General features: G+C 41.5%; 2 protein-coding genes across 2 annotated transcripts; both read right to left on the bottom strand.

Annotated features, from left to right (window-relative positions):
• Positions 1-19,748: 19,748 nt before the first annotated feature.
• Positions 19,749-57,003, bottom strand: LOC119800847 (calcium-binding mitochondrial carrier protein SCaMC-1-like). Its single transcript, XM_038311159.2, is given in 11 exon segments — positions 19,749-20,692; positions 23,360-23,516; positions 24,564-24,731; positions 26,834-26,941; positions 28,569-28,715; positions 30,410-30,568; positions 32,540-32,602; positions 32,604-32,652; positions 37,584-37,671; positions 41,268-41,394; positions 56,736-57,003. Coding segments are annotated over 11 exon segments (1,350 nt in total). The 5' UTR covers positions 56,919-57,003; the 3' UTR covers positions 19,749-20,591.
• An 8,260-nt stretch (positions 57,004-65,263) lies between these two features.
• Positions 65,264-111,718, bottom strand: LOC119801018 (calcium-binding mitochondrial carrier protein SCaMC-1-like). The gene is made up of 11 exons (XM_038311442.1): positions 111,536-111,718; positions 105,324-105,450; positions 98,934-99,021; positions 93,696-93,807; positions 81,173-81,331; positions 76,845-76,997; positions 69,222-69,329; positions 68,186-68,353; positions 66,728-66,875; positions 66,607-66,626; positions 65,264-65,476 (listed from the first exon to the last, which is right to left on the bottom strand). Exons 1-11 carry the CDS (start codon positions 111,716-111,718, stop codon positions 65,315-65,317), a joined length of 1,428 nt encoding a protein of 475 aa, XP_038167370.1. The 3' UTR covers positions 65,264-65,314.
• Between the last annotated feature and the right edge of the window lie 18,343 nt (positions 111,719-130,061).

Raw genomic sequence — 130,061 nt, 5'->3', positions numbered from 1 at the left:
AGGGCCATGCCCCCATCCTGTCCCCTCATCCGGCCCTGTGTGGTCCCCTTAGTAGTTCTATTCACTACAGGCCACAGTTCACACTCAAGTGTCATTCTTCATGTTGTAGGTCTTGACAAATCACCGTTATGTCTGTCGTACACTTTCACAGCAAACTCCCTCACCACATTAAAAAAAAAAATCTACCCTCCTTCACCTATTCATCCCTGTGATGGATTGAATGTAACTGAACCTCTTAGACTCATAGGGAGTGACACTCAGTAGGTGTGCTCTTGTAGGTAGGGTTTTGTTAGAGAAAGTGTTTCTCAGTTCACTTCCTGCTGCCTGCCAATCAAGATACAGAATTCTCAGCTCCTTCTCCAGAAGCACAGTTGCTGCATGCTATGTTTCCCACCATGAGGAAAATGGACTAAACCTCTGAAACTGTAAGCTAGCCCCTATTAAAAGTTTTTCTTTGTAAGAGATACCATGATCATGGTGTCTCTCACAGCAATAAAAACCCTGAGGCAACCCTTTCTCCCTCCCTAAGTCTCAGGAAACTCCTGGTCTTTTAGTGGCTCTGCATTTTTGCTTTTCTAAAATGTTACATCGTTAGGATTCTACAAAGTATAGACTCTTCAAATTGGCTTCTTTTACTCAGGCTCTCCTTTTACATAACAAACATAAAGCTTTGTTATGAAAAACTGGAAGTCCTAAACAAATAAAGGCATGTCCTGCAGTCTTAGATAGAAAGATATAATCACAAAATAAACTAACTTAGATTTGTTTCGGTACTTGCAATTTTCAAAAATGTGCAGATAAACATACAGAAAGAAAATAACCACCAAAAATGACTAATTAGTACAGATTTCAGTGTAATTACCCTTGGGGAGTATGGTAATTGGGAGAAGGTTCCTTGGGCCATCTAAGTTTTTAGAGTGTTCTGTTTCTTAAACTGAAGCATCAGCATACTGTCTTTTATACTTCTCCTTAAGTTGTGCAGTTAGTTTTATACATATCTGGCTGCACATTTTAAAAATAGAAATTTGGGGGCTGGTGCCATAGCTCAGTGGTAAGAGCACTTGCTCTGCCTCATGTGGAGACCTAAGTTCAGTTCCTAACACGACAGGTAAAAAAAAGAAGGGAGAAAAAAATAAGAGATTTTAAAAAATAATAATAATAGTAACTGGTTTTTCTCAAACTGTCAATTAGCCTATGGTTGTCATGAAAATTCCTGATTAATGTGGCTTCTTAGATTTGTAATGACCAGGCTGTTAGGCCCTCGGTGTTTTTCCACATCACGTCTCATGGTCTTGTAGAAGTACCTGAAACAGGAAAAAATGAATGAATAAACAAACCTCATTAATTCTCTATAAAGAATTATAAGCCAGAGCCAACGATTCTCATCTTCAGAGCTGTGGTTCCCATATTCACATACTCTAAGCCCTGATGGTGTGCCTTCACTTCCTGCCCACTGTTGACTAGATTTCTTCTCATCTGAACAGTTGGCTCACGTCCTCATATATCTTTAATGAAACTATCAGCAAAACCCTTTGTCAGCATTCATCCCAGCTTGGCTTTCACTTAATGGCTTATTAGCATACCTAATTGTATTTGCAGGAAACACTGGTAGTTAAAACACTAAATCTGAGAGAATATCCCAACATCATTCTTGGCATTTAGCTTGTATCTACACCAAGCAAAATTGGGGGGAGGGAGTTCCTAATTCTTTTACTGGACTTGAGTAGCATGACAGAGCCATGAGCTTTCTCTCCAGAGTCAATGAAGAGGCATAGTCAGAACAAAGAGGAAGATGAGAGATGAGTCATTGATACAGGCAACAGCAACAATTAGTTTACAAAATAGTGATGAGGTGGTTTGGATGAGAATGGTCCCATAGGCTCATATGTTTGCACACTTGGTCTCCAGTTAGTGGAACTGTTTGGGAGGGATTAGGAGGTGTGACCTTGTTGGAAGAGGTACATCACCAGGCTTTGAGGTTTCAAAAACTCACTCCATTCCAAGTCAGTGCTCTCTCTCTCTCTCTCTCTCTCTCTCTCTCTCTCTCTCTCTCTCTCTCTCTCTCTCTCTCTCTCTCTCTCTCTCCCCTCCACCTTCTGCTCGTATATAAAGAATGTATATATACATGATTAAATAAGTAACCATCTAACACATTAGAGTCAAGATGCCAAAACTACAAAACGAAGAAATAAAATTAAAAGCCATAGGTCTGGATAGATGCCTCAGTATATAAAGTACCTTTTGAAAAGCATGGGGACCTAAGTTAAGATCTCCAGCATCCATGTAATAGCTAAGAGCAGCAACATATCTGTAACCTTAGTGCAGAGTTGGGGGGCGGTTGTACAGAGACAAGGCTTGCTTGCCAGTCAGCCTAGCCAAAACAGTGAGCCCCAGGTTCAGTAAAAGACTCTATCTAAGAAAAATATGTGGAGAACGATAAAAGACATCCAAAGTCAAGCTCTGCCCAACATACACAGGGGAGCATATACCACATGTATGTGTACATACATGCACACATGATACATAAAGAAGATAAAAAGAAAAATTCATAAGAGAAAAACCTTCTTAAAAAGGCAAACACATTGAAACAGCATGGCATTTTTTAACAGAAGCCGTGAAGTCCAAGAAAGCACAGAACAACTTATATCAGCTGTGACAGTAAGCAGCTGTACAAGTTTTGTGCAACTAGCAATACTGACTTTTAAAGAAGTGGAAAAATACAGAAATTTTAAGACAAGCACCAACTAAAGCAGTTTATGACCAACCACCAAGCCAGCCATGCAGAATATACTTAAATAAAGCTGACCTTAAACACAAAGGAGTATGATAGTCTCAATCCAGAATGCAGAGGAAATGGTAACTGTCACAAGAATAGATTTAAAAGAACTAGAAAAGAATCCATCTTGTCAAGAACAGTAAACCAGCAGACAGAAAATAAGGAAGAACAAGCTATACTCCAACCAACCAGAAAAAAAAAAAAAGCACCTACAAAATTTTAAGAAAACCTCTCCCAATAATAGCTCCAAATCTACAATGATGAATACAAACAGAAATCTCATAATGAGCCAATTACTTGTACACTAAGTGTAAACTTAATTGGAAAAAAATAAAAAAGATGAAGTGTTAGAACAATTTCTTTCAGGGTCCTCCAAAGTTGAAGTCTTTCAGGTAGGCGCACAAGTCCACCAGAGCTGTCTTCACTTTCGTATCCAACTTCTTCACACACCAGGGGTCCCTGCTGACTACACTTGGTTTTCCAGTCTGAGATGGGCAGATTCTGTCACTAGCCAAGACTCCGCCATTTGCATACCCTGAGGCGGCTAATGTTCTAGCTAGGGGTGAATCCAGAGTGTGGTGGAAACACCACAGTACTGAGATCTTCATACCTGGATGCGCCTCCACTTTCAAAATCATCTAAGCAACTAAACACCTGGTTGTAGCATGTGCCTGAGGATGTCACGTGACTTTCTGGACCTTCAAAGACCTTGTCCTCTGTAACACTGAACCTCACGGCAGATAGGTGATCATGGGTCTTGATCTTCTGCTGACCCCAAACTCAATGTCATCCAACTCCAAAGTTACTCTCAGCTGATAGGGACAACTCCTAGCCACTGAAGATGGGGTTACCTCTCCCTGTACCCTTCAGTGTCTAATCTGAGCCTCCAGCCGCTTATACTTTTGAGTTTGTCTACATCTGGCTCTCACAGTCTTCGTGATTTCCTTCCATGATTTCCTTCTATTACTCTCTCCCCCAACACTTGCGGCAGGTTAACTTCATGTTCCCTAGCTTGTGATGGTTCTCAGCTCCTGGGGTAGCTACATTTCAGATAGATTTCCTCCCAAGATGACGTGACCACAGCCAGCCACGCCAGGAGGAATGCCAAAATGGAGAGCTTCTCTCTATTACTGACCCTACCCACCCAAGGTGTCTCTGTCTCACCAAAACCTGCCAATGAATTTAAGGGTTACACTTTCCCTGTGGGTAAGTCTGCCAATCTCTTTTTCACTGGGGCCAGGAGGCTTAGCGTTCAGATACAATTTCTGCTTCCCATCTCCCTCGGGGTATAGGATGGCTAGAATAATGATAAGATTGGCTATTTTGTTTCCAATAAAGCCGAATCATGCTTCTGAGTCTTCACACATTTTATCTATGCCGTCACAGCCTGTGATGGGCCATCTAGGTTACCAACCTGGAATCAACTAAGGGACAAGCTGATGGACACATGTGTGAGCTTGAATTGGGAAGCCTCACACTGTGTGAGCAGCACTTCCTCATATGTGAGAGGGACCCAACATCTGCTCCGACCCCTCGGGTACCAGCATGTCTCCACTCATTTTCTTAAGCAAACAGAGCAGTGTTGTGAGGCATCGAGCCATATGTCCTTGATGCAAGTCCCTCTTTGTTGTCTTTTCCTGTATTCTTACTTGTCTATTAATATGACAATTTAACATCTCTAATTAAATATCCTGGGGCCAGAGAGGTGGCTCAGCACATAGACATGCTTGCCTTCAAGCCTGATGACCTGGGTTCAGCCCCAAGATTCCACAAAGTAGGAGAGAACTGACTGGTTCTCTCCCGCGGTTTGTCCTCTGACCTTCACACATGAACAGCAATAGAAAAGTAACTAAGCATGGGGAACAAAGGAAATTATACATGTGAGGTTCCAGAACATGGTGTTTGATATTGGGAGAGTACTCGATAAACAGAAACATTCCATCCCCGCAACCACCATCATCATAATGTGTGTGAAATGCAAAGCAAAGGTGTTCTCTCCTACTAGGAATGTGGGGAAATGGAAATGAAAGGGTTGATTGGTAAAGAAAGATAAGAAACAGTTCCCTTTAATATACGTATACCATCTTAGTCGGGGTTTGTTTCTATTGTTGCGATGAAACATCATGACCGAAAAGAAAAAGAAAAAAAGTTGGAGAGGAAAGGGTTTATTTGACCTATACCCACACATTGTAGTCCACCTTTGAAGGAAGCCAGGACAGCAACTCAAACAGGGCAGGAACCTGGAAGCAGGAACTGGTGCAGAGGCCACGGAGGGGTGCTGCTCACTGGCTTGCTCCTCGTGGATTGCTCAGCTTGCTTTTTCTATAGAACCCAGGACCAACAGCTCAGGGATGGCACCACCCACAATGGACTGGGCCCTCTCCCATCAATCACTAATTAAGAACATGTCCAGCCAGATCTTATGGAGGCATTCTCACATTTAAGATTCCCTCCTTTCAGGTGACTCTAGCTTGTGCCAATTTGACATAAAACTAGCCAGGAAACATATTAAGAAGATATTTGTTACACACCAAGACACAAGCTTGAGTAAAACCTGCTACTCTCTGAATCTTCAGTAGCCCAGAATCTCATTGTGAAGATAGCTAAAGTCAAACCTCGAATCCTCACCACAGAAAGTGAAATTACTTTCTTCTCTGATGGGAGAGGCTGGCTAGGAAGGGGAGGGGCATTTATCAGGAAAGGCTGGTGTGCAAGGGCAGAACAGGCAGGCACCAACACAGATGCTACAGGGACCTGGCTCTTTGCCAGGAATCCAGGCCTAGGGGTAAAAGAGACAAGAGAAAGACTCCAGAAGCCATAACTGGACAGACCTGGAAGGGCCTCGGATGCTCTGTTCTGCAGCTTCAGCCTGGTGCAGGGATAAAGGAGTACGGGGGAGGGGAGCAGAGGAGACAGTGGCTGTCACTGGCTTGGAGCAATGAGGACAGAAAGAAAATGGAGGTCATGCTGGTGACAAGTTCCAAAGTAACAGGGGACAGAGAAGAAAGAAGGGACGGTACCAAGGAGAGCCAACAGGTCCCCAGAATGTAACGGGCTGTGTTCAGGAGGTGGAGGGGTGGCGTGGGATGGAAGGAAGAGCAGGGGTATTCATGAGGCCCAGGTAATAGAAGCCTGCAGTTCTGAGCTGCCAGAGTGAGAGTTTGAGAACAAGGGATAGATGGATAGATAGATAGATAGATAGATAGAGAGAGAGATGATAGATAGATAGATAGATAGATAGATAGATAGATAGATAGATAGATGATAGATAGAGAGATAGATAGATAGATAGATAGATAGAGAGAGAGAGATGATAGATAGAGAGATAGAGAGAGAGATGATAGATAGAGATAGATAGAGAGATAGAGATGATAGATAGATAGATAGATAGATAGATAGATAGATAGATAGATAGATAGAGAGAGAGAGAGAGATGATAGATAGAGATAGATAGAGAGATAGAGATGATAGATAGATAGATAGATAGATAGATAGATAGATAGATAGATAGATAGATAGAGAGATAGATAGATAGATAGAGAGAGAGATGATAGATAGAGATAGATAGAGAGATAGAGATGATAGATAGATAGATAGATAGATAGATAGATAGATAGATAGATAGATAGATAGATAGAGAGAGAGAGATGATAGATAGAGATAGATAGAGAGATAGAGATGATAGATAGATAGATAGATAGATAGATAGATAGATAGATAGATAGATAGATAGATAGATAGATAGATAGAGATGATAGATAGAGAGATAGAGAGAGAGAGATGATAGATAGAGATAGATAGAGAGATAGAGATGATAGATAGATAGATAGATAGATAGATAGATAGATAGATAGATAGATAGATAGATAGATAGAGAGAGATGATAGATAGAGATAGATAGATAGAGAGAGAGAGAGAGATGATAGATAGATAGATAGATAGATAGATAGATAGATAGATAGATAGATAGATAGATAGATAGATAGAGAGATAGATAGATAGATAGATAGAGAGAGAGAGATGATAGATAGAGATAGATAGAGAGATAGAGATGATAGATAGATAGATAGATAGATAGATAGATAGATAGATAGATAGATAGATAGATAGATGGATGATAGAGAGAGATAAGATTATAGGAAAGGAAAACGGAAAGGAAAAAAGAAAAGAGAAGAGAAGAGAAGAAGAAAAGAAAAGAAGGAGGTTACTTGCCAGCACCTGTAAGGTGACACTGAGGGACAGAATTAAGAAGTAAGAAAGGGCAGTGGCACCCACCTCAGAGACCAGTGCTGAAGTAAACCATATGGTGGCCCGCCCCACATCCAAACCCATCCCGTGGTCCACAAGCGCCCCCGTATAAACTCCACAGACTGAAAGCGCTGCCGAGCAAAGGGGGAACGCATTGCCCTGCATTAGAGTCCCTGGCATCCATGTGCTTGATCTCCAATGTTTTCAATTAAATCGTGAGGAAATAATTATGCAAACTGTAATTTCACCATTCTCGGGGAAATGATCAGTGTTTTATCCTTGAGGGGTTTGTACCATAGCATCTAAAAGCCTTAGATAAGGAACTAATTTAATTTTGGTTCCCCTCCAGCTAAGATTTCTTACTCTGGGGTAATATATACAAAATATGGAAAACATGCACAATCTCTAGGTCAAGAATCTCACTGTGCTTATTAATGAGCAGGAAGATGGCTTTCATATTACTTCACTTCTTACATCACGAGCATTCTTTCTCGCATGCTAATCTCTTTTATTACTAGAGATAACAGGATGTGAGAAAAGGGTTTAAAAACTAAGCTATATTCAAAGCAACGTGTGCCTTGGGAAGAGTCTCAGTTTTGTATGTTCGTCTCCAAACTTACAACACTTCAAATCAAAGAATTTTATAGCTGAGTGGAATCATTTCAAGGACCCTCACTGATCTGAGTGTTGTCAGTAGCAGCACAAGGACCACAGGGACCAACACTCTTCTATCCATCCCTCCGTCCTCCTCCGAAGACTTTCATTGTCTATCAGTAATTTTAACTCTTTATCTTCAAGCCCCTTTTCCTCTCCGTGGCTTTACCTTCTTCCCTCCATCTGTTTTTCTCAAGTTTATAAATCTCCCACTGACCTTTGAGCATGCTTCCCTCTCAAGCTTCCTCCTCCCTGTCGACCTTTCATAGCCAAACCTTTCAAACAGTATCTCCCTCACCATCCCCTCTTCCTTCCTTCCCTTTATTCCTCAGCCCACTGCCATCTGGAGTCCACGGCTGCCACTCCAGTGAGCTCTTCTTTTGGAAGTCACCCAAGATCTCAGCCCTGGAAAAACCAAAGAACCTTGTCCTTTTGAGGACATATTTGCTAACTCTTATTTCTTGGCACTGAGAAACAATCCATTTGATGTGTCTTTCCTGCTCAGTCTTCCTAGCTGGCACTTTGCATTTATGATCCATGGGCCTTAAAGCCACAATCACTCAGTCAGCTATCTAAAGAGGAAGAAAGGAAAGGCACGGGTATCGGAACCCACCCACATCCTGCAGCCATGCTCCCAATGCTGAAATCACATAGTTTTTTCTTTTAACTTATTCATTCAGCTCCCATTTGTCAAACAGAAATAATGTAGCAAGTAATGTGTTGGGCATGCTGAGGACACTAAGAGAGGAAAGTACGGAGCCTGCCTGCCTCTGTCCTGCCTCAAGTCACCCAGCTCCAGCTTCTCTTCCCAGGAAGACGGAACAGATCACATGGTTCCTTCTGACTCAACTCCACCTGCGATTCTTTTGGAGACATTCCCATGAGCATGGCGTATAGCTGATCACAATCTATTTTTCCTTTAAATTTTATTTTGTTTTAATTATGTATATGTGTGTGGGTGAGTACACATGAGTATTGGTGCCCGTGGAAGCCAGAAGAGAAGGTCATACCCCTGGAGCTGAAGTTACATGTGATTGTGAACTACAAAGCATGAATGTTAGGACCTGAACTCAGGTCCTCTCCAAGAATAGTATAGGCTTTTAAGCACTGAGCCACCAATCCAGCCTCTTAGTCTATCTGTCTAATCAAAGCTGTTGCCAGAATGTACACTCTCATGCCTCCTTGCATGTACACACACTGCCCCCCACCCAGCATCCTTCACCTACCTTCTGTGTATAGTAACATTTTCTGCTTCTTTCAAACACTAAGTGGAATGTCCATCTCTCATGCAACATGCTGCATCCTGTCCCCACAGCTCATCAACCTGTGATACCTCCTACCACCACTTTATATTGAATTGGTCTGTTTTTTTTTTCCTGTCAGCCTTCCTATGAGATGATCTCTAAGAACAAACCAAAGTGATATTTAACTCTATGCATGCTGATCCCTGCAGAGGCTCTGATACAATCATTTGTTGAATTGATGACTACACTTTTGTTGGGACCATGAACGCTTGTCCCAGTGTGTCCTCAGCAACACTGAGGGCTTTCTGGGTTCATGTCTTCTCTACCTCTTGCCACTTTTCCAGTCTATTTATGGACCTCAAATGGAAAAGAAAAAATCCTGACCTCCTTTGTTCATCCCTCAGGCTCCTCTTTATTAAGTCGAAACTGAAAATACGAAGTCACAGAAAGACTTTTTGTCCAGACTCCTCCTCCATTGCATTTAAATAAAGAGGCCAGATTCCTTTTCATAAAATTTGATTCATTCCTACATAATGGGATAAAGATTAACTCTAGGGAAACAGTATACACAAGCAGAGGTAATTCAGTAACTAATGAGATGTTATGTAACTGTTTAATTGGCTATTCTTCGTGTAGAAGGCACAGCCTCTGTGTTCTGTGATGTTGAACTTCATTTCACTCTTCCCAAGCATGTCATTGTACAGTAATTTCTACACAGCGCTCTTTGAAAGCCATGCCTTCCGCTTGCCCTATTCCTGTCATTTGAAAAGAGCCACGCCCACCCACACCAGCCTTCATTTGAGCTCAGTTAAAGTCGACACAAAGAAATATAGGGCATCACTTTGCCTCCAGGATACTTAGAGGCTCCTGCTGCTTGCCAGCCCCACTTGGTTTTTGAGACTCCTCCCGTCTCTCATGTTTGGGCCTGTGTAAGGTTCCTCTGGTCTCCTGGTAATGTGGAGGACTCACCAGCAGCCGACCTGAGTGTTCCCCTGGGATGGGTATTCAGAGCTACCTCTTGCTGCTCACCCAGTGCCCGCTAGCCACCAGTGTCCTGTTTGAGCCTCAGAGAAACATCTGGGGACATAGCCTCAAAAAGCCCAGGCCTAGAATGCTGCCCCACATTTCGGGTGTAATTGGCCCCTCACTTGTTTCAAATTCTCCTTCATCAGCTTTTTGCTCATCAAGTCTTTGCCTCATAACAGTCTGCACGGTGTGCCTCTCCTTTCTAACAGTTACCTCAAGGGGAAATACACTTTCCCCATGGGAAGTAGAAGGTGGGGTGTGGGTGCTCCCAGTGCCCACTCTCCTTTTAGCCCACAGGTTCCCTCCTTTAAAATCCCTGCACCAACAGAGGTTCTGCCGTCTGACTGTGCATTGCCCTGTTGTCAATCGCCCCTCCAAATTACCTGCCCACCTCCTCATGAAAGATGTTAGACACCTGGATCAATAGCCACTGTTATAGTTGCAGCAAAGGGTGTAGATGGTAGAGCACTTACCTACTCTTCACAAAGCCCTGAACTCCATCCCTAACAATACTACTTCTCCAAATCGGCTTCTCCCCAAACCATTTCTCTGTTAAATTTATAACTCAAACTCTCTGCCTGACCCAACTTCTTCCTTCCAATTTACCTGCCAACTATCCTTGTTCTTAAATTCTTTGGGATCTCCAATTCATGGACCCACACACTTCTACATGCCATGGACCCACACACTTCTACATGCCATGGACCCACACACTTCTACATGCATGCATGCCTACTGGTTCCCCCCATCACCACTTCACTCTGATTCCCTGGACCACACTTCATACTCCCTTCAGAGTTCTTGTGTCCTTTCTTCTCCGGCAGTGAAACCCTGGGTAAGCCCAGCATATGCTCTCTGTGCAGAAAAGCTAGGGGGAAAAAAAAAGCCAGGGTTGCTTTCTGTCTTCACCTGGAGGGAGCACTGCTTCACTTGCTAGCTGCTCCTCTTCACCTAACTGCTTCTCCCTCCCCTCTCTCACCTCCCTTTAGAGACCAGTCTTCACCCTTACCCCCTCTACTCACTCCTTAGGTTATCACCGACGTCGTGGCTTCCAACAGCATCCAGATGCTCATAACTGCCAACCAGTGCGTTCAGAATTTCACAACTGCCTACCTGAAATTTTGACCTGAATGTCTAATGATTTTCACTTGGTCCTTCTTCTTTTTTTAATCCCTAACACACTGGCTCCAGACTTGATTGCATAAGAACCACATGGAGGTGGCTGGGGTAAAGGAGAAGGAGGAAGAGGAAGAAAAGGAGGGGAAAAAAAGAAGGAAGAGGAGGAGGAGATCTAGCTGTGTAGTTCAGATTGGTTTCAATATTCCTATATCAGGCTCAAATTTTCCTATCTCCGAAATTAATTCTCCATCTCTCTACTCTAACCACCTTGCTATTCATACTGCCTCTCCACCTGCACAGGCAACTTTATCATTCTGTCTTGGGTCCAAAGCCCAAAGTCTTCCTTAACTCAGTGATTTCTCATCCGCTACCTTACCAGTCTGCTCTGTCTAGAAGAGCCGTGGAGAACACTGAGCTCCATCTAGAGCTGTTTGATCCAAACGACTCATGCGTGCACACTACAGTCAGAGCGAACGCTGTTTGCAGGGGTTCTAAACTAAACACTGTAACTGCCTGTGAGGTCCCAGCCTGTATCCCACCCCCCCAGAAGCTGTTGTCCCAGCTCTAGGACATGAGAGGAGAGTTTTAAAAACCACCTGCCTCCAGCTGGGTGTGTGGTCACTTGCCGGTAATCATGGAACTTTGGAAATGGGGGTACTGAAAGAGGAGGATTGAGCATCTGATTGAGTGTTGGTGTTTGAGCCTAGTGCTGGACTGGGTGTTTGATTGAGTATCCCCCAAGCCTAGTGCTGGACTGGGTGTTTGATTGAGCATCCCCCAAGCCTAGTGCTGGACTGGGTGTTTGATTGAGCATCTCCCCCAACCTAGTGCTGGACTGGGTGTTTGACTGAGCGCCCCCACTCTAGAGCTACCCACTAGCGTAGGCTACGCAGCTAGATACAGTGACTGCCATGCTGTCATTGTTTTTAAAACCACTCCAGGTAGTTCTTGTGTGGCCAAGTTTTCAAGCCAGTGTGTTGGATGTGAAAAAAAAAAAAATCAATTAAGAATTTTTTTATACTACAATCTCTTCTCATCTTACATAGCTATCCCCGTCCCCATTCCTTCCCACTCCTCCCGCTTCCTCCACCTTTCTCCCATCTCACCTCCCCATCCACTCCTCAAAAAGAGTAGCACTTCCCATGGGGAGTCAACTAAGCCTGACACTTTACTTCGAGGCAAGTACAAGGTCCTTGCCCCTATATCTAGGCTGAGCAAGGTATCCCTATCGATGAGCTCTGGGTTTGATTGGGGGATCCTGCCTTAAAGAATAAAGTGAAAGAGCGACCAAGGAAGATTGCTGACGTCAACCTTGGGCCTCCACACACCAGTGCACATGCACCCACATAAGTACGTGCACCCACCACACACAAGGAGGGGATGAAGGCATGGGGGATGACTAGATCCTCCCAGGCTGCCATGGGAGGGGGAGCAGTTCCCTTGAGAGATTCAGCCCCCAGCCATCTCCAATTGGTCGCATAGTGTTTAAGTATCACAGGGTTCAGTTCACGGAAGTTTGCAGATGAAGTTGGTGGTGTCCATTTAGGCATTCTCAGTATCCTCCCCCGGAAGTTTTTTCAGGCATATGCCATTGGCAGCGTTAGCACCAAACCGGTCATTGCTATTCGGGTTTCCCAGCAGAGAGGATGGCATGGTGGTCTACTCCACTTCTGTTTCTTTTTAACATAAAATAATTTTAAAAAAAAACTAAAAATATTAGTATTAATAAACATGTAAATGCTAAGCAGATTTGGGTATCATACACATGGGCTATATCCCAAGTATTAAAATAAATACTAATTAAAACTGGGATGCTATGTAAATATGTCCTAGCCTCTTTGCAGTAACTCTTTAGTCTTTGCAATCTTTCATCTCTCCGTTTGATTATAATCTTTTATGACTTCTAAACGTCGATTTTTATGGCTGAGAATATCTTCCCACTACAGATCACCTGCTCTCAGTTCTTGCTTTTCTGTGGATTTCCATTTCAATCACAGATTTTTTTTTTTCTGTGAATTTGGAGGAAATGAGCTGAAAAGAAATGAAACTGCAAACATGACCACCGCTGGCAGGGTTGACAGAGTTTAACAATCGAACAAGGCCGGGCTTACCGCCTTGACTCTCTCTCTGAGTTTCCTCTCGCTTCCCTTTTCCTCCAGAGGCATTCGGGCTCTGGCATTTTTATGGGGAGGTCGCTTTAAAAGCTGTAACAGTTAGCTAATAGACAGTGGAAAGGGACTTTTGGGAGAGGGGCTGACACTTTTAATTCTAGCACTTGGAAAGCTGAGACAGGAGGATGGAGATCTCAAGGCCAGCCTGATCTCTGTCGTGGAACCCTGCCTCAAAAAAAAATAAAAAGAGAAAGAACAAAAAGAAAAGGGGAAATTGGTACGGGGTGTGTAGTTCAGTGGTAGAGGGCTTGCCTGACATGCACAAGGACCTAGGTCTGAGCCCCAGTCCTTAAAAATAAAAGTCAAAAATGGCAAGAGATTAAGAGGGAAGAGGATGAGAAGCATCTACCCCCTTTTCCATTCCTGTCTGTGGAAAGGAGTTGGAGAAGAGACCTATGGGTGCTCAACTTGGCGAGTGTCACATACACCATGTCAGAACCTGACATTTCTCTTCCACGTCCTAATTTTTATGTCCCCCCCCCCCCGGTTAAAACTTCCATGTGGTGATGGCTCAGGGATTTATTGGGCGTTTATTTGTTTGCTGTTGTTGCTTGTTGTTACTGTCTCATTTTGAGACGTCTCTCTCATATCACAGGCCGGCCTCAAACTTGCTACGTAGCCAAAAACAACCTTGAAGTCTTGATCCCTCTCTCTCTCCAGTTCTCACGTGCTGGGTTTACAGCCCTGATCTTCCACACCTAACTACCAGAATTTCTATTTCTACTTGTTTCTTGAGCCAAAAGGAAATCTAGGCTAATCCCGGGAAGCAGTAAGGAGTTGTGTGGCTTTTCCTACTGAAGTCTTCTGTCAAGCTTGTTGCTCCAGCTGCAGAGCAAGCGTCCATTAACGAGAAACTTCTTTTTCTCTGGTTGGGGAGCATGGGCGTGTGGGTGTCCTTGCGTGTGCGTGCGCATGCGTGTGGAAGCCAGAAATTAACACCGGGCACCTTCCTCAATCTCTCTTAGTTTGGGAGGTGGGGTCTCTGAACCTGGAGGTCAAACATTCAGCTGAACGGGCTGGTCAGCAAGCCCCAGCGTCCTGCCCGTCTCTGACACTGGGGTTACAGATGCACGAAGCTGTGCCGGAGTGCTGGGGACCTGAACTCAGGTTTCACGCTTGCACAGTAGGCGCTTTGCCGACTGAGCCATCCCCCACCTCCGATTTTTATTTCTTTTAAAACATATCAGCCAGAGCACTCCACAAAAATCAATGAAGACAAGACCCATAAGGGGGGAAAAGGGATCTGAGCAAAGTAAGTTTGGGGAGCATTTTGTTAATTGCTTATTTTATTTTTATGTCCCTGTTTGTGTCATAAGCTTGAGTTACAACGGCACTTCTCAAACGACTTCGGGAAATCAGAAAAAATATTTACCCACATGAATATTCCCGGAAATATTTTCCACAGCTGTGAACATGTACCTACAGCTCGCTACATCAACAGCCTTGTTTGCGCTTTCAAACGTGTCTAATTTCACTTTTAAAATACAGCATTTTTCTGGTTTGGGGAAAATGTCTTTAAAAGCAGGAACAAGCCCTTCTCTTCAGTGGAGCACATGAAAGGCTTCTCTGTCGCCTCCTCTCCTGGAATGGTAACAGGCTGACCCTAATTTTGCTCCTCTAAATAGGGTAACGGTGGTTTGAGCAAGAAATCTAAATCTGGCCTCCGAGGTAGCCCAGTGATTTTCCAGGTCGAGGCAAAGGAAGAAAGCAAAGTTGGGAGGCTTTGTAGGCCTCTCCCAGGTAACAGGCTCCGGCGCTCGCTGGGAGACGTCTGCCACCTCGTGGAACATAGAAGCCACTGACGCTGCCTGTAACCCTTAACCGTGTGGAAAAACCACATAGGACCCCCATAAACATGTACAGTGACTGTGTGTTATTTTAAAATAACCAGTTGAAAAAGGTAAGCGTTTCTGCAGACAAATATAGCAAAGTTTCACGGTCCAAAGCTTCTGTTAGTGCCGGGTAGATTAATACAATAAATAGTACACTACCAGGTGGTGGTGACATCCAATAAGCCAAGAAATAAAAAGTTCCTCTCTCCTCACGGAAACTGCGCGCTACCACCACATACAAGAAGTCGCCTCGTAAAACAGTATCGTGTAAATGGAGTGCTTTTATTTAACGACCCTCTCATTCTGACAGCAACCTGTGTGTCCTGGGTGTTTTTTTTTTCCTCTACAGTGAGTGTGAAGTACTCTTAGCCTGTGTCTCCATGATGGAAGTCACACAGCATGCCGTAAGCGCCCGTGCAAAGAGCATCTTCTAACTTGTTACATCCATGTAACAACTCATTCGTAGTCTTTTGGAAATAACGGATGCAGTTGTGTGAACCGATACGATCAGAGCTAGAGCCCAGGCTGAGCCACCTGACTCTTCCCCCTGCTTTCTTCTCTTCGGTCATTTGTCACATTTCTTCCGGGTTATACTAACTAATTGCTATCAAAGAGGTACAGGCACCATATATATTTGATAGCGTAGCTCAGACCCTCCCCTTCACAACTCTAAACTTACTTTCTAGTTGTGGCTCTAACAGATGGGTTGTGGGCAGGGGTGCCATTTCCCTCTCTTGGCTTCTTCTACCTGGATACTGTCTATTGAAGGCTGTCTGCTGTGAAACCACACTGCTACACATCAGTGACACTTGGGGAGCTGGACGTTCAGAGGATAAAATCTGTTGTTTATGGTAAACAAACGAAAGCAACCACCCCTTCTGGGTACGGAGCTTCAAGCCACCTGGCACCAGAAACTTCACCCCGAGGCACAGAGTACCAAGCTAGACACAGTTTGGGATTCAGCTTCTCCTTCATATCATCTCCAGCCATGAGCTAGCATTTCCTTCCCTGTGATGCTTAAATGTGGAAACAGAAGTCATTTTCAGTGGAAGGCTTTTCTGTCTTTGGGAACACACACATTGCCTGTAGAGGAGACTCCAGGGGTCCTAGAGAAGTGGGCAGAGTTCTCTCTGTATCACGGAGGGAAAGGGTGAGCCCGGGAAAGGAGACAGATTGCCAGGTTCCAGTCCTATGTCTTCCCAACTAAGCCCATTCCAAGCATGTGCAGTGGCTGGAATCAGATCCATGAAGACTGGTACTAACGGCCTCATGGCACTAACTGATAGGGTCAGTGACTCAGAGGGGCCAAGAGTCCCACATCACTGCCTGGCCGTTATATGATGGGGGTTTTCTGATAGATATCAATCGCTTGCATGACAGTGTCACACACGAGCATTCGTGTGGGCACCTGCTTCAATGACAGACGGGCTGGGAGCTGTGTGTCTCAGGGGACACTTACAGTTGGTAGGATTCAAACTTATCTGCCCTGGGCCATGGCTGTGCCTGCTTTGTAAAGACTATATACAACAGAGATTAGTAATTTCTGACTTCCACACACATGTGCACACACATACAAGGGCACCCCCACACTCATTGGAACACGTGCATGCTGAGGGAGTGCCCGGAGTCTGGGTCAGGCTTGGTTTGAAGGGTACTTCAGAATGCATCAAAATTCCTGAACAATTCCACCCCAACCACACAAACCACATGTTCATTGTTGTCTTTGTGGAAGTCACTTCAAAGCAGGACAATATCAAATGTAGAATAAGCAAATGAAAAGGTGGTTTCCAATATTGCAAATCATAGTTTGTTATTTTTTTACTCTTTGAGGGCCTGCCACCCAACTCCCAAATAAACACACGGAGACTTATTCTTACTTATGAATGCCTGGTCTTAGCTTGGCTTGTTTCTAACCAGCTTTTCTAACTTTAATTATCCCGTTTCTCTTTAGCTGTATTTTGCCTTTGCCCTTTTTACCTTCTTTATTCTATATATCTTTCTTCCCTTCTTACTCCGTGGCTGGCTGTGGGGCTGGGCAGCCGGCCCCTGGCATCCTACTCTCCTCCTTTTCTTTCTTTATTTTGAGCCTAGATTACTCCTCCTATTTATTCCCACTGCCTGGAAGCCCTGCCTATTTCTCTCTCCTGCCTAGCTATTGGCTGTTCAGTTCCTTATTAGACCAATCAGGTGTTTTAGACAGGCAAAGTAACACAGCTTTACAGAGTTAAACTAATGCAACATAAAAGAATGCAACACATCTTTGCATCATTAAACAAATGTTCCACAGCGTAAAAGAATGTAACACATCTTAAACTAACATTCCATAACAGTAAAGTTTGTGTGAAGGAAAACCAAAGTGAGGGGGAATACAAAGTGGTTGATGGGACAACTGTGTGGCACCATGAGCATTCTAAATGTGAAAGTCTCTGTGACCCATGGGGAATGTAGATTTTAATGTCTCTAAGTTAACTCTCTTTTAAAAAATGACCTTCTTCCTGGAGATGGAGAGGCTACCCAGGGAATGGGCTGGCAGCAGTGTAGGGCCAGGGGGACTATCCTATCTGCAACAGAAATGTTTGTCTGAAACAGGACTTCACCCACTGTTTCCAAAGACGAAACCCCAGAGTAAAGGCATTTGGATCTTGTTTAGGGAACATCACCAAGGAACTGCTGCTATTGCAGAACTAGGAAGCAGGAAAGGAGAACCGAATAGCTAAGAGCCCTCCTGAAGCCCAGTCTGTGTCTTCCATGACTGCCCTCCAATGGGCTCACTTCACACAGCCCTGTGCATTGGCCTGGCCTCCTTCATATCCCTTCCTGTGGCCACTGCCCCGCCTGTATGCTCCACTCAACATTAGCAGGGCTTGCCCATCCATCTCTAGGCTCGTTTCATTTTTATGGATCATATTTATCTCTAATTTCCATTAGAAAATTTCTTAGTTACTTATTCGCAGACTTGCTGGTGCTGTGTCTCACACAGTTTGAAGATAAAAACACTCCCCACCAAGGTGCACCATGCTAACCCCACAACCTTGGGGTCTTCCTGGTACTGGAAACCTCTTGGGCCATGATCCTCACTCATAAATGTAGACTGAGTACCATGTGAAACATGGCTTGTGCCTAAATGTGTGCTACCATAGCTGCTCAGGGAAGGCAGAAGATTAGAAAGACTACAGAGCCAGGTGTGAAAACCATTGTTTGATCCACTGTCGATGGTATGAATGCATGACAATAAAAAAAATGCATTATTCATAACTTCTTTCCAAAATGAGCGTCTTTAGTTCTGTCAACTGTCTGCAAAGATGGGCGTCTGATGGAGGAATTACTCAGAGCAGACTAGTCTGTGAGCAGGTCTGTGGGCGTGTCTGTCAGTGTCGGTGGGCGTGTCTGTGAGCAATTGTCTTCGCCATTGGTTGTAGGAAGGAACCACCCATACGGTTCCTCTTGTCGGGGCCCTGACTTCTCTCCCGCCAGGGGAAATAACCCCTTCCTCCCTGCGTTGCTTTGATTAGGAGTGTTTTGTCCCAGCAATAAATAAGCTAGGACGATTAGGAAACAAGCCATTTTACAAACAGATACCTTTAATACAAATGAGCAGCAACTATGCAGCGACATCAGAAGTAAGCTGTCTTCAGTGAAAGGCTTTTCTCCCAAAAGATACAAGATGCACAGATAAATCAGTGACACTTTGCACATACATGTTCAGTGAGGGGCACTTTAATTTCATTACGAGCTGTGAGTATTTTCATCAGCTTGAAATTCCAAAGACATTAACAGAATAATTCATTTTCATAATTGTTATGAGTTAAAAAGGAATGACTCCTGTACCATAATATTGTCATTCTATGTATTATTCAAAAGTACAACATCCCTGAAGATAAAGGAGAGCGTCCTCCTCTCCTTGTGTAGTATAAAAATGCTGAGACTAGAGCAGGCATCGGCAATACAAACAAAACTGCACTGTAGAATAAGTTTCATAAACACAAATCCATCTTTTCCCTTTGGTTCAAAAAATACAAGAGGTAGGCTAAAGTCAAAGATTCCCATTTCACTGGATTTTTCAGAAAGCAGTTATAACAGAAATGATCAGAAACCAAGTGAGTCTATGGACTAAATCTGAAAATGTAAGAATATGTGATTTTTTTTTTTGAGGCAGGGTTTCTCTGGGTAGCCATGGCTGTCCTGGAACTCACTCTCTCTATAGACCAGACTGGCCTTGAACTCAGAGATCCACCCACCTCTGGTGTGCGCCACCACTGCCCAGATAAAAATATTTAATATATTCTTATACAAGAAATAACATTTTTCTAAGCTCTAATAAAACAAATCCTAAGAAAGTATTGACTAAAAAATCAGCTGTAGTGGAAGTTGAGTGCTGTGATATTACAAATTTCCTGGCCTCGTCCTGAACCTTGAGGCAAGTGAAAACGTGGATGGGTATGTATGTACGCTTACAGACTGCGCCTCTCATTCACATGCATATAGTACTGTTGGAACATGCTGGTGTCTTAGCTTTTCCCCACCCCTTCTGGGAAGCACAGCTTCCACAGACTTCAATAAGAGTGGGACAAAGGTATCATTTACCTTAAATCAACACTTGAGTCATGAAAAGAACAATTTCAGATTTCTATGAAAGTCCCAGGGAGCCTTCCTGATTTAGAGAATTTGATCAAAGAGTTTTTTTTTTTTCAAAAAAAAAAAAAAAGAACAAAACCAAGACACTCTCTGGAAAATTGTACAAGTCAACAGTTTTGTTCACTGATGTTTTAGAAAGCAATGGGGGGAACCCATACCAAATAACTTGTATCAGTAATTTAACAACAGATGACAATCAATATCTAAAACTGGGGACCAAATAGCAATGCAAGTAGAACAGAGAGTGTATAGTGTGATAAATATTATCTCGCTGCCCCTCCATACACAAATTTGGCTACTATAATTCATTCTTATCCTGCTTACAGATGAGGGTATAAACTGTGCAAGACTGATTTTAAATACGGTGATTTTTTTTTCTACTAATGTTCCTGTAGGGGGATTTTACATCTAAAAAAACTTTCAAAATATATAGAACAATTAAAGTCCCAAGGCTTTCTGATCACTTTGTTTTTTTTTAAAGAAAAATGGGCATAAAACAAACTGACATAAACCTGAACCAATTAGAACAAAGATTAGTGATTTATAATTCTACCACACAAAATGATTTCATCTTAAGCAAGTACATTTTCAGATTGAGGGTGCAAGGCACGGATCTTTATCAGCAAACATAAAGTACAATTTTGTGGCTTCTGCAACACTTCTTGAAACTATGATTTTGAGCATTACTGAAGGTATAAAACCGAGCCCAAATGCTTGAAGTGAGTGCAGATTCTTTTCCCCTTGGCTGGGGGAACAACAGCTTCTTTCGCAATAGACTTGCTGCAATCCCAGAAGTCACCGGAGAGCGCTGACAGCTTTGGTCATCTCGGGAAAGAAGACTTGGCTGTGTCACTTCTGAGCTACTCCTAGTGTCTGCTTCATATTTTCATATACCGCATAGCTGATTCCAACGGCGGGGAGCACCTTCATGAAGTTTGGGGTGATGCCTCTGTAGAGTCCCGGCACTCCTTCTTTGGAGATGATTCGCTGAAAAAGGCCAACCATGCTCAGCTGCGGGGCCCCTTCTACCATGGCTAGCAGACAGACAGACAAACCAACAAAAAAAGATAAATAAAAGGCAGGGACCAGGCTAATCCGATATTCAAGACTCATCATTATCACAACAGATGACTGGGGATTCAGGATGGTGTCTAGAATACAATGGGCGGATAAAAATCAATTTCGAAAACAACCTTCCTGATGCAGCACCCACCAGTGAGGGCACAGCTCTTTAGGAATTGCTTTGCTAGGTACTGGATTAATTACTTGCCATGCTAACCCTTCAGGATAAAAATGTACATTTCATAATTGAGGAATTAGAAAGTTGGACAGATAGTGAGCCTTGTCCTGAAACCCTAGTTAGCTGGTAGCAAAACCAAAAAAGCTGTGGCTGATGCTCGAGCCCGACACTTTTGATTTAAACCACATTATTCTATCACAGCACCCTCCCCAAGCACTGGCTAGAATGCTTAAATTTTTAGGAGAGGGAGGAGTTGGAGAAGCTTAGAAAGGGTATAGGAGACCTGGACCTTCTAATTATCTCATGAGAGGGAGAGATGAAGAAAACAGGAGGAGAAAGAGTAGGGGGCGAAGGAGGAAGAGGGAGAGGAGGCAGCCCCGTATTGCCGGTACCACAAAGGACAAAGGCACGGACAGGCATGCGGGGAGGACCACGGTGGTTTTTAGACGCGATGATTACCTATAGGGTACTAAGGGGCTGGAGATGCCCACATTGTTGAGTAGTTAATTCCTTCGAATTGAAGCATTCCATTTGAAACCCAGATGACTCCTAAGACTCGGGAAGTAAATAAGACCAGCCCAGCTCAGTCAGCTTCTGAAACTAGAATTCCCAGAAGCCCTCCCTACTCCCCAAGGCTATATGAGCAGTTATAACTACTGCGGGTAAGAGGTTCCAGTACAGGTTTCTTGCGGGTTATCCAGGGAGCTCTGGGGATTCGGCTTCTGTGGGTGATCACATGCACAGGTTGCAGGGGTGGGGTGGGGTGTTGGTTGCAGGGGTGGGGTGGGGTGTTGGTGGTGCAGCTGCCTTTGAGCCACTCACACCCCTATGTGTAGCCATCACCTACACTCCAGTCAGAACCCCAGCAAACTCACTGACACATCATGCTAGCCATGGGTGGACCTGTTTCTTTGGTCTGTCCTTGCCCTATCTGGGGGAACAGACAGAAGTCAGCTCACTCTGGCCTCCACAGGGAAAGTCACACAGCTGCATAGTGGGGATAGGGAACAGAGATGGAGCTAAAACTGAGGCAAATAAGATTATTAAAGATCTCGGAATTCCCACCAAGAACTTGGGAATTGACACTGGAAACTCTGAAGAGTTACAAAAATGTCTGAAGAGATAAGAAATGAGTGGGCTTTGATGGAAAATGGCAGATCTTGGCAGCGGTGCTGGTCAGGACTGGAGCTAAGAGGAAGGGAGGCTCACCACACAGCAGGGTAAACCCGTTGAGTGGGACTGAACTCCAGCTCCACTGCCTGTCACATGCGTAACCTTACAGACATTCCTTAATTGGTTTTGCCTGCTAGTCATTTCTCAAATGTGGATGATGTTAGTACCAAGCTCCCAAAATGGTTATAATGGCTAAATGAGAGACTGTACACACTTAGTTTGCTATTTTGCATTCTTCTCTGCAGCCATGATTGCCCCTCAGCCCCTCAAATATGCCACTCTGCGGGCCTGTTCCCACCTAGCTCCCGCTGCATTCCTGGGCTTCATCTGGACTTAGGCTAGACCCCTTGCCATGAGGTGTTTTAAAGGGCCATCTTCTGGTTGGATCCATGTCTTTTCCACTCTATAGCCATCTGATTCACACCTGACTTGTTGCAGTCTCTTACCCTAGTATCCATCTGACAGTGAGCCTGGTCCCAGTGATGGCCCAAACAACATGTTGACAAGTGACCGACTGTTTGGTTGAAGGAGTGGTTGGGAATAGAACCACAGCTGCCCAGTACTCATAAGAGAAAGTACAGTCGATGAAGGTGACCAGGGAAAAAGAAGAACAGAAAAGAAAGACAAAGAGTATTGCATGCTTCCAAAGAGTAGGTAGCAATAAATGCCAGCAAACAGCAAGAAGACAGTAGTCACTGAGTGACAGGAGAGTCAGGCTAGTGCAGCCTAGGAGCCAGCGGAGAGAGTGCCACAGAGAGAAGATTCATCACCAAGCTTAGCGTCTGAACAGCACCCATAGAGTCCAGGCACCACTACCATTGAGAGTTCAGCAAATGCCAGATCCTTTATACATACTACTACTAATTCTTTTCATCTCTATTCATGGAAGACAAAATGAAAGAGAAAGAGAGAGAGAGAGAGAGAGAGAGAGAGAAAGAGAGAGAGAGAGAGAGAGAGAGAGAGAGAGAGAGAGAGAGAGAGAGAGAGGTGGGACAAAGACCTGAGACCAAATCTGCTAGATGTCAAAGCTTATGCTTTTAAAATATGGATTATTTCTGTAGAGGAGGAGCAATAACAGACACACAGAGGAAGAGGGGGAGGGGGAGGGGAGGGAGGGAGGGAGGGAGGGAGGGAGGGAAGAAGAAGGGGAGGAAGAGAGAGAGAGAGAGAGAGAGAGAGAGAGAGAGAGAGAGAGAGAGAGAGAGAGAGAGAGATCCGAGCATCCTGGAACCCAGACTCACCTTGTGCCTGCATGCGAGTCCTCACCAAAGCCAGGGGGTAACCTGGCCAGCTGCCCCGCAAGGTGCTGGACAGAGCCCCACAGCTCCGCAGTACCACCACACCAGGGTTGACAGGAAGTCTTTGGCAAAGTTATCCAGCCCAATAAGTCTTCAAAAGCTGCCCCCAAAACAAAGAAAACCATCAACAAAGGAGATACTCAGCCATTGCTCACTCAACGTTAATATCTTCAGGGCTGTTTTGTGTAGTCAATGCTAAAACCAAAATATTTTAAAATATTCCAAAATAATGCATGTGCTAATACATAAAAATCCTGTGTACCTAGTTGTGCTGGTTTGAATGAAATGCCCCTGTGGTGGTTTGAATAGGGACGGCCCCATAGACTTGTGTGTTGGAATGCTTGGCCCCTAGGAACTATTGGAAGTTGTGGCATTGAGCTGGAAGAAGTGTGTCACTGTTGGTGGTGGGCTTGGAGATCTCAGAAGCTGGTTAATCTCCTTCTATGCCCATGTATCAAATGTAGAACTCTCAGCTCCTTCTCTAGCACTGTGTCTGCCTCACCAAACCTTTGGGTTCTTAAAGGTCCCAAGTCCTTCTTTCAATCCAGTATCTAATGCAATGGCTTGAATATGGTGTGTGTTCAGTACATTCTTGTCAGATTCCAAAGATATTAAGTGACCCATGTGGCAGGGATGACCCAAGTTTGTTGACCTGAGTAGCAGGTGGTTCATATTCGTATATTGCCTGAGCTGTCTGAGTTGTCTTGACCTCAAGTCCCCTCCACATGCACGTAAGCTTCACTTTATAGACTGAGCTGCCTTCCTCAGCTCCTACCTCCAGTCCTGGGGACTGTTAAATGACAAGGGACAAAGCTGTGTGATCCACATTGCTCCCCTGACTTTATCAGTGCCAGGTGGTAGTAATTCTAATAAATTTCTGCTTATTTTTCTCTGTGCCTCCCCATTCCTCGGGCCATCTTCTAAGCTGCATTTGAGCACAGACTCTTCATTAACAAAAGTAAATATGCAAGGAAATCAAATACAAAAAAAGAGGCTCAAGACATTTGTGATCTCACAATCGGGGTGCTGGAAAGATGGAAGAACACCCCTGTGGGCAGTCCAGTCACAAACAGTCCCGCTGGCCACTGGTCAGCCACCTTGCAAACTACCTACCCTGCAGCCCGAAGCATGCTGTGCCCTCACTCACCTCATACACAGCGAGATCGATGCCTGCATAAGGAATGATGCCCAGTAAGTTGGGCACATAGCCTTTGTAGAAAGCCCCAAAGCCTTCCTGTTTCAAAATCTTCTTAGCACATCCATATATTCCAGAGTATTGTCCGGTTTTGGCTACCGCTAGCCGGGTTTTCAGAACCTAGAGACCAAAGAATGCAACACAATTTAACTCACATTTAACATGGGACAATTCAAAAGTGTTGATTTCATGAAGCACTAGCAAATTCTCTCTCTCAAGTGAATGTCCAGTTCATTGATAGATTCTCCCTCGTGTGTTACTTCCACTGAGAAGCTAAAATCAGAGCCAGGAAGGGCCAGTTATTTCAAAGAGAGTCTGAAGGAGGGCTTTGCAGATAGATAGATAGATAGATAGATAGATAGATAGATAGATAGATAGATAGATAGATAGATAGATGGATGGATGGATGGATGGATGGATGGATGGTGGATGGATGGATGGATGGGTAGGTGGGTGGATTGATGGATAGATAGATAGATATAAACATTTTAAAAATGTAGACCAGATAATTTTTTATTATTAATTATGAAAGCTTAGGCTTGTTTCCAACTAGCTCTTAGAACTTAAATTAACCTGTTTCTATTAATCTACATTCTGCCACGTGGCTTTTTACCTCTCCATCTGTATGTCTGACTCCTCAGTGTCTCGCTGGTGAATCCTGTGCCTACTTTCTAGCCCTGAGTTCCTCTCCTCCCACCCCAGGAAGTTCTGCCTATTCTCTCCTGTCTAGCTATAGGCCATTTAGCTCTTTGTCAGATGATCTTTTTGCTGTCATAATAAAAGTAATTGCAAAGAAGGTGAAAAAGTGGTGACATTGGGAACAATTCCATTGTCTTCAGTGGAGCACAGGCTGGGGAGATGGAGGTGGGGAAGGTGACGGTATTAGTTGAAATGAGGGATGTGTGTGGGTAGAGGCTCAGAAGTAGTGCAGTCTACAAAGCGCAAATGGCACAGGCATGTGGACTTGAGTTTGACACTTTCAAACCCCACATAAGAGCCTGGCATGGGAGTGGATGCCTGTGACCCTTGGGGAGGGAAGACAGCCGGCTCTCTGGGGCTTGCTGGCTAGCCAGCCGAGCCTAGAATGGTGAGCTCAGGCCAGTGAGAGACCCAGTCTCAAAACACAAAGTACGCAGTGCCTCCTGATCAATGACACCCAGGGTTGACCTCTGGCCTCCACAGGCACATACACACACACACACACATGTGCACGCACACAAACATGCCTGTGCATGTGCACACAGTGCACAGATCTGTTGGCATGCATATCACAAAGAGGTTCAAGTTAAAGGTATGGTTTGCTTAGATCTTATAGGTTATTGAGAAATCCTAGCTGTATCCATATCTACTCTATTAGTTTTGCTGTAAAGCATGAGTTGGTAAACACTTTTTACAAAAGCCAAACAGTATGTATTTTAGTCTCTGCTAGCCTCTCATGCAAGGTCTCTGTTACATATCCTTTGCTTTCTCCCTGCCTTTTTCAGGCTTAACAACGATTCTTCACTGAGGCTGTACACACAGACCACAGGTGGTCCACGGTTTGCTAGCCAGCTGCGCTCTTCTGGAAGGATGTCTAGTTGTTATTACTGTCCTACAACCAAAGTCTCAGCTTCCACTACTGGGGTTATGGTGCAAAAGCTCACGGGAGAGGAATGAGAGGTATAGCCCTCATCAGCACCGTGGCAGCCAGCCTCTGAGATGAGGGGCCTGTCTCCAGGGATGCTCTGCTTTGCAGGATGCCCCTCACACACAGTACCAGGGTCAGTCTGTGTAGCCAATAGGGTACAGCAAAAGTGACAACAGACAGCACTTAATCCCACACAATGGCTTGCTCTCTTCTCGCTCACGTCATTGACGGTAAAGGAAGTGAGGCTGGCATGCTGCAAAGATCCACAGACCATCTACAGAGGCTTGCCTCAAAGAGACTGATGTTTCCAGCCAGCAGCCAGCGAGGCCTGGCAATAGCCACCTGAGTGAGCCTGAAAGCAGCTCCACCCCAGGTCACCCTCTAGATGACCACAGTCCTGGCTGACACCTGGACAGAAGGCACTAAAACACCTGGAGCCAGGAAAACCCAGCTGTGTTGTTCTCAGACTCCTAATCGCCAGAACTGTGAGATGCTAAAGACTTGTTTTAAACTGTTAGGTTTGCGTTAACTTAGTACATGACTACAGCTAGCCTGTGCAAACACCACCAAGCAGTCGGGCCTCAGCGGTACTTGCCTCCATGGGATAAATAAAAGTCTGTGCAGTTGCTCCAGCCATGGAACCAGATACGAAACCGCTCAAGGTTCCTAATTTTTGTCCTTCCTCGGTAAGCAACTTCTTGTACTGTAAAACGAAAGTTTTAAGATGATCATCAATAGCAACTTAGGGTAACCTGCCCCTCCCAAATTCTTATATTGAACCCTAACCTCCACTGTGATAGTGTTAGAAGATGGGGACTTTGGGGACAATTTTGGTTTAGAAGAGGTTCTAAGACCTCAGGATAGAATAGCATCCTTCTCAGAAGGGACAGATGACAGCACACACACTCTGCCAAACCAAGCACCAAGGACATATGACTATGGAGCAAGAAGGCAGGAAGAGCAACTCCACTCCCTGGCCCTTGATCTGACAGTGCTTAAACTTGAGAACTGTGAGAAACTCACTTCTACTGTTAAACCACACCTTACATGGTATTTTACGGTGGTGAGGCACAAATCAGATCCTAGAAATCAATTCACTTACAATGTGATGAGATGCCTCGAGATGCATCCTCTACGTTAACAATCCTAGCAGAAACGTGGGGCTTAAATGCTGATTCTGTTTCCTGGGAAGCAGGGTTTCAAATTAGATCACCACACAGGTGGCACTATAGCTCAGTGGCCAAGTTCTTGCCTGGCATGTGTAGCAGCCCTAAGTTCAAATTCCAGCATCATTATAAAGAGGGAGGGGAGTGGAGGGGAGGGGTGAGCCTGTCGGAGCAGCCAGGTTAAGCGTCTGCTGAATGGTACCAAGTGTGCTGTGTGTGGGCTTTCGGACACACCGAATTTCCTCGTATTGAAATAACAGCATTGTTTTTGAATATGTATGTTAGGCTCTGGCTTGCCTATCATAAAATTAATCATAATTTGAATGTTCAGGCATTTGAATTAGGAAAATCTCTTTCCCCAGAATGGGCTTCACGTAAAGACCTGAGGTCAGCTGCTCTTTGCTTTCTCTACTTCTCAAGTCAAGGAACGAACTCCACAAGCCCTGATCATTTCAAAGGGGAATAGAATTGAACTTACTCAAACAAGAAACCAAGGTGTGGTATTAAACTCTAAGGTTCATATAGGCCGTGGTGAACCATAATAGAAGAAATGAAAGAAGAAAAATAATTGTGCAGCCGTTTCTAATAGCCACAGAAGCCAACCTCCAGACCCATTGCTGTGCCTCAATCCGGTCCACAGAGAGGGAGGCAGATGCCTCATTTGCTGTCTCCTGGATCCATCCAACTAACACTCAGCACTTCTTCTGTGCTGGGCTCTGCCTGGGTGCTGGGGGGCAGGGAGAAGACAGACCCCTGCGTTCGTGGAGTTTTCAAGCTAAGTACAATTCTATTGACACAAAGGAATTCATCTGAACAGTTTTCTTTCCATGGGGCACTTTTGTAAAACTTAGATGAAGTGTCCTGTGTCCACTAGCACTCAAGATGAGTCAGCTAAAGTCAAGCTTTGAAGAGCTACTTGGAAAGAGGTGCGGGGGGGTGGGGGGTGGGGGGTGGGAGGAGCCTCCCTCTATAAATGGTATTATGGAATCCAAGATTCCAGAATTCGGCTCTGTGGAAGCATTGAGTTTATTGAGTTCTAGTCTCCCATAAGGAATTTTCTCATGGAATATTAGGAATAAATACCCAGAGCATTGTGTGCTGATCTTTTCTGAATCAGATAGCTAACTTCTTTTGTTAATGGTCTCCACAGGTAATAACAATTACCTGTTCATAAGCCCAGAACTTAACAGCTGTCTCGGGAGCGATTTTAATGACATTTGTGCCATTTCCTCTCCAAAGGGAACGGATTCCTCCTTCCTTTACCATCTGCCGAAAGCCTCCTAATATATTCATTGATTTGGAACCATGAACCTAGAAACAAAAGCAAAGAGTCATGGGATAGTTCTGCATGTTGTTGAAAGTAGGTCTGAGCTGAGTGCAAATGCCGGATACTGGATGCTAAAGCCTCTAGAGAGCATCTCTGATGAGCTGCACACATGAACACCAGGAAAGAAAGGCATTCGAGCTGCACAGGGCACAGACAGAAGCAGGTCTACACTGGGAACTTTCCTGGGCTCAGCCCTCTGCACTTCTTTCCCTTGGTTAATTTGAATCTGTATTTCTTACCTCTAATAAACCACGACCATGAGACTGTATTTTTATGAGACCATCTACTATCAAACCTGAAGGAGACTTTGGAGGGACCTTTAAATGTGTAGAAACCACAATCTTAACAAAGCCACTTTATTATTTTAAATAACAAACTTCATAATAACATATGACAAAGGAAAACATATGTGCCCATTCAAGCTTTCTCAATTTAAAAAAAAATCTATCTTTTTATCCAAACAATTTTTTAAGATTTATTTATTTATTTATTTATTTATTTATTTATGCAGTATCCTGCCTGTAGGCCAGAAGAAGCACCAGATCTCCTTATAGGTGGTTGTGAGCCACCATGTGGTTGCTGGGAATTGAACTCAGGACCCCCTTGAAGAGCAGTCAGTGCTCTTAACCGCTGAGCCATCTCTCCAGCACCTATCCAAACAATTTAAAAGTAAAAAAGTGTTGACTATATATAGCCAATGATAACAAGCACAACTTTAAAAACAGTTTTAAGGAACTGCAGAAATTGCTCAGTGCCTAAGAGCGCTGGTTACTCTTGCAGGGGACACAGGTTTGATTCCCAGTATCTCCATCACAGCTTACAATCGTGAGTAACGCCAGTTCCAGGGGATCTGGCACCGTCTTCTGGGATCTGTGGGCTCTGCATGCATGCGACACACATGCATAGATCCAGGCAAAACATCCATACACATCAAATAAAAACGTATTTAAGCAACTGCTATGATCTTCTACACTATTTCCGTATGCCGGTGTTTTCATAAGTTAAACTTTAGAGCCATCTTTGGTAGGTACGCTGACTCCCGTTATGGAATGGAGAAAACATGAGATCTCAGAAGTCAAATGCAGGGTAAGAACCAAAGGCTCTGGAGGTGAAGCTACTTCCTGCCTCACTACTCTTCTACTCTTCTTCATAAGGAAACTTGGTTCTTCCATCCTCAGCTTCCTTACATGTACGTGGAGGTAAACCAGCTGCTTTCCCGAGCTCCATGAATATGGATGGGTTGCCATGGTGTGGCAACAAATAGATATTCTTCTCTCTCTCTCTCCAACACCAGCAAGCAGCCAGGCCTGTCTAGAAACCCAGGTCTTTACTGCTAACCTTAGCTCTAGAATCACTTCTAAAATTATGTTCTCATCACCAAGACTCTTTCTCTAGTCTTAAAATCAAAGAAAACATAATTTGATGAGAACCCTATAATAGCAGCAAGGTTTTGGTTTTGCTTTTTAGTTAAACATTTGAAGTCACAGAATACCAAAGACTAAGATTTCATTACACACAAGTACTAAACAATTTACAATTTAATGGAACAGTACCAAATACTTAGACATGTGGCTAATATGAAAGTTAATGATAGAAGAATATCATTTTTTAAAGATATGAAGAACTGTGACTACACACAGCATGCTTTGGACACAGGCTGGCACATGGCATGGCTCACCTGCATCATGACCTTGAGGCGATCCAAAGGTGCCGTGCTCGTTCTAGAGACCGCACCAGCCACGCCTCCCGCCAGCAGCTGCCGCCACCACTGTCCTGATTTTTTCTCATCTTCTGTGAATTCATCCGGAATAGTTAAGCTGTCCCCTATGTCGATGCCCTGGTAAAATGGAAACAGATCCCACAGTTCTTCAGACACAAACAGATAAGCCCAGAACTTTCTTTTTGTGTAGGAGCTATTACTGTATTGATCAAGGTTTTCCCTTGGAATTGACAGTGAGCCAATCAGAGCACACATGAGTGAGCATCTAGTCACACGGAATGTCACACAGAATCAACACACAAGAACTGGGAACTGTCAGTTGCAAAGTCACAACTCTCTTTTTTTAGATCAAGTGATTTTCATTGGACTAAATGGCAATGAAAGAATAATGTTTTACCACAGGTGGTCCTTGTCAGTCACTTGTCACAATGCTAGAAAGCCACACAGTTGGTGACAGCTTTGAAAAACTACTTAGCCCATACTTCAGACACTATTTGTCTTAAGTCCCATTACACGCTGTGCCATGAAGTATATATAATTTAAACATGAAAATTTTACAATTAAACCTTGCACATAAATAGCCCTATACTCATCATCTGTATAGCTTGAGGACTATGACACTTTTAACTTAATTATCTAAATGCTGCAGTGGGTATAACTAGGTCATAGAACACTTTCTTAGCATGCTCCAGGTTCCAGCATCACACACAAAACATGACCTTGACATAAAAACTTTATGGGCAAGAATGAAAGGTAATGAGCCATATTTGGGAGTAATGCTCTCCTTCTTCGTTACCAATAAAATTCATTTATGATTATAGCATCAAATATTATCAATTATCCCCAAAGATATAATACAAAGTTCACATGGTGTAAAATGTATATGCATAATTGATTTTATAATGCTCTGTGTAAGCTTAGGCATTGTTAGTAGTGACAATGTGAACCCTAGGTGTACTGAGTGAGAGTCAAAGCTACTTCTCTCCAAGTACAGAAGACAGGTTGAAGGGTGGGAGATCCTGTAGAAGGTCCCCAAAGGCTTTGAGCAACAGGCTCTACAACAGAAGCTAATTTATACCAATTTTATCAGATAATGAATGAAACAATCACAGGGGAATTTTGTGAAGTGTGCACTGGCAGGAAATGCCAAGCATGTGAGTCAAAATGATTCTCCAGCATTCAATGAGCAATGCAGGACCCTTAGGAACAAGCCATAAATCTAGGCAGCCTGGCTAAATAAGCAGTTTTGGGGAGGGACCCGAAGGCATGTCATCTTTAGCAATATGGGAGTACAGAGATGGTTTGGTAATACATGTTTTCTGACTTGAAGACTTCCCTAAGGCAGAAACATTAAATGCCAATGAAGTAAGAGCAGCAAGTTCATCGAGATGGGACTTCTTCCAAGTTTTCAGAAGAGCTGTATTTATGGCACCTTGGGGGCTGTAAAGGTGCTCCATAAATCTGTGCCTAATAGAATAAACAGATCTAGGAGTTAAATATCTACTGGGGCTTTCTTGGACTTGACCACCCTTTCCAGGGTATTACGGTGTTTGGGGGTAGTAACTGTTAGAAACCAGAGCTCCATTAAGAATAAGTGGCTGCAAAGACTGACAGCCTGCATAAAACTTAATGAGTAGGGTCAACCTATCTCAACTACCTTTATCCCCCTTAATATGCATTTTTTGCCCACCTCTGTGTGTGACCTAACATCCTTGTGAATTAGGTAAACTCTCTGGAAGGTTTGGACAGGCCTCCTAGATTCTACCAGCTCAAGGCTAAGATCACACAGCCTCTGAGGACCATAGCAGAAATGTCCCTACTTTGTTATAAGCCATCTGTCTGACGTTTCCACCAAAGTATTTGAAACGCATCTTTATTTATGATTTTCTTTGCTGTGTTACTACAAAAAACCTCATGAAACTCTTTCCGTGTTCGAACACTGAGTTTAGGGTGACCTGAGTCTATGTTCCCAGGCCAGGGTCCCTCATTTAGATACAAAAATAAATTATCTCCTTCGAGGTGGAGCTGTGTTTCCTGAATGGACACTATACCCGTGCCTTAGAGCACAGAAACAGAAAGCAAACTTACAGTAGAGTGTTTCCAGAAACGGATAATTTCTTCAATGTCTGTAACGGGGTTAAATAAGAAGTAATTCTCTCCACTCATTCCAGTCCACTGTCATTGTTCCATCAGAGTCGATGCTGAAAGTTTAAGCGGGTGGTTAAAGAGCAAGACACGGACACAGCTAACATGACTGCCTCATTTTTACAGCATGAAATTTTGCTTCCCAGATCAAAATTCTTAATGAATTTTAAAAACCGGTCGGCAGGTTTAAAGGGTTCAGCAACAGACCATTTGGTTAGCAGGCATGCAGCCCTGGAAAAAGAAAAGCACACCACGCACAATGATTTATGCGTTACTGGACATAGAATCATGTAGATTATAATATTTCTGACCATTTTCACTACTTGGATCCAAACATTACAGAGATCCCACTACAGACCATTCTTAGCACTCTGTCAGACTCAAGGCATCAGGCTAAAAGACACAAAATGGGTAATGAAATATTAAGGAGTATGAATGAATGAATTCGGGGGCCATTTTTTTTCATCTCACATTAATATTCATTTCTTAATATCCTAAGATTGAATCACTTGGGTGCAATTTTTGAAATAGCTTCTAAATATGCTATCAATTTTCTTCTCCCATTTTCATCAGTATAAGAAAATCAGCAATGGTTCTAAGAAACCATAATCTTATTGCTGATTGTTTGAGTTTTCAGAAATCCTGGTATTTCATCAATTCTAAACTCAGCATTCTGTCATCTTACATGTGTAAGCGGTAATACTTTGTGGGTTTTATACGTGTATATGTGTGCGTGTGCATGTGCGTGTGCGTGTGCGTGTGTGTGTGTGTTTAAAGCTTCTGGACAGAAAGCCCATTCTATGAGATTTTTCTACAAACAATACAAAATCATACTGGACTTGATTGTGCTGTTCAGTACAGATAGCTACTAAAGTGGCAGGTGCAAGGCACTTAGTTATTTATTGAACTAACATGTCTGAAAAATATTTTAGTGTTTCCTCAAATTTTATGCTATAATTTATATGACAGTGACACATGCAGGCAGCATACATATAAAATACAATTTTCTGATATTTATTATTATGTTTTTAGTACTAATTTTAATTCCCATATGTCTCTGTGAGATTATACTTCAGCTTTCCTGCCCCAGTGTGAAGGTGTCGATGCTCCATATCCACTAGGAATCCTAGTCACTGCTTGTGTTTAAACTGCGTCCTGGGTTGCAGAATTAGCAGCTCTAATTTTATCAATATTTTCTGGTATTGTGCAGTGATTTAGCGTTTAACTGTAACCCCTAACTTCCCTCTCATGAGCATGCTCTACGCGGCAAGTGTCACCTTAGAAACATCCCACAACTTTTGTTTTGTTTTGTGTTTTGAGATAGAGTAGCCCTGGCTGTCCTGGAATGCACTCTGTAGACCAGGCTGGCCACGGACTCTCAGAGATCCCCCTGCCTCTGCTTCCCAAGTGCTGGGATAAAAGGCGTGTGCCAACACTGCTGTCAACCCACAGCTTTACTGGATTTCCACTCTGCCCCATGCTGTGGGAGGGGATGTGTCCATGGGTCGTGCTCTATTATGCAGCACATAAGCTGAGTGTTAGTGCCTTTGCATCTCTTGTCGACTTGGGCTTAGAATTTGCTTTATTCCTAATGCTGTCAAAGGAAATACAAGAAAAATGATTTGGGCCTTAAATGAGAGAAGATAAAATCTACACTTTGCTAAGAGTTTGTCAGTCTTCTTTGCCTTTTCAAAGAATTAACTCTTTGTTTTGTTATGACACAAAAAATCTCCATAAACTATTCGCATGGAAACTGAGGATGATAACACATTTAAAAGATTATGCACTGTGATGAACTGAATTTTGTTTCAAAGATGTAGGGCTGGAAAAATGACTCAGGAGTTAAAAGCACTGACCGCTCTTGCAAAGGCTCTGTGTTCAATCCAGCACCTACGTGGCAGCTCACAACTGTATGTAACTGCAGATCCAGGGGATCTGATGCATGGGCATTGCATGCACATGGAACACACACACACACACACACACACACACACTCGCACGCACGCCAGCAAAACATCCATACACATCAAGTAATGTTTTAAAAGAACTGTTCAACACACACAAGCAAATAAAGTAATACAGAACATAATAGAACTAGAACCAAGGACAGAAATCACATGATCATCTGAATAGATACAGAAAAATAAGAAGTTTGACAACTTTTATATCTATGTTAAAAGTCCTGAAAAAGTCAGTGGCAGAAGGGTCATATGCCAACACTATAAAAGCTACATGTGACAAACCTATAGCCAGCTATATGTTGAATGGGGTAAAATGAATGAATTGCCTCTAAAATTTAGAACAGCCTAAGGTGTCCAGTATTTTAATACAGTGTCTGAAGTCTTAGGACGAGTCATAGACAAAAGAAAGAAACCAAAGAAATACAAATAAAAAGGGAACAGATCAAATTACCCTTGTTTTCAGATAATAGGATCCTAACATTTAAAAGACCCTAAAGACTCTAGAAGTAAACTCTTAGGTCTGGGGACACTTTTAATGGATTAGTGGGATATAAAACCAGCATGTAAAAGCCAGCAGCTTTTCTACAGACCAATAACAATGATATTCAGAAGAAAAACCATCTTGTTCACAACAGCTGCAACTAAATAAATAATAAATATTAGGAACAAACCTAATCAAGAAAGTGAAAAAAATCTCCCTAACGAAAGTTTTATATATAAAATACTGGAAAAAGAAATAGATGACACTAAGAGATGGAAAAGGCTTCCAAGCTTGGGGATTGATTGACAGAATTACTATTGCTCAAATGACCATATTACTAAAAACAATCTACGGACTCAGTGTAATCCCTAGCAAAATTCTAATGGCATTCCTCCCAGAACTCGAGGAAACAATCTTAAAATTTATATAAAAGCACAGAAGACCCCCAAATAGCTAAACCAATTCTGAGCAGAGTAATGCTGGAGGTACCCCCATAACCTGATTTTAAATTATACTGCGAAGCCATAGCAACAACAGCAGCAGAGTGCTAACTCAAACACAGACGCCTAAATCAAGGCACTAGAGCAGAGTGCCCAGAAATAAGCCCACTCGACCACAGACACCTGATTCTTCTCAAAAGGCCACCTCCTCAACAAAATAAATAAATGAGAGAGAATTAAACACCCTCCATAAAAACCTCCACAAATAGTCTAATCATTAAGTGGCCAAATGAGTTGTACAGTTCTCAAGAGAGGCATAAATGGATGATAAACATATGAAAAACAGTCCCTAGCCATTGGGGAAATGAAAATTAAAAGTGCTTTGATGTCCTACCTTACCCCATTCCAAATGGCTCACGTCCAGAAAGCACGAACAGCCAGCGGGCGCAGGAGGGAAAGGGAAACTTTACACTACTGATGAGAATGGAAATTAATGCAGCCACTGTGGAAATCAGCATGGAGATTCCTCCAGAAACCAAAACTAGAACTGGCACATGAGCCTCTACCATTCCACTTCTGGGAATGTTCCCCAAGCACTCTAAGCCCATACACCTCCGAGGTACATGTGTTTACTGCTGCTCTACTCACAGCTGCCAAGATATGAATCAGCCTAGATGCCCATCAACAGATGAAGGGGCAGACATGTACACACCACACACACACACACACACACCAGAATCGACCACCCTAAAAAAGAAAGTATGTCGTTTGCAGGGAAGTGGATGGAACTGGAGACGGACGTGATAAGAAGTACGGCAGGCTCAGCAAAACAAATATTACAAGTTGTCTTTCATGTAGAACCAAAATCTATTTTAAAGACGTAAGTAGAAGGGGTGCTGTATGGGTGAAGGAGGCCAGCTGGAGGGAATCGGGGTGAGAGCAGATGGGAGAGACAGGAATGTGACTGAGGCACACTGTAGGAAGACGCCAGAGCAGACCTGGTCACCTTAGGTCACCTTAGAGAGTTAACATATGCTAATACTTTAAAAAAAAAAAAAAAAAAAAAACAAGAAAGAAACCAACTTGATTTAAAAACTATTAGCCTGAGGTTGGGGAGATAGTTCAGTGGGTAAAAGCTCCGTGTTCTTCCAGAGGACCTGGGCTCAGGACCCAGCCCTCACCAGGTGGCCCACAGCCTCTGTTATTGGACAGCATTGCTGGCTGGTCAGAGGTCACAGCCTCAGGGTGGCCTAGCAGCTTATCTCAACAGCTCAGCAACAGGGAACCCCTCCCTCGGCAAAGCTTCCTGCTCTCTACCGGCCCTTATCTGGAGAATGTCCCTGGGCCTGGAGGACTGACTTTATCTGAAAGCTCTCTCTAAACCAGCCGCCTGATTCATCTTTAGCTTGATCTCTGGCACAGACCCCTGCTGAGACTTGTGCTAGGGGCTCTGCCATAGGACCCTGCTGCCACATACTAGGCCTTGTGAGAGGAGTGTGCCACTTAATGCAAATTAGGATTTGTCTACAAATTCCACATAGTCCTTATACTGTGGGATAAAATTGAGCTGATTCACTGAAATCTATCCCCGGGAGAGCTGTCTCCATTCATGCTCATGGGCTGACAAAGCTTTCTGTCTCCCCTCCCCCCCCCCCCCCCCCCCCCGTTTGCCTCTTTCCCCCTCTGGGCCTGTTCCAGGGGACTTGACACCTTTCTGTACTCCACAGGCACAAGATGTGCAAGTGACACACACACACACACACACACACACAGGCAGACAAAACACCAATTACACATAAAACAAAGTAAATGTTTGGAGCAACACCAAAACCCTTAGCTCCTATCTCTAGACACAAGAATCCCTGCAGTCCCTGTGCCCCTGAAGCCTCGCAACAACCAGCTAGTCCAGTTTAAGCATCCCTCTGCCATCCCTGCACTGCAGATAGTGTGTTTAAACAGGAACAAAATGGGAACGGAGGAGGGAAAGACAGTAGACGCAGGTAATGAGGTATGCCGAGATGCAGGCAGGCAGTGGAAAGGGCCCTTAGAGCCCAGCACGGAAGACGAGATGTTAAAGAAGTTTGTCAGTTTGACGGAGAGCTCACCTTTGGAGAATCAGCTCTGCTTGCTTTTCAGAAATATGCAAACCCAGCATCTGGAGAGACTGGACAATTTCGGAAGGCTCGATTTTCCCTTCAAACAATGAAAACAGTGTCAGGTCAGGCTGGGAATCTGAGAACATTTCTGAACCATGCCGGCGAAGCTAAGCATTCAGGCGAAGCTAAGCATTCAGGCAAGCCAGCGATCTTCTTAAATGCATATTGTGGCATCGGTACTCAAATTGTTCACAGATACCTTAAAATGTGCACGTACTATTTGATTCGTAAGCCTAGTGGATAAATAGTGATACTCCTCCAAGTGTAGGCCAAAAGCTCCCATGGCCTTGCTGGCTGATGAAGAGTGAGGAGCGGTAGGAGGGGGATCTAAATCCTGATCTTCTACAAGACAAACACCATTAAAGCAGGAACTGCTCATTTAAAAGTGCCCATATCCGGATTTTAATAAGGGGCATTTCATTAGTGTGGAGTCACATGTGACCAAGTGAAAGAGAGCAAGAAATAAGAAATTGAATGAAAGAGCACAGACTTCTGAGAAATCTCAGTGAAAATACACAGTGGGGAGAGGAAAGCAATGGATGAGAGAAAAAAATAATACAAGGGGAGTCTGAAGACTGCAGATGGAACAAATTGGGGAGAAGCAGAAGAGAGGAAACAGACCATGAACACAAGTGCCCCTGCTTTCCCCTCAAGGGGCTCACGAACTTGTGAGGCCTGACAGGGTTGGGACACAGTAAGAGGTTCTGCAACCATGCAGTGTGGACAGCAAGCTCCTGGGGGGCGGGGCAGAAGGGACACACAAAGGACAGGGGGAAGGAAGACATCCTCTGAGTGAGGAACCTAAAGAAGTGACAGGATGCTGAAGGGAACCACTCAGAGAAAGGACAAGGGCAGGAGACTATGGACAATGTTGGGGGGCAGAGGGGACATCATTTCAGCAGTGAAGTGCTTCGTATCCCTCCCAGCATTCTCCTAGGCCATATAGTCATTGGGTATTAAGATCCTAAGTGACCTGACTTATATATTCGTATGTCCTTTTCTGGTCTTCAGACGAAAGGTCTTCATGACTGGGCGCTGTTCATTCACTGACACTGAACCCTTGGAAAACGGTTCTAAGAAATCTACATTCTGCATGGCACACACCATGGCACTCTTGGACTTGGACTAACACTGCATATGGGGAACATTTATAAGGTAAAATTATCCACCAAACGATGTACAAAGATGCAAGCAAAACATACAAAACAGATCTTGAAAGAAACAGTTGCTTACAGTCTGAAAGTTAAAATAAAGAAGCCACCTTATGTTTCATGAATCAAGAATATCACTTTATCCTTATTATGTCACACCTAAAAATATCTATGTTCAGTGATTCAAAGTTTTTGCTCTTCTCTGCATGGCCATGAACAACTGGAATACACATCTTTGGATTAATTCTGAGGCTAAATTTTAGCAAGTAGTAATATTCACCAGTACAAAGTCTAAAAACAATGAGAAAATAAACTACATATGTTTAAGTTAAGGTATTCTTATAAACAAAAATATGAACCTATAATGGTAAATTGTTTGAAAATATATATGAAGTCATAAGTGGAGGGGAAGCTGTCTACATTTATGAAATATGTATTGTTAAAATTTCACCTCTGAGCCGGGCGGTGGTGGCGCACGCCTTTAATCCCAGCACTCGGGAGGCAGAGGCAGGCGGATCTCTGTGAGTTCGAGGCCAGCCTGGTCTACAAGAGCTAGTTCCAGGACAGGCTTTAAAAAAGCTACAGAGAAACCCTGTCTCGAAAAACCAAAAAAAAAAGAAAAAAGAAAAAATTTCACCTCTGTTTCCTATGGTTTGATTCTAGTCTTCTGGAGTGGACAATATGTACTAGGTGACTGATGTGCGATGTCCTTCTGTGTATGTGTTGCCTTAATTGGTTAATGAATAAAGCTGCTTTGGTCTATGGTAAGACAGAATATAGCCAGGCTGGAAGGGATACAGAGAGTAGGTGGAGTCAGAGAGACGCCATTTAGCTGCCAAAGGAGAAAGACGCTAGGCTGGAAACTTACTGGTAAGCCACAGACTTGTGGCCATACATAGATTAAAAGAAATGGGTTAATTTAAGATATAAGAGCTAGCTAGAAAGACACTGAAGCTATTGGCCAAGCAGTGTTGCAATCAATATAGTTTCTGTGTGATTATTCGGGTCTGGGCAGCCAGGAGACAAACGAGCAGACTGAGCAGTCTCCATCTACAGGGGGCTGAGCACCAGTCACATAGCAGCTGGTCCTGAGATTGTTAACAAGACACAGACAACACTGTCTCTGCAACTGGACTGCAGAGGATCCACATCAGGATAGAAGTTTACATGCAGGAAAAAGAGTTCATTTTAAAAAACTGGATTTGCCTGAGGATTGGCCTCAGGCTTGAGGGCAATATACATAATGCAAGGTTTACTGGCGGTTACAGTCCCCACCTCCACCACACACTGAGCTCTTAGCTGTTGTGAGCCATCAACAAAACCATCTATAAGGTTTGGCTATTTGAAGGAATTTGATTTTAAGTTAATGTTCAGTCTAAACTATTACTAGTACATTATAACTGTCAATCCAAATAAGGTCTGTTGACTTTCTAAACAAAGTTTTATTTGAACACAACCATTTAATTTGCCTACATACTGTCTTTGGCTGAGATACAGCCACAACTCAGACTACATAGCCTTAAATAGTTAAAATATTTAAATAGTTAAAATATTTATACCTAAATTTTTATTGAAAGGTTTTATACCAACCCTTGAAAAGAATGATACTTTTTTTCAATCTATTATTCAACTTCTTTCTTGAATAATAAGTCTGTGAATTGAACCATTCATTAGGTTGGGAAAGGTTTAGAGCTGCATTATAATTTTTTTTAAAATTCATCCTTCCTGTCAATGGTTGCCTCTGGATATGGGTCTGATGTTTTTCCACTGCTGATTTTCTTCCTACTTACCTGGGACTCTATACCCAAACTACCACTTTAAGCAGAGGCAATGCCATCCTGGACAGAAGGTACAGACTAATGCTAAGCTATTCTCATTTTTAGGATCTATTTACGTTAATCTTTCAAAGAGATTATAAAATGTAAGATGAATTTTTATTATTTTACAATACACAAGTCATGCCTGTTATGTGGAAAAATAAATACCTCTTATTGGAAGACCAATAAATAATTATTATTTTAAACTACAACTTTAAGTGAAATGAGCATGATCTCAATGGTTAATACTGTATGGCAATTTTTAATTCAACAGAAAAAAGCTACGATAAATTTTCTTCACGAAAAATATGGGCTCAAGGCTGGAGAGATGTCTCAGTGATTAAGAGCGTTCAGTGGTCTCACAGAGGACCCAAGTTCAGTTCCCAGCACACATGCTGGCTGGCTCAGAACTACCTATAACTACAGCTTCAGGGGGTCTGCAGGCACCTGGACTCATGTGCAATAACACTACACACACACACACACACACACACACACACACACCTAAAAGAAAATAAAATCTTTTTAAAAAATGAATAAAAACATGAACTCTCGATCACATTAACAAAATAAACGCTAACACAAACAACAGTCATCTGGAAAGACTATCTTAGACGTGGAAAGCGTAAAGGCGACTTTGCATAAGAAGTGACAGTGGGACACACCATCATTATTCTTGTCCAAACTTTTAAATGCCAGCTTCATTTTCTTCTCATGGTCTTTCAGGTATTTCATAAATTCTTCAAAATCCAGCTTTCCATCTTTGTTGACGTCACCAGTGATAAAAATTTTCTACAGAAAAGAGAGAGAGAGAGAGAGAGAGAGAGAGAGAGAGAGAGAGAGAGATCTTATTGTTAGCATGGGCTAAAGAACTGTGTACTGGCCTCTAGTTTGGGCCAGCTGTGTTAGTATCCAGTATGGCATAGCTCCGCAACCTTTCCTGTGGTTAGGATTCCCAGAGTCTCATGAGCAGCGGATGATGCCAATTTAGTAATTACACGAAGACTAAAGCTTCTCTTTTGAATTGCCTTATAATTCCCTCAGTGGAAATAAAGGTAGAACCCAGGGCCATGTCTTCTGAGCTTGCTTCATTTGTGTTTTATATGGACCCAAAGACGGGGCTTCCCCTACAGGAAGCTCTGTAACGGAAAAGGGGAGATTTGGCATGTGAAGAGATGGGCACAGGCTGGAGAGCCAGCAGCAGGATCCAGTGTGTTTCTATGGGGAGGCACAGCTGTCCTTAATGAATCCCAAATTGAAAATGGGAACCAAAATTAAGAGAACTGTCCCTTTGATTAATCAAGTCCTGGCCTTTGGGGGTGGGGAAGGGCTTTTACCGATGCTATTGTGCAGCTTTCTGGACTATCACATCAACAGAGACATCAACCGTCTACCTCCAAGCCTGACAGTTTTAAGGACAAGGTTTCCTGGCTGTAGATGCTGAATCAATGTCTATTTTTATTTATGACCCTGCTATGATCTGTTTGCATATTCAGTCTCTCCTACTTGTAGAATGACAAAAGAAAATTATCACTTTGGATTTCTTATTTTCTAATAAAAAAGTATCTTCTGCACCTCACATTATACAATGTAAACTTCTATCTTAAAAGGATAATTGAATTATCAGTCCATATGAATGAAATTTCTTCTGCAGACATATGAGAACCCACACATTAGAACCTCTTAGATGTGTCCTTTACCTGAGGAGAAACCCAAGAATTCTTTTAAAATAATGTTCCATGTATTTGGTCCAGAGCCCTGGGAACGGCTCTCCCTTGGCTTTGATAAATGAATGTGCATCCATAATCAATGGACATGCTAAGCCTCACACCTTTTGCAAAAAAAAAAAAAAAATTGCAGGAAAATAAAATGTTGAAAAGGAATAAGTGGGTTTCAAAGAACTTAAGCTGTTTATGATGAAATCCTGGATTCCTTCTAAAAGGTTAATTGGTATCAAATAAACAAATACACATCACATTTTGGAAGAAGAGGGACCAGGGTCCCAACATCCACCTCCATATGGGAGATTTCCAACTCTTGAAGTTGCCACCTTTAAGACACACCTCTTAGAAGCTCCAGCACCAGCCCCCAATAGAATCACTGGCCGAGTGCCAGATCATTAAAAGGAACACCTTTGAGAAACATTTATCCCAGTCACAGCAAAAGACAAAGAAACCACAGCGTAGTGCTTGGCATGTGGAATCAACTTTAAAGACAGCTGGCCAACATACGGAAGCATCAAAGAAAGACTCCAAGAGTCTGCACAGCTATTAGGATGAGGATGATTCTTACTTAGGAAAAGAAACAAAACAAAACTGCTCCCAACTGCCACTGAGCCCCCAAACACATGTGGAGTGAATGTTCTGGTCATCTAAACCATGGCACATCTTGGTCCCTTCTGCTGTGGTGGTTTGAAGAAGGATGGCCTCCATATACTCATATATTTGGATGCTTGGTCCACACTGTTTGGGAAGGACTAGGAGGTGTGGCCTTGTTGGAGGTGCATCCCTGAGGGTGCGCTTTGAGGTTTTAGGAGCTTATGCAATTCCCAGGTAGTTCTTTCTCCTGCCTCCAACTTTTGGATAAGATGTAAATGCTCAGCTACTTCTCCAGTTCCTGGCTATCTGCCTGCTGCCATGCTCCCCACCACAATGGTCATAGTTTCGCCCTCTGGAACTGTAAGCAAGTCCCCAACTAAATGCTTTTATAAGTTTTCTGATTCACAGGGTCTCTTCGCAGCAGTAGAAAAGTAACTAAGAGGTGCCAAAGCTACTAACCCAGGCCTCTGGTGACGGGAGAACACTGAACACGTAGTCCCCATAAAACAGAACTGTAGCCAATAGCAAAAGCAATCAGAAGTTGGAAATTTTTATTATAGCCACAAGGAAAACTGAGAAATATTCTTGAGGATATTAGCTGCGAGGATGACCTTGAACTTTTTCTAATCATCCTACATCCCCATCCTCCTTGTTGGGATGGAGGCCTGCACCACCACGGTGGCATATACGGTACTGGAGATCGAATCAAGCCTTCCCTCTACCTGCCATCTACATCCCTAGCCCCTGGAGGATTCTTAATAAACAGAAGCAATGCTAGTCCAGGTCAAGTTTGAGAACGTCTAAACTATGACTCCATTCTGACTCAGGAGGCCTCTCCAGAGGTCCCGACCCCATATCAATCTGAGCTTCATGAAGCCCACCTCGTCATCCTCCAGAGAATGAGTGACCCCTAAATCCTGCAGGCCTTCCTGAAATTCAGAGAAGTCCACAGCTCCATCTTCATCATGGTCCAGATACCAAAAAAGATCTTCGTAGAGGGAATCCATGTGCAATGTCCCCTGAGTTACCCAGGGGCCGAAGTCCCTGGGATAGGACAAAGAGTCTGTCTGTCTACAGTGAGAGAGAAGGACAAAGGCAAAGCATCTGCAGGGGTTACCGCATCAGAAGGAAAAAGCCTCATCCTAACCGTTCCGGGACTGCCCGGGCACGCGCAGGGCAAGAACCAGTGAGCTACTCCGGAGCAGAGTTCCGCCTCCAAGTCCATGGGCAGGAGGTCCTGCTTCCACTCTAGGATCTACGGGAGCCAAGAAAGAACCAGCCACGCCCCGCCACCACTTTCAGAGACCCCAACACAAGACCATCTAAAAGGGAAGTTCGTATTTTGTCTTGCTTTGTTTGGTCTGTTTTGAAAAAAAAAAAAAAACGCGAGAATAGAGTGGAACTGGGCTATTATTGCTCTGTGATCTGCGGACAGTCGCAGAGGTCACCCGACCACTTTTGGAAAACTGTGTGTGGTTTGCAACTTGTTATTGTTTTCTTGGGTGCTGGGGAAGGAATGTGTTAGAACATGCACGTGCTAGAAAATCGCTAACTGCTGCACTACCGCCTTCAGGTAGGGGCTATATTTTTAGTCAATAAGCAGGTTGCCCTTCTTAAGAAGAGGATTCTTTTTAAGGGTGACGTGCACCAGGCTGACGGTCATAAAGACTGAAAACGGACAGCTAGGGAGCCAGCATGGGACCAACCTAGGCCCTCTGCATGGGGGTGACAATTGTATAGCTTGGTCTTTTGTGGGGTCTGTAGCAGTGAGACCAGGATCTGTCCGTGATGCATGAGCCGGCTCTTTGGAACTTATTTCCTATGGTGGGGATGCTTTGTTTATCCTTGATGCAGGTGAAGTTTGGTCCTGCCTCAACGTGATATGCCTTCTTTGTTAACTCCAGGGAAGAGGAATGGGGAATGGGTGGGGCAGACGGATAGAAGAGAGGCAGGAGGAGGGAACGAGAGGAGAGGAGGGAGGGGAAACTGTGGTTGGTGTGTAAAATAAATTTTTTAAATGATGAATAACAAAAAAGACTGAAAATAAAGAGAAATTAGCTCTTGTGGACCTTTTCTTCTGTGTCCCCCCCCCATCTCCACCTCCCACCCCTGATTCTTTATCTTTTATTTTCACACAATATCTATAGTGACACCGGGGGCAAAATTTCTCCATCTGGGCACCAACTGAGACCCAGAGGAGAATCCACAAATGGTCAGGGATTAAGGCAGCTGGACTCCAACAAGAAGGCAGGAGAGACTGTTAGTACTACCTGTGGCTTTTTAATGCTCACCCTCCAGAGCCGTGGAAAGCCCTGAACCCCCGATTCACATATCTGCGGCTCCAGGAAAAGTGTGGAAGTGCAGATCCGCAGAAAGACTCCCTGCTTTTACACTGTTTGTTTTTCAAACTGAATAATTTTTCAGACAAAAACACAAATATGCAGTGAGATGGCACCTGATGCCTGAGCCCCAGATAGAAGGTTCCTCGATGCTAGGCCAGTCTTAGATAAAGCATAATGAGACCTTCACTCAAAAATAAATATTTTAATTAGATATTAAAATTCACAAAGAAAATTTAATTCTGCCATCCTCCATTAGCTTTGGCTCTATGCTTCTCATCACACCGAGTGCTGAGAGCAAGACAAAGAGCATCACAAAGCCTAGACAGACTCCCTCAAGGAGATTTCACCAGTTAAACATAGGTACTGCTGTAAGTTCTGCAATCGATATTTCCCAAGAGCTGTTGAGCTAACACGGAAGGCTGTTTCACAAAACCTGTGGCCCAATTGTGAATGAATTGTCTCACAAGAGAAAATTTGGGCTTTTCGATGTATTTATTTTATGTGGCTGAGTGCTTTGCCTGCGTGTGCATTTGTGTGCCTTTCATGTGTACTGGTGCTGGAGAAGGTCAAGAACGGGCACCGAGTCTCCTGGACCTGGTGTTACAGATGGCTGTGAGTCATAGTGGTCTGAGAAACAGGGGACAATGTGCTGACACTATTAATTTCCCACAGGTTTCTTATTTTTCCGCATTGAACGTCATTGTATTCTCCTCTGCCCTCACCCATCTCTCCTTCTTCACCTTTTTTCTAGCTTTTTGTTTTGTCTTTAAGTCAAAGATTAGACTAGAACATCTTAAAAGATAGTCCCAAAATTTGGGTATTCTCTGAAATACTCTGATGAAAATCAGAACAGTTAGGACACTGGAGATGGAAGAAATCATCTGAAATGTAATGTCTTGATGTGGAAGTCATGAGTAACATAGCACAAGGCTGAAGAAGAGTCAGGGAAGTCTAACTTAGGCTTAGAAGATGTTGGAACAGTACAGCATCCTCTACTTCTGAAATGTAAAATAGTAAAACAATAAAGGGAAGTACACCCAGGATGAATTTACATTGGGAGGGGCCTTTCTTTGATCCACACTATTTCTGTGGCTGTATTTTATGAGTATATGGAAGACAGAGAGGGTATGGGGCTGGAGAGATTCGGGTGCTCCTGAACCCAGGTTCGTGCTAGCAATTTGAATAAATGTGCTCAGTTAGCTTGAGACGTTCCAGGCGATTTTAAGACTAAGCTTTTTGCCATAAATTCACAGGCAGAGCTCCTACTGTGAATGCCTTAGGAGACGCCTGGAGTCATAGGAGCCTGGGAACCTTGAAGCTGAGAAGATCGCCATATGGACAAAATGCTTGTATCACTCAGCTTCTACATGGATGCTAACTCACCTTATGTGCTTGGATCCAGAAGTAGGGCTTTCGTGAGTAATTAGTTCACAAAAGTGGAGCCCTCATGAATGGGATCAGGGCCCTCGTGATAGCCAGTGACCTCACTTGCTCCTTCTACCGTGTGAAGATAGCTAATAGGCAGAGCTCTCCATAAAAGCACACGGGCTTATGTAAGGATACCTTTAAGATATGCCATAAGGCAAATGGCTCAGTGCTTGCCGTAGAAGTGTGAGGATCTGTGTTTGGACCCCCAGCATCACGGAGAAAGCTGGGCATGGTGGCACACTTCTGTAATAGCAGTACTAGAAATTCAAAAACAGGAAGATTCCAGGTCTCGGTGCCCAGCAGTCTAGCCAAGCAATGAGCTCCTGTCCCAGACGATATGGTGACGAGCAATTGAGGAAGACAGCCCACGTTGACCTCTGGCCTCCATACGCACTTGCACACACGCCTTCACATATGCTAAAGATGCGGTGTCACATGCACTAGATGATAAACATCTTGGGGACTCGATATCAAGAATGGCTCAACGGGGTAAACTGATCTCAGGGATAATATAGTTTCTCTAGTCTGCAATTTTTCATTCTTTTCTTTTCAAAAGAACATTTTATGTTTTCGCAATCACAGATGGAAGAGAATTGAATGCAAAACAACAGTTTAGCAATATCCATTGCTTTGCTTTGATTTTTTCCCTCAGGTTTTAACCCCACCGAGATAATTATAATTTCTCTCTGAATAATGGAGATGCTAGATTAGTATCCCTCCCTTTTTTGTGGTGTTAGGGATCTAGCCCAAGCCTTCACACACACACACTATACAAATGTTAGCCTACTAAGCTTCAGGCTCCACTAATATTCAACTATCTGAAACTTTATAATAGAGAGGTACTTTGGAGGGTATCATGGCACGGAGGTTATGGAATAAGAAAAACAGGGGAATTCTAGCAACGCTCACATCTAACATTCTAAAATATACAAAAATCAGTATCTTTTGTGCGTGTGTGTCCCCAAGTTTATATTCTAAAAGCTAATATTACCTCTTCTTTGTGGAAATAAATCCTCTGGAAGAGAAAAACAAAGAGGGAGACTCCTTTATAATCTAATACAGCCTTCTCCGGGGGAGCATTCAAAGCCTAGTCAGTTCCCAAATTCCCAACAGCCTGTGTTCCCTGATTTTGCCACAGCAAATATGCTTATTTGTTTTGTTTTGTTTTCAAAACAGGGTTTCTCTGTGTAGCTTTGGAACCTGTCCTGGAACTTGCTCTGTAGACCAGGCTGGCATCAAACTCACAGAGATCCACCTGCCTGTGCCTACCAAGTGCTGGGATTAAAGGCGTGTGCCACTACTGTCCAGCATATGTTTATCTTTTTATTTCACTTTCTCTGCCTTGGATTTCTCCCATTCTTCCTGGTTAATTATAATGATTGTTGAATGAAATATCTTCTCACTCTTACCCTAACAAATTCAGAATCATTTATTTATTTTTCTAGATATTACACATGTAGATAATAAGCTTCCACAAAGGAACATTCTGTAAAATGTTTCTTAACCTCTCTTGTCCACCCTGAGTTCAAAAGTCTTACCTTTCAAACAGTGAAGTAGAGCTCACTGTTTGGATTTATGAAAACAGCAAAAGGATTTTCTGGCTTTAAAGACTGAATGAGGTTCACTGTTAAATGGATCATTGTCTACCATGCATTAACTTAGTCATGGTATGGGCTCTGGAATCGATTAGACAGAGTTAAACTCTTTTACCAGTTGCTAAAATCAGGGTTTTAGTCAAGTTATTTAATTCCCAGAAAGTTCAAATATAAAGCAGAAATGATTAAAAACTCACCTCAAACCCTAGTGCAAAGATTTTTATTTAGCTGGTGTTACTGAACAGTGTAAGACAATGTCCATTAAACTGGAGAAGCAGCAGTGAACAAGACCAAGAGTCACCATATCCATATCCATCACCATATCCATCGTTGCTGTATATTAGTTGGTTAAATACATAAAAACCAACGAACAAATAATAAAGCAATTTTCAAAAGTGAAGAGATATTTGATAAAATACTTGCTAATTATAGCATGAGACTATCAACCTTATTTATTCTTCCATTAATCTTGAAAATGCTGTCAGTTGGCTTTCCTTATTATCTTGGTCATAACTTTGGTCTTTTCTGTGTGGTCATGTGGTACCTCCTATAGAGGTGTATTCTCTACCCAAATATGTCAGTTGTGACTCTGTGTTCTCTACAGCACACAAAGGAGGCCCATTCTCCACGGCCAACAAAACCCACTTTTGTGGGGCTGGAGAGAGCAGTTAAGAGCACTTCTTGCTTTTGTAGGGGACTCGGGTCCATATCCTGATAAGCCCAAGTCTTAGGAGAACTTACACGAATTTTCTCTCATAACTCATAGTAAGGAGCTCAAGGAACATCATGGAAGCAGGAACACAAAGAATGTAAGAGCTGGAGGCAGAGGGGAGTGCTGGGAAATGCCAATCTCCCAACATGAACTCAGCAGCTGTGGTTGCCTGCACAAGGCCTGCATAATAACAAGCCCATTAGAAATACAAGCATGGAGTGGGAGGGGTTCCTGAGGCTCCACCCCTAGCTGAGGAGCTATTGACAGGGGACAGCTGCTGATGGAGGCAGAATCACTTTCCTTTAGGGGGTGGCCACAGGGAGGTTGCCCATGCCAGATGGCCCCACACCATTCATATATGGGCTGCATTTATTAGTTAATTAAAGGAGGAGTTGGAGCTGAAAGGGAAATCTACTGGGGAGAAGGCTAAGGAAAGTTGAAGAGAGGGTGTGGAGGTGAATATGATTAAGATGCATTGTATCCCTGTAGGACATTTTCAGTGGATAAATTATTAAAAGAGAAAACAGAGGTCATAGCATCAAAAGTGTAGCATAACAATTTCACATTTGCCTCAGGACTGCCTGCCATGAAGTCCTTTCTCTCCCCTTAGTAACGTTGGAATAGTTACCAATGATTAACCATTGCGTACTTTGTGCCTCTCTTCTACATTCTACTCAGGTATGTGTTGTATCAAAAATTGAAAAAATAGGAGCCTTGAGCTGGCAAAATGGCTCAGCAGGCAAAGGTGCTTGCCATCAGTCCTCATGACCTGAGTTCAATCCCCAGAGACAGAACTGAATCCACACATAAACCATGGCATATGAGTATGTGTACGCATATAACCAATAAAGGTGAGAAGTAGTATAATCTAAAAAAGCTTAGACAGATACTTTCTCTTCTAAATGCTAAATTTATTGTAACAAAGAGGTAAAATTTGGTGAAACTCTATAGGGATTTCCACTCAAAGTAAATACTTGTCTTAGGGACAAACTGTTTCTTGAAACTTGGAGCCATCCATAGTTCTTACCCCTGTGTACTCAAATCAACCCTCTCCTCAGTTCTTGACAGAATAGCAACACTTGACTATGCCTTAGTCAATAGCTCTTGATTGATTCATCAAATTAAAACATTTTATGGGCTCCAGTTTCCCAGATATACTGGTGAACTTTATATACCAAGTTGATTAGTACACACCAGGTAGCCAATAACATATCTGGGTGTGTCTGTGGGTGATTTTGGAAGAGATTGGCATGAGAATCGGCAGGCTGTGTGCGAGGGCACATGCCAACCCAAGGAACGGAACGAAACAGCGGAAACGTGAAGGCGACTAAAGGCATTTCTCTCTCAGGCTGGGAGCGCTCATAAAAACTGGCATCCTAACTGGATGAAACTGGAACTGCACAGACTGTCAGTCAGCAAGGAGTACAATGAAAACAGTATTTCCTCAAAGCAATATACAACTCAACTAATATGTATACTCCTTGGAGTTCATAATTTCCATTTTTCAAAATATGTCCTATGATGATGAAAATATGCTACATATACACCATGGAATACTGGTGAAATAGTATAAAATAGAAAAGTGGGTGTTGTGGAACATTTGTTTAACCAGGCAAAGTTGTGTTACATTTGTTCACGTGGCATTTGTTAACTACGAAAAGACGTGTTGCATTTGGGTTAGAGAAGCAGGGCTCAGAGAAGCAGGGTTAGCAACTGGTTAACAAGAAGTAGCAGGGAAAAGTTTAGCTTCCATTTTTTGTTTGTTTCTTTGTTTTTAGTTGGGGAGCTGTGGAGGGAGTGGCTTCCGGGACTCCAGCAAAGAGACAGAGAGGGAGAAAAAAAGGATAAGAGAATGGGAAGAAAGAGGGGGACATGACTGGGGCCAGAAGCCAGGCCGTTGCCAGACAGACAGACATAGAGACAACAGGAAAGTGAGATATACAGAAAAAAAAAAGGTAAAAAGCCCCGAGGTAAAAAATGTAGATAAAGCCGGGCAGTGGTGGTTCAAGCCTTTAATCCCAGCACCTGAGAGGCAGAGGCAGGAGGATCTCTGTGAGTTCGAGGTCAGCATAGTCTACAGAGCAAGTTCCAGGACAGGCTCCAAAGCTACAGAAAAACCCTATCTCAAAGGAGGAAAAAAAAACATAAAGAGAAACAGGTTATATTTAAGTTACGTTAAAAGAGCTAGTCAGAAGTGAGCCCAAGCTAGGTCGAGCATTCAAAACTAATAGTAAGTCTCAGCATCATAATTTAGGAGCTTGTTGGTGGCCCCCCAAAAAAAGCCTGGTACACATGGATTTTTCAGGTAAATGGATAGAACTAGAAACAACCATACTGAGTGAGGAAACCCAGACCCAGGAAGACAAACCACGTTTTCTCTCGTTGGGGGCTTGTACCTTCAAATCTTTGGATATGAGTCCATAGCCTGGAGTAACTAAAACAACGTGCAAAACAGGATGGTTGCCAGGATAGGGCTGTGGTGGAGCAACAGAGAGGGGAATAGCAGTGTGCTAGTGACCTGATCAGGGAAAGAGAAAGGGGGGCTCTTCAGGGAGGGGAAGGGAAGCAAATACAGAAGAAGGAAGAGGGTAAAGGGAATGGTAGGATACATGGCTCTGACGGGGAGAGACGAAAGGGGGCTTTTAGAAAGGTGGGAAGGTAAAGGCAGAAGGAGGTAAAATAACAGTAAAGATGTCTGAAAAGTCATGAAATCGTACCATTAACTATTTACCTAAAACTAGTTCTAAAGCATGAAATTCTGTGTATAAATATGCATTTATAGTGTAGGGGCATGTTTTTTTGGTTTTTTTTTTTTTTTTTTTTTTGGTGGGTTTTCTTATTTTAGTTTGGTTTTGATTTTCTTTCTTTCTTTCTTTCTTTCTTTCTTACTTTCTTTCTTCTTTTTTTGGTTTTTCAAAGCTGAGTTTCTCTGTATAACCACCCTGGCTATCGTGCAACTCAGTTTGTAAATCTGGCTAAACCAGGAACTCACAGAGATCCACATTTATATGTTCAATGAACTTTTCTCATCTGGGATGGCAATGCTCCCTCCAAGAACCAAGGACCACTTAGCTAGACATGAGAAGGCCTCTTCTGAGTAGTTGGCCAGTGATGTCCAAGAGACTCAAAAAAACAAATTACAGCCTATCACTATTGCCCTTGGTTCCCTCCAAAGGGTGGAGATAAATCCCTATCATAGAAGAAGCACTTCAGAAACAGGGCCCAGGGGCCCCTGAACTGGACCTGACCTGATGACCTGAAAGCCTCTTCTCTGAAGATTGGGCTTCATTCTGCCAGAAGATGTCGCTCAATCTCCCAAAGGAGGGAAGCCACCCACTGCCCAATCTTGCTGTGACACCTATGAACCACAGCAACAACCAGAATGGCACAATCGTCCTACGGGTGCAGTAGATGCACACACACCTACCTTGGTGCTAACCAACAACTCTGACTGGATTTAAGACCCGCTCAACAAGATGGCAAACATATCTGGGACAGGAAACATAGCTTGCTACTCAGTGCTAGTGAAACCATGGATATTTGAGGAAAATCTGCAAGCACTAATTTACTAAACTCGCATAATCCCTATTGACAGTTTAAACATCTGTCCTTATACCTACCTACAGATAGGTGTGGTTGTAGTGTTCACCCCTCAACGTCTCCTTGCAACAGACAGAGACCACTACAGAAAACCATAAACAATCAAACTGCAGAGCTGCCCAGTCCTAACATATACATCTACGAGACACTCCCACACCTAAGGTTCAGGAAACAGGGCAGAAGACGGGAGGAAAGACTCCAAGAGCCAGAAGATCAGGGCGTGTGTTATGAGATTCTGTCTCCTAACAATGTCAAAAATTACATTCACAAAGCCCCACCAAAATCTCATTTATAAAGTCAAAATGGTTGTCTAAATATGAGCTGAACAAGGATAATAGACATGCCGAAGTGAGTACAGAAAAGGCCACGAGCCCTCAACCCTACACAGGGACCTACAGGCAAATAAGGAATGCTAAAAGCGGGAGAAATAGTCTTCTCCAAGGAGAGCACCCAATACCAAATGGTCAACCCTGAAAACATGCAAGCAAGTAGCACTGTACAGACTGAGTGGGTTATATTTCTACATATGTGTGTGTGCATGCATACACACAGACACACACACATATATCTGGAAGAAAGCAAGGAGGAATGCATAGAAGAGTCTGAAGGGAAAAAGGGAAGGGATAAACATTGTAACTACATTGTAGTCTCAAAAAGTTAAAAAATGTATCTTATGAAAATAACTGGACCAAATGAGACAAAAAATAAAAACAAAGGGATTCTGGTGTAATTTTATTTGACACAGTTTTTTTTAAATATTTATTTATTTATTATGTATACAATATTTTGTCTGTGTGTATGCCTGCAGGCCAGAAGAGGGCACCAGACCCCATTACAGATGGTTGCTGGGAATTGAACTCAGGACCTTTGGAAGAGCAGGCAATGCTCTTAACCTCTGAGCCATCTCTCCAGCCCCCTTGACACAGTTTTAAAACTATCAATAAGCTAAATAGCAATCAGAGTATTGGCAATAATATTATGTAAACATAAAGTAGTATATCACACAATCATTAAAAATTCTGTACAACAACAATTAACAACCTCTTTGGTCTCCAGATCCTTTTAGAATCTTGAAAATTATTGCTGGCGGCAGAAAGTTCTTGTGTATTGTAGAAATCATGGCCCATGGGTGGTGAGATTATTCCCCTTCAGGGGATTTTGCATGGGAGACACAGCTGACTGGCATCCTCCAGTCTCCAGCCATGGCACCTTCTGATACACTGAGAAGCTGTCCTGTCCCTGGGCTGCTCCAGGCAGTGACAGGATTCTATGGGGAACTGGAGCTGGGGCCACTTCTCCCCAACACAAGTGTCCTCTCGTCCTCTCAATACCATTGGCTAGTTCCCTATCAGCCTGGCCTAGACTTTTTAGGAACTCTTGTGTTGAATGAAGCTCTTATCCAAACCCCACTCCTCTGTGAATGAGGAAGGACAGCTGAAGCCCCCCTGAGTAAGCACAGAACAACCAGAACCGCCATCCTGCAGCACAGGAGAAGGAGCCTTGGGAAACAAAGAGAAGAAGAATCGTCCTAGTACATGTCTAGGGTGATGTTCGCTGCATGTGTGAGGAGAAATGGCCTGAAGTGGAAACATAGACAAGTTATGTGTGTCCAGATCACACAAATAAGGCGTACAAGTTAGCCCATGGCCTAGGAATCCGCCTGCCATATCACATACTACATGTTGATCCAATTCTCCCCAGCATGGTTTTGGCTAGCTGGTCCTACTTATGATGAAAATGGAAACACTAACAAGTGGGGCCTGCAGGACAAGACAGGGGGTAAAGGCACTTGCCACCAAGGCCTGAGCTCCCGGGAGTTCACTCGGTAAAGGGGAGAAGTGACTCAATGAGCTGTCCTCTGACCTCCATAGACATGCAACGCTTCCCATGCAAGCACACGTGCACATACATACAAATAAATAAGTATACAAAAGCAACACAACTGATTTAAAGTTTAATTTTGTCTTTTTTTTAATTACTAAAAGACAGGAAACTGCCATGTCAGTGTATTTCAGATGCTAGCCCTAAATCCTTTGATATCACTTTGAGCCAATGAGAGAGACAGAATTGTCAATCCTAAATGCTGGTCTTATTGGAGGTCGCACTGATTAATAAGTAATACCACTCGCAATCATGAAAGTGGTAACACATGAGGTAAGGGAGCCACATACAGCAGTACACAGCTCATCCCTGGAAGGTGGTTCAGGAAGACACACCACAGAGAAGGTGCCAGGTATTCAAAAATAACAATAACTTCCCCTTAACTATAAAAATAAAAGTTCCTAAACTGAAATGCTACAAATGTTGTAAAGAAAAAGTAGAAAATTTTATTTTTTTATTATTGAGAGATAGCTATTCCTAGCCTTCTGCAGAAGAGTGCATTAGTGCTGGGAATAGTCTGATCATACACCAGGCACGACACGGATAGTGACACCACACATCTGAGCAAAATATAATTTATATGTGCACACAATATATACACTTACCAGTGATAAACATGAGCTGCCCTCTTCTATATATTTATATACACAGTTTTTACATAATTTATTTTATATATAATAAATTTTGAAAAATTAAAGACTTTATCTTGTGATTTGTTATTATTTTGGGGTCCGGGGTTTTGAGCTTTTGTCGTTGCTGTGTGTCTCAGTTCACTCGAGTTTGACTTAGATGAGAGGAAGATAGAGCCAAAGCTGAGCAGTAACTTGCAGCAATTCTCCTGCCTCAGCTTCCAGAGTTCTGGGATTTTAGGCATGCCCCATCATCCCTGGCTAATCCCTCTCTTTTAAAAATCTCACCAGACGCTTTGTCGACTTTGTTTATATTTTCAAAAAACAAAAAACGTATTAGGAAATTTGAAGCACGCTTAAAATGAAGCCTGAGTCAAAGAAATCACACCAGCGGCTAGAAATCACTTGGAGGAGAATAATAAAAGCAACTAATCCTTAAGGCAGTGGTGGCGCAAGCCTTTAATCCCAGCACTCTGGAGGCAGAGGCAGGCGGATCTCTGTGAGTTCGAGGCCAGGTTGGTCTACAGAGTGAGTTCCAGTACAGCCAGGGCTGTTACACAGAGAAACCCTGCCTCAGTAAATAAAAATAAATAAATAAATAACCCTCAACATACCTGTGAGATCTCTGAGATGCAGCTATGGAGAGGCTAAGAGATGCTATCACTCAAGATTAGCAAGTCAGACCTTTGATTCAAGAAATAGGAGGAAATGAGTCAACCCAGATTAAGTAGAACTGACACACTCCGCAAAAAGTACCCAAAGTTGGTTCTTTCAGGCAAACCTATGGCCAGTGTAAAGAAGGGGAAGGAACAGAGATCAGAAATGAGATATATAATACTTTGGGCAAAATGAGTAGTTCCCCCCCCCCAAAAAAAAATAAAAAGTTTAACTTGCTAAAAGGCTGTAGTAAAGAGGCCTCTTATTAAGGACATTGACGGTGAAAGCGTTTTAAATATAGATACAGAACAGTTGGTGGCCCCCGCAGTAACTCAAGCACGTTCTTCTTGGGCTAGGAGAGCCAGTGTCCTCTTGCACAGCAACAGGCTGGACAAGTTCCAGGTTCAGTATGTCCACCCTCCCAAGGGGCCTGGATGTCAGGGGCACAATTTACATGACTCAGAGAAAGAACAATTACTTTACAACAGGTCAACCCTTCAGATCAATGTGTGTACTTAGGGCATTAACTTAGAATGTCATAAAAACGGAATGTGGCATTTCCACCTCGACCAGCGACTGGGAGCGCTGCTGGTTTTAAACCGTTTTCGAAACTAAACTCTATTTGGTACTTTTAACAAAGCTCCTTCCAAGGGACACAAAGTGTCTCTTTTACCTAACTTAAAGAAGTCTGACAGAGGAACAACCATGCATTGTTTGCAAAGGACAGGGCAAGTGAAGAACCAAGAACTAGAAATGCTCTCAAAACGAAAGCTTTGGCAGTTTTAAGTGTGGCAGTTTTAACTAACTTATCTGGAAAAATACCCGCCGCCTTCCAGATTCAACTCTCCGGAGCTCTCCCAGCCGCTGGCGGGCATAGTTCCGCCTCCTTGCCTGGCTCCAGGCCACAGCCTTCCCGGTACCTGGCTCCGTCCTGGAGCACCGCAGCCTCCCCAGCGCCCCTGGCGACCCACCTCCTCGGCGTCCTGGCCCAGTGGGATGCCCAGGCTCTGCAGCCCCTGCTGCAACTCTCCGATGTCCACCACGCCGTCCCCATTGCGGTCCAGCGCCCGGAAGAGCGTCTCGTAGCGCGTGGGCGGCTCCGCGTCTTGGCAGGCGGCCGTAGGCAGCACGAAGGACCGCAGCCAGCGCAGCATGGTCCCGGGAAAGGCACCGCGGGCTGCGGGGGGCCGAGCGCGATCGGGGTGGCGAGGCCTGGCTGGGTGGGGCGGCAGCCGCAGAGACTCCGGAACGTCGTCGGGGGGCGAGGCTTATGGCTCACAGGAACCCAGCTCGGCACAGGGTGTGGCCGCCCAGCTGCTGCTCGGGGCGGAGCTGGCCCGGGCCTGACTTGGCTGCTGGGACAGGCTGGGCCAGATTCCAGCCCCCAAAACGTGCGGGCAGGAGGGATGGGTTGCTAGGGACTCTGATACCGGTTTCTGTTCTGTTCGAAGCCCCTCAAAGCAGCAAGCTTCGCCGCCAGTATTTTAAAGCCTGTGGAAAGGAGGTGTTTTGAAGGGCAGTTTGCTCAGCCTCAAAGGCCCATTGAACTGGAAGAGTTGGAGAACTGCTGTCTGTGTTCACCAGAAGACGGCTAGGGGCAGGTAACTGGGACGATGAGTCAAATGTGAAAAGGTCTAACAGACCAAAAGGAGCAGAGGGACCTGCTAGAGGTATTTTTTTCAGAGAAGAGCACTGGTCACTCAGGAGGCCTTGGAGAGAGGAGGGGGAACGGTGCACAGTGGGTACCGTCCCACATCACACAGAGAAACTTTAGCTCCTTCCCCTCAAGACAGGTGTTTTGAGGTTTAGCATTTATTGTTCAAGTGAGACAGTTCCCAGGATAACTACACTGGATCTACAGAGAGAAAATTCGAGTCCTGATTCCCTGCAGAGCCTTTTGTCAGTAAAATGAGAATATGAACAGCTGCCTCGCCATCAAGGGGGATGCCCTTCTTGGAATCGTCTCCCTTCGATCGCTCTCCTTAGTAGAAACTGGTTTATATCCTGTTGTCTTCGGGAATTTAGAACAGAAACTAAAATCACTGTTTCTTCAAAAGCCGGGGTCTAACATCTTGAATTTATCTCCTTCCCCACCAGTCTGTTTAAAACATAGTGTATGAATATTAAGTCTGTAGATAAGGACTGCCTGCTGTTAATAAAATGATCCTGAAACCCGTCCCTGTGCTTCTATTGTGTCCACATACGTCTTGGGAATTAGCCCCTTCCTCGGGAAAAGCCTTCAGACACCATCTGCTCTTGTTACCTCTCCTTGGAAAAGGCTCCTAAGGCCCTCCGTGGAAACCCGCTCATCTTGGGACTACACTTGCCAACCCGGAAACAATGGAAAGGTTCCTGAGTGCAAAAGCTACAGAAGAGTCAGTACTGCATTCACATGCCAAAATGCCTCTCAGTATTGAAATGTAATTGCTAGCAAGCAGCTCGCATGATTGGACGTTCCGGAAAGGACAAAACTACACATATAGGGACAGAAACAGATCAGGAGCTGTGGAGTTGTGAGTTATTTTTATTGAGGGGTGTGATATTAAAGGTCAAAGAGCAGCATAGGAATGGGGTGATGGGACTTCCCGAGACCTTGATTATGAGGGTGGTTACACAATGTGTGCTCATCAGAAACCTACGTGCGTTTGTTTTGTTCTGTGTAAAGATTCACAATAAAGCAGACTTTAAAATCAGTCTTAAACATGAACAAAGTGTTCGGGAGGCAGACAGATGAATCTCTGTGAGTTCAAGACCAGCCTGGTGTACAGAGTTAGTTCCAGGATAGGCTCCAAAACTACAGAGAAACCCTGTCTCGAAAAACCAAAAAAAAAAAAAAATAGAATTCTTAAACAAGCACCGTGAAAATCAAAAATAAGTTTGTGAAGTGCTTAAATTTTAAGCTTTGCTATCAAGAGTACTGGGAGCCATCGGCCTGCAGTGTTTTGAAAGGCTCAGAAACAAACCTCAGGTCTGTCCAGGCTTCCTGCACAGAAGTCACACTGAACAAGAGCAGTGGATGCTTCTGGGAAAAAGAAAATAAGTGTGTGCCTGAGGTGAGTAAGACATTGGGAAGATTCAGAAATTCTATCGGCTTTTTGTTTGTTGAATCTAATTTTTTTAAAAAAAAACTTAGGGCAAGCCAGGCGGTGGTGGCGCACGCCTTTAATCCCAGCACTCGTGAGGCAGAGGCAGACGGATCTCTGAGTTCGAGGCCAGCCTGGTCTACAAGAGCTAGTTCCAGGACAGGCTCCAAAGCCACAGAGAGACTCTGTCTCGAAAAACACAAAAAAAAAACAAAAACAAAAAAACAACTTAGGGCAATCTTCTAATCATCTGGAAATATGTTTTACAAATGTATGTTCAGTGGATTGAGAAACACCAAACACAATTGCTGTAGTCCGGATATGGATGCCCCCAGAAAGGCCTGTGGTAAAGCCTTGGTCCTAAGCTTAGCACTGTGGAGAGGGGGTAGAGACTTTTAGGGGTGCCGCCTACTGTGTGGTCTTCAGGCCAGTGGGGGAGAACTGTACCGTGGAGGCTGTAGAACCCCAGACTCTGGTTCTTGCTTACCAGCTGGGAGGTAAGATGTAGTTGTATGATGTTATGCTCTTAGGACTCTTTCAGGGGGCACCCGCCACCCAGCTCCCAAATGAATCACACATGGAGTCTTATTCTTAGTTATAAACGTCCAGACTTAGCTTAGCTTGTTTCTTGCCTGCTTTCCTTAACTAATATTACCCCATCTACCTTTTGCCTCTGGGCTTTTCCTGTTCTCTCTCTTCTGTAAATCTTACTCTTACTCTGTGGATTGCTGTGCAGCTGGGTGACTGGCTCCTGATGTCTTTCTCCTTCTCAGGCCACCACTCAGAACCCCTTTTCTCTCAGATTTCTTTCTATTATATTCTTTCTACCTGCTAGCCTTGCCTATTCTTTCTCCTGCCTCACTATTGGCCGTTCAGAGCTTTATTAGATCATCAGGTGTTCCAGACAGGCAAAGAATCACAGCTTCACAGAGTTAAAGAAATGCAGCATAAACAAAAGTAACACACCTGAAAACAATAGTGAGAGGTTTTATTCCACCCTGCACTCTCCATTACTGTCACCTATACACACAGGCACGCGCGCGCACACACACACACACACCACCAACAACAACAACAACAACCCTGTACTTTCCACTACACACACATCAACCACCCTGCACTCTCCACTACTGTCACCTACACACACACACGCACACGCACACGCACACGCACACCACCAACCACCCTGCACTCTCCATTATTGTCACCTATACACACAGGCACACGCGCGCGCGCACGCGCAGACACACACACACACGCACACACGCACACCACCAACCACCCTGCACTCTGTCATCTACACACTACTGTCATCTATACACACACACACACTCCATCCCCCACCCCGCTCCCCGCCCTCCATGCCCCCACCCCCACAGTGGCCTACAAGTAGTGGGGTCAGGTGACAATGGACTGGAACTTCTGAAACCTTAACCCCAGGAGAACCTTTCCCTACTTACAAACTGACCATCTCCGCTGTTAGCTATGATGGCGAAGGAGAGCCAACACATAGATAACAATCACAGCCAGTTTCTGCACAAGAGAAGGAAATGCTCATGGACTTGCGACCTCTCCACAAGAGGGCTTCCTTTTCTGTGTCTGTCGGTAAGGCTCACGGGCCAAAGACTCCCACGAAGCCACACAGAAACCCTGGGCTCATATTTGTTGTACTTGGCCCATTTCTGTGGTCAGGAAGACGGTCCAGCATCCAGCCTAATCCAGCACTTCTGTTTTTAAGGCTCTGGCCTGCCCGTGCCCTTTATTTCCATAGAAACAGCAGCCTTTTTCTTGACTTCATCAATTTTGGTCCTTGAAGACTTCAGCACCTATCTTGGATTCCTTGAAGTGGTAGCGGATCTGCTTGAATAACCACTCTCGAGCCTCACAGTTTGTGCAGGTAAACATGTTTGCTCTTCTTATTAATAGCTACTAATCGCCCTGAGAAAGACAAATCATCAGCCGCTCCATGAGGACCCATTCTATCATGTGCTCGCAGCTTCACCACACAGCTACATCACAGGAAAGGTGATTTTTATCATGCAGCAAAATATGAGCCTGGATGTCCTAGCAATGCAGCGCGGAGATAATCACTTTAGGTTTAGGCTCATCCATATCACATTGAGCTAATTGGAAATCTATCGTATTCTCTAAGTCATTTAGAAGTCAGAATTCCAGGTTAAAAGACAAATGAATTCTGTCTCTTGTCCAGACTGTCTACCAACCCATGCCATGCCCAAAAGAAATGCCAACAAGTCCCAATTGTGCAAAGATGGCACTAAATTACTAAAATCACCACCATTACTAAATCATGTGACTACTTCACATTTTAAGATAACTGTAATTGTTTTAAATAAAAGAATTATAACGGCTGTGCTAAAACATTGGTGTTTCAACATTCATTTGAACTATGTCCTGAGAACTATACATTTAGTGTAAATAATTTGAACCTTTTTAATAACAGTACTTATAGACAATTGATGAATTTTGTATATTTCTACTCCATATATAAACACCGATGGCCCCTCTTCCCTCTGTGCTTCCTCCCCTCCTCTCACCATCTCTATTCATTCATGCCTCCGTCTTTACTTCCCTCTCTCCACCCCCTCCTTTCTTCTCCTTTCCTATCTCCCTTATAAGTGAGGAGCGACCAGGCAGGTCTGAGTGGCACAGCTGTGTGGCAAGAATCAAAGGGGGTTGAGCAGGATGCATGGTTGGATTGAGTGAGTAGCTCCATACAGGAGAACAACCTGGAGAATGCAGTATGAGGAAATGCCAAATAGACCAAAGCAGAATATTCTTTTTTTGTTTTGGTTTGGTTTGGGTTGTTGTTGTTTGTTTGTTTGTTTTTCGAGACAGGGTTTCTCTGTAGCTTTGGAGCCTGTCCTGGAACTAGCTCTTGTAGACCAGGCTGGTCTCGAACTCAGAGAGATCCACCTGCCTCTGCCTCCCGAGTGCTGGGATTAAAGGCGTGCGCCACCACCGCCTGGCCAAAGCGGAATATTCTACAGTCTGTAACCTTTAGATCTGCAAAGATAGTGAAAGTTGGGGAATGGCTGAAACAATGTTCTTGGCTGAAGATGACCAGAAATAAGAGAGGTTCAGCATGTGGCCGGAAAGGCTGTCATTTAGAGAGCAGGTGAAATCCAGATGGAATCTGTTCATGAGAATACATGGGCTGTTTCTTTACTATGTTACATGGGCTTGCAAATTGGCTTTTGAAGCAAAGAAAGTCCCAATATTCTTTTTTTTAAAAAAAAAAAAAAAAAAAAAAAAAAAAAGTTCCTTTCCTTCTAAGATGGGTTTACTTGTAACACATTTTCCTTCTCAGGAGCAAACTAGGTAAAACCAAATCCTAGTGAGCAGAACAGAAACAACCCATGATTTACATAACACTTTCAGGAGGTCAGCAGTGTGGTATAGTAAAAACTCTCCAGCCAATGGGGAAGGAAGAAACACTGTCACTCATGTTCAGTTGGTGGCCAGGAATGAGGTCACAGCAGAGAACTCCTGCATCCCCCCGTGACAGTCTCCGGTGATGCTGCTGGCATCGTAGCAAGGAGGCTGGGATTTGACTGGGAAGCTGGCAGGAAGGGGTGAGTGAAGGCAGAGACTGTTCTATACATACACCCAGAGTCTGATGGGGAAAAGGAAAGGGCACTGGAGGGTGTGCTACGTGATCCATCCTTCGCATAATATCACAGGCTGAATTAAGCTGGTTTCACTAAGCCTCTGTATAAGTTAACTTTCCTGAATCTTCTATCAGTCATGAAGAACAAACTCAACTTTCCAAATACATTTCTTCATTTTTTATGTTAGAAATATTCCACACAAGCATTGAAGGCAAGGCTCGATGTACAGAGTGGACATGCAATGACTGATAATTTCCTTCCCGCCTGTGGACTATATTCTACTGAAAAAGCTCACACAGGTTCCAGCCTTGCCTGGTATAAGACACTCTCTAAGACACCCTGCACTTTGACCAAGCTACTTGCCTTTCTCCTTGCAGACCCAGGAGCAACACCCAGTGTATGAGATGACTCTGCAGACGCGGGGCACTGCAACCATCATCTTCATTCCCATTCAGAGACACGCTCAGCTGTGTTTACTGTCTAACTCTCATACCTGCCCCTCTACTCTCCAGAGGGAGAGAAGGTTCAAAGAGTCACTGGGAGTAGCCAGGACTTGACCCGACTATGCTTGAGCTGGGAACAATGACAGAAGAAGAAAAGGCAACTCTCGGCTAGAGTTTCACCACAGTCCAGGGCAGTGATGCAGGTTAAGCTATTGAAACAAAGCTCCTAGGAATGTTGTTGCTTTAGAAGGTAAATTAATAGCACATTAAGTTACAAGGTAATACAGGATTAGGGGTGAGGAGAGCTGGGAGGATGTCCCAGTCAGTAAAATGTTTTCCTTCTAAGCATGAGGACCTGAGATGGAATAATAACCCTTGCCCTCAACCGAACATAACGCAGGTGTAAGCAGATGTCCCTTCCAGTGTGTGTTGCTCATTCACTGAATGTCTGCTGTGTGTCACCCAAAGACCTCCAAATAGGAGAGACAACAAAGAAGAAACCTAGCCCAAGTCCCTGTCCAGGGAGCTAGTCTAGAGAGACAGAAAGCAATGTGCTCATCCCTAAAGGAGTCTAACACTATCAGAAATTTGGGTCAGAGGCTGGAAATACAGCTTAGCGGTTAAGAACAGTGTTTGTTCTTCCAGAGGACCTGGGTGTGGCAGCTCACAACCATCTGTAAGTCCAGTTGCCACCTCTCTCTCCCAAGCCACCGGTAGCCACCATTCCACCTGCCTCCAGGAACCTAATCACTCTTGGTACCTCATATAAGTGAGCACACAGTGTTTACACTTCATGACAAATTTATTTCACTTAGTATAATAGCCTCCAGGTTCATCGATATTGAAATATGTATCAAGATTTTCTTTTAAAGAGCAAAACAGTACTCATTATATGCATGTGCCATAGTTTATTCACTTATACATGACTTCCAGGTTGCTTGCACATTTTGGTTATTGCAAGCAATGCTGCTATGAGTATAGATAAGCAAGCAGGTCCTTGAGCCCCGCTTTGAACTGTTTTTGAAACAGGATAAGCTGCTAGATGGCACAATCGTCCGTCTTTTGGGGGATGAGATCTCCTGAGGAACCGTCCTCCATGGCAGTGGCACTGTGCTCCGCCGATAGTGCACAGGGCTCCAGTTTCTCCGCATCCTCACCACAACTTGCTGTTCTCTTAGATTTTCTCAATAATAGCCATCACAGTGGTGTAAAATAGGATTTTATTTAGGTTTTAATTTGCTTTCCCTGTAGTCAGGAATGTCAAGTTGTTTTTCTTTGCTTCTTTGTGTCATTTGTATAATAATTGCTTTGGGAAAATGTCTACTCAAGACCTTTGCTCACTTTTTAGCCGAGTTTATTGTTGAATGTTATCAGAGAACATAGCATGATGTAGGAAACTGAAACAGTAAACCCGGACATTTTATACAATTGATATTTGCTAATGAAGTTAAAAATGAAATCAGAACTAACCAACTATTAACAGAATTCCAACAGTAGACAGCTTATTTAAAAGTGAAATATAAGCTCATAATAGCATTGTTGCTCAGTCAATTTTATGACCCTGGAGCTCCCACTCACTGTGCAAATAAAAAGCAATGGCTCAGAAAAGGAGCTGTGGGGATAAAGCTCTGAGTCTCACACTTAGGCCCCACCCTCTCCAGTTCCAGCTACTGGTTCAGTTGGATCACCCGAGATGGCTGAAGTGAGCAGGGACTTTTGGGGACACAAACGGGTACAATTAAGAAATGCCAGCCAGCTTTTCATTCTCAAGGTTTACGGAAACCACATAGAGAGGGATTCCCCCAGGCTAGGCAATGGAGGCAGTTCTTGTCTACAGAGATGTCTAGAAAGATAAAACCATCTCCAGGGGGGCCAGTGGGATGGGATGTGCAGAAGTTGAAGGGACAAAGGGCTAACAAGGGAAGCAACAAATCGACAACAATCTAGAAGGAATTATGAAGAGGATTATCCATTCTGCTGAGGAGATCAACTGTGATGTCAAATTTAAATGCACTGATTTTTGCTTTACTGTGTAAAACATGTTCAAGCTTAACTTAAAAAGAGAATGCTAGTGAAAATTCTCATAGCTTACCAAATGTTTCCTATGTGACCATATGATATATTAGCACCCAATCAAAACCTGGTTTTGGGATTAAGGAGAATGTAACAGGAAGTGTAAAATAAGAATTCTGTGGATAATAAAGGAGTTTAAGTTATTAAAGAACTCTATCAAAGTTATTATTTAATTTGTATATTTTATAATAAATAAAGACAAAGTAATTTTACAATTAGTTAATATTTCTTTCCTTTTAGGAAAAAGTAAGGTCATCTTATAGCCCAGGATTATCTTATACCGCAGTGGCTACAGCAACGGCAGCAGGTTGACATTGCACTTCTAGGTTAATCCAAAAAGCAGCTTCACCAGTTCATGAGACACGCAGCCGATGCCCACTGCAGGAAGCAGCTTGATGATGTTAGGGGTGAGACCCCGGAAAAATCCCCTCTTTCCTTCTTTAGTGTATATTTCTTGAATGAGCTGCAACATAGGTATTTTTTCCTTTTCCATGATAGCTATAAATTTTAAAGCACAGTATAATTCAATATTTAATATTTACATAGTAATCTAGCCCAAAGGTAATGAGAATTTATAGAAATTGCATCATTTCAGAGGATACTCATATATAGAATGATCCTATGTTGCTCAATAGGGTAGTAACTACTACACATGTGGCTATTCAAGTAAACTTAAATTTCTGCTCTTCAGTCATATTAGTACATTTCACATGTCTGATAGTCACGAGTAATCAGTGGCTGCTGTACTGGGCAGTACAGATATAGATGATTTCATCACTACAGAAAGGTCCCTAGAACAACTTGCAAATCTTCTATGAGACATTTCACAGAGTCAATTGGAAGGGGGACTGAAGGGCAGTTTAATAGAAAAAGGCATGAGTGATACTGGACAGAGAAATTCTCATCTAGATTGCAATATAAGTTGTACCCAAAGCCTCACTGAGAAAGACGGGGAGAAGGGAAAAGTCAAAGCATATTACCCACTGCGAGACCCCTTAATACACTCGAGAAGGTAATAGCATTGTGCTGCCTTTCCATCTTCGAAAAGTGATTTTTATTTGTTAAAACCTAAATCTCTAACATTTCACCAAGAAAAAGAAAATACACAGTGCTTAATATCAACTCCCTGAGCAGACTGAAGTACAGAGTCCAAAAACAACTGACAGCGGTGGCAGCAAACCAAGGAGAGCGACCGCCTCTGCGGACAGCGGTGGTTTGACGTGGACAAAGAAACCCCTTCCATTGTTCCACAGGGCACCTCCTAAGTAAAGTCTTAAAAAGACATCAGGAACTGGAGCAAATGTGGACGGCCCCAGACAGAACTTCGAAGGGAAAAAAATAACTGAAACTTACAAAAGGTTCCAAGAGAGATGGCTCAGTGGTTAAGAGCACTTCCTGCTCTCCCAGAGGACCCGGCTCAGTGCCCAGGATCCACGTGGCTGCACACAGCTGCAACCCCAGCTCCTAGAGCTCTGCTGCCCTCTTCTGGCTGCGTCAGCCACCGCACTTACATAGTCTATGTCGATACATGTAAGCAACACACTCATACACATAAAATAAAATAAATCTTTAAAATAACAATAAATTCAGATCTAGTGTTTTAAATCGGTTAGCTTTTCCTTTATTCATCAATTCTGTGGGTTTTCTGCCTTTAAAATCATCAACTCAAACTTACCTCAAACATATCTCTTACCTTAGTGATGACTTCACTAATCTAAAACAATAGAAAACTCACCTGCCTGCATGCGAGTTCTAAGAAGATTCAGGGGGAAACTGGCTAACTGGCCACACGTGTGTGACACTGTGCTGCAGCCCAGCACGATGGCTATGCCAGGGTTCACAGAGTTTTTTGAGTGGTGTTCCAGCCAGTAATTCTTCAGAAGCTGGTGAAGAAGAGAGGACCTTTGATCTTGCAGCTCTAAGTAGAATAAAGTTTAGCAACTGAGCTTCATGCTCTGCATTTGGATGTCTATGTTTCTTATGCGGTTTTGCCTGGCTTTGCTTTTGTTTTCCTTTGATTGTTTTGGTTTTAAAGACCAAAGCAAAAATTCTGAATATTCTCACAGGAACTAACACAATACTGTTTTTATGCCAGTGTCAAATCTGTCCTGAGCATGGCCATGAAATGCCCGTGACCCTGCCTGGCAACACTGTACCAGGGTCAGGGTTTCACTTCTAGGCTGGCTCTCATGTTTAACCCATGTTTATTCCCTTCCTTGATTCTAATCTTCACAGCCATGCAAGAACAGTTCTGTTTTCTCAACCTTACCTGTGCATCAGATTCTTCTGGGCAGTTAGGAAATCCAAATCCCGGGCTGTTGTGGATTATCTGTTTAACTATGCAAAGATGTGTTGCATTTGTCTAGCTATGGAAAGATGTGTTACATTTATTTAAGCTGTGGATATTTGTTTAGCGATGTCAAGAAGATGTGTTGCATTCGTTTAATTATGGAAAGATGTGTTGCTCTTCTACCTGCTTGCCTAAGGCACCTGATTGGTCTAATAAAAAGCTGAATAGCCAATTGCAAGGAAGGAACTATAGGTGGGACTTACAGGCAGGGAGAGTAAGCAGGAGGAGAAATTTAGGCTTGGGAAGGAAGAAAGAAAAAGAGATGCCAGGGAGATGCCTGGGGCCAGACAGACAGACATGGAGCAAGCAGAAGAACAGGATATACAGAATGAAAGAAAGGTTTAAAAAAAATCTCTGAGAAAAATATAGATGAATGTAGTTAAATTAATTAAATTAACAGGTTAAATTAAGTTAAAAGATCTAGTGAGACAAGCCTAAGTTAAGGCCCAGCATTCACACAAGTCTCCATATCTTTATTTGTGAGCTGGTTGGCAACCCAAAGTAAATTCCAACTACACCAGGCCTTCCTGCAATAATTAAATCAGAATACCTCAGTATGTGACCAAGGGGGCCTATTCTTTTAAAGATCTACAAGTAAGTGATTCTGATGCACATCCAAGGCTTAAAACTACCATTTTATTGGAAGTAAAAAAAAAAAAAAAAAAAAACAAAAGCAAAATCACTAGATTACCAGATGTCTAAGAGAAAGGCAAATAAAAACGCTCAATTTGATTCTTGATCAGAAGCTATTTCATGCAACACCATATCTATATTTCAGAATAAAAATCTTGTGTAACATTGTCAAATACAATGCATAATGACATATGTCAAAAATGAACTCACCTCAAAGATGGCAAGATCTAAGCCTGCATACGGTATGATACCTATCAGGTTGGGAACATAGCCTTTGCAAAAGGCCTGAATGCCCTCTGTCTTCAGAAGCTTCCTGCAACAATCAACAATCCCAGAATACTCGCCAGTTTTACCTAAAATCAGCCTGGTCTTTATCACCTGGGTGGGAAAGAATGTAATAAAGGCGTATTGATTAGATTCGCTGGACTTGTGTAGCAATCTTGTGAGGTCTGTTATATCATGCTTACAAATTTTACAGAAATCATAGAATCCCCAGTGGCTTATGCCTGTAATCTCAACACTCAGGAGACAAGGACAAAGGTATTGCCATAAACTTGATGTTAGCCTGGGCTGAATAGTGATGTCCAGGACAACTTGGGCTATAGAGTGAGATACTGTATCAAATAACCAAACACAAACAACAGTAATGAAAACACTCCAAACAAATGAACAGTCTAAGGCTACGTGTCTGTTTATTAAAACTTCCTTTCCTTTGGTAAACGTGTTACTTCCACCGAAAGTGCCTTTCTTCCTAATCCCTCATGTTCAAAGCCGATGCTGTGGTCACACTTTCTCTTCATGTCTCTCATGGAATTCTTAACTAGAAATAAATAAATTCTCCCCTTTGAGTTTCCATAACGCTATATAACGAGCTATCTTCTACAACTTTTTTCAATTTGGATCATTGATATGAATGTATATGTTTAATTTTCCCTTAATAGATCATGGAATACATTATCAAAATCCCCATCTGAGTCTCCCTTGGATCCTACATGGCACGTAGCAGGATATCATAAGCTTAGCATGCATACAATCCACATTTGCCTACCAAATGACTAAATAGACAAATGTATTTTCTTGGTCTATCTATAATACCATTTGTCTTAAACAAATCAAAGTATATTGAAACTGATACTTTATACAAAATTCAAATCTTACAAAGTTATTATAATGACCTGGAAGTCATTTCTGATTGTTAGTTGCATTAAAAGCATGATTTTTATTAAAATGTCATAATAATACATACCTCCATGGGATAAATACAGGTTTGGGAAGTTGCACCAGCCATGCAGCCAGCTATAAATCTTTGAAGAACTCCTAAATTAGTATCATCAAAACTAAGAAGTTTCTTATACTGTGTAAATAAAAATATTGAAATATATAGTATTACTGAAATATATGCCTTTCAAGTTTTATAACAGTACTTAAAAGTATAAAATTACATTAAAATATACATCAGGTGCTGAATATTAACACAACCTAGTACAATACTAAAATTTAGTTCCTGTTTAATAGATAAATTAAAGTTCTCTATTCAGCTCTTTTTTTCCTATGGAATAATTCAATAGCTACATTAAATTACCTAAGTCTATTCCTGAATGTGTTGTATCATAAGGAGCATGCAAATAACATAAACAGAAGTTGTGTTTCTATTTCTTCTTAGCACTCTGCTTTATACACAGAAGACAGCGTGTTTGCTGACTAGATAATTAGAACAACATGATAGGAGTTTTTTGTTACAAGGAGTGTAGTAAGGAAGACTAGGACAGGAAAACTTATAAGGACTCTTGGGAGTTAGCCTACAGACACCCCTTGTTAACCTATATAAGAATTAGGGTGGAAGTGGAGAGATGGTTCAGTGGTTAAGAGCACTTGCTGTTCTTGCAGAGGGCCTGGGCTCAGTTCCCATCAACCACTTGGGTGCTTAAGACCATGCTTAACTCCACTTCCAAGCAATCTAGCACTCTCTTCTGACCATTGCAGGCAGTAGACATACACACAATGCACATACATACATGCATGCAGGCACACACATGTAAAAAATATTAGGATGTCTTGGGATTTTTGCCAGTCAGACTTTAAAAGAGACAGAGTGCTTTATTTGGCAGAGAAATTTCCAAAGCAGTAGCATTTAGGCTGCAGTGTGCATTAGCCACTTTTAGCCAAATATGCCATAAGAACTGGGGTGGGAGGGGTGAGGGTGGTGAGAAGAGTGGGAAGATTAAGAAAATCTACAGACTTGAGAAAAGGGGGCACATGGGAAAGGTGTTAAGAGATCAGTGCCATTGAAAAGGAGCCATGCAGCTGAATGCAGCGATGTGCACCTGGAACCCCGGCTACAGGGATGCCGGGGCAGCTTCAAAACACAGCAAGACTGCATCTCGAGTTTTTAAACAATGAGGAGGATGGTAAAAGCCTTTAAAAAAAAACTAAAATCAAACTTAAAAGGGAACATTACATTTGGCATCACAGAAGTAAAAATGATTATAAGACACTAGTAGGAAGAACTAATACCAATAAACTACAAAACCTTATCCCCAAAATAAAGTCATGCCTGAAATAAGAAGAAATGGGAACCCTAGCAGACCAATAATAAAACAGGAAACAGGATCACCACTCAACAATCTCTGAGCAAAAGAAAACCAATGGTCAGAAGGCTTTAAAGAATTTAAAGAACTGATGTCACTCTTTCTCCCCTCTCTCTCTCTATCTATATATATACATATATACATATATATATACATATACATATACATATACATATACATATACATATACATATACATATACATATCACTCCTAAGTTCACTTTTGGAGGCCAGCATCACACTGATACAAGTCAAACACATAATAAAACAAGAGGCCAGTATCCCAAGTGAATAGAGATGAGAAAATCCTCAATAAAACACTAGCAAACAAAACTTAAGAGCACACTTAAAAGATCAGATACTAAGAGAGAGTGGTATTTATCAAAGACAAAGGTTTAGCATACGCACATGTATCAATGTGGTACAACATTTAAAAGAAAAATTACATAATCATCTAAATAGACAGAAAAAGCACTGAACACAGCTGCATTCATTCATGATTGAAACTCTGGGGTAACATTTTTTTCACATAGGTATAGGAGGAACTTTTCTCCATTCAATAAAGGTCGAACAGAAAAGGCCATCAGCTAACTCTGGCTTGAGTGGTCTCTCCTCAGCTCATGGTGAAATTTAATTGCCATTTATTCTAGTTTGGTTTCTGTTGGTGTGATAAGGAGCAGCCAAATGGAGCAAGTTCATTTCTGCTCACGGTTTCAGGATACATCCATCATGACAGGGAAATCAAAATAGCAGGAGCTTGAAGCGGCCAGTACCATCCACAGTAAAGATCAGAAAGAGAGAGGGAAATGCATGTATGCTTGGTGCTCAGTTAGCTTTCCCTACTCTTAAACAGTAGGGCCCCAAACCTAGGAATGTTGCCAGCCATCTCAGGCTGAGTCTTCCCACATAGACAAAGGAGATCAAGACACATAGGCTACCATAGACAGCCCAATCTGGACAATCTCTCATTGAGACCTTCGTCTCAGATGATTCTAAACTGTGACAAGTTGCCCATTAGAACTAACCATCACACCACAGCAGCATTATTAACAGAAAGGCAGGCCCTCTAAGAAGTGACAGGGCAACAGGTACCCCGCTCTTATCAATGGCTTGATAAGAGAACCCAGTTTTAACCAGAGTGGATCAAAGATGGCTAAAGTGATCTGGAATGGAGCTAGGCAGCCTCTCTTACCTTTCTCTTTTGCATGCATCTTCTGACCTCCCGTCTTCCAACGCAGGACTGTGTAGGTTTTCAAAGGGTTAGTAGCCTTGGACTGCACAGCCTCAAGAAGTGTTAGAAACAAATCTCTTTTCTTTATAAGTAACCCAGTGTCTACGCTTGTTATAGCAGCCTACAATGGCTGTGACAGACTGAGACAACCTCTTGATCAATGCAGGAAGTAAAAACATCCCCTCCAAGATCCAGGACGAGACAAAAACACCCATTCTTGGCATTTCTGCTCAGTGTAGTATTACAGGTTCTAATCAGAGAAACTACACAAATGTGTACAACCTGAAGGTTTCCAGAAGCTTTCCCCTTGATCTTGGACTTCAAGGCCAATCTCTTTTTTTTTTATAAGTTACCCTGTCTATTACTTTCGCCAAATTTCCTTTGGGTGTTTTTGTTGTAACAGATCATAGGCATGAGGACTGTAGTAACATGCTGACTTCTATGACCTCCCTAGTCAAGTTTAATAAACCTGGGGAGAGAGAACTTAATAATGATATTTTACGTAGACATTTCTCAACCATTTCCTGGCATGATTAAGACATAGCTGCATATTTGTTCAATGTTTTATGTGTCTATGTCATACACATTTCTTTCTATGATTGTCATATGGTCTTTCTGTCTTTCTCAGTAAAAAATAAGTTAAAGTGTAGTTGTTATAGAAACAACTCGGGATGGATTAAAATAGCAAATGTTCATTAACGTTTGTGTCAGACACTGGTATGAGCAGGTTATGCACCCAATAATCCATCAGGTTTCACGACATCACATCCTATTCTTTATATTTTAAGTGAAGGAACAGTTATAAAAACAAAAGCACAGACAGGTTAGGTAGTTTGTCTTACTTTGCATAACTAGAAAGAGGTAGAGCTAGAAACTGAATGTAGAAAGTGTGACTTCAAACTGGGTATGATGGTTTAGTGGGTAGAGCACTTGCTTATTGGCCTGACAACCCAAGTTAGTGCTCCAGATCCTACAAGGGAGCAAGAGAGAACTGATTCCTGACAGCTGTTCTCTGACCTCCACACACATGCCCTGGCCTTGTGAACCTGCACATACACACACACACACACACACACACACACACACACACAAATTAATTAATTAATCAATTAATCAATTAATTAGTTAACTTCTTTAACTGAAATTCTAAAAGTTCATGACCTTAATGCCTTACCTTTGTTCTACATAATCTCATTTTAATGATGGTATCTAATTTAATTTACATTGAACCTCAATTCACCTCTTTAATACACAGTAATTGTGATAAAGAAACTGAAACATGAAGACGTGGGTTCTAATTCTGACTCTTTTACCAACTAAATATTTCTTCAGTAAGAAGTGACTCTTCACTGGTCTGTGTTTGCGCTTCTACAGAAGGACACTGTGCAGCTCACCCACTGGCATTCAGGAACGAACAGGCACTGTTCTGGAAATGAGCTTGTGCACCCTCTTCTACAGAAGCAGTTTTTCCTGAGCAAATATTTTAAAAGAACTCTTAAAGGAAAAGACAGAACCTGACTGACAGTGATTGTTGTTGTATCCTAATATCCACTCTCCCCTTTGTCCTAACAAATAAGCTCATTTGCAGCTAGCCATTTCACAACTAAAGACTATACTCCCAAATCCCTTCCCAGCTACACCAATTCGTTTGTCTCAGTTTAAGCGAATGGCATGAAAGCAGAAGCACTCTGCATTACTGTAGGAAAGTGTCCTAGATGGGAAGGATGTATCCATCTTTGATTCCTTCCCTAGTTACTGTCTGGATGTTAGATGTGACCACTGGAGCTCCATCTCAGACTCATGACAAAGGGGACTACAATACAGAAGACGCAACTACAACATAGGGAACCGTGTTCTTTTTGCTTATAGAGCATCTTTGCCTCTCTGTGAACGGCCTTTCCTTGGGTTTCTATGTGTGAGTAAAGTGATGAATCTCCACCTTACATCGTGGAGGATTTCAGTCACACACCACTGAACCTAACTCCGACTTACGTTAAGTGGTAAAGGCAACCAGCAGACTAGAGCAAAAAGAGAAGATGCTGAAGTAAATTTCTTCTTGGAAAAGTAAATGCACGATATGGATTCTAGAAAGAATTAACATAAGGAGAAAAAATGTGAAAGAAAATGTGAACAATTGGCGTGGGAGGTCCTTCTGTCTATGTGTTGCTTTTATTAGTTAATGAATAAAGAAATTGGCTTGGCCTATAGCATGGGAGGAGGAAGGCAGAGTTAGAGCGAAGCCATGGAGCCGCCAGAGACAGATGCTGGGGACTTTACTGGGTAAGCCACAGCCACGTGGCAATATACAGATTAATAGAAATGGGTTAAATTAATATAAAAGTTAGCCAATAAGGAGCTAGAGCTAATGGGCCAAGTAGTGATTTAATTAATACAGTTTCTGTGTGATTATTTTGGGTCTAAGCTAGCTGGGTGGCCAGGAACCAACAAGCAACCTCCCGCCAACAAACAACATTGATACAGGAAAAGCATGGTTTGTTAAGGTATAATTAAAAGACTTTTTGTCAAAGCAGTATATTATCAAGTGGCCAACAGTAAGTGCCCAGGAAATGTTAAATAGGGAGAAATTATAGAAGGCTTAATGTTGGCATAAGGACTTCACACAGAGTGCAAAATGTAAAATATAGTCTCTGGAAAATCACTTGGAAAATCACCTCACTTGGCCCAGCCTCACTCAACACTAATCCTCCAATGAAGCTCTCTTTTACAAGTCAAGAGAAAAGGGGGCCTCCTAGCAAACCTGGAGAAGGATGCGGGTTAGCTGGGGGACAGACAGGGCTTCTCAACAGCAAGAAAACAAGGTTTTCAGTACAAGAGAACAGGACTAGCTAACGTGTTCCACACCTTCAGTGGCATCCCCTTCATTCTTGTCATCTCTACAAGGCAATGAGTCCTGGACAGGCCAGCAGGAGGCAGGATGGGGCCTAAAGAGAAGAAGTACCAAGTAGGCTGTTGTCTGTCACTCAGCAGAAGTTGGCACCAAAGAGGAAAAGGATGCCCTTTTCTGCTTCTCTGTGATTCATTCCAGCTCACCAGGGCTACAGACTAGACATCTGAAGTCAAAGGCCTGGTTAGTAACACCATTACCTGGAGTGTCCTCTGTGTCACTGCATGCCCCCTTAAGAAGTGATGGTGGCATGCTGATGACACAGAGTCCAGAACATTCTTTTTATTCATAGATGACAGCATAGATATTCCCAGTAACAGTCATGAACACACACTGGACATGACTTTTTTATGTTTGCAACACAGTATTTTTGTCTCTTAAATTGGTATTTTTATTTAGATGAAGCATCGCTGAATTTCAACATGGACTTTTAATAGAATGTGGATCTGGAAGGGCAGAGAGTTAATATATATCTTATTTTCTCATCTACCCCCAGACTCCAGTGTAAGACCTAGCTCAGGTGTAGGCACATGACAAATACTGAAATACAAGAAATTGCCAAAATTCAAAAGACATTATAACTCAGACTTCCTGGGTCTCTCTGCTGCTTGGTACAAATTTAAATTTATACTCATGACTGTTCAACTGACCTTTGCTACCAGCAACCTTGTTTCATTTCCTTGTTCCAGCTATACTGTGACTCTCTTACTATTTGATATTTCCCCCTCTTCCTTCAGGCCTCCAACGTGCCTTTCCTTCCCCTTTTAACCAAAGAAACTGAAGCACTGAGAAGAAAGTTACGAGAAACCTGTGTACAGTTGGACCCGCTCAGCTGTGCTTCTCCCGGGACTGCGGTCGAAGGGCCTGGCAACGCCAAGTCTTCCTGAGCACCAGCTCCAGTCTCTTACTGCAGCTCTGCTCCTTCTCAGGACAATCACTTCGCATACCCGCCTTGGTCTCTCTAGTGTCCTCCTCACTGGGTCACTTTAGAAGCACCTGCTTTTTCCAGTGGTAGGAACACCCCCTCTTTGGGCTCATTATCCCTCTGGTTCCCACTTCATTCCCCTTCTACTTTTCATGGCCAAACTCCTTGAAAGAGTTCCCAGCCTTGCTCCTCTACTTTCTAGTAACCACTGATAACACCTGACGTATCATTCATTCATTCATGCATTCATTGTTGTTGTTTTTAAATCCACAAAGATAGATGGGATCCTTTTTGTTTGTTTTTGTTTGCTACATTTCTAACACCTAGAAAAAGGTCTTTAACAAATGAGGTATACACTAGCTGATTAAAAACAATATCGTTGGATAAATCAGCAAATCCCCATTTTAGGAAAAGCTGTGTATTCTAACGACAAGCATTTCAAACCGAGTCCAGTGTCCTTCCCCTCTATCACTTGCTCTTCAACCCTCTGCCCTAAGAAAAGACAGCACCGATCCTTTATGTTTTCATACAACATTAAGGCTCTCGAACCATGGGGAAAAGGCCCTATAAAAGAAGCACTTTAATCCCATAGCGAAACATTTACTTAAAAGAGGAGAGAATTATTCTAAAATTTACAATAAGAGGAAAAACTTGAGAAGCATATAGAGCATACCTAGACTCTTATAAAACCTAAGTAAACTGCAGTATCTGAAACCTGATATTTGTCCTGTCTCAAAGTAAATTATTTAAGAAAAAGCAAAAGTCTAAATCAGATTGAAAAATTTTAAAATTCAGTGCATGTTTCTCAACTTTGTCTTCATTAAATAGGAAGATTAATTCTTGATTCATTAACAAATGGACTGAAATATTCAAATTTTTCTAAGAAAAAAAATATGAGCCTCTTATGCTGTGACAATTAACTTCAAAGAAGTCACGGGCTGCTGCAATAACACAGTGCAGCCGACAGGGCACTCTGATAGTAATCAGAAAGCACAGAGAAGTAGTCACGGGCTGCTAAAATAACACAGTGCAGCCAACAGAGCACTCTGATAGTGATCAGAAAGCACAAAGGTGACCAAATGGAAATAAAAATCAGTAATATTTGCACCGACAACTATTGCTTACATACACTTGTGTCCTCTTTCACAAAAGTCTAAACTTTTCAAAAACCAAATTTCAAACATGATCATTTAAAAACCCCATAGTCAATAACGCCTCACCTGTTCATAGGCCCCGATCTTGATTGCTGTCTCCGGTGCGATTTTAAAGACGTTCACACCGTTTCCTCGCCACAGAGAGAAAAGGCCGCCTTCCTTTATCATCTGCTTGAACTCATTCACCAATCCCATTTTACCTGCTTTTGAACGACGAACCTAGAAATAAGTGGCAAGGTTATTTACATTTATTTTGCTGGTGATATAAATGACTTCACTGCTGGTGAAAGAACTAAGTCTATAGGACTCGTAACTTTCAACAGCAGTTTAACTTTTCTGCAGTCACATAAAAGCAATGTTACTGTTTTTCTTGCCCCCAATCACACATCCACTCTTTTGCATCCTATGTTTTGCATCAAGTAAAATCACAGAAACAAACATTTCATGTGTTTTAAATTGCAGGCTGCTCAGCATAGATGATGAAATCACCCACAATTTAACTCCACCTTGCCTTGCAGATACACCTCTACACAGTGTATCCATGGGGTGTATTCGAACTACCCAATAATCAGTTAGGAGCTATCTCCGTTATCAAAGATAGTGCATATGTTCGAGTATCCCTTATTTCACTCCACTGAGGCTCCAACTCTCAGCAGTAGTGATGTTTGCAATGTGCATATGCAAGAGGCAGCATAAAGTGCTTTCTTCAGCGCGAGGATGAAAGTCCTATAACTTGCATTAGGGTATAGTATTATGATTGTTACACTTTAGTATTGATGCTGGTAATCTCTTCTTATGCTTAATTTATAAATTAAACTTTATTATGTATATGTGTGTATAGGATAAAATACAGTATTCTAGGGTTTAGTGTTATCTACAGTGTAAGGTAACTGATAGAAAAACTTCCCCTAGAGATGCGAACTACTCTAATCTAAAACATCAAAGAAAAATAAAGACAATTTATGGAAGACAGAATTCTAATTCAATTATCAGAGACCCTTAGCATGAGCAAAGTATGCGCCTGTTACCAAAAATACCCTGAGATTATTAAAGAGCACATTGAAATTTGCATTGAAAACAGAATTGGATGAAAATCACATCAAACTTCCAATGATGAATACATGGAGGCTTCAGGGCATTGTGGATTGGATTGTAGCTCTCAAATATGTTGACGCCCTAACTCCTATTCCTTCAGGTTCTGGTCCTACTTGGAGGGGGTCTTTGCAGATGAATCAAGCTGATCTAATGAGACATTTATCCTTATAAAAGGAAAATTTGGACATAGAGACATAGCACAACAAGAAGAAAGGCAATAGGAAGTGACGGGGAAGATGGCCTTATCCAAGTCAAGGAGAGGCACCAGGAGCAGACTCCCTGAGCACCCTGGGAGCAGCCAGCCCTGTGGACCACTTGACTGGTCCTCCAGAACTACGACAATACGTTTCTGATTTCATGCCAGGTCATGGTACATTGTTACTGAATTCCTAACAAAGGGAGCTGTGGAAATTACAGGTCAGAAATTGTATGTCTGCCTTCAATGTTTTCCTGTCATTTTATGGTTTAAAAAAAATGTGTGTGTCAGAGAGACAGACAGACAGACAGAAAAACAGGGTCTGGCCTGAAATTTGCTATGTAACTGAGGATGCCCTTAGACTCCTGCCCCTCCTGCCTCCACTTCCTACATGCTGAGACTACGGGCACGTGTCATCACACCTGGCTTTAATTCACTTCTTACCTACTCTCCCTCCATATTCTCTATTCTTCCTATATTTTCCTTTCCTTTTTCACATCCTTTTCATACTCTCTCTGCTTTATTTCTTTCCTTTTTTTATTCTTTCCATTGTCTCCCATTTGATCTATATTTTTAATTTGAGATTTCCTTGTTTAATAATAATGCATGCATAATGTGTTCTGATCATTTCAGCCCCCTCACCTCCTCCCCACCCCTGTATCACTTCCCCTCTCAGCTTCATGTGCTCTCTAATCCACCACGTGCACTTGATGCTGCATGTGTGCGCATGGGTCTAGGACCCTCTCCTGGAGCACGGTTAGCTTCTCAGGGGCCCCTTCCTTGGAGAAAGCTGACTGTTCCTCTCACAGCAGCCATCAACTGCCAACTGCTCCTCAGAGCCTGCCCTGCCCATGCTATGGTTCTGGCTGCCTTGATCTTGGACAGGTCTTGTGCATGCGGTTGCAGCTGCTGTGAGTGCACTGGTGCAGCAGCCCACATGTCCAGCAAACACTTTCACTGCAAATGAGGCTGCACGCCTTTCCACCCTCCCTAAGCCAATGAGCCTTAGAGATCTAATCACCTCACCTGCTGTACCTGCAATATTCTTTCCCAGGGTGTATGAAGCAAAACCTCTCAAGTGACAACTGCTATGTTCAGTATCATATCATCACAGAGTTATAGGTCTGTAATGTTCAGAAAATAAGAACTATGCTCTTGCATCTTTGCCTTTCTAGCACCTAACATGTAATAAGCACACAAGATCATTTTCTTCTTAATTTTCCCTCTTGGCCCTATTCCCATCTCTGTCACAGATCAACCGTGTCTCCTCTGTATTGCACTGGCACGTCCATATTTTTTCCTTTACATGTAATTTTTAAATTTTTCTTTCAGACCCAGGTACTGGAGAAACTGGGTTTTCTACTTTAATGTATAACAGAACATTTTCAATTCTGTCTTTCCTAACAATTGTCCAAACTTAGCTTCCTGGCCATGGAATCAAGGACATAGAAGGATAATGGGTTACTTGTCCTATTACCACTTGTTATTATTAAACTATACTCCCCATACTTAGATGATAAAACTAAAGCCTTTATTTCTACTGGATAAATTAACCAAGATATTGTTTTAGATCTATATGAGAAATGTAGCACAAACAATAAAAACCCAGAGACAGATATTGGGGTTCAACCTAAAGATCAGAGAAGCAAAGCAGGCAAGCCAGTAGAGAGCTCTTACCTCTATGAAATCTTCAGACTGAAAGAGAGCGAGTTCCTGTCTCATCCTGCTTTATATTCCTCTCTAGTGCTGGGATTAAAGGCGTGCACCACCACCACCTGACCTCTATGGCTAACTAGTGTGGCTGCTGGGATTAAAGATATGTGTCACCACTGCCTGATCTGTATGGCTGAACTAGTGTGGCTGTTTTGTGTTCTGGTCTTTAGGCAAGCTTTATTTATTAAAATACAAATAAAATCTCACTACAGATAAATAATAAGGAAAAATAAAATAGTATCTATTCCTCCTCAGTATTCCCATAGTACTAGTGTGTTTTCTGTGATGTTATATAATGGCATTTCGATATTTATTATCTAATTAAGTATTTCCCTGATGTACTGTAATTCCTCTAATGTTAAAAAGTGTGTCTGTGTACAGTACTTAATGCCCATTAAAGACCTAATGCATAACATATTCTGCTAAATAGGTATGGGATGAATAAATAAAGCTCCCATAATCCAAAATAATATCCTTCTAACACACTGTATTTTCTAAAAATGGCATATAAATTTAACATTTAAGCACAGTCGTGGATTTTAAGAAATTAAAGAATAAACTGCAAAGTTATTAATTAGGTAACATTACAATTTTATGCAATTATCATAGTGTACTATAATAACTATCTACAACTCATCACCAAAGGTTACCAATATCACCAAAACAACAAGGGGCAATAAAATACCAAGATATATCATTTTAATCACAAATTTAAATTCACTATATTGTTTCTTGATTTTTATATTCTTATAGCAAAGAATTCAGCAAGTATTAAATTATAATTATGAATTTTAATTACTATAGAGTAGATTAGTTCTACTTCTGAAAAACAGTCTAATAGGGTGGATCTATTGTTATTTTAAGTTAAAATCAATTCAAGTGTTGTATTAGGTAGCGTTTTCCCACTATGAGCCAGCAGCCACAGGCAGAGAAAGACATCTTCAGAGGTTTCATTCATGGCAGCAGAGCAGTGGAATTCCCATTCTGTGGCAGGGAGCAGACAGAGGGAATGTCTGCTTGGCCAGCTACTCCCCTTTGCCTTCTCTTCCTCAGAGGCCCAGCCTATGCCCTGGTGCTGCCCACCATCAGGGTGACTCATCTTCCTCAGTTAATCCTGTGCAAATGCCCTGAGAGACCACCTGGGCCAATGCTCTGCTAATCTGCTAGGCTCGGCTTAGTCCAATAAAACTGACATTCAAGATTAATCTTTCCAAACACCATAGGAGCCTCTTGAAGAAAATGAAGAGATATTTTAACAGTAAAGAGAAAATAGTTTAAATTGTCAAAAAAGCATAAAATTCAATGAGAGATACTATGAAAACAGGCAGACATTTAAAATTAGCAGCTTAGTTATCCAGGGCTCCAAGTCCCTTCAAGGCACACGAAGTACCTGCATCATGACCTTCAAGCGGTCCAGAGGCGCCGTGCATGTCCGTGTGATCGCGCTCGCTATTCCGGCTGCCACTAACCGCTTCCACCATACCCCAGACTTCTTTTCTTGCTCTGTGAATTCATCTGGAATACTTATACTCTCTCCTATGTCAATTATCTGATAAGTAAAAGAATTAGACAGTGAACTGTAAACACTTGAGAAATAAAAGTTTAATTTTCTATAAAGATCAAGAAAAACTTTTCATGCAGACCAAAAACTTCAACATTGTTTTTTTAATCACCTCCTATACTGAAGATTGATAATTGCTTACTACTCAATGATTAGACTCAGATGATTTTGAATAAGATATTCACATACAGATTTAAAATAAATTTTCATTAGATTTAGATTAGCTATTAATTTAAAATAATTCTCAAACCATTTGAATAATCCCTTCCATGAAAACAATGTAAATCTGAGAGCAGGGAATGAGCCACTTACCCAGTGTCTGCCACATACTAGGTGAGGAATAAATACTGAATAAATTTTCACACTTTATTCCAAATTCATACACGTGAGCCAAAGTCAGGAGGCAAGACTAGCATCTTACATTCTCCGACTTACTTTTCTCAGTGATCTTTTGTGGATCAATTTTCTCTTTAAATATGTGTATTACAACAAATTTATATTTAGTAATTTTATCTCTAGCAATATAATTTATTTTCTGAACACTATTTGTTAATGTTAAAGCACCATGTTTCAGTGAAGAATGCCAAACTAAAATTCTATTCCTGTCGGTGACAGAGAAGCTACTGCTCTTCTTAGCCTCCCCACTTGGATTTATTCATTCTGTTAATGCTCTTTCAGGAAGCCTCTCAAATTATCTTCCCTCTGCCCCCAAAGAGGTCTTCTTGACTCAATAGCTTCCTGTCTAATACAGCACGATCTTGATTGATCAGCTTATTTCTGTTTATTGCTTAGCTACTCTTTTACAAAGTAATCCAAATAAAGTCAACAATCTTGTCTCCCCTGTGTACTGTTGGAAACCTAGATCTTAGTTCCTGAAGATAAGTGTGCTCAATAAACATTGCTGAAGTAAGTGTCAACAAGCCAGGCCTGGGCTTTGTGTTAGTGACAGTCATGGAGAAGTTGGTTTCTGCCTCTAGCATTTAAGGAGCTCTGTTATTTTTATCTCTAGAATAAGAGAGATAGGAAAAGATACAATCAATGACAATACAGAGCAATAACTACAACAACAACAACAACAACAATTGCGACAAATAAAAGTGTCCTAAGAAAATCCTGCAGAAACACTGGATGCGCAAATTGGACTTGATGGGTTAAGAAAGCAGAGACAGAGTTGGGTGGTTGGGGAAAGCAGAGTGGGCATGGGAGGAGTTCAGTGAGGGGTAAATACGATCACTACACATCACACAAGTATCAAAGAACTAATAAAAGTAAAACAGCATTTTAAAAATAAAAACCATAAATTTAAGATGAAAGAAAAGAATTCCTTATAGTTCGAGTAACTTAGAAGCCCCAAAGCACCAGCTTGAATCCAGGAATCCTGATCTCGGAGGCAATCACATTATACTATCTTTCTATAGATCTCAGAGGGATTCATATTAGACTATCTTTCTATTTAAGTAAGTATTACCCAAAGGGATGTTGGTATGCTTGAAAATATTACTTATTCTAAGAACCAGAAGATTATAAGTAGGCATGGAAAGGGATGTTTAAAAAATAAAATAACTAAAAGAAAACAAAAGAATAAAATAAATAAAAATAAAATTAAGGGGTGAAGATCAGTAAAATGGCTCTACAGATAAAGATGCTGGCCACCAAGCCTGACGATCTGAGTTCATTTTCCAGAACCTATGCAGTGCAAATAGAAAACTGTGTGAGCACACAACTTACACTAAATCTGATATCTTTTTAAAGAGTTAAGATAATTACTGATTAGAAAGCAGAAAGTGAGAATAGGTTCAAGGGTTTGAAATACCCATTGCTTTCTTAGGTTGTTTGTAAAGAACAAAGGAATAAATCTCAAGTTTTGAGTTTATAGTGCTTCATTCCATGTAGAAAATTGGGTCGATCCATCTAGAGATGACCTAATGTCACAGACCAGCCAATTAGAAAAGGAAATGAACGTAAGAGATGACTGGAAGATAGAGAAAACGAAGGTGTCAAAATAATAAACCACGGGGGCTGGAGAGATGGCTCAGAGGTTAAGAGCATTGCCTGCTCTTCCAAAGGTCCTGAGTTCAATTCCCAGCAACCACATGGTGGCTCACAACCATCTGTAGTGGGGTCTGGTGCCCTCTTCTGGCCTGCAGGCATACACACAGACAGAATATTGTATACATAATAAATAAATAAAATATTTAAAAATAATAATAATAATAAACCACGGAGACAAACCTAATGCCTTTGGAGTCCAGGTTCTAATGAACCCAGAAAACTGTGATTTACCTATAAAATTCCTCTAGTTTTAAGCAATATCTGAGCCAAACAGAACACTTAGCCTTTGATAAATGCTTGGAAACTTGAGCTCCATTCAGTCACGCCCATACCCGGTGCTGTTGAGAGAACGTTTTTGTTTGGGCCTTTAAAGCTGATACTGGAACAGGTTAAGAACAGAAGCTGTGGGAAGAGTGGGATTTATTTTGCATGTGATAATGTAAAATTTGGAACTAAAGAGCAGAATGCAATAGGATGAATGCTAGTGCCCTCCCCAATTTTACACACTTAAATCCTAGCCCCAGTGTGATAATTACGTAGAGTTGGGGTTCATTGAAACATAACTAGATCATAAAGCTAAGGTCCTCAAGAATAAAATGTGTGTCTTAAGAGGACACCTATATACTACCTGGCTCTTTTTTTTTTCAGCCTGTGAGGGAAGAAATATCCCTCTATAACCAGGAAGGAGATTCTGCTAAAAAACAGACTATGAGACTATGCACCTTTAGCTCAGGGCTCTAGCTGAGATGAAATACATTGCTTAAGCTACCATGCCAGTGTTAATTTGTTACAGAAGACCACATTAAGACAAATAAAATTACAATTAATTTTCATTTTTAAAATAACCAGAATCAAGAAACTATAAAATTTTTGTAGAAAAATAAAGATCATTAAAAACTCAAATTAATTGGGCTTTTAAAAGTAAATGATGCAGCCCGGTGGTGGTAACACATACTTTTAATCCCAGCACTCAGGAGGCAGAGATAAGCAGATCTCTACGAGTTTGAGGCCAGCCTGGTCTACAAAGCAAGTTCCAGGACAGGCTCCAAAGCTACAGAGAAACCCTGTCTTGAAAAACAAAAAAAAAAAAAAGTGAGGAATAAAAAGGGTTGTTTACTTTACCAGGTTGGTGACACTATAGAGCCATGAACATCAAAAACAGTTCAATACTAACTCTGAGAATATTGAGTTATCAATGAAAGTTTGATATCTGAGCAAAGTGGTACTGGGTTAAGAATAAATATGGAGGCCATAGACTGGTTAGGTTGTGTTGAGAAAATTCTTCAATACAGGAAAATATAAAAGCAGTCTTCCTTTAACATTGTTGTAGGGAGAGGGCCCGCTTGTTTTAATTTATTAACCAATGAAAGCAACACAAACAGAAGAAACTCCTACACCATAGCCTCGTACAAATGCAACTACAGAAGTGTTCACACCTAAGCATAAGAGATGGGGCTAGACCAAGAGAGGTTAACATGATGAAGAAACAGTGAAGTATTCTTTAAAATGTCAGATTTGAAATCCATTGGGCTTTTGGTGCATTTAGTACCAAAAACTAAGGATTCTAGTTCAATTAAGACCAATATGGAGAAGACAAGCAAATGAGCAAATAACATAGTGGAGAAAAAATCATTTGCAAGTCTTAAGTTCAAGAATTTATATCTGCAATAAATATGCAATTCTTATAGAAAAACAAGAGCAAGACAGAAATCTCATCAAAAACAGACAATGACTGTGAACAGACATTCATGCAAAATAGTATGAACACATCTGATCTTTCTATAAAAATATTTCAAACTTCATGAAGAATAGGAGATACTCATTGAAGCAATGAGATGAGACCTTGTACCCAATGGATGGCAAATGTTTGAAAAATGGATGGTGACAAGCAGCATAACTTCACAATACATAAAGAACAGGAACCTTTCGGTGCTGCTTCTGGAAGTATCAGTTGGTAGAGTACCTAACTGCTGGGAGATGACATGGCAAAACTTCATCAACTAAAAACCAGACACCTTAGTAGAATGTACAGAAACATACTGTGGCTCAGAGACTGACATGAAACTCTCTAGATACATGAGAGGCACATATTTTTGTGGCTGGGGAAAATGCAAATAGTCATCACTACACTTCTGTATAAGAAAGATAAAGTGCCACCCACCAGGGAAGTATGAACACAATTTTGACTGTGCTTGAATTTGGATTTATCGTGGAATTTCTTTCTTTCTCCATATATTGTTACTGAAAGTTTTGTTGGGTATAGTATTCTGGTCTGGTATCTATAGTCTCTTAGAGTTTGTAGAACATTTGTTCAAGCAGTATCTATCTACAAATCCAGCCCTAGAGAAAGAAACTTCAACCTGAAGAGATTGACCACACCCAAGAAAATACAAGGAATAAATAATATGAGAACAACAAATAAAAAAGGAGGGGGAAACCAACCATAACAACAAAATAGCAGGAATCAACAAATTCTGCTCACTGATAACTATCAACACCAATAGCTTCAATTCCCCAGCAAAGCACACAGACTAACAGAATGGATACAAACAGGATCCATCCCTCTGCTGCAGCCAAGAAATACACCTTAGCATCAAGGATGGACATGACCTCAAGGTAAAATGATGGAAAAATATATTCCAAGCAAATGGACCTAAGAAGTAAGCTGGTGTCACCATCTTAATATCTGACAAAATAGACTGTTGTAGAAAATTAAAGTATGTTACATTTGATTATGCTCTGGAAAATTTGTTTACTTATGTAAAGATGTGTTGCATTCTTTTACATTGCATTTGTTTTACTCTATTTTCCTTTATAAAACACCTGATGGTCTAATAAAGAGCTTAACAGCCAATAAGCAAGGCAGGAGAAAGGATAGGCAGGGCTGGCAGGTAGAGAGAATAAATAGGAGGAAAAATCTGGGAGAGAAGGAGCAAGATAGAACAAGGAGAGGAGAATGCTAGGGGCCAGCTACCCACACAGCCAGCCACGGAGGATGAGTGAAAGTGAGATATACAGAAGTAAGAAAAGGAAAAATCCCAGAGGCAAAAGATAGACTGGATAATTTAAGAAAGCTGGCTAGAAACAAGTCAAGCTATGATGTGGGATTCCGCCTCAGTGTGCTGTAAATACCATTGGTGAATGAAGAAACTGCCTTGGCCTGTTGATAGGGTAGAACAGAACTTAGATAGGTGGGGAAAACTAAACTGAATGCTGGGAAAAAGGAGGCAGAGTCAGGGAGAAGGCATGGAGTCGCCACCAGAGACAGATGTGCAGAAACTCTGCTGGTAGGCCACAACCTTGTGGTGATGCACAGATTAACAGAGATGGGTTAAATTAAAAGCAAATAAGAAGCTACAGCTAATGGACCAAACAGTGATTTAAATAACACAGTTTCTGTGTGATTATTTCAGGTATGAGCGCTTGGCAGCCAGGAAACAAACAAGCAACTTCCTACAACAAAGCTAAAGTCAGGCATTTATAAGGAAGAATAAGACTCCATGTGCATGTGTGATTTATTTGGAAGCTGGTGGGCAGGCCCCCCAAAAGCCAAAAGAATAAAAGAGTAAAAACCAACAACAACATTTTGGCATTCCAACATGGGGCTAGAGAAAAAGAAAATACAACAACAATAGACTTCAAAACAGATCAGGAAAAATAGGAAAGGGCACTACATATTCAAAGGCTAAGTACACCAAGAGAAGATTGAAATTCTTAACATCTATGCATGAAACACAAGGACACCCGAGTTCATAAAAGAAATGGTACTACTGTTTAAATCACATACTGACCCTCACATAGTGGTAGTGGGTGGATTTGATACTCCACTCTCACCAGCAGACAAGTTGTCCAGACAAAATCTAAACAGAGAAATTCTGGACTAGATGACATCATAAACCAAAGAGACCTAACAGATATTTACACATTTCAGTCACATACAAAAGAATACACCTTTTTCTCAGCACCTCACAGAACTTCCTCCAAAATGTCACACACAAAGCAAGTGTCAACAGAATTGTGACTACCATGAATTAAACCTGGATATCACCAGCAGAAACAAGAGAAACTGAACACATCACTGCTGAATGAAAAATGGATCAAGGCAGTAATTAAGAAATTAAAGACTTTTTAGAATTGAATAAAAATGAAACTACAACATACCTATGCTGGCTAGTTTTATGTCAACTTGACACAGGTATAGTCATCAGAAAGGAGGAGCCTCAATTGAAAAATAACTCCAGAAGATCAGGCTGCACTCAAGCCTGTCTATACTTTCTTAATTAGTGATTGATGGCAGAGGGCCCAGACTATTGTGGGTGGTGCCGCCCTAGACTAGTGGTCCTGGGTTCTATAAGGAAGCAGGCTGAGCAAGCCATGGAGAGTAAGCCAGTAAGCAGCACCCTTCCATTGGCTCTACATCAGGTCCTGCCTCCAGGTTCCTGCCCTATTTGAGTGCCTGTATTGACTTTCTCCAATAATGAACAGAGAGAGAGATGGAAGGGTAAGCCAAATAAACCTTTTCCTCCCCCAAGATGTTTTGGTCATGGTGTTTCGACAAAGCAATAGTAACCCTAACTAAGACAATACTTTATTTATGGAACACTATAGAGGCTGTTCTACGAGGCAAGTTCATAGTACTAAGTGCCTACACACAAAAAAATTGGAGAGGTCTTATATTAGTAACTTAACAGCATGCCTAAAAGCTCTAGAACAAAATGAAGAAATGACACCTAAAAGGAGTAGACAACAAGAAATAATCAAACTTGTGGATGAAATCAATAAAATATAAACAATTAAAAGACAAATAATCAATGAACCAAAGAGTAAGTCCTTTGAGAAAAATCAATAATATTGAGAGATCTGTATCTAAATTATCTAAAAGGCAGAGTAAGAAGATCCAAATTAACAGAATTAGAGATGAAAGATAACACTAGTGTCTTAGTTAGGATTACTATAGCTTTGATGCACCATCAGCAAAAGCAACTTGGGGAGCAAAGAGTTTATTTTGCTCAGAGTTCCATGTAACAGTTTGTCATTAAAAGTAGTGAGGGCAGGCCGGGCGGTGGTGGCGCACGCCTTTAATCCCAGCACTCGGGAGGCAGAGGCATGTGGATCTCTGAGTTCGAGGCCAGCCTGGTCTACAAGAGCTAGTTCCAGGACAGGCTCTAGAAACTACAGGGAAACCCTGTCTCGAAAAACAAAAACAAAAAAAAAATAAATAAATAAAAAAGTAGTGAGGGCAGAAACTCGTGTAAAACAGGAACCCAGAGCTAAGAGCTAATACAGAGGCCATGGAGGCATACTGCTTACTGGCATGCTCATCAGATGGCTTGCTCAACCTTTTTTCTTATAGAACCCTGGACCACCAGCCCAGATGGTATCACCCACAATGGGCTGGGCCCTCCTCTTCAGTCACTAAGAAAATATCCTACAGGCTTGCCTGCAGCCTGATCTTAATGAGACATTTTCTTAACTGATATTTTCTCCTCTCAGATCATTAGCTTGTGTCAAGTTGACATAAATCTAGTCAGCACACTGAGGAAATCCAAAGAGTCACAAGGACATACTTTAAAAACCTGTGCTCTACTAAACTGGAAAGCCTAAAAGAAATGGGTAATTTTCTCGATATAGACTACCTACACCAAAGTTAAATCAAGATCAGATAGCAATTTAAACAGACCTATAATTCCTAATGAAGTAGAAGCAGCACTTTAAAGTCTCCCAACTTAAAAAAAAGCCCAAGGCCAGAAGGTTTCAGTATAGAATTCTACCAGACCGTCAAAGAAGAATTAACACTAGTACTCCTCAATTCGTTCCACAAAACAGAAACAAAAGGAACATTGACCAATTCTTTTTTACAAGGACACAGTTACCCTGATACCCTGATACCAACATCATCACATAAAGACCCAACAAAGAAAGAGAATTGCAGATCAATTTCCTTTATGAACACAGACACAAAAATTCTCAATAAAATACTTGCAAACTCTAAGAATTCACAAAAAAGATCATCCACTGTAATCAAGGAGGCTTAATCCCAGAGATACAAGAATTGTTTAACATATACAAATCAATACATATAATCCACTATATAAAGTGACTGAAAGACAAAACCTACATGATCATCTCTAGACACAGAAAAGACCTTTAACAAAATCTAATACTCTCTCATGATAAAAGTCCTAGAGAGATTAGAGATACAAGGAACATTCAAAAACAAAATAAAGGCAGTTTACAACAAGCCCATAGGCAAAATGAATCTAACTGGAAAAAAATCAAAGCATTTTCACTTAAATCAGGAACAAGACAAGGTTTTCCACTCTCTGCATACCTACCTACTACAGTTCTTAAAGTCTTAGCCAGAGAAATAAGACAACTAAAGGAGATCAAGGGGATACAAACAGAAAAGGAAGATGTCAAAGTTATCTTTAATTACAGATAATATGGTAGTACACACAAATGACCCTTAAAAATCCACTAGGAAACACACAAAAATCAGTATCCTTCCTACATACATATGACAAACTGACTGAAAGAGAAATTAGGGAAACCTTCAATCTTCAATAATGACTTACCTGCAAAATACCCTAGTGAAACAGTGGTACAAAGCTTGTGGGAGAAACCAAACAAGATCTGATTTGACTTACGGCCCACTTCCTGAGATGGAGCCCATATTCAACACTGTTGGGGCGGTCAAGAACATGAGGCCAGGCACCTAGTTAAAAATAAATACTACTATTCTACAAAAGGAAAGTAGCGATGACTCCGAACAACATTCTGCTATACTCGCAGATCAGGGCCTTGCCTTGTCATTATCAGAGAAGCTTCCTTTTGCAGCAGTTGGAAGCAAATACGGAGACCCACAACCAGACAATGTGCAGAGAATGAGAGGCCTTGAAACAGCTCTAAAGCAGGTATTTCCATCAAATCCCTCCACTCAGGGCTCAGAGGAAGTACAAAGAGTATGACAGCCAAAGAAGATGGAGGACACCAAGGAAACAAGGCCTTCTAAACACAGCAGGACCAATGCACATATGAACTCACAGAGACTGAGGCACTATGCACAAGGCCGGCGTGGATCTGACCAGATAAGAAATAGACACATGCTCCCATCCCTAACACAGAAGTAACTCCAATTAACTACTTGCCAAGGGCAAATTAGTTCTTCCAACAGAGATAACTAGGGAAATAAATCACTCATGAAAATAAGCCTAATGCCCAGCAGTAGACGATCAACACAAAATGAACTCAGTGGCATCTAAGAAGTTCTTTGTCTCATAATGTTGTGTCAGGGCATTTTTAACCTATAGATCCTTTGAAAATACATTATGGCTTCTGATTTTGTGTTTTTATGGGATTCCTGTGTCTGTGAACATGTGTGTGTCCATATCTATATGTGCTTCTCATGTTTTTTCTTTAACTCTTTTTTTCCTGTTTGTTTAGTCCTATTCTGATTTGTTTTTATTTTATCTTATTATTTCTTAGACACACATTTTCTAAATAAAGATAGAAAGAGTATGAATTAAGAGGGGAGAGGAATGGGAAGGAACTGGGAGGAGTTGGGAGAGTAGAAACTGTAGTCAGAATATATTACATGACATGGATCTAAACTACTTGGGAAATAGAAAAAGACAAAATCTGAGTAAATTGGGAGCATGGGGATCATGGGAAAGGGTAGAAAGGGGTGAGGGGAGAGGAAGTGGAGAAAATATATAGCTCAATAAAAACAATTTTAAAGAAAGAATATATTGTATGAAAAAATCTATTCCAAATAAAATAAAGATGTAGTAATACATCCTAGGTAGTAGACACAGGAGATAAATTAAGTGGACATGGAAGGACCAGTCAAAAAGTAAGAAATCAGATGTGTTATCACAATACTATCTAAATTAAAACCAGATGAGAAATGATGTTACATTTTCTCACATATGTCCAAACATTCAGGAACACAGATGAAACCAAGTGCCTAACATAACAAGTGTTTACTGAATCCATCTGTTCTTAGTTTGTTTTAAACACATTGACTAATGCACTAACTGAACTCTGAAAACTCATACCCCTATCTCTACTGTCTAATGGAAGAAACTGAGGTACAGAGGGGGTTATATAGTGGGTGAATGTGAGACATGGGTTCAGATGTGGGCATTCTGACTCCAGAGATAATGGTCTTATCTTCTTGTGGACTGTCTATGGAGGGAAGACAGAACACTGATGAGAACTGTGTGTTGTGGGTGTGGTATTTTAACTCCCCCACCTTACATCTAAAAATCTTAAAAGTCTTTAAATATAGGATTTCCTTTCCTCCTTGTAATCTCAGGTTGAATAATCCAATTAAAAGATGGGGTGCAGAACTAATCAGAGAATTCCCAATAGAAAAATCGCAAATGACTGAAAGACACTTAAGGAAATGTTCAACATCCTTAGCCACCAGGGAGATGCAAATCAAAATGACTCTGAGATACCATCTTGCACCAGTCAGAATGGCTAAGATCAAAAACACCAGTGTTAGCATATGCTGGAGAGAATGTGGAGTAAGGGGAACACTCCACTATTGCTTGTGGGAATGCAAAATTGTACACACACTCTAGAAATTAGTATGGCGGCGTCTCAGAAAATTGGGAATCAACCTACCCCAGGACCCAGCAATACCTCTCTTGGGCAAATACCCAAAGGATGTTCAATCATACTACAAGGACATTTGTTCAACTACGTTGTTCATAGCAGCATTATTTGTAATAGCTAGAACCTGGAAACAACCTAGATGCCCCTCAATCGAAGAATGGATAAAGAAAATGTGGTACATTTACACAATGGAGTACTATTCAGCAGGGGGGAAACAATGACATCTTGAAATCTGCATGTAAATGGATGAAATTAGAAAAAAAAACATCCTGAGTGAGGTAACTCAGACCCAGAAATATGAGCATAGTATGTACTCACTCATAAGTGGATACTAGTTGTAAAGCAAAAGATAATGAGCCTATAGTCCATGACCCTAGAGAAACTAAGTAACAAGGTGAACCCTAAGAAAAACATATATAGATCCATCTGGAAAGGGAAAATAGACAAGCTCGCCTGACAAAATTTGGAGCATGGGGGTAAGGGGAGACAAGAGAGTGGAAGAGTAAGAAGGGGAGAGAAGGGAAGAAGGTAGGAGAACTTGAGGGAACAGGATAGTCGGAGGGAGAAAGAACAGAGATGAGAGCAACTAAGGAGATATTTTGACTGAGGGAGCCATTGTGGGGCTAGCAAAAAACCTGACACTAAAGAAATTTCCAGGAATTCACAAGGATGATCCCAGCTAAGACCCTAAGCAATAGAGGAGAAGGTGCCCAAACTGGCCTTGCCCATTAGTCAGATTGATGAATATCTTAAATGTCACCATAGAACCTTCATTCAGCAGCTGATGGAAACAGAGGCAGAAACCCACAGCAGAGCACTGAGCTGAGCTCCCAAAGTCCAGTTGAAAAGTGGGAGGAGTAAGAATATGAGCAAAGAGATCAAGACCATGAAGGGGTCATCCACTGAAACAGTTTTCCTGAGCTAATGGGAGCTCACCAACTCCAGCCAGACAGGGAAGGAACTAGCATAGGACCAAACTAGTCCCTCTGACTGTGGGTGACAGTTGTAGAGCTGGGGCAGACTGTGGGGCCGCTGGCAGCAGCAATAGGATTTATCCCTACTGCCTGTACTGGCTTTTTGGGAACCCATTCTCTTTGGATGGATACCTTACTCAGCCTAGATATAGTAGGGAAGACCTTGGACCTTCCCCAAAACAATATACCTTACACTCTCTGAGGAGTGGATGGGGTGGGTTGGGGAGGTGGAGGGAATGGTAGAAGGGGAGGGAGTGGGAACTGGGATTGGTATGTAAAATGAAAAAAAAAAGATCATTTTTTCTTTTTAAAAAATAAATAATTAAAAGAGCAGATAGTTTGTATATTTGTTCCTTTTGTACTCTAAATCTGAAATCTTAATATGTAATTTTATATTCCCCATGCCAAAAGACCCACTTGAGCATACCTGTGTAAAAAGAAAGGAAAACATATTTTTCCCTTTTCTAGGATAAAGCAACTACACGTATTAACATTATTTTTAACACAAGCAAATTATGGCTTCTGTGTTTGCACATAAAATTCTAACATCCCTTACCAAATGAGTAGAATACTGTTAAAAGTAAATAACACATCTTTATTTAGTTAGTCATTGAGACTAAAACTATCACGGGGATTATGTAATGATATTTACTGCTACAACATTTAAACGAAAATAAAAACAATAAAATGTAGAGTAGCCTTACAGTGGAATGCTTCCAGAAACGAATGATCTCTCTGACATTTTTCGCAGGGTGGAGGAAGAAGTAGTCTCTCCACTCATCCCAGTCTATTGTCATTGACCCGTCGCTGTCCATGCTGAAACACAATTTTACGTGGGTTTAGAGGGCTTACAGCAGCACCGCTCCTCACTGCAGTCAAACGCTCCTGGGTGTTTGTTATTGCAGTCATTCCTTGGGGTTCTATCAATGTCACCATGTTTTCCTTTTCCCTTTTTAAGGAAGAGACTGTCTTTTAGAGCAATGTCCGACTTTAAGAGAAACTGAGAGGATAATACAGAGAGCTCTCTATATCCCCACACCTGTGCTCTCCTATTAGTTACACTTACACGATTGTAGTTTGTTTCAACTCATGGCTAATGGCTGGCACAATATTCATAACTACATTTTATACTTTATTCAGATGCCCTTCATTTTAAATTAATGTTCTTTTAGCCTCAGTATCACACTGAGATATAACAGTCTATCAAGTTATCACTCCTCCTTAAATGCCTCTTGATTAAGGCAGTTTTCAGACTTTTCTTATTTTTAACAATTGTCCATTCCCAAACAGCACTGATGACCAGGGGTAGAGAGCCATCCCAGCATGTAAAATGCTTGCCTTGGAACAACAAGATCTAAGATCAGTCCCCAGAACCCATGCAAAAACAAGCCAGGTGTGCCAGCCTTGCATACCCAGAATGTTCTGGCCACTGGGAGACCCCCATCTCAACAAAAAAGTACACAAAACCAAAAAAACAAGCAAACAAACAAAAAGGTGGATGGAACTTGTGAAACACTGTAGAACAGCACCTGAGCTGGCTTCCATATGCACATATACACATAAGTGCGCGCGCACACACACACACTCACATATGAGTGCAGAGGCTTTGTAGACTGCCCCTCCACTGGAATCCACTATATATTGTTTTTAATTGTTTATTTGAATGTAATTCTCAGATTTTCCTCATATATCTTGGATAGAAAGATTATTTTAAAGTCATATGCACATTTCTAGCACTGAGTAATTGAATGACTAAGTCAATAAATCTGACTGAATAACCTTGTATCTTTTGGATCTACTAGGATTATTTTTGCCTTTAACCCTCTTTTTCCTTGTTGGCTTTCAAATCAACTTCAAAGTAAGCTTTTCTACACAAGCTCATTTTTTTATACCTAATACTCCATTTTCACCATTTAAAACTCAGTGTTCCCTTGGCCTTCAAGCATCTCCAGAGAGGACGGCTCAGTGGGAAAAAGTGCACTTTGGAACCCACGGTGGGACGAGGGAACCTACTCCTGAAAGCTGTCTTCCACCCTCCACACAGGTGTCACATCACACATGCGTCTGCACACACACAATAACAAAAATTAAAACTTCATCTTCAAAATGTCTTTTAAGTGTGTCTGGGCAAAATGTACAGTGAGGTGGGGGAAATTTTAGTGCTATCTTTCTAAATGGAAATTTTGTAAAAAAAAAAAAATTCATTCGCCTGACAAGTAACCTTGTCTAATGTCCAGCACCAGCAAAACCACTGCAAGCATTCGTGCTCTGACAAAATGCAGGAAATGAGTGTCCACAGGCACTGTGGGCAGAACTGTGTGCTGTGTAGAAAAAGGAAAGAGACAAGCCAAGCACCCACCAAGCTGGTTTCTGGCTGGGGATAGTTGCCAAACAATAGTATGCAGAGAAGTAGGAGCCTACATAGAGAATGGATGGGTAGAACCAAACAGATGTGCAACTCAGAGCTCCCAGAGAGCAGGAACTCACAGTGCAATTCTGTATGTGCCCCTTTGCATCACTGGCCAAAGACTAAGTCACAACAACTCCATCGGCCTGCCCATAAAATGACTATGGTGGCTCCTACTGGCAGTTCCAGCATTCTTGAGACTGAGACAGGCAATGGTTTCAAGGGCCATTCTGAACTACAGAGTGAGTTCCAGGACAGCCTGGCTACACAGACCTCATCTCAAACAAACAAACCAAAAGGACAACGCAAAAGAAAAGTGCTCAGGGTAGTGTGCTTGCTGGAAAGTCCGTGGCTACGCTATCTCAGGAAGAAGAGAAGAATGAGAACGTCAGTTGGCACATCAGTTCTTGCAGAACATACAAAAGGCACTTGCAATAGCACTTTTGCTCCTGGGTACAGTGCGGTGGGAGAGAGCTCGCCCAACATGTGTGAGGTCACGGGTGTAATACCTGGTGCTACCACCAAAACCAAAAACTATTCTTACTATAACAGAAATCTGGAAATTGATGAACTAATTATATAATGCAGCAATTTGTACTAACAATGAAAAGCACATACACTACTTGAAGCAAATTTAAAATGCATGGGACAGCTCATAAATACAACAGAGACTCCTGCAGGTTTCCTTTGGACCTCCACATGCCACACATGTGCCATCCACATACATACATACAACTAAAATAGTAAAAATCTAAAAATAAAATAAGGAAATCTTCAGTGAAACTTTTTTAAAGACACACATGAACTTTGTGGCTAAAATAGAAGAAGAACATAACTATCAATATGGAGAAAGGAAACAGATTATAAGAATACGATAAACAGCTCCCACAGGCCACTATGGCAGGTCGCTGCGGTTAGTGTGGTGGCAGCTAGCAGCGTAGCTCTATGGCAGGCTCAGCATCACATGTGCCTCCCACCTAGTGCTGCCAGGATGGCCAAGAGGAAGTTTAGCGTAGCACATGCAGACACGGCAGCAAAGGCAGCCCAGGGGCCGCTCTGCCAGGCTGTCAGGCAAAACCATTGATGGACCTGAAGGAGGACCCAAAACCGAAAATGGCTTCTGCTAGAAGATAAATCACCAGACCGGGAAAGTGCAGACAAAAGGAAGAGGCAGCAAAGGGCAAAGAGGCTGCAGTGGCTGACCAGCAAACTACAGATCTGCCTGCAGAAAATGTGACACGGAAAACCAGAGCCCAGCCTCTGAAGGAGAAGAGAAAGAAGCCAAGCCCAGCTGACTGTCCATCATGCCTGTCAGCGGTCCCCACCTCCCTTCTTGTACAATCCAGAGGAATATTTTTATAAACTATTTAGCAAATGTGAGTTATTTAGAAGCTCTAGCAACATTTTTAAATGGCAGCGGGGAGATCCACCTCAGCCCATTTTTTTAAGTGTAAATAATTTTTTTACGAGGTGAAATCATTCACGGGTTGTTTATTTTTTGCTACAACAGAATATGGCGGGGTACTGAACCGGGAGAGGCTGTGACAGTCTCGGGGACAGTTGACATCCCATGGGGGGGGAGGGGCTAGCTTTACATCCTACAATGCCAAGCATACTAAACTGCAATTGGGAGTTTCAGTTGTGCGTTTATGTCTGAGATAGTTTCAGTTACATCTGGTCTCACGTTTCTAGCAGAACCGTTTCCTAGAAATCCACTACTCACTCCCAGCCCAGACAGGACCATAGCACCTCTGGTAATGGCAGTTCATTTTCCTAACTGTTGTAATAATGTTCTCTGAAAGATGGAGATTTTTGAATGTGTGCCACATATAATATAAAACCATGAGTTTGTGGAAATGAAGATACTGAGCATTTGCCTGGTTATGGGAAGTCTTACATTTGAGGCTGGAACATCAATGAACTGTCCATAAAGAAACACACATGGCTCTTCAACATAGTATATGACTTCAGAGTTGGGTCTAATGTGCTAAGAACTGAAATATCTGTGCAATTCTCCTCAATCAATAAAATCTCAGTTGTTGAAAAAAAGAAGATGGTGAACAAACATGTCAATATATTTGAAAACTTAGGTGAAACTAATAGATTCCTGGAAATATTATTTATTTATATACTTCCCATATATTTATTGTTGATACATTAATTATTCATAATAATTAGTTTCATTACAAAATTTACAAATATGTACGTGTCTTTGGATCATAATTCACTTCACCTTTATACTTTCTCATTCCCCTCCCAACTTCCTGATTTCCTCCCAATGAGGAACTTACACATCCATGTCATGTGTGTAGTGTTCATGTGTGTGTGTGTGTGTGTGAGAGAGAGAGAGAGAGAGAGAGAGAGAGAGAGAGAGAGAGAGAGAGAGAGAGAGAGAGAGAGACCTAATGTGCTTACAGGAACGTGGGTGAGGATTTGTTTAATGGAGCATGAGCACCTTACCAGGGGCTGTACCACTGAAGAAAAGGTCTTCCCCTCCCCTGTCAACCAGAAACTACATATAAACCCTCAAGGGTGGGAACAGCCTAAAATGTAGGGAATCACAGGTGCTCTAAGTTAGGAGTGCAGACCACACCACGCCCTAAGTCATGTTCCACACAACTTCTCCCCCATCTTCCTCTGACTCTTACATTCTTCTTCTATCGTGATGCTCCCTGGACCTTTTAGGGGGTGATATTGATGTTCCAATTATGGCTGAGCATCCAACACTCACTTATTCCTAGCACTTTGATAGTTACCTCTGACCACTGCAAAGAGAAGCTTCTCTGACAAAAGCTGACAGAAATAGTAACCCTTTGCTAGACATAAACCAGTTACCTACAGGCAATCCGATAGACACATCATACCCATTCAGCAAAACAGCAGCTTCACCAGCCGGCCCGTGATCTCGCAAGCATGTTTGCGTGTGCAGGTACGCTCTTCTGTGCAGCATGTGTGGAGACCTACAGTTGACCTAGAATGCCTTTCCTCAATCCAGCCTCCAGCTCACTTTCTAAGACAGATCTAACCCTGAAGCTCAGTGTCTCAGCTAGAGAGACACTGGTAGCAAACACCCAAGAGCCAACTGTTTCCACCCTGCTACTGGATTGCAAGCATGCGCCATTCTGCTAGCTTTACATGAGCTCTGAGGACAGAGCTTGGGTCCCCATGCCCATGCAGCAGGCACTGTCCCCACTGAGCCATCTCCCCAACCCCACAGACAGTGTTTGATTGGGTTCTTTGTTTTATTGTTGAGTGGTTTGAGCTCTATACATTTTTGAATCTTAATCCTCTGTTGGAGTACAGTTGGCAAAGATTTTCTCCAACTCTCCTCTGGCTTATCTCTTCTTTTTGCCTTTTTATACATGTGGTCTCATTTGTAGATATGTTCAATCACCTCATAAATGTAAACTCATTTGAATTTTAAACTATCCCTACAAAATGAGAAAAGGAGCTTGAAATGTCACATGCATAGCAATTAGTTTCCAGCATAAACCATAAAACACAAAACTAAGGAAGAATGGGAGCGCAGGCTGACCTTTTCAGGATATCCTTTGCCTGAGAGAGAGAAATGTGGATTCCCAGTGACTGCACAGCAGCAACTACTTCTGAAGCATCTATAACTCCTTGAAAAAGTGAGAAATACCAAGTTAAGTATCTGAAAAGATGACAAAAGCAAAATATGCTTAGAATGCAACTGTTTTTGATTTAGAAGCCTGAGTTTGGTGGGTCTTTACTCTCAAACCCTTAACTCAAAGCCTAAAAACTACAAAAGGTTGGCACCAAGTTTACATTTGGTAGAAAAGTCTCTTTAAATTGAGACAAGATAAGTTCTACTTAGTGGTTTATCTCATTAAGTGTGAACATTCCTGTTTCAGGAAGAAAGCATTTATCGTCATAAGTGCCATACCAGCTCGTGGCACGGACAGCACATAGCACAGGCGCAGTGCGTTACTCTAAACGCCAAACCACATCTGCCCAAAGACTACACATAATAACACATTTGACTCTCACACCTATTTGAACTGAAATAAAGGACAGAAAAGTTGGTGCTGAAGACCTGACTCCGGGGACAAGAATAAATAATTATTTATAAAGTAATCTTTAAAAGATCCTTATAGAGCCAAGCTCTTTTAACAGAAACATGTACTGTGCTAAATAACTCAAATAATATGTGTATGTATATATAAATATATATATATATATAATTTAGTTAAATATAATATGTAATTAAGTATATAAATAAGTATATATATTATACATATATATAAGTTAAATTGTCCCTCTTGTTAAGTAAGCCTTAAGTCCAATAAGAAAGCTGTTGGTTTTACCAAGGTATATGTATGTGTGTCATATGTGTGTGTCATATGTGTGTGTGTGTATATACAATATGCCTACTATGCAGTTCATTTTCACATTGCTAATAGCTGTGAAGAGAAAATTAAAAAATCCATATTCTCCTCAAACTATAAAACACAAATATAACACATAAATCAGATTCTTTTACTTTTATTATATCTTTTTCTATTTTAATATTACAATATAATTTCTCCCTTCCTTTTCCTCCCTCCAACCTTTTCCATATACCCTCCCCTGCTTTCTCACAAATATATGGCCTCTTTTTAATTGTTATTATAAATATATATGTATGTATGTATATGTCTATAAATTTATATATGCATGTATTCTTAAATATATAAACACAGCCTGATTAGTTCACATAGTGTTACCTGTATGTGTATGTTTTAAGGCTAACCATTTGTTCCTGAATAACCAATTGGTATGCCCTTCTCTGGGGAAGACTATTTGTCTAGCTCTCCGAATTCCTTAGTTGCCTATTGCTCTTTGTCTAAGGTAGAAGTTTCTTGAGCTTTCCTCCTTCCACATTAGTATAAAACTGTTCAGGTCTTGTTTAGGCAGCCATGTTGAGACTTCATACGTGTAACTTTCTGCCCTCTGACTCAGCAATGATCCCTGAACCTTAGGTGCAGAAGTTGTTTTGTAGATGATATCACTTGGGACTTGACTCCACAGCTCTGCATTTTGATCAGTTGTGATCTTCAACAATGATCTCCATCTGTTGCAAAGAGAAATTTCCTTGATGAGGAATGAAGACTACACTTCTCTGTGGGTATAAGGACAAATATTTATAATGTAGTTAGGGATCATGCTGGTTTAGTATGCAGCAGTTGCAGGTTCTCCAAGATCCATGACTTCACTAGTCCTGTGTAATTGGCTAGGGTCCCAGTACCAGCCATGATCTCCCTCATGTTGAGCGGGCCTTATGTCCAATAAGAGAGCTGTTGGTTACTGCCAAGGTCTGTGTGTCACTACTGCACCCTTAGGGCTATTGTGCCATGTTGGTCATTGTTGAGGTTCATAGGCATGTCCAAGTGCCACCGCATATATGTGGAGACCAAAAGACAATGTTCAAGAATCAGTTCTCAGCCGGGCGGTGGTGGCGCACGCCTTTAATCCCAGCACTCGGGAGGCAGAGGCAGGCGGATCTCTGTGAGTTCGAGGCCAGCCTGGTCTACAAGAGCTAGTTCCAGGACAGGCTCTAAAAAAAGCTGCAGAGAAACCCTGTCTCGAAAAACCAAAAAAAAAAAAAAAAAAAAAAAAAAAAAAAAAAAAAAAAAAAAAAAAGAATCAGTTCTCTTCTTCTACTGTGGGATCAGGGGTCAAATTCAGGTTGTCAGGTTTGCACAGCAAGCACCTTTCTCATGGAGTCATCTCACTGGCCCTGATAATTCTTGAATATATGTATCATTCTTTATATCAACAACATCAAAATGTGTAGACACAAGTTTGTCCCCCCACCCCAGTCCGGCAACCATTCAGTCCCAAAGAAACAAACAGAGGCTTATATTAATTATAAACTGTTTGGCCTATTAGCTCAGGTTTATTATTAACCAACTCTTACAACTTAAATTAACCCATAATTCTTGTCTATGTTGTCTTGTCTATGCCATGTTGCTCGATACCTTTTCTCAGTAAGGCATTCTCACCTTGCTATAATGAAGCACCATGATCAAAAACCAACTCAGGACAGAAAGGGTTGATTCCACCCACAGTTCCCTGTAACAGTTCATCCTCAAAGGCAGTAGGGCAAATAGTAATGCTTCTAGAATGGTATCTCTGAAGGTCTTTGGGGGCTAATTTGTAATATTCCAGTTTGACTTATCAAGACTTAGAGCATGATACTAATATAACAACTTGAGAATTTCTTCTTGGTGTCAAACTTATTTTACCTCAGGAGCATTTTCAACTACCAATGTTTATTAACAGATGTATTAGTCAAGGTTCTCTAAATGAAAAAAACTTATTAAATGAACATTTATTACACTGGTCTATGCAAGATGGGCTGGGTAGTCCAACAATGATTATCTGTATGGTGGAGAGGCTGAAAATTTCATAGGTGTTTAGTCCATGAGACTGAATAGCTCATCAGTCTCATCTTAGGGCTAGAGGATTCCTGGAGCCTAAACTGTCTTCAGTTCAGTTTTAGGGCTGCCTTACTTTTCTATTGCTGCAATAAAGCACCGTGACTAAGGCAACTTACAAAAGAAAGTGTTTAATAGGTGTGTGGTTTCAGACAGTTAGCATCCATGAGAGTGGAGCAAAAGCATGGCAGCAGGAACATCTGAGAGCTCACATCTTGATCCACGAGTAAGAAGCAGAAGGCACACTGGGAATGATGCAAGTCTTTTGAAACCTCAAGCCCACCCCCAGACACCTTCTCTCACCAGACCGCACCTCTTAATCCTTCCCAAACACTTCCACCAACTGGGGACCAGGTTTTTACATGTATGTACTTTAGAGGGGTCATTCTCATTAAAACCAAATGTTGTGCTCCAATGTCAGCAAAAGATGCTAGTAGCAGTAACAACAAGAGTAGATAAATTCACAGGTAAAAAAAAATAGAACTTCCTTTACTCAGACTCTTTATACTTGGAACATTGCTAAAGAGTGCTGCCCACTCTAGGGAGTGTCTTCCCCCAAGCCTTCTACGCATACACCAACCCAACCCATATACCACCACACACACATCACTCCTACAGTTAATCCTTCCGAAAAGTCCCCTCACAGACTTGCCCAGAGGCATGTCTCTTAACAGATTAATTCAAGTTGGTAACCAAGATTAATTATAACAGGGACAATAGAAATACTACATTTTCCTAAAAGCATCTTAACCTCACTAATTATCTGAGGGTTTTCAGTTTCACAAATGACCATGATGGTAGCAGTCAAGAACAGAATAAAATTCCACAACAACACTGGAGTTTATCTATCTTAGGCCAGCAAATGACCAGCTGTAATTAACCAGAATATAACTAGGTCTGAAAACCTGTTTAGATAATGACTGCACTACTGTTTATAAATGATCAGAACTAACAATATGAGAATGACTGGATGATCCACATCCTGTTACCAGAGTTGTTAGGGTCACAGCCAGGCTAGTAAGTCACACTGGGCCACTTGTCCTCAATAAGACAATTAAAAACAAAATGAGGTTGGAGAGATGACTCAACAATTAAGAGTGTATACAGCTCTTAAAGGGGAACTAAATTTGGTTCCCAGGACCCATGTCAGGCTGTTCACAATTGCCTGGAACTCTAGCTATAGGGGATCTGAAGCATCTGACCTCCATGGGCACCTGTACCCATGAACAGACACACATATCCACACAAGCACACATATGTACACATAAAAGGTAAAAATAAATTATAAATAAGAAAGCAAAAAGATACAATGGTGAAAACCAGAAAAGGGGTGGGGGGGATTCTTAAGTATGACCATATTAGGAAGAACAAGAAGGCCCAGTGATCCACCACCCACTAGGTCCATCTTTACACATGGTTCAGGTTTAAACAGAGAACCAGAGGTCTGAGGAAGGAAGCAGTCCTGGTCAAGGTCACCCATCCTCATGGTCCCAGCTCCACCTCTCTTTTATAAACATGACAGGTTGTTGAAACTGTGTGAAGTCTCTTTCCAGGTTCCTTCTGGGGGAACCAATGAGCCAGTCTTTTCCTTCTCCCAGCAGAACACTCCTTTGGAAAACCCTGTGTCCTGAGATTCATTATTTCCACAATCTGATAACCAAAGGGAGTAGGGGCATGGTGTCTCTAGAATATCTTCATTCTTTCCAGGACAGCCACACAACTGGAATATTTCCCAGCCACTAAAAATTACGTTTGCAAAAGAAATGATAACACAATATAACATTAAAAGGAACACGGAACACCAAACTATACATATGTAACTGCGAGCTCATGTAAAGAAAAAAGAAACAAAGAAAGAAACAAAGTCTATTTGGAATTAAGAAACTGATCAAAATGTAAAAATTGACCTCTAAATAGCAGTGTTAACTGTCAACTTGACAGCACCTAGAATTACCCCTTAGGCATACCTGGGAGATAATCTTGACTGTATTAATTGAGAAGGGAATCCTTGCCCACTGTGGGTGGCACCATTCCATAGATGGATCCAAAACCTACATATACATATGTGTGTGTGGTCTCTCTGTGTGTGTGTGTGTGTGTGTGTAAACTAGTGAAAGCAAACTGGAATTCATTCATCTCTGTCAACCAGCTGCTTCAAGCCCCACCACTCGGGCTTCCCACCAGGATGGACTGTACCCTTCAACCGTGCAACAGAATAAACTTTTTCTCCCTTCTGTTTTTGTCAGTTTTACCTTCTTTGACAGTTTCATAGTAAATTTTAGCAATTTTCATACCCTCTCTAATCTCCCTTTTCCCAGTGAAACCTTTTTTCTCTTCCTAAGAAATTCTCCATTATTTCCATGTCTTTTTCTATGTGACCCACTGAGTTCAAGGCCAGCCTGGTCTATAAAATGAGTTCCAGGACAGCTAGGATGGCTACACAGAGAAACCTTGCCTCAAAAAAAAAAAAAAAAAGAAAGAAAAGAAAAAGAAAAAAAAAGAGTACCCAATACACAAAGCTTTAAATTTTGAGGATATAAACCTCTGCAAAACTCATTTTACTAAAGATATAAGATATCAGATGTGGCAGGTATGGTGGAGCACGCCTTTAATCCCAGTATTCAGGAGGCAGAGGCAGGCAGATCTCTATCTACATAGTGAGTGCAAGGTCAGCCAGTACTACACAGTGAAACTCTGTCTCAAAGAATAAATAAATTAAACTTGAAAAGAAGTGTTAGCAACTGTTGTATAGCAGTGTTCTCAACCTGTGGGCTGTGACCTCTTTGTGGTTGAACAACCCTTTGATAGCGACTGCGTAAGAAAACAGACATTTACATACAGTTCGTATTGGCAGTAAAATTACAGTTATGATGTAGAAGAAAATAATCTTATACTGAGCAGTGGTAGCACACACCTTTAATCTCAGCATTCCTCAGGAGACAGAGGCAGGCAGATCTCTGAGTCTGAGGTCAGCCTGGAGTCTGATCTATAGAGCAAGTTACAGGACAGGCTCCAAAGCTACACCCAGAAACTCTGTCTCAAAAAAAAAAACAGACAAAATAATAATTTTCTGGATGGGGGTCAGCACAACGTGAGGAATTGTTTTATATATATGAATGTGCTGGACATGGCAGTGCACACCTTTTATCTCAACACTCAGGAAGCAGAGGCAGGGAGATCTCTGTAAGTTCAAGGCCAGCTTGGTCTACATAGCAAGTTTCAGGCCAGCAAGGGCTACACAGTAAGATTTGCAACCTCAAAAATTTCCTACAAAAAGAAGAAATTCAAGTTTCTTTTGGTTCTGTTCTTTATCACAGCTATAGAAACCCAAAGACATCAATTAAATTATTCTCTGTAATATAAAAATTATTGCTAAATAATAAATTAGATCTGACAGTAGGAAGAAATTAAAAAGGCTAGTAAATTATTCATTAGCACTAGTACTTATGCATATCAAGCTAACTGTGAGGAATACATACACACACCATCATTATTTTTGTCCAGACTCTTAAATGCCAGTTTCATTTTCTTCTCGTGGTCTTGAAGGTACTGTACAAATTCTTCAAAATCTAGTCCTGCATCAGCATTGGAATCTGCAGCCCGAAAAATGGTCTACAAGAGAAGAAACTCATTGCAACAATTATATGTGACGCCATTACGCCATGCTAGCGTTAGCTCATTTCACTCATACTATATGGTTTCCATTATAAGTGTCCATTCCCTAGTGTTTAGTCATTAATGTAAGCCTAGACACATTCAATTATTCAATATTTTTAGATTCATGCAGTACTGAAGTCAAGAGCCATCATGTCATCTCAAATCATTATGAAATTTATTAGTAAATATTTACTTCAATTACACATACCTCAAGGGCTTAAGGATACTAAGGTATAGAGCCTTTGCCATCAGAGACGATAAAAAAATCTGTCTACTAAATGGGATAAACATGAAACTCTGATGTTCCTCAGATTATGGTTTAACACCTACCCTTGTGAAGTAAGCATGTTTGTTCGAGTCTCACTAAGTCCTTACTCATTTTTTTTTTTTCGAGACAGGGTTTAATTGTAGCTTTGGAGTCTCCTGGAACTAGCTCTTGTAGACCAGGCTGGCTTCGAACTCACAGAAATTTGCCTGCCTCTGCCTCCTGAGTGCTGGGAATAAAGGTATACACCACCACTGCCCAGCTTTGTCCTTAAGCTTTTTAAAATAAAAATGTTAACATTATAGGACTGGATAGATGGCCCAGCAATTAAGAACACTTGCTGTTCTTCCAGGGACCTGGGTTCAGTACCCAGCACCCACATGGCTACTTTCAACCACCTGTAACTCCAGTTCCAAGGGATCTAGCATCCTCTCTGGACTCCACAGGCACCAGATACAAACACAGTATACTTAACATTAATGCACATAAAACATTTATACATGTAAATATAAATGTAAGAGTTAGCTAGTGTCAAGCCTGAGCCATTGACCAAGCATTTGTAATTAAGACTCTGAGTGGTTATTTGAGAGTAGCTGCCAGCACAGGGAAACACCTACACTACACAATTTGCTAAAAACAAAATGAATGGAAGAAAAGATAAAGAGGGGAGAAATGCTACAAAAAAAATCTCAAATTAATGCTTCAGGTTAGTGGTTTCCATTAAACAGAACATATATGGTGTGCTCATGATATCTTAGGATTTCTACTGCTATGAAGAGACACCATGACCACAGCAACTCTTATAAAGAAACACTTAATTGGGGTGGCTTCCATTTTCAGAGGTTCAGTCCATTATCATTACAGTGCAACATGGCGGCACGCAGGCAGACATGGTGCTGAAGAAGGAGCTGAGATTTCTACACCTTGATTCAAAGGCAACAAGAAGATTGTGTCTACACTGAATGTAGCTTTAGCGTAGGAGACATCAAAGCCCACCTCCATGGTGGCACACTCCCTCCAACAAGGCCATACTTCTAATAGTGCCATCCTTTGGGGACCATTTTCTTTCAAACCACAACACATGAGAACAGTATTAAATCACAGCTTGAGAAAATTAGTCTTTGCTCCACAGAGCCACTGCATCTGGCTTGAATTTTAGAGACACAGCACCTAAGCTTTGAACTTTAAACCTTTTGTTTAAAGTCAGTGATTCTTCTCTGAGTTCTTCCTGAAGAATTTCAGAGCCTTTGCAAAACTGAGTCTTGAGAGGACTTGGCAAACCAGGAGGTCTGTGGCTGAGAACTGCTTAGGCAAATCCTTCAAACAACTCCAGATAAGAGGTTTTGGTATGCGGAAACTGACTCGATAGTGGAAAAATTTGTGTAACAATAAAAAGAGGCTTTAGCAAAGCTGCAAGTTTCAGTCCTTCAGAAGCTGGACCTCCCTACTGCAGAGAGCCTAAATTTTATCTTGGATAACCCTTCTTGGACTTGACCTGAACAGAACACTGACATTCATGTACCATTCCTTCTTGACTATATCATGAGAAATGTCTCTATTATTCTAACATGCCTCAAAACTTACCAATTTCTTAAAACACACAAACCAGAGTAGAAGTCTCAACTTCACCTGGTAATATGGTATTTAAACAAAATTTTAAACTACAACTTTTAAAATGTCCATTTTATGGTTATTTATAATCTACTAGCTTTCTATGTATGGCAGAAATACAAAGTTTTACTTTCAAAATAAATCTTTGACAGTGATATTAACAATATCACAGAATAAAGTTTTAGGCTCCTCTCCACCAGATGCACACACACCAGAAAACTTAACTATTTGACCATACATACGAGAACATCTTTTTGAAACCCCTAAGATTTAGAAGCAAGCCTAAAACAGGTACATAATTGGCAGAAGTGAAGGATAAGAACAAGAACAACAATCTCACTTCAAGCATGACGTCGCTCCCAATTCACTGAAGTCAGAATAAGGCCAGATAGAATCTCTTCATGACAAAAGACAACCAGAGGTAGCCACCTAGCTTCCCTGGCGTTCTAACATAGTTGCTGGAAGGCCCATCCAAGTCTAACTACACATAGGCCACAAGGAGTAGCAATATGGTTGACTACTTGCAGTAAGACAGAAACCCAAAAAAGGGAAGTTGGGTCCAAGAGTACAGGGACTAACACATAAATCTTGACGTCATCTCTCTGTTCCTGCCAGGTTTAGTAGGCAATTAGAAACATCAGTCAACCTCATGCCCACTTTAAAACTGAGCTGGCTGCCCTCAGAAACACAGCATAAAACGTAACCCGGTTCTACATAGATGCTAGTTTATACACACAGCCACAGGGCACACTCCATTAATAATTACCCAGAAAAGAAATGCTCAACTCCCTTGATTACAAAGAATCATGGAGACTGGAATTGTTCGATCCAGAAAGTCAAGGAGTAGTTCCACTCATCCAAAATGCCTGCCAATGACACCAGACAAGGAGAGTCCAATACACCTGCATTTTGGAAAAGCACAGTAACTCAATTTCCCCGATCTAACATATCAGACAAATACTAAGCCAAAAGCCAATTTAACAAAGATGCAGTACTCAATGTTACATTTCTAAGAAACACAGTCTGTGGTAGTTTGATTTAAAATGACCTACATAGGTCCATAGGGAGTGGAATTATTAGGAGGTGTGGCCTTGTTGGAGAAGTGTGTTTCAGTCACTTCCTGCTGCCTGCCAGTCCAGATGTGAAACTGGCAGCTCCTTCTCCAGCACCATGCATCTCTCCATGACAGTAACTGACTATCAGCCAGCCCCAGTTAAATGGTTTCCTTTAGAAGAGTTGCCAAGCTTATAGTGTCTCTTCACAGCAATAAAATCCTAACTAAGACAGAAGTTGGTACCAGAAATGGGCTATTGCTGTGATAGACCTAGCCATGCTTTTGTTTGAAGGAATGTGGACTTTGGGACTTTGAATCAGAAAAGCAGCTAAATACTTTAAGTGAGGGCTTAATGAGCCATCCTAGGAGGAACATGGAAGACAGTAGTGCTGAGAATGATTTGAACTATAGGGGCCTGGCTCAAGAAGTTTCAAATGAGAACTTTTAGCCTAGAGACTGTTCTTGTGATATTTTGATGAAAGAGGATGGCTGGTTTTTGCCCTTGCCTGAAGAATCTGCCTGAGGCTAAATTGAAGAGTTTTGGATTAGTTGTATTGGCAGAGGAAATCTCAAAACAGTCTAGAATGGACTCTATCAGTTGTTAGTACTCTTCACTCTTATGCAGATCTATATTGAAAAAGAGCAAGCTGAGCAAGGAAAAATAGAAAATGTACAATTTGAGAAGAAAAGAGCACCAGGAGGTAGAAGAGAGCTAAATCCTGTGTTCAAAGAGATAAATAGATTTAAAAAATGGAATATAGGGCGTAGTGACCTCAGGGTAAGAGCTAGTTAAGTTTCCAACTTTTGAAAAAGAACTAAAGACAAGTTTAGAGCTGGTGTGGTGGCACACACCTTTAATCCCAGCACTGGAAAGGCAGAGGCTGGCAGATCTCTGAGTTTGATGCCAGTCTGGTCTGTAGCACAAGTTTCAGGACAACCAAGCTTAGGCAGTGAAAGACAGAAAGCTGGTGAAGAGGTAACTGAACAAGGGGGCATGATTCAGTTCCAGCAAGTAGCAGAATTTGGCAGCTTTGGCCATCTGAGAGTTAAAGAAAGTTAGAAGAAAGGGGTTATGGAATTTGTCCCTAAAGAAAGCCACTGAGGTCAGGCATGTGTCAGCAATGTCCCTGAATGGAAACCTAGTAGAGAAGCCATTCCATGAAGCTGTGAAGTTGAAACCTGGATTGTCTTGGAGAATCCAAGATGTTAAAGGTGCCAGAATCGTTGGGTACCTGCCAAAGAGACCTGCTAACAGGAAGTGGAACCAGCTCAAGAGAAAGAAGTATATTACAGTCAACAGGCATAGCAGCAAGCAGAAAACCACACAGTCCTAGTCTAGGGTCTCCATCCTGTTCTCTTCTGGGCTCTGAGTCTCAGGTCCAAAGCTACTAAGTCAGCAGCTATCCAAGCATGCGAAATTATCCTGAAATGCACTAGCACAGTGAGATACTGTGAATTAATGCCTTCACCAGACATTTAGGAATTACCAAGTAGAAGCTTTTAGGTTAAAGATCACATGAAGGATTCAATTTCCCTGACATAATGCAACTTTTTGATTAAGAGCACTTAGCTTAATTTCAGATCACTGAGTAGGAAAAGCAACAGCCCAGCATGTTCTGACATGTTTGCAGGCTTGGGAACATTCCACGCAGCAAACTTTAGGGCTAGGGTACAGAAGACTAAGTTTTTAGAAGCTGACATCATGGGTACCAAGATACTGAAACTGAAAAGTGGCCAGTTTACAAGATGTGGGGAATGTTATCCACTGCTTACTTGGTTTTCAGCTCTGTAGAACAAGGTCCTTTTTTTTTTTTAATAGCTTTATTCTCCTTCAGAACATTACCATCACTCTTGGGGAAAGGAAGGTGGCAGGGTGGTCCAAGGCTCACTTAAAATAGGAATGAAATTAAGAAGTCCCACCCCACTGCTTGCCTTGAGATAACACATCTTAACACTGTGTATAAATATCTTCTTATATTAAAAAAATTTCAGGTCCCACTTCATTCTGCCCCCAGGATGGAAATCAGTGTCAGGGGAGGATCCTCAAAAGGCTATAAATAGATCTGCCATATGAGCCAGTTATATTACTCAACAGGTATATACTCAAAGGACTTTATATCCTACCACAGAAACAATTGTTGGGCCATGTTCATCACCTCTCTGTTCAAAATAGTTAGGAAATGAAAACAGCCTAGATGTTCAGCAACGGATGGATGGATAATGAAAATGTGGTGCATATATACAACTGAATTTTGTTCAGTCATAAAGAAAAACGAACTCATGTACTTTGCAGGTAAATGAATGGAACTGTCTTTTAGAAAATTACTTTCTTTTTTTTTTTTTTGGTTTTTCGAGACAGGGTTTCTCTGTGGCTTTGGAGCCTGTCCTGGAACTAGCTCTTGTAGACCAGGCTGGTCTCGAACTCACAGAGATCCGCCTGCCTCTGCCTCCCGAGTGCTGGGATTAAAGGCGTGCGCCACCACCGCCCGGCGAAAATTACTTTCTTAACCCAGACCCAGAAAGATTACTCTCTCGCTTGTGGCGCCACAAACCTTTTGACTAGTGTGTTTAACTTGGAACACCTGTAGACCAGGAGACTAGAAATGGGCCCTGGGATGGTGGGCCTAGTTTTCATAAAAATCCTAGTTTATGAAAGATACTAATAAAATATAAGTCTGTTGGCTTGCCTTGGATTTGGGAACTGTTAAGTCAAAGACACCGGTTCTGGGATACTCATCTGTGTACAGTTCCTAAGACAAGTTCCCATAGGCTGAAAGCCTCTTGAGAACAACAGGCTTACTTTGGACAAAAGCTAGCACAGTCCTGACCCTTCTGGACAGGAAATGTTCGGAACCCCAGAATCTCCTTCAAAAATGCCAGGGCGGTTTTGTCACTACAGATAACGACTATTTTGAGAATGATGACATGTTTTCACTGTGGCTGTGTTATTCTGCATGAAGAACCCAACAAAGGGGGATTCCACTCCTGCTCCACAGCTCAGGAAAGCTCTGGAAAATTCTGAAAGGGACAGGGTGGCAGGTTGGGTCCGTTCAGTGCGACAATGTCTTTCCAGCATGCGCAGGACCACATGCTCTCCCTCCGTGGCTCACCTTTTCTGAGTTGGAATCAAAGGCGGAATTCCAGTTCCTCAGCCCATCTCTGAGCTCCACGATGTCCACCACACCATCCCCATTGCTGTCCAGGTCTTCGAAGAGGATCTCATAGGCCAACTGGGAATAGTCACTCTGGCAGGCCGCAGGGGGCAGCACGAAGCTCCGCAACCAGCACAGCATGACCCCCCCACCTCGGCCGCCAGGACCGCCGGGGCCACCGCTCCAGCTCCACCAGTCGCCTCCGCGCGATGTCAGGGCCGAACACAGGGTCGCAGGTCGGCGCCTGGGCCACGCCAGTAGCAACCGCCTGAGCCCCGAGCGTGTTCTCCCCCCCAACCACAACCCCACCTCCGGAACCTTGAGAACCGGGAGCGCTGCCGGGTGGGAACCTGGGCTCTGCGTGCGCGCGCCTCCCTCACCGGAAGTTGGACGTTGGGGCGCCCAAGGCTGTGACCACCCTCGCCTAAAGCTGCCATCGGAAGAGGTTGTGAGTGTGGAGTTCTGCAAAAATGATGCTAAGGGCAGCACGGTTCCCAGGAAGTGTTTAAAGTGAGTGTGGAAAGTGCCGCTGGGCCTGTAGGATCTGCTCACACACAATTTCCCAGAGGAAGCCGCTCGAAGGGCCATGGTGTGAGGGTCGGTTCTCCCCTGTGGGCTTCTTCACAAAGAACGATACAGCCCAGGGACACAGGTTGGCAACCTTTTCGAAATAACCGTTATCCGCAGTACCGTAGCTGCTGCCTGGCCCTGGGAGCCATGACTGTCTTTGTGGCGATTCGTTCGCTGTTTACTGTTTCTCGCACGCGGAGACTGAGGGAAGCAGCTGTGCCTCGTGGGACTTTCTGCGGTTGGGATCTAGTGCCCTAAAGCCACCCCGCACTCCAAGGAAGACCAGCAGGTAGGCATCTGGACTGGGTGGAGACACGCCCTACGTGGTCTGAAGAAGGAAGGGAGGAGCCTGCCCTCATACCTGGCCTCTTCTGCTCTCCCGAAGAAATGATTTCCTATTAACCCATTGCCTCTTCCTTGTTTATCATTTTATTATTTATTTATTTATTTATTTATTTTGGGTTTTTCGAGACAGGGTTTCTCTGTGTAGCTTTGGAGCCTGCCCTGGCACTAGCTCTATAGACCACACTGGCCTTGAACTTACAGAGATCCACCTGCCCCTGTCTCCCAAGTACTGGGATTAAAGGCCTGTGCCAATACCGCCTGGCACTCACTTTCTTCTTAAGAGACTGTGGTCTCGTTCAGCCGTTGCCGCCACCACCTGCTTTATTGAGCTTCCTTATCACAAAACTCAGTGAACACTTTAAAGGCTTGGGTTTATTTACCCAGGTCTTGTGTATACAGTGTTGGCCATACTTTTCATCCTGAAACATCTCCTTTGTCTTCTGGGACACTACAGGCTACTGCCTCTCCTCTTTCTCTTTCTTATTCCCCCTTCACAGACTCCTTTGTGAGCCCAAGATTCTTCTAAACATGAAGCCTTGAAAAATCGCCATAGATGCACTTAAGGCGAGAAAGATAACTCGGTAATTGTTTCTGTGAAGCTTTGTGCCCTTTGATCACGTTCTTTAAAAGCTAACAGCAGAATATAATAGGCCTAGTTCTTTGCTTTAGTTTTATTTTCTTCTGTGTCTGCGTGTATGCACATGCACTAGCGCACACCAGAAGATGATGTCAGGGCCCACCTCTACCCCCGCCCAGAGCTGGAGTTACAGGTGGTTGTGAGCCTGAGAACTGAACTCTGATCATCTGGAAAAGCAACAAACACTCTTAACAGCTGATCCGTTTTCCAACCCCTGAGACCTATGTTTTTAAGTGAATCGTAAATGGAGGCAGAGCTTTGCTTTTGTCCCAGCAGCCCAGTCCTAAATAATCATTCAAAAGCTTATATTAATTATGTAATGTTTGGCCTATAACTCATGCTTATTACAAACTAGCTTTTACATTTAAATTAACCCATTTCTATTAATATATATATTGTCATTTGAAATCACAAAAGAATTCATAAAATACTTTGAAATCTTAAAGGGAAAAGCCAATTCCACCTACTAAAGCGAATACATCAGAATAACATCCAGTCTTCCATGGCAGCCCTAAAAGCCAGGAAAGCATGAAACAACATATTTCAACCCTGGAAATAAATAGCTGCCAACTAAGATTGCTGTAGTCAGCAAAGTTATCTTTTGAACCTGATGGTGAAATAAGGACATTTAAAAACAGACATCAACTAGAGCAATTCATGATCCCAAGCTAGCACTGCAGCAGATTCTTAAGGAGATGTTATGCATAGAGACACAGAGAAAGAAATCCTAATTTCAGTGACATAAGAAAGAATGAATTTCATGATGGAAATAGATAAACAAAGGAGACCTTAAAAGGAATCAATTAGATCAACACTAAACCAACAAACCCCTTATACTAACAGAAGAGAGATAAATGAATAAACAATGATCCTTTAAAAGGAAAAACGGCCAATATAAACCACAGGAATTATTAAATGCCTCCCCAACTGTTTGGAGTGGCTCCAAAACACAAACACACAGGCACCAGATGACTGAATTAAAAGACTAGGGCCAGCGAGATTACTTGGTGAGTAAAGATACTATCCAAGCCTGGTGACCTAAGTTCAATTCCCAGAACCCATGTAAAGGTCTGACTCCACAAAGTTGTCCACTTGCTCCCACATCTATGCTGCATATCATACATAAAAATAATAATAAAACTTTTAAAAAATAAATTTAACTACCTCTTGTCTTCAAGAAACACACCTACAGACTAAGAGTCAAACAATAGAGACCCCAACCTATCAAACAAGTAAAAGCCAAAAAAGACTTCTAAACAGAGACTGTGCCCTTGTTTCCCAGCCACCCAGACCTGAATAATCACACAGAAACTGTATTCATTACATCACTGTTTGGCCAACAGCTTAGGCATATTTCTATCTAGCTCTTGTATCTTAAATTAACCCATTTCTATCAGTCTGTGTATTGCCACAGGCTGTGTCTTCCTGGTAAGGTTCTGGCATCTTTCTCCAGCTACATAACATATTCCTGACTCTACATTCTTTCCTTCTCTATCTCTGTTTGGATTTCCCACCTTTCTATATTCTGCCCTGCCATAGGCCAAAGTAGCTTCTTTATTAACCAATGGTAATAAAATATTCACAGGGGCTTCCCACATCACAGACTCATTCTATCTGATAAAGTAGACTTCAAAATTAGAAGAAATGACCACTACAAACTAATAAAATGAATACCTATCAAGAAAACATAACACATGTAAATATATGTGCACTGAATGGTAGAGGTCCTAATTTAAACATACACACACACACACACACACACACACACACACTCACACACACACACACTGAATATAAAAGGTCTGATAAGTCCTGACATGATAATAGTAGGTCACTTCAAAACCCCACTCTCATCTTTAAATAAGTCATTCAAACTAAAAAGAAAGAAACTAGTATTATACACCTTAAATCAAATGTACCTAACAAATATCTACAGACTATTCCATCCATCAGAAATGGGATACACAGTGTCAGTAGCCCATGGTAGTGTCTCTAAAATAAGCTATTCTATGTCACAAAGTAAGTCTTAAAAAGTACAAAATTATTTATGCATCTTCTCAGGTCATAATGGGATAAAAGTTCTAGTAGCAATGAAAACTATAGACTACATAAATACTTGGAAAACTGAATTAATACACCCTTGACTGATCAATGGATCATTGAATAAATCAGTAAGGAAAATTTTAAGTTCACAGAATCAAACAGAAATAAAATCACAACTTACCAAGTTAAGGCAGTTATAAGAAGTGTTTATAGCTGTGAATGATTACATTTTAAAAGTCAACTCTCAAGTAAATCACCTAATGATGTAATATAAGATCTTAGAAAAATAAGAACATGCCAAACCCAAAAGTAATGGGTGGAAAGAAATATTAAAGATCAAAGCAGAAACCAATTAAGTGGAGGTTAAAAGAATAATAATCAACAAAAACTTTGTTTTCTGAATAAAATAATTTTGTCAAAGCTCCAGGCAAGCTAATCATAAAGAGAAGAAACTCAAATTAATAAAACTGCAGATGAAAAGGCAGAGGTTAGAACAGATTCCAGTGAAATCCAGAGGATCATTTAGAAGTGTTCTGAAATTTAAAAAAAAATTAAAAACAATCTGAAAGGAATTGATACCTACCTTCCTAGACATATATGACCTACAAAAAAAATAAGTAAAGATGTAGAGAACTTAAGCAGGTCCATATCAAGCAATTGACTTGAAATAGTAATAAAAGTCTCCCATGAAGAAAAGCCTGAAACCACATAGCATGACTGTCAAGTCCCATCAAACCTTTAAAGGGTATAAAGTGTAACAAACATTACACCTCTCAAACTGTTCCACAAAATACAGAAGAAACACTACTAAGCCTATTCTGCATACCTGCTATAATTTTGATATCAAAAATAAACAAAGACACACAAAAAAGAAAACTGCCATCAATTTGTCTGATAAACACAAATCCAAAACTTTCCAGTAAGCCTTATACAAATAGTTATGACACATTAAGACAGCTATTCACTATGATGAAGTTTGTTTCATCCTAGAAAATATAAGTCATTCAACAAACACTATTGTAATTCTATACTTAATTAGACAGAGGACAGAAGTTACATGATCTTTGCAATGGATACAGAAATGGCCACTCCAGTCAGAAGAACAGGTAGGCAAATACAGGCAGACTCATTGTTTGACCAGAGTACTGTGGAATAATGCTCTTGTACACTGTAAAGATTTGTCACTTGTACTGGTTTGATAAAATGCTGATTGGCCAGTAGTCAGGCAGGAAGTATAGGTGGAGTGGCCAGACTAAGAGAATTCTGGGAAGAGGAAAGGCGAAGTTGGAGTAACCAGCCAGATGCAGAAGAAGCAAGATGAGAATATCTTACTGAGAAAAGATTCCAAGCCATATGCTAAACATAGATAAGAATTGTTGGTTAATTTAAGTTGTAAGAGCTAGTTAGTAATAAGCCTGAGCAATAGGCCAAGCAGTTTATAATTAATATAAGCCTCTGTGTGTTTATTTGGGACTGAATAGCTGTGGGACCAGGTGGGACAGAAACTTCCATCCACACCAGAGGCCTTGCCAGCTTCCAGAACTCCAGCTCCCAACTTGTGCAGAGACCCCCTGCTGGACCAGAAGTTATACCAACCACTAGAACTCCAGATAGGCCTTCTGCCTATGGACCTCCTTTACTCTATTGATGTGATTGTCTTGTCCTAGACCTCAATTTGAGCATAATTTCCCTGCATAGCCTCCAGTACTCCAGATAGGTGCCTACACACAGACCTTCGCCAGTCTCTTGGTACCCACCCCTGCTGCTGCTCCAGACACTATTCCAATCCCTCCTCCTCTCCTCACCATCATATCACAGCCCCTAACTTGGGGGAAAGATGCCCTACTTGACAAAAGGTCACACTGGCCATCAGAAGTCCAGCCCCAAACTTGAGCAGAAAACTCCTAATAAACCCCAGGCCACACAAACTAAAGGACCAGAGAGGAAACAGAAAACAAGGAACAAAACACCGATCCAACAAGACAAACTCAGAAGTTATGACCTAGACCTATAATCATCCCAAATTCAGATGCCTAGATGCCAGAGTAAGGGTAATCAACAACAGTCAGGGCAATATTTCACCACCACAGGCCAGCTATCCTACTACAAAAAGCCCTGAATATTCCAGCATAGCTAAACCATAAGAAAAAGATCTTAAAAATCAACCTTTTGAAGATGTTTGAGGTCCTTAAATAATTGAGTAAATCTCTTTTAAAAATCAAGAAAATAAGATGAACAAAAAGATTAGAGGAAATGGATAAATCCCTATAGAAAGTCAAGGAAAAACAAACAGTTGAAGGAAATGAATAAAACTTTTCAAGACCTTGAAATGGAAATAGAAGCAATAAAGAAATAAAGAAACAATAAAAATATAAATAAACCAAGGGGATTCCGTAAATGGGAAATCTAGATAAGCAAACATGAACTACAGATGTAAACTCCACAAACAGAATACAAGAGACAGAAGAGAGAATCTCAATCATGGAAGATATGACAGAAGATAGATACTTCGGTCAGTGAAAATGTTAAATCTAAAACCTTCCTGAAACAAAACATCCAGGAAATCTGAGACAATACGAAAAGACTAAATCTAAGAATAATAGGAAGAACTCCAGCTCAAAGAACCAGAAAATGTTTTTAACAAAATCATAGAAGAAAATTTTCCTAAACTAAAGAAGGACATGTTCATAAAGGTACAAGAAGCACGCAGAACACCAAATAGATTGGACCAGAAAAGGAAATCCCTTCCCCACATTATAAAACTCTAAACACACAGAACAAAAAAAGGTATTAAAAGCTGTGAGAAAAAAGACTAAGTAACATATAAAAGCAAACCTATTAGAATTACACCCAACTTCTCATTTGAAACTCTAAAAGTCAAAAGGGCCTTGAAAAATGTACTGCAGACTCTAAGAGACCAGAGTTACCAGTCCAGACTACTACATACAACAAAACTGTGTCTATATGGAGAAAACAAGATATTCAATGATAAAGTCAAATTCAAATAATATCTATCTACAAACTCAGCTACACAGAAGAAACTAGAAAGAAAACTCCAACTCAAGGAAGTTAAGTACATCCATAGAAACACAGGAAATAAATCTCACATCAGTAAATCCACATACCATTGCCAACAACAAAAAAATTAATAATCACTGGTCATTGATATCTCTCAATATCAGTGTACTCAATTTCCTAAGAAAAAGACACATGCTAATGGAATGGTTATGAAAACATGATCCATCCTTCTGCTGCATTCAAGAAACAAACCTTAGCACCAAAGATAGATATTGCCTCATAGTAAAGGGTTGGAAAAAGATTTTTCCAAGCAAATACACTAAGAAACAGACTGGTCTAGTCATTCTAATACCTAACAAAATACACTTCAAAATTAATCAAAATAAATGGAGAAGGATACTTTATATTTATCAAAGAAAAAGATCCACCAAGATGATCTTTCAATTCTTAACATCTATGCCCTAAATGCAAGGGCATTGTAAAAGAACCATTGCTAAAGTTTAAACCACTTGTTGACACTCATACATTGATAGTGAGAGACTTCAAGATGCTACTCGCACCAACAGACAGGGCATCCAGCCAAAAACTAACAAGAGAAGTACTATACTTGAGCTAACAGATGTTATAAACCAAAAGGACCTAACAGATTTTTACAGAATGTTTTACCCAAACTCAAAAGAATATACCTTCTTTTTGTTACTTTCTCCCAAGTTCACCATACACTTGGTCACAAAGCAAGTCTGAAGAGATCAATCAGACCACCACAGATTAAAGCTGTATTTCAAAAACAACAGAAAGTCTACAAACTGATGGAAAGTGAACAACTATCTACTGAATGGAAACCAGCTCAAGACAAATGAAGAAATTAAGGACTTTCTAGAGTCCATTGAAAATGAATATACAACATACCCAAACTTATGAGATTCAATGATAGCAGTGCTAAGAGGAAAATTCATAGTATGAAATGCTCACATAAAAATATTAGAGAGTGAGTAAATTGGGAGTGTGGGAATCACAGAGAAGAGTAGAAAGGGAGGGAGGATAAGGGAGGGGAGCAGAGAAAAATATGTAGCTCAATAAAAACAATAAAAAGGAAAAAAAGCAGTTGCTCCTAATTCCTTTTAAATCTATTAAAAGCATGTTTTTAATTTTAAAATATTGGAGAGATTTTATAGTAGCAGCTTAACTGCATACCTGAAAGCTCTAAAACAAAAAGAAGTAAGTATACCCAATAGGAGTAGGTAGCAGGAAATAATCAAACTGAAGTGTGAAATCAATAAAATGGAAACAAAAAGAGCACTACCTATACTCCTCAAAGTGTTCCACATAATAGAAACAGAAGGGACATTGCCAAACCCTTTTTATGAAGCTACAGTTACCCTGATACCAAAACCAACAAAGACTCAACCAAGAAAGAGAATTACAGACCAATCTCACTCATGAACATCGATGCAAAAATTCTCAATAAAATACTGGCAAACCGAATCCAAGAACACATCAAAAAATCATTATGATCAAGTAGGCTTCATTCCAGAGATGCAGGGCTGGTTCAACATATGAAAATCTATCAATGTAATACATCATATAAGTAAACTGAAAGGAAAAAACATATGATAATTTCATTAGATGTTGAAAAAGCATTTGACAAAAGCACCCCTTTATGATAAAGGTCTTGGAGAGATTAGGGATCATCTAAATACAATAAAAGCAATATACAGGAAGCCGACAGCCAACATCAAATTAAATGGAGAGAAACTTAAAGCCATTCCACTAAAATCAGGAACAAGACAAGGCTGTCCACTCTCTCCATACCTCTTCAATATAGTGCTTGAAATTCTAGCAATAAGACAGCATAAGGAGATAAAGGGGATTCAAATTGGAAAGGAAGAAGTCAAACTTTTGTTATTTGCAGATGATATGATAGTGTACATAAGTGACCCCAAAAACTCTACCAAAGAACTCGTACGGATGATAAACACCTTCAATAATGTGGCAGGATACAAGATCAACTCAAAAAAATCAGTAGCCGTCCTATGCACAAAGAATAAAGAAGCAGAGAGGGAAATCAGAGAAACATAACCTTTCACAATAGTCACAAATAGCATAAAGTATCTTGTTGTAACACTAACCAAGGAAGTAAAAGATCTATTTGACAAGAACTTTAAGTCTCTGAAGAAATAGATTGAAGAGGATACCAGAAAATGGAAGGATCTCCCATGCTCTTGGATTGGTATGATCAACTTAGTAAAAATAGCAATTCTACCAAAGGCAATCTATAGATTCAATGTAATCCCCATCAAAATCACAACAAAATTCTTCACAGACATTAAGAGAACAATAATCAACTTTATATGGAAAAACAAAAAACCCAGGAGAGCCAAAACAATCCTGTACAATAAAAGAACTTCCAGAGGCATTACCATCCCTGACTTCAAGCTCTATTACAGAGTTACAGTACTGAAAACAGCCGGTACTAGCATAAAAACAGACAGGAGGACCAATGGGACCAAATAGAAGACCCGGATATTAATCCACACTCCTTTGAACACCTAATTTTTGACAAAGAAACAAAAAATATCAAATGGAAAAAAGAAAGCATATATAAAAAATGGTACTGGCATAACTGGATATCAATATGTAGAGGAATTAAAATAGACTCATGTCTATCACCATGCACAAACTCAAGTCCAAATGGATCAAAGACCTCAACATAAAGTCAGCCACACTGAACCTCATAGCAGAGAAAGTGGGAAGTAACTTTGGCACAGAGACCACTTCCTAAATATAACACCAGTAGCACAGATGCTGAGAGAAACAACATATTGGACCTCCTGAAACTGAAAGCTTCTATAAAGCAAAGGACACATTCAACAAGACAAAACAACAACCTACAGAATGGGAAAAGATCTTCACTAACCCCACATCAGACAGAGGTCTGATCTCCAAAATATACAAAGAACTCAAGAAATTGGTCATCAACAGAACAAATAATCCAATAAAAAAGTGGAGTACATACCTGAACAGAGAACTCTCAAACAGAAGAATCTAAAATGGTTGAAAGACATTTAAGGAAATGCTGAACATCCTTAGTCATCAGAAAAATGCAAATCAAAACAACTCTGACATTCTATTTTACACCGGTAAGAATGGCCAAGATCAAAAACACTGATGACAACTTATGCTGGAGAGATTGTGGGGTAAAGGGAACACTCCTGCATTTGTGGTGGGAGTGCAAACTGGTACAGCCCCTTTGGATGTCAGTGTGGTGATTTCTCAGAAAATTAGGAAACAACCTTTTTCAAGACCCAGCAACACCACTTTTGGGTATGTATCTAAAGGGTGCTCAATCGTGCCACAAGGACATGTGCTCAACTACATTCATAGCAGCATTGTTTGTCATAGCCATAACCTGGAAACAACCTAAATGCCCCTTGACCAAAGAATGAATAAGGAAAATGTGGTACATTTACACAGTGGAGTACTACACAGCAGAAAAAAATAATAACGTCTTGAATTTTGCAGGAAAATGGATGGAGTTAGAAAACATCATTTTGAGTGAAGTAACCCAGACCCAGAATGTACTCACTCATAAGTGATTTTTAAACATAAAGAAAACCAGCCCACAAATCACAATCCCAGAGAACTTAGACAACAATGAGGACTCTAGAAAAGACATACATAGATCTAATCTACGTGGGAAGTAAAAAAAGACAAGATTTCCTGAGTAAATTGAGTAAGCATGGGGACCTTGGGAGAGGGTTGAATGGGAGGGGAGAGGATCAGGGAGGGGAGCAGAGAAAAATGTAGAGCTCAATAAAAATCAATAAAATTTCAAAAAAAAACCCAGTTCAAACAGTTCAAGACTTGAAAACTGAAATAGAGTCAATAAAGAAAACACAAAGTGAGGGAATTCTGGAAATGGAAAAGCTACATAAATGAATAAGAACTATAAATACAAACATAACTAACAGAATACAAGAGGTGGACAAAAGAATCTCAGGCATTGAGTATACTATAGAGGAAGTAGATTCATCAGTCAAAGAATGTTAAAAACCACCAAATTCTTAACACAAAATATCTAGGACACCATGAAAAGACCAAACCTAAGAATAATAATGATAGGAGAAGTCCAGCTCAAAGGCACAAAAAAATATATCTAACAAGATCATAGAAGAAAACTTTCCCAAAGAAGGATATGCTTATTAAGGTACAAGAAGCTTACAGAATACCAAACAGACTGGATCAAAAAAAAACTATATAGTAATCAAAACATTGAACATACAGACATACAGAATAAAGAAAGAATATCAAGAGCTGCAAAGGAAAAAGGCCAAGTAACATATAAAGGCAGACCTATCAGAATTACACCCGACATCTCAATATGCTGCAGACACTAAGAGATCACAGATTACTATACCCACCAAAGTTTTCAATCACCATAGATGGAGAAAACAAGATATTCCATGACAAAAACAGATTTGAGCTGGGCGGTGGTGGCGCACGCCTTTAATCCCAGCACTCGGGAGGCAGAGGCAGGCGGATCTCTGAGTTCGAGGCCAGCCTGGTCTACAAGAGCTAGTTCCAGGACAGGCTCTAGAAACTACAGGGAAACCCTGTCTCGAAAAACCAAAAAAAAAAAAAAAAAAAACAGATTTGAACAATACTTATCCACAAATCCAGCCTTACAAAAAGTACTGGAAAAACTCCAGCCCAAGGAAGTTAGTTGCACCCACAAAAACACAAGCAACAGATAACCTCACACCAGCAAACCCCAAAGAAGGGAAACACACAAACACTACCACCAAAAAATAACAGGAATTAACAATCACTGGTCATTAATGTCTTTTAATATCAATGGACTCAACTATCCTATAAAAAGACGCAGGTTAATAGAATGGATAGGAAAACAGGATCCATCCTTCTGTTACATACAAGAAATACACTTTAATCTGGAAGACAGACATTACTCCAGAGTAAAGGGTTATGAAAAAAATTTTCAATCAAATGGACCTAAGAAACAAGAGGGTATAGCTATCCTAATATCTATAAAATAGACTTCAAACTAATATCAATCAAAAGAGATAGAGGACACTTCATACTCACAGGAAAAATGATCAAGATAAAGTCTCAATTCTGAACATCTATGCCCCAAGTACAAGAGCACCTACATATATAAAAAAAACATTACTAAAGCTTAAATCACACATCAAATCCTATGCACTAATAGCAGAAGACTTCAACACTCTCCTCTCACCAATGAACAAGTCTGCCAGAGAGAAAATTAACAGAGAAATAAGAGAACTAACAGTTGCCATGACTCAAATGGACTCAACAGATACCTATAGAACATTTCACCTAAACACAAAAGTATTTAATATACCTTCTTCCCAGCACTTTCTCATGGAAACTTCTCTAAAATTGGCCACATACTTGGTAACAAAGCAAACCTCCACAGATTAAAAAAAAAGTTGGAGTAACCCCCTGTATCTTATCAGATCACGATGAAAATTAGAATTCAACATCAACACTAATTGCAGAAACACTACAAACTCATGGAAATTGAACAATGCTCAATTGAATCACCTCTGGGTTAAGGAAGAAATAAATTAAAGACTTTATAGAATTCAATGAAAATGGATGCACAACATACCCAAACCTATGGGACACTATGAAAGCAGTGCTAAGAGGAAAGTTCATAGCACTAAGTGCCTACATAAGGAAAATAGAGAAATATCACACTAGTGACTTAACATCACACCTCAAAGCTCTAGGACAAAAAGAAACAGACTCGTCCAAAGGAGTAGAACACGGGAAATAATCAAATTGAAGGCTGAAGTCAATAAAATAGAAAAAAGAAAACAATACAAAGAATCAATGAAATAAAGAGCTTGTTCTTCGAGAAAATCAACAAGATAGACAAATCCTTATTCAAACTAACCAAATGGCAGAGAAAGAATATTCAAATTAACAAAATCAGAAATGAAACGGGGTACATAACAATAGGCACTAAGGAAACTTGAGAACCATTAGGCCATAGTTTGAAAACCTGTACTTCACAAAATTGGAAAAATATAAAAGAAATGGACAGTTTTCTGGATTGGTACCATATATCAAAATTAAATCATGACCAAATAAACAATATAATTGGCCTATAACCCTTAAGAAAATAGAAGTCATCAAAAGTCTCCCAACCAAAAAGAACCCATAGCTGGATGGTTTCAGCACAGAATTCTACCAGATCTTCAAGAAAGGGCTAATACTATACTCCTCAAATTGTTCCACACAATAGAAACAGAAAGAACTTTGCCAAACTCTTTTTATGAGGCTACAGCTACCCTGATACCCAAACCACACAAAAAGACTCATCTAGCAAAGAGAACTACAGAACAATCTCCTTCATGAACATTGATGCAAAAATACTCACTAAAAATACTAGTAAACCAAATCTAAGAACACATCAAAAAAACATTCATCATGATCAAGTAGGCTTCATCCCAGAGATGCAGGGATGCTTTAACATAATGAAAATCCACCAATGTAATCCACCATATAAATAAACTGAAAGAAAAATCATATAACCATCTCATTAGATGCTTAAAAAGCCTTTGACAAAATCCAACACCATTTCATGATAAAGGCATTGGAGAGATCAGGGATACAAGGAATATATCTAAACATAATGAAAAACAATATACAGCAAGCCAATAGCTAACAACAAGTTAAATGGAGAGAAACTCAAAGAAATTCTACTAAAATCAGGAACAATACAAGGCTGTCCACTCTCTCCATATCTATTCAACATAGCATCCGAAGTTCTATCTAGACTAAATAAGACAGAAAAAGGAGATCAGGGGGATACAAGTTGGAAAGGAAGACGTCAGACTCACAATTTGCAGATGATATGATTGTAAACATAAAAGACCCCCCAAAAAATCTACCAAGGAACTCCTACAGCTGTTAAACACCTTCAGTAATGTGTCAGAATTCAAAATCACCTCAATAGATCAGTAGGCCTCCTCTATACAAATGATAAAAGGACCAAGAAAGAAATCAGAGAAACATCACCCTTCACAATAGCACAAATAACATAAAATATCTTGGGGTAACACTAACCAAAGAAATGAAGACCTGAACGACAATAAATTTAAGTATCTGAAGAAAGAAATATTGATATTGAAGAAGATATCAGAAAATGCTCTTGGATAGGTAGGATCCACAAAATAGCAATCTTACCATAAACAATCTATAGATTCAATGCAATCCCCATCAAAATTCCAACACAATTCTTTACAGACCTCTAAAGAACAATACTCAACTTCATATGGGAAAAAAAGGGATAGCCAAAACAATCCTGTACAAGAAAGGAACTTCCAGAGGCATCACCATTCCTGACTTCAAACTCTCCTATAGAGCGAGCTATAGGAATGAAAACAACTTGGCATAAAACAGGCAGGCACACCAGTGGAATCAAATCAAAGACACTGATATTAATCCACACACCTAAGAACACCTGATTTTTGACAAAGAAGCTAAAATTACACAATGAAAAAAAGAGAGCATTTTCAACAAATGGTGCTGGCATAACTGGCTGTCAACATGTAAAAGGATGCAAATAGATTCATATCTATCTCCATGCACAAAACTCAAGTCCAAATGGATCAAAGACCTCAACATAAATCCAATCACAATGAACCTCATAGAAGAGAAAGAAGGAAACAGCCTTGAATGCATGGTTACAGGAGACCACTTCTTAAATATAACACCAGTAGCACAGACACTGAGAGCAACAATTAATAAATGGAACCTCCTGAAACTGAGACTATTCTAAAGGCAAAGGATACAATCAATAAGACAAAATGGCAGCCTACAGAATGAGAAAAGATCGGACAGAGGACTAATTTCCAAAGTATATAAAGAACTCAAAAAACTAGACATTAAAATGCTAAAAAAAAAAAAAAAGTTTAAAAAGTGGGGTGCAGAACTAAACAGAAAATTCTCAAAAGGAGAATCTTGAATGTCCGAAAGACACTTACAGGATTGTTCAATATCCTTACCCATCAGGGCAATGCAAATCAAAATGACTTTGAGATACCAAAGGGAGGGAGGGAGCGAGGGAGGGAGGGAGCGAGGGAGGGAGGGAAGGAGGGAGGGAGGGAGGGAGCGAGGGAGGGAGGGAAGGAGGGAGGGAGGGAGGGAGGGAGGGAGGGAGGGAGGGAGGGAGGGAGGGAGGGAGGGAGGGAGGAAGGAAACCTTGGGACAGTGGGGACATATTTCTTTAATCCCAGTATCCCAGTACTGGGGGGTGGGGTATAAAGGCAAGAAGATCTCTGTGAGTTCAATGCCAGTCTGATCTACAAAGCAAGCTCCAGGACAGCCAGGGCTACACAGAGAAACCCTATCTGGGGGGTTGGGGTGGATTATCCTCTGCTGTGGATGTTCATCTTGGTGTTTTGTTTTTGTTTTTGTTTTTGTTTTTGTTTTTGTTTTTGTTTTTGTGAGAATCCTAACCGCAGAAGTGAAGGTGTCTCTGACTCTTTTGCTAGTTCTTGGGACCTCTTTCCTCCTACTTGGTCGACTTGTTCAGCCTTGATATGAGGGTTTGTGCCCAGTCCTATTGCAACTTGTTATGCCATGTTCAGTTGATATCACTGGGATGCCTGCTCTTTTCTGAAGGAGTGGAGGAGAGAGGAGGTGGCATGGGGGACTGGGAGGAGTGGGGTAGGGGAAGCTGCAGTCCGGATGTATTGCATGAGAGAAGAATAAGTAAATAAATAAATAAAAAGAAACCATGACAAGAAGTTGCTTCTAGGATGAGAGAGCTGCAGAAAAATGCCAACTGCTAATGAAGACCAGGGTAAAAGAGAAAATAAGGACTAGGTACAGTACCTAGAATATGGGAAAAATGGATCCACATTTTCTGTGAAAAGTGAGGGGGAGGGGAAGAAATCAGTTGTAGATAGTCAAAGACTACATAAACTCTAGTTCATACTGTGCACAAAAGTAAATTCCAGAAAACATAAAGGATAGAAGAATGAAACTTTAAAATGTTGTGATCTCACTGTGAAAACGGAGTTTCAAAAAAAAGCATAAACAAAAATGTTTTAAGCAGAAGACATAAAATAAGATTTGGTGAAGTTGATAGTATGTGTGCAGTAAAATAAGTCATTCTAGAAATGAAAAATAGAGGCTGGCAAAGTGGCTCAGTTGCTAGTGCTTGCCTAGCATGCGAAAAGCCCTGGATTCAAACCACGCCCCATAAACTGGGTGTAATGGAGCGTGCCTATGATCTCAGCACTTAGAAAAAGGGCAAGAGGATCAGGAGTTCACGATCATCCTCAGCTACACAAAGAGTTCCAGGCCAGCCTGGGCTATATGAACTGATGATGACCATGAGATAGATGATGATGATTTATGGGTAGAGCTTCCCTGTTACAAATGGAAGACACAATTTACTGCAGATAAAATACACATACAGTTACATGTATGTAGTTCAGAGTAAACATAATATGATTCCCTACAGCATGTTCAAATGGCTGGAGATTGAAACATACACAGAGACACAGGTCATCCTTGAAGCCAGAATGCCCCCCTTATTGTGCTCAGGGGCAGCTTATATAGGGATAGCCACGCCCCAGCCAAACGCACCAGAAACCACTCTCCTGCCATCAGGTTCTCGTGCTCAGAGCAGCTGTAGGTACTTAGAGCAGGAGAAAACAGGTTGTTCAGGATTTGGGAGTTCACTGCTTTCAACACTATAGATTTAGCAAATGAGTAATCCTTCCTAATTTTTTTAACTTTATTGCCTAGGGCCGGGTGGTGATGGTGCACACCTTTAATTCCAGCACTTGGGAGGCAGAGGCAGGCGGATTTCTGTGAGTTTGAGGCCAGCCTGGTCTACAAGAGCTAGTTCCAGAACAAGCACCAAAGCTAGGAAGAAACCTTGACTTGAAAAAACTAGAAAAAGAAAAGAAAAGAAAAAAGAAAAAACAGCCTAGGATAGAGATTAGGTGTAATTTTGAAGTTTTGACAGTAGAGGTCAGCAAAGCATCAGGACAGCTTAAGCCTTCCTTCGTGGCCTCCCAAGCAGACATTTTTCTGTACATAGAATTCATTCAATGACTTTTCCCTCAGAATCAATGACATATCTTAGTATAAATACAGAAAGTATGTAAATATGTTCTTATTAAAATTCATTCATGATTTGCCAAAACGCATTTTGAAATATATTTTTTACTATTTTATTATTATTTTTTTACATTTTCCCTCTGTGTTAAAAAACTGATGAGCTGAGGACATGCACTGCGTCAGTTTTCTCACAAAGGTTGTAGTTTATCTGTCTTTCTGGTGCCTTTCCAAGTTAATGATCAAGTAAAAGCCAGTGATAGGAACACCAAGCCACCTGCGGCTGTTCAAAGACCGATGGCCCCATGTCTTCTGTGGTCAGCCTCTCTCTGCAGCGTGGAGTTTGATAACCCTCGCTTATGTCAGTTCCTTTGGATATATTTCATATAAACAATATCCACGTGGCCCTAATGTTTTAAAACGCAACTGTAGCGAAGTGTTTATGTTAAATCGCTGCACTTAAGAGAGAGAAGGGCCTTCCCTGTAGGAGTTTGGGTTAAGGCAGTTTCCTGGGGCTATTACAACAAATTGCCAGGAACTGGGTGACTGCAAACAACAGAAATTTACTCTAAGGGTTCAAGAGGCCAGAAGATCAAAATCAAGGCGGTGAGAACTGCTTCCTGCTGGAGTCTCTGCTGACGCATGCACACCTGGACTTTCTCCTGGTTTCTAAAACCCTGGCTTTACTGGCTCAGAGCTGAGTTATCCTAATCTTTGTCTCATCACACACGGCACTCACTGTGCGTCTGCCACTCTGTCTTCCCACGACCAAGGCCTCACCACTGCATTCAGGGTTCACTCTGAGCCATTTTCATCTCATCCGAATGGCGTCACCAAAGACTATTTTCAGGTAAACTTAAATCCTGAGACTTCACATAGAGCATTGAGGAAACTCATTATTAAACCCAGTACATGAAGTAAGGTTTTTTTCATATTCCTTCAGAGAAATAACGAATGGGAAAAACTATGCTTCGCTTGATAGAAATAATGAGGATAACTGAGTATTTTATATTCAGAATAAATGCATCCAAACATAAACTCAATGAGTGGGTTTGCAGTTTGTGTGTTCATATACTTATTTATTGAGACAGGGTCTCCACTGTGTAACCCTGGCTGACCTGAAGCTCGCAGTGTAGACCAGGCTGGCCCTAAATTCATCGAAATCTGTCTCTGCCTCCCAAGTGGCAGAAGGAAAGCCATGTGCCTCCACTCACTCAGATTCTACTCTAGTTTAAGTTCTTGTGTTCATAGTATTTGTTCCTGTTCTACAGAGGTTTCCAAGCAAAATAATTAATACACAGCATGCACAATATAAAATTAATGCTGTTCACTGTCAAAAATAGTGTATATTTTTATTAAGCCTGGAGGGATTAGTCATGATTCAGTAAGAGGAAGAGACAGCAAAAATCCTTGCTCTAAGTAGAGTTCTAAAAGTCTTACCTGTAACAATTCACCTTTACCTCACTGAAAGGGCAGCAGAGAACACCTCAAGTAGTCTTCCAGCTAATGAGTGTTGTACCTTGTCTTATAAGCTACAGAAAAAATAGAGCAATTGTTAAAACATATAGCATACACTGAATTGAAAATAACCCTAAGTAACCACAAGATAATCGTTTCCTGACTCTTCACCTGTAGAAGACACCACCAGTCAGTCCCCACTTAAGAATTTTATCCAAATAAAGTTTGGGGAGCCAAATTCCAATGTAATCGTGATTCATATTACCCTAGAAACATTTTCACAATTCTTAG

The sequence above is a fragment of the Arvicola amphibius genome, chromosome 14, assembly GCF_903992535.2.
Source record: "Arvicola amphibius chromosome 14, mArvAmp1.2, whole genome shotgun sequence".
In the NCBI taxonomy this organism is placed as follows: Eukaryota; Metazoa; Chordata; class Mammalia; order Rodentia; family Cricetidae; genus Arvicola; species Arvicola amphibius.
The sequence above is the reverse complement of the archived record's forward strand: the minus strand, read 5'-3'. Positions and strand labels throughout refer to the sequence as shown.

What these genes read in the sequence shown, in the direction of transcription:
- LOC119801018 (XM_038311442.1), bottom strand. Translation starts at nt 111,718, where the DNA reads ATGCTGTGCTGGTTGCGGAGCTTCGTGCTGCCCCCTGCGGCCTGCCAG. An exon ending in TCTGGACAAAAATAATGATG is followed by an intron (nt 99,022 to 105,323) that starts GTGTGTGTATGT and finishes CACTTTTTCAAG; the next exon opens with GAGTTATAGATGCTTCAGAA. An exon ending in AGATCGGGGCCTATGAACAG is followed by an intron (nt 69,330 to 76,844) that starts GTGAGGCGTTAT and finishes TTATTTACACAG; the next exon opens with TATAAGAAACTTCTTAGTTT.